Source organism: Neodiprion pinetum, chromosome 1 (assembly GCF_021155775.2).
Source record: "Neodiprion pinetum isolate iyNeoPine1 chromosome 1, iyNeoPine1.2, whole genome shotgun sequence".
Classification (NCBI taxonomy): Eukaryota; Metazoa; Arthropoda; class Insecta; order Hymenoptera; family Diprionidae; genus Neodiprion; species Neodiprion pinetum.
Genome location: NC_060232.1, coordinates 21572107 through 21716285, shown reverse-complemented (window position 1 = coordinate 21716285; position 144179 = coordinate 21572107). Strand labels below are relative to the sequence as shown.

Genomic DNA, 144179 nt, shown 5'->3' with positions numbered 1-144179 from the left:
CCTGTGACTGAAAGGCCAGACGTAACACTCGAAGGGAATTTTTCAGAAAAATGTAAAAACAATTATTTCAAGTGTTTTAAGGACACACTTTTTACTACACCTACTAAAATTTAGGGAAAACTAAGAATATGCGAATTAGAACCTGATTAAGTTAACATTGAATGTTTCATATGCATGCATTTCTCACCTCGTAATATAATGTTTTAGCGAAAATTTGACAAGTTTTCTGTAAAACACAGAATTCAAGCTAAATCAACTCAGTGATATCCATAAAACTCGTAGTTTCGCATCAAATTATTGTGTGGCAATAAAATCATGAGAAATTTTAAGAAATATATGCTTGATATTGTTATAATTCCTTGAAATTGTTCAACCCCGTGTTCAAAGATCGATAAAGAAAAATACGAGTAACTATGTAACACTTTGTTCCATATTTTTTGGAGAATTCCAAAATTTCTTTCAAGTACTTCATTTAATATTACCGCGAAATAATTGAAAAACATATGAGCCGTCATTTTAAGATACAATCTGTTGCGTGAATCGTGAATTATCGCGACTTGTTTCGTGATTTAAATTAGAATAAAGATTGATACTTAGTTTAACCATTCACCAGGATCATTCTCGACGATTTCTTGAATCTTGTGGATCTCCTTCAAGAATTGATAATATTTAACATCATCAGGAGCAGAGTTTTCATTGCAATTTTCCATATCCGTGGCAGAATTTCCCGTCTTCCGCGGTGATTGGTGAATCGCATTCTTTAGTTGATCGTATGTTTGCTGTAGCAATTTTTCCTCTCCTGTGTTCATCGACTCTGAAGAACATGGCAATACTCCTTGATATAACATCTTCATATAATCTAATTGAGACTTCAGGGACCCACATCTTGTTTCCGCAACCTCGAGTTGTTCTTCTAGCTCTGAAAAATCACCAATTATAATTATTAAGGGTACGCAAAAGAGTCAAGCAAGGCAAAATGTACGGTATGGCAAAGTGAACGCCTCGAATATTTTCTAGTTGGGCGTTATTAAACAAACTGTATTCACGTGAACAATAAGCATTTGTTCTATACTACATGGCAAAGATAAGTATGTATGTATAAAATATTTATTGTATAGGAAAAATCAAACATCTGGATTTAATACGCCGTGAAAAGATAACTTGGATCAACTAGGATTTTGGATTACCATATCCTAAACAGTATTCTTGGATCGTTACTATTTTTATTTTTAAATTTGAAGTGATGTCTGATTTTGCAGCGTAATTTGCATTTTTATTTCTGCGCGGTTGGAAATAATCTCATTAATGTCAAAATAATTCCGGTTACTATTTTTTTTTTGTTCTTTAGAATCCTTCCAATTGCAATAGCGTCATGCCACATTCGCTATTAACAGTAGAACTTCCAAAATTAAGACGAAGCTATTTTTACCAAAACCAGTCAGACTGACTAGTCTTAAAAAATATGTTATGATAGAATATTTTCATTACATATTGTTATAAGAATTTTGTATTGTTACAATGATTTGAAGACCAGTTATCCTAAATAGTGTTAATGTGAAGTTTACCAGCTAAAACATGTTAATTTGTCGTAAAATTTAAGGAAAATAAGAATTCTCTAAATGTCTTGGAGTGAGAATTCACTCCAATAGAGTGAAAAATGACTAAGCGAGAGTGAAAACTGCGCAACTCCAAATCGAGTGAATATTTCACTGCAATAAAGTATATTATAATAAATAAATTCATTCCAATCGAGTAAAGCTTAGAATGATTTAATTATTCACTACAAGCGTTTGGAGTGGTAAAGTTCACTCTTAAAGAGTAAAGTATTCACCCTATAGTGCTAGTTGCGCAGTTTTCACTGTAAGGAAATTTAGAGAGAAAGTCTAGCAATTTGCTTTAATTAACGAGCATTTCAAGTTGAATGAAAAAATTAACAAAAATTCCATGTTATTATTCGCAAGAACATAATATCTAATTAACAGTTTGCACTCTCTTAAAGTGTCATATCTGCTTTTTCAGACTGTCACTGTCACTCCGTGAGAGTGAAGTTCCGCTTTATGCATAGCCGAATTCTCAATCCAAATTGGAGTGAATATACTCATTCTTACTCGGGGCTTCTTAAACAATTAATCTTGTACATACGGTAATCCATGAAAATTTTCAAAGCACGATATCAAGTAATACTACTATATTCTCAGATCAAATTTTGTACCGAATTTACTAAGTCTACGTAAATTTAAAGTTTAATAATCTGACTTTTGAAAAATAATTCCGTAGTTGAATTTTCCTTGCCACTAACATCACATATAATAGACTAGCTGACCCGGCCACGCGTTGCTGTGGCTAAAGTTTTTGTTATATTACATTATAGTAAACAATCTAAGAGGAACAATAAGAAAACATCAGTCACGGAGTCCACTATGCTTTTTCACACAGATGGTATTTGTAAAAAAATATGGTGATCTCCTTATTTGACTTTCTACTACTATAACCCTTTAGTACAATGAAATTATTTACGAACAAAGACGAAAATGTTGATGTTGGTATACAAATTCACTGGATTGAGATTTGAAGGGGAAGTACGTTGAACACAATTAATTAAAATGTTCTTACACTTGATATTAAGCATAAATCAGTAGGTACGTAATAAAAATTTATCAGATTTATTATTTCCATTTACTTTTATAACAAATATAAGTATATTACAGTATAATACAGTAAATAACATGTGACGCTTAAACTCATGAATGAGGTAGGCAAGGCAGACAGTCTTAAACTTTTAAACATTAATATCTATTTTTTTGAATTATAAATACTTTCAATTTCAATTTAATTTAACACCAATCGGTGCACAATGTTTTTGGTTAACCTGTCTTTAGCTAACACAAATAGATTCGACGGTTTCCCAACACGTGAACACTAGGCTGATTCAAAAAAAACGGCTAATTTTTTTTTTCAAAATCCTCACATAAAAACTTCCGAGAAGGTGTGAAAAGACGCCTGTAAAAAGCAGAGCCCTTAATATTATTATTAAGAGGTCGCGCATCGGGAATTTCTATTTCCCGTTCAAATAACACAGGAATAAATTTTTTTAAATTTTGCAATTTCGTATTTTTGCAACGGCTCATTGAATTAGCGGACCAAAGCATATTTTTGTAGGAAATTTGACGCTCTACAAAAAAAGTCCTTACAAAGTTTTCGATAGTCACACTCCTTCAAAAGTTATTCGAGGTCAAAGTTGAACTTACAAAAAAATTCAATGTTTTTTTTTTTTTTCGATGATACTATGAATCTTTCCTCATTATTTTGTTATAAAGATATATTTAATAAATATATCTTACTCTAATTGGGCTTTTTCAATCATTAATTTTCCCATCGAGTCAATATAAAGTTACCTTACAAAAATGCGATGTTAAGTAATAAACATGTTATCATGGAGAATCCATAACTGATGCACTTGACTATTTAAAAATGTAATTGTTCCGAAATCTATCCTCTTTATAACAAAATAATGAGAAAAGATTCATAGTATCATCGAAAAAAAAAAAACATTGAATTTTTTTGTAAGTTCAACTTTGACCTCGAATAACTTTTGAAGGAGTGAGACTATCGAAAACTTTGTAGGGACTTTTTTTGTAGAGCGTCAAATTTCCTACAAAAATATGCTTTGGTCCGCTAATTCAATTAGCCGTTGCAAAAATACGAAATTGCAAAATTTAAAAAAATATATTCCTGTGTTATTTGAACGGGAAATAGAAATTCCCGATGCGCGACCTCTTAATAATAATATTAAGGGCTCTGCTTTTTACAGGCGTCTTTTCACACCTTCTCGGAAGTTTTTGTGTGAGGATTTTGAAAAAAAAAAATTAGCCGTTTTTTTTGAATCAGCCTAGTGAACACGCAACATATAGTTGCCCATGAGAAAAACATGGATTTTCCAAATCTAAACCACAAATGGACATTGTTTGACCTTGAGATTTATTTATAGACATGGCGAAAGCTAAACGAATTGGAAACTGTAGCCTTTTGAAGGGTATGGTAGAATCTGATGGTATCATCGGAATACGTGGCAACAGGACCACTTTTCCTTTAAACTTCCCAGCCAAAATGGTTGCTTCAAGAATGTTTCCGGTGATCTTTTTGATGACCAAACGCGTACCGTTACATAATTGAGGTGGATTCAAATTACGGAGGAGAATAATAGGGGAACCAATCTTTAATCGAAGATTATGTGGTGGCATTCCAGGGATATCTAATGAATTTAAAAATTCAATCGGAAAATTTACACTTTCATTTTCATCAACAACAGTATCGATTGATTTAAAAGACATCAGATCGCCTGGTAACAACTGTTGTATCTGGAAGTTAATTTCGTCAACATCAACGTTTTTGGCTGTCAAAATCGCCCGTTGACTAAGCCATTCATGATTCAAATAATTATTCTGTATATCCGGGAAAATACTCTGAATCAATTCATTTTTATCCTGAACAACAGTGCAAAAATTGTCTGGTAGTTTAATGCATTGCGTATTTGGTTGCAGTTCTATTTTACCGTTCCCAATATCTGGTAGTTGTTCAGAAAATATTTGTGCTGATGGATCATTTTGCAATTGTACTCGCATATTTATGGTCAATCGAAGTGTTTCAACACTTCGCCATAAGAATGATTGTTTCAAACATGCATTAATCTCATCCGCGAAAGTAGAGCGAGGTATAACCGGTAAGGTCTGCCGGAAGTCACCAGACAAAAGTAAGATAGCACCACCGAAAAGTTTATTATTGCTGTTTAAATCTTGCATAGTTCTGTTGAATGCTTCAAGTGAATATTTGTGTGCCATTGTGCACTCATCCCAAATTATCATAGAACTCTTCCGCAACACTGCAGCTATTCCACTATTCTTTTTGATGTTACACATTGCATCTGGTTTATTATGAACGTCCAATGGCAGCTTGAATGTTGAATGTGCTGTTCGCCCACCATCCAGTAAAATAGCCGCAATGCCTGACGATGCTACTGCTAATGCGATTTTTTGTTGCGACCGTATTTTGGCAAGAATCAACGATATTAAAAATGTCTTACCGGTTCCACCGGGTGCATCCAAGAAAAAAAAACCGCCTTGTTCAGCAGCAACAGCCAGCATAATTCGATCATAAATAATTTTTTGTTCTGCTGTCAGTAATGGTTCACTGTTCATGATAATTGTTGCTAAACTTCCATGGTCATATTGATTTTCTCGTTGTAAATCGGTATTGACTAAGTCGGTGGCTGGACGATTAGGTGATGGCATACCATAATGATTAAGTGGTAAATTTGAAATAAGAACACATAAATCCTCGATCAAGACCAATGCTTCATTGTACATCTCTGGTGTATAATCTATGTTTTGGCATTGATTTGTTTGTCTAATTCGGTGCAAGATGTCTTCTGTCATACAATTTTTATATTTTTCCCACAAAGTTTGTGCTTGCGAGGGATAACATGTCGTCAAAATAATTGCAAACAACTGACGAATGTTATTCGGTGTTGATGTCAACGCAGCATCAGCAAGCGTTAAGTCCCAATGGTTATCGTCTTCTAGCAATTGCAGTTCACGACATGCATCCTGGTATGTATTAAATACTCGACCATTAACTGTTCGTAAAAATTCAAAAGACGTTGGTCCGGGAACATTCACCAATAACAAACGTAAATAGAAGCACTCACGTTGCTTTGGATGTACCGTGTAAAGTCTCCCCAATGTCTTAGCTTTGAATATGCCTGTAATGGAAGGATGTGGTTTTCCTTGTTTCCGTGGCTCCCATTTTTTACTGGATTTGTTCCATGTGAAATAACGTGGAACATCACCATACACCAATGTCTTCGCGAATTGGCCAAAAACATCAGGTTTTTGACACAATGTAAAAAATTCAGTTAGAGTCGTTTTCGGAGCTTCGAACGCTCTTTGGAGAACATTTTCTTCAGTGAAGTATACACGTTGACCGTTTTCAAGATGTATTGCCAGATGTTGGACAGCAGGATCTCTTTCGTGGATGGGAAAGCTGAGAATATGCCAAATAGCTTCATTGCTGCTAATGTATCTGCCCATTTGGTATCGTGCTATTTCGTCATTTTTATTTATGTTTTGTACTTCAAATATGGCCAAATCACTGCCTTTGTTTACATATTTACAAATATACTTGATTGATTTAACAGAACTGCAAAGCTCAACATTGATATGAGCTTTGTAAGTTTTTGAAAGTAGTGGTGAGTATGGTACCACCCACTGATTATCAAACTCAACTTGATTTGGAAAGTTCGGCAGTCGCATTGTAAATGTATGGCCACCATTCTCAGTACTTCTGCGGCGATACATTGGATAACCATCAATATCCGTGATCGTGTCATTCGTATGCGGCTTTGGGAATTTTTTTTTACATTTTCCATTTTCCATGCACGGCGACGTCATGTTGAAAGCACCGCATGGCCCATGGATCATGTGTTATGTGACAATATCAAATAATTCTTGATCAATTAATGGGTCTGGAATTTCGGCTGAAATTATTTGATCGATTTCTTCAGGACGGATTCTATCTTTAAGCCAAACCAAAATGTGGGCATGAGGCAAACCTCGCTTTTGCCACTCTATCGTATACAGCCAACAACGTGTGATACCAAAAATTGAATATTTAACAATAAAATCAATTAAGGATTTCAATTTTTGTTTAAACACACGTGCAGTTAAATCATGACGATGAATGGCTTGTTGTCCTGGCAATAGTAAAGTTTGTATCTCTTCCCAATTCGGATTACATGTGAATGTAATAAATAAATCCGGTCGGCCGTAATGACGTACGTAAGTCATCGCATCTTGTATGTATTCCTGCATGTTCCGTGGACTGCCGATGTAGCTTGAAGGTAAAATGAAAGCATTACCGATGTCATTGGGATTTAAATTTCCATCGATGTTTCCAGCAACAGCATCTCGTAAGTGAATATATTCTTCCGATCGTAGTTTTGTCTGGTTGAATCGAAGGAATCGCAAGCGTTCGCTTTCGACCTTAGCATACATATCAACAATGTATTGATGGAACAGCTGACGATATCGAAGGATATAATTGTCTTGATGTTGTCTAACCATTATTCGGTGTGCGTAGTAGTTCATTGAGCTAACTTTATTATTTCTGTAATCACCTAAAAAAATAAAAAATAAAATGCAATACGAAATTAAAATCTATACATACAGTAAGAAAGTAAATAGATAATTGTCAAATTTACCGGTATTTGGATCATACTGTTTGATATTAAGGTGATATTCATCTTGTCCTTGCCAAAATATCAATGGATATTGTAGTGCGTCATATGAACGGTGTAGATCCGAAATCGTACTGACAGTGTTGTCTCGCCGTGTAATTTTTATAGATCTTTTGTCGACTGGATCACCAACCATGATAACAGCAACCTCATCAACAGTTGGAGCGTTGAATCTACCAGCATGTTCACCTAATGGTACTTTATCGGCTTTTATGACGATTTGATAATTGTCATTTTGCAGTCGTGGCGAAACTCTTTTGATCAATTGAATTAGTTGATTGTGATCTTCGAAAAAATTTTCCAATAATATCACAATTGCTCTTTCCTCTGCTTGTTCAATAAAATTATACAGGCACCGAGTCGTCACGCGCTCTTCACAATCGCCCATAAAATAAATTTGAAGAAATTTCGGATTGTTATCAGGCATTGGCATCAGTGATCCGATTTTATGGTACACCTGGCCTTGAATTTTGAATGTAGTTTCAAAATTACGTCCATCGGATGCACGATCGCAAATTTTAGTTGCCCCAAATGACGTCATTTGGAAGCAAGAATTAAATTTGCGTATCTTACGCAAAAATAATTTGGAATCATCTGAATTGCCAGTAAGAAGGGATAATAAAGGCTCCGGCGGAACGGGTAGAGGTGACAGCACAACTTTTCCTGATGCGCAGCACATGCCGGCTGCTTCATTCCGAAATTTCAATGCCTGACAATATTGACATACTTTATCCATTCCACCGATAGCAATTTTTGAATGCGCTGAGTAGTTAATATCTGGTGCATATTCAAAGGCAAGCCGAACGAATGATGCACGTGTTAATGAGCGGCTGATCCGTTGCCTTTGTCGATCTAGTACACGTACTGTAGCTATGTTTCGTTCTCGTGCCGCTCTTTTTCTCGTAATATTCTGTTGCAGACGTTCGTCACGCTGTTCTTGAGATTCTTGTGCACGACTTTCTGCAGTCCTGATTCTTTGAGCTGCATTTCTTGTTTCGATTTGTTCTAGTAATTGCTGAGCTCTTTCAACACATTTGCGTCGTGACCCTTTGCTGCTCGCGTTGTTGAGGTTAGATTTTTTCGGTGGCATTTGACTGAAAATAATAATTTAATCGTTTAAATATTAGAAAGAGGAACTGAAAAACATGTTATCATAGCACATTGAAATAATAAGTGCAAAAGTAATTTTCAATGGAGGTTAAATAAAAATAATATAAAAATTTTTGTACAATTATTGAAAAAGTGTGGGAAGCTTTGTGCCATTTTGTCATTGATATATTAATTAACTTTTATAAAACTATGTGGTATTACTTACATGTATAAATTGAAATTATTGTTCCTGTGCTCCTACTGTGGCTATGTCTCGTTCTCCTGCTGCTCTTGTTCTTATGATATTCTCTTGAAGACGTTCGTTACACTGTTCTTGAGATTGTTGTGCATGACCTTCTGCTGTCCTGATTCTTTGAGTTGGATTTCTTGATTCGATTTGTTCTGCCAACTGATGGGCTCTTTTAATACGTTTGCGTCGTGCCTCTAACACGTGGTAATTATGCTGTTAAAATGTAGCTTAAATGACACGTTCGTAGATTTACCATAGCAGCGCCATCTATTGATTACTTACTCAACCCAGTCGAAAGGTATCGACATCTGTTAGAATCATTTGGAGTTAACAGATAATTGTGACTGTCGAATAATAACAGACAAATAATTAGCAAAAAATTAAAATTGCGACTATAATTTGAGATTTAAACTATCCTATCTCTCAAGTTGGATCGAACTGCACATGGTGTGCGTATTGTATTACAATCGGTTAAGTGGTTTAGGAGTCCATTGAGGACAAACATCGTGACACGAGATTTATATATATTAAGATAAGATAATAAATAAAGAATACTTCCTATGCATAACCAATATATGTTGTTTCTTGAATATAATCTGTTTAATGTGATTCAGTACACCAGTTTCTTCATAAAAGAAATTTTTCACTCCAAAAAATTTAGAGCGTGATCTGTCAAATTGACAAAATTATTTCTCTGAACTTCTGGGATTGATAAAAGGTTTTTAAATTAACATATTTCTTCCAAATGTGTGCCTGTGATTTGCATAAAGTTTTCTATGAATTTATTTTTGCATCCCGTTCTGGGAAAAGTGGTCGGGATAAAGTGTGCATTTGCATCGCATAATATAGATTTTTTAATTTTTAATTTTTAATATATATTTTTATACTATAATACATAGAACTAAAAAAATACAAGAAAAATAGTTTAAAACATTTCTCTTTTCTTAGGAACTCACATTGGAATAAATTTTCATGAAACTTATAAATTAAATTGAAATTTTTCGAATTATTCATCAAAAACTGTTAAAATTAGTATGCATTGAAGTTTGACGATGAATATCTTTTAAACGCTTAACTTAATCGATAAATCATAGGACACCATTTTTGTAGAGCAGTTAATTTCCTACAAAACTATGAGTTGTGCAATTCATCAAAATTTTTTGTAAGCGAGTTGAAAAATTCATAAGCAAAACAGAAATTTCTCTTAAAATAATCAAACTTTAAGCTTTGATATCTTTTAAACGGTAAGGTTTACGAAAAAATTGTAGGAGACCTTTTTTGTAGAGCGTTCGATTTCCTACAAGAATATAAGGAGAGATATTCTTTAACGAACAGTTGTCAAAGAGATATGAATTTTTGTTTCTAATACTCAGGAAAAAATGCAAAATTGTGAAGCGGAGGACCTTGGTATCAAAATTAAGAGCTCATATTTGGAGAGAATTCTTTGGAGGTATCTAGCAACCGATTTTCAGAGTATAAAGTAAAAAAAAAAAATGCTCATTTTTTTTGGCCCACCCTAATATACACGCCCATGAGGTAAGCGATAAAGAGTCATTTCACGTCAGACTTTCACGCGCACTAAACGCTCAGATTTTCAAATTTCATGAAAATTCGTAAATACATTAGTTTTATTGAAATCAAATTTCCATTTTATTTTTAGAATGTTAGCATCAACATTTTCTAAGTTACTCGGGCTCGAAAAATTGAGAAAAAAATAAAATGACAGAACTGTGTGGCACGTTGGTCTTCGAACGCTTGTATCTCTGAACCTATTTATTCCACAGGATTTGAACTAGATTTATTTTGAAGATCATGAATGTTCGTGTTCGAATTGGCCGCGTGGCAGCAGTTGCTGCGCGGAAGCGAGGTCTGCCGGAGGCGCGCGCCACGCTCTTGGCGTACGTTCACTTGGTTAGTGGGGGTATAGCGTGAGTTAGTTAGGATCGAGCGCTCGAATATGGGGGATGTGTTGTGAAGCTTTTCCTTCTACCAGTGTGTTTCGAGTACATCATCCTTTTCCGCGTTCGTTCGTGTGCGTCGATTTTCTTCTGTTCCGTGTAGTTTTAAGGTTCGCACGTGTCTAGGTTTGGTTTGTGAGTACGCGGTCTATCCTCCGGTGATCTGAGGTGTCCGTTCCCGGGGCGAACGTCGACGTGGCGACAAATCTGTTGCCCGAGCATTTCAGTGTTGGATGCTCGAGACGTCGGGACCGCTGTTTGCACGGCTGTGGGCCATCTCGGATGCTCCCCGTTACCCCGCTTCCACGTGACCGTCGGAAGTTGCGGCGTTTTGTTTATTTGTATACTTATTTGGTGAGCTAACTTAATATTATTTAATTATTATTCAATTTAGTTGATAAAGAACGTGCCAGCGAATTTCTTGCCCTGTATCCTGTTCATTTGATTTTTGTTTAATAAATATTTGATTTGCTTCGGCTTTTCCCTCTGTCTCGTGAGGGTTTTTATGCCGAAGCAAGCACCCTTTTTGTCTCTCGCGAAATTGTGGTTGTATTCATTCACCCTCTCACTCACTCATCCCATCCGATCAGCGTTAGAAGAGAACTCTTGATAAGCGATTAAACAACGACATTTACCTTCAAGACATGTAATGTAAATTTTAGTTCCCTGATGATAAAATGTGGTTATTTATCGCTAGGTATAAATAATTGAGTGGGATTTTCAGCATGATTCATACGAAGTGAAATTATTTTGAAAAATACCACCTGGTTTCGAGATTAATATCGAGCAAATCCTAAAAGTGTCATAATAGTTTAATTTTATTCGTAACAGCATAATTTTTACGTATCATTAAGAAGCAATAGAAACAAAAAAATAATATTTACCACGCCGTTATATTTAAGTAAAATTGATGAAAAGTTTTCAGTTCATAGAACAAGTATTACAGCGAATCAAGATCTAGAAGACATTGGTTTATTTTCAACTAATATAGCATCACTCAAAAATGAAGTGCAAAAGCGAATAGCGTAGAGTAGGGCCCCCTGTGTACGGGGCACCCTGTGTTCCACCGCCCATATCTTGTTTGCCTCTCGTGGCAGAATTTTGTACTATTAACTTATCATTCGTTGTCTAAAATCTGTCAAGTCGATCCTATTTTCATACAGTGAAAGGTTGACATCATGTAGAAAATCAACAAAATAGATTCAGGCCTTCCGAAAGTTGGCTTTTGTGCCTTGTATAATATGTCTTTTTATCCATTGCCGTGGAATTTTTGTGAAAATCTCCTCAAATATCATTAGCCATACATAAAGGTAATTGCGAGTACGAATAACATAACCTAAAAATGGTTCTTCTGTCAAATAATACCTAAAAACATTATCAACGAGCAGTGGGGTACATTGTGACAAAATCTTATGGAGCTCGTTGTGCCAATCCTGTGATGTAGTGTATAAATATGATTTTATTTCTCAGGTATTTGAGTTGATTGACACAAACCTAAATCTCAACAGACATGGTCTGAAATAGGAAGAAGAAATATGACCGAAAAGTCATCGACGCTGCTACGATGGAGGCTGGTGTTCGAAAAATTATCGAAAACGACTGGAGTGTCCGTTCCGCTGCAGCAGCATTGGGAATCAACAGAATGACTCTACAGTGATACGTCACTAAATACAAGAAACTCCCAACAGATGCACCCCAGGGCATGAAGTGCGCTCCAAATTTCCGGACCAGAATTGTTTTCTCAGAAGCTATCGAGCTAGAGTCGAGAAACTATTAGCTCACCACATCGAATATGCATCATGGTTTGACTCGTAGACAAGTCATGGCCTTGGCATATTAATTAGCTATTAATTTAAATTTTCCAGAGTAATGGTATCGCAAAAAATCAGCGGGTGTAGATTGGTTTATCAATTTCAGGAAAAGATATCCAGATCTGTCACTCAGAAAATCAGAAGGGACCAGTCTAGCTCGGTCAGATAGTTTCAGTAGAAGTACAGTTAACCTGTTCTATGATAATTTAGAAGCAGCGTACAAGCAGCTGAGAAATGATCTGTCACCTGCTTTCATTTACAACCTAGACGAAACTGCATTAATAACAGTTCACAATCCACCGAATGTAATTGCACAGAAGGGTAAGAAACAGGTTAGTCAAATGACATCCAGTGAACGGGGAACTCTTGTCACAGCATGTTGTTTTATTGCTACGAATGGAAATTCAATCCGTTCATTTTTAATATTTCCAAAGAAAAATTTCAAATCGCATATGCTTCATGGTACTCCGCCAGGTTCTGAAGGAGCTGCGAATCAAAGTGGTCGGATGAACGGTGAAGTATTTATCGATGCTTGAAACATTTTCAAAAACATGCTCGAGCATCCGTAGACCACAAAGTCCTGCTGATTCTTGATAACCGTGATTCTCACATCACGATAAGTAGTTTGAGTTTTTGTAAGAACAATGGAATTATCCTGTTGTACCTACCGCCACATACTTCGAACAAGCTTCGACTCCTAAATCGTACGGTTTACATTCCAGTTATAGCAGATGCTAAGTTATCAGTTATTACCTATGAATCTATTGAAGTTCCACAAGATTCACTGGAAGTTAAACTTGAAGCGAGAATTACGTCAAAGATTGAATGTAAGAGAACAACTATTTTGCCGCAAGATATTAAACCATTTCCGAAGGCCAAACCTCGGAAAGGAATCAAGAGAAAACGAAAGAGTAGCGTGATACTAACTGATACCCCTGTGAAAGATACCCTATGTAATGAAAAGAAAGCTGAAAAGATTAAAAAAGAATTGATATAAGAAAAGAAGCTGCAGAATAAGCCAAGCCAAGAGAGAATGTGCAAAAAACTCAAGTCAGATGATAATTTTCTCAAAGAAATTCCCGCTAAAAATTCAAAAGCCCAAGGAGTGAAGAAGAAATCTTTACTGAGCAAAGGCCAGGAGGCAAAAATTGTTAAAAAAAAGAGGCCGCATAAAAAAACAACGGGGTGCTGAAGATAAGGCACCACTTTTTTAATGTGATTAACAAACACTTGAGCCTGTCTGTTATTCTGTACCTGAGTACGTTTCAGACTGAAGTAATGAAAAATATTCATCATAGTAATAAGTTTGAAGTTGCAATAAGAATGAAAACAACCTTTACCTGAATAAGTTTAAGGTCAAATTGCAAATGAATGTGTACTTATCAGCATTAAGTTTGCGTACGAAATGACTATCTGTAACAAGCTAATAATTTTAAGTTCAAGAATAATAATATTAAGTGATAATAATATGTTGACGTTTGATTTACCACATGCAAGTCTCGGTTACCGTACTCCAAAATACTGTAATTGTTCACTATTTCGCGTATAATATGTAAGATGCTTAGAGTTGTGCAATGTGTGTTAAGTCTTAATGGAAAATATAATAGGTATAGTTGTACTAAGTGAACAAAAAAATGTCTGTAGAACTGCTACGCATTCAGTTCGTACACTGAACAAGATTCTACTTTTACATTATTTCAAGTGAAATATACCGTATGTCCATGAGGAAAGTGCGCACCTTATGTGCGTGCTTTAAGTCGTTCGAATTTTATTGCCTGACAGTTGCCGCCTGATTGAGCAACCAACGCGATATAAATCGCAACTGTCAGAAAATAGTCAGATCACACAGGTAGCGGTGACTTTTTGCGGACTGCCATTTCTATTCCCCACCATTTTGCGTACCTTACGTCTACTCCTCTTTACCTCAGATTCACTCCTATTCGAACGTTCGATACGATCAATTCTATTTCAACACTCAACAACCTTACGTATAACTTTTTTTACCGATATTGTTAACTTCACATACCGTTTAAACTATGCTTCAAATTCTTCAAATAATGTAGTTGTTGAGGGAGTGTTCTCATACTCGAATCTCCCGCGCCTGCGTGCGCAGGTCTCTGGGAGTGTACGCCATGTTTGGCAGACTGTGTGGAGAGTGAGAGGGCGTGAGAGTCACCGCGGCGAAAGCCGAGTTCAGTCGAGTACTTCCGGATGACGTGTAAGCAACGTGATATAATAAAGTATTCAAAGAGTTTTTAATTACATCTGTAGTCATCGGGTCTTTCATTACCCTCGAGAGATTTCCCAAACCTGACCTGCAAAAATAAAAATTAACAAAAGGTTATAGGCCCAGGCGTTTATCAGTAGGAGGAAACCTCGAGGTGTAATTTGGTGTCGAAGTGTCTCGTGCGTTCGACCGCGTGTTGGGAAAATCTCGTGTGTCGAGGTTCGGAAATCGGTTGGACACGCGAAAAAAAAGTTTTTTTAAACCGGGTACCGGGGTTTTTTCTTGTGAATACGAGTAATGTCGTTTTGGAAAAATGCCGGACGAGATATCGACGAGACACGTGGAGAAACTAAATGGGTCAAATTATCTCACGTGGAAGTTTGAGATGCATGCCCTGTTCAGAGCGTCGAGAGTGCATAAAGTAGTGGATGGTACGAGTGTTCGGGCAACTGATGCCACTGATGCCGTCAGGGAAGCGTGGGAAGAAAATGACGCGAAGGCGCGAGTAATCATTTCGACGACGCTTGAGAGGCCGCAGCTGGCATCTTTGCTCACGTGCAAGGCTGCCAAGGAAATATGGGATACCCTGTCGCAACAGTACGAGCAGAAGACCACGACGAGCCTAGTAACCCTGTTGGAGAAGTTTCATAATTATCGTATGGAAACTGGAGACACAGTGGTGCAACATGTGGCCAAGGCGAAAACCATGGCGATGCAGCTCAAGGACATCGGACAGGAAGTGACCAAGCCGATAATAATGACGAAGATTCTCGCAGGTTTGCTACCGAAGTACGGGTCGTTTAAAATGATGTGGCAAAACATGAATTTAGTACAGGAGAACCTGGAAAAATTCACTGATCGGCTCATTCAGGAGGAAGAGAGAGTCGCGAAAGAAAGTGATGCGGTCGAGGTGCTCGCGGCTGTGAAAAATGTGGCCGGGAAAGGCAAGGCGCAAAAATCTTCCGGGAAACCACGGGGGAAAAAGGATTTGAAGGACATACAGTGTTATAAGTGTCGTGAAAAAGGACACTACGCGCGTGACTGTCCTGAAAAAGACAAAAAAAACCAAAGTGGAAGAGGTGGGAACGCAAACGGAAGTGGTGCGCAAGGCTTTGTGCTGCTGGCTGCGTGCGACGAGTCGTCGCAGATTATACGGGAAGAGCGAGTCGGTATCTCAGCAGAGCAGGCGAAGCGCCTATTAGAGGTCGATAAAAGCGACGCCTGGCTTACCGACAGCGGGGATTCTCGGCACATCTCCATCCGGCGCGACTGGTTTGAGGATCTCCGCACGGACATTGGTGGCACTGTAGTGCTCGGGAACGACGGTGAGTGCGCGGTCAAGCGAGAGGGGAGCATCAGAGTCGAAGCCTTCGTCGACGGTCGGTGGAACAGCGGTCGCATCGAAGGCGTGCTGTACGTGCCACAAATAAAGAAGAATCTTCTTTCGGTCGGAGCCTGTACCGAAAAAGGGTTCAAGGTGAAGTTCGACAAGACTCTAGTGACAGTGTCGTGCGGCGAAACGGTAACCATGCTCGGGTGAAGCAAGACAACGCGATCTATCGAATGTTTATCCGTGCGGTGCGACCGAGAAAAACCTCGGAAGTGAACGTGACAGCTGTCGATCTTAGAGTTTGGCACGAACGTTTGGGACATGTTGGTGGTCGTGCACTGCTTGACCTGGTGCGAGGTGACCTCGTGGACGGGGTGAAGCTGAAGAACGGTGGACAATTTTTTTGTGAACCGTGTCAGCTGGGCAAGTCGCACCGGAAGCCGTTTCGGGATGGTCCGAGCACGCGAGTGACAGAACCGGGAGAGTTTGTACACACATACGTGTGTGGACCGGTGCAGGTGCAGTCCCAAGGAGGGGCGAGGTTCTATGTGACATTCATAGATGATGCTTCGAGTTTCTGTGTTGTGTACTTTATCAAGCACAAAGACGAGGTGCTCGAAAAGTTCAAGGAGTACGATCGGCTCGTCGAAACTAAGTTCGGACGGAGGCTGCAGACGGTGCGATCGGACAACGGCGGCGAGTATAAAAATCGGAAAATGGCTGAATATCTCTCCGCTCGAGCGATTTCCATGGAAAATACCGCACCGTACACTCCTGAACAGAACGGTAAGGCCGAGAGAGCGAATAGAACGATTTTCGAGAGCGCTCGCACGATGCTTCGAGCGAAGGATCGCCCCAAAACTCTGTGGGCGGAGGCTGTGAACACAGCGGTGTACGTCCTCAACCGGACCACGCACTCGAGCCGAAAAGGGGTCAGGACGGCATACGAGCTCTGGTCAGGCAAGAAGCCTGATTTGAGGCACGTAAGGATTTTCGGGTCTACAGCGTATGTTCACGTGCCGAAGCAGCTGAGAAGAAAACTCGACGACAAGTCATCGAAGCTGATTCTCGTCGGGTACCAGGATGAGTCAGCAAATCATCGGCTGTATGACCCAGTTAGGAAGACCATGTCAGTCTCAAGGGACGTCGTGTTTGACGAGAAGTCGAGCGATGGCTGCACGGGCGACGGCGCACCGGAAGAGGAACAGCTGGTCCTGCCTGGGGTCAATCGAGAGGCCGAAATTATCGAGATCGAGGACGGGTCGGACGGTGCGGTCGAATTGGAAGCTGGCGTTCTACCTAGCGGAGAAGAAGGTCGTCGAGAAGAGGCTGTGGAGCAAGAGGCAGCTGGAGCTCGTAGGCTCAGAAACCGAGATCAGTTGCGTCCGCCGAGGAGGTACCAACTCGAGGTTGATTTCGTGGAGTATGGGACACCTGAAACCTACCAGGAAGCGGTGAGTGGAGCGGATAGCTCAAAATGGGTCGAGGCAATCGAAAATGAGTTGCGGGCTCATCAGAGCAACGAGACGTGGTCAGTGGTCGAAAAGAAGCCAGGTGCGAAGCTCGTAGACTCGAAGTGGGTGTTCAAGTTACACCGAGGTGCGTCAGAAAACGAGCATCGTTTCAAAGCACGGCTAGTGGTAAGGGGATTTCTACAACACAGGGTGTCGACTACAACGAGACTTTCGCACCTGTTGTCCGGTACGATTCGCTTCGAGCGTTCTTGGCAAGAACGACGCAACAGGATTACGAACTGGTCCAATTCGATGTTTGTACTGCGTTCTTGTATGGAGAACTAGAAGAGGAGATACTCATGAAGATTCCAGAGGGCTTAGTCGTCGAGAGGACAGCAAGTGCGCGTGACGGTGTCGTGTGCAAGTTGAACAAGTCGCTTTACGGCTTAAAACAAATACCGAGGTGCTGGAATAAGAAATTCAGCAGTTTTCTAACGAAATTCAGTTTCTCGCAGAGTGACGCGGACCAGTGCATTTTCTCAGGGCGTGTCGATGGTGTAGATGTATATCTGGCGCTGTTTGTGGACGATGGCCTCGTGGCCTCGGAGTCGGTGAAAGTGCTGGAAACAATGTTAGAACATTTAAAGAGCGTGTTCGAAATAACCCTCGGAAACGCGTCGAGGTTCGTGGGACTGCAAATCGAGTGAAATCGGGAGAGAAAAGAGATGTTTGTTCATCAAACCGAGTATGTCAAAAAAATTCTCGGAAAATTCGGAATGACTGACGCGAAGTCAGTGTGTGTGCCGGCCGATCCATACACAGTGTTGTTTCCGGTAGAATGCGAGGAAGAGTGTGAGAGTGTGCCCTATCCTGAGGCTATTGGCTCGCTCATGTTCCTAGCGGTGGTGTCCTGTCCGGACATCGCATTCGCAGTAAACTCTGTGTCAAAGTTCCTAAATAAACATAGTCAGGCTCACTGGAGAGCCGTGAAGCGTATATTTGCTCATCTTGTAGGAGCCAAGAGTCTCGGTATTCGGTACAGCAGTAGTGGAAGCGAGCCGGGTCTAGTCGGGTTCTGTGACGCCGACTACGCGGGCGATGTCGTAACACGGCGATCTACAACAGGGTACGTGTTTAGTTTTGCAAACGGGCTGATAACGTGGTCCAGTCAGCGCCAGAAAATCGTAACGCTTAGCACCACGGAGTCGGAGTACGTGGCGGCTACAGCAGCGACGAGAGAGGCTGTCTGGCTACAAAAGTTGCTTAGTGATATTCGGACAAAATGTGATAAAACCACGGTAATTTGGGAGGACCATCAAAGTGCGATAAGACTGGCAAGGAATCCCGAGTTCCACAAGCGCACCAAACATATAGATATTGAGTATCACTATGTACGGGAAAAAGTAGCTAGTCGCGAAGTAGAAGTCAAGTATGTGCCAACAGAATACCAAAGAGCAGACATATTCACAAAAGCGTTACCTAAAGTTAGGTTCAGTAAACTCTGTGATATTCTAGGGCTAGTATGTTTCATCGAGTACTCAAACGGTGAGTGTGTTGAGTGAGTGTTCTCGTACTCGAATCTCCCGCGCCTGCGTGCGCAGGTCTCTGGGAGTGTACGCCATGTTTGGCAGACTGTGTGGAGAGTGAGAGGGCGTGAGAGTCACCGCGGCGGAAGCCGAGTTTAGTCGAGTACTTCCGGATGACGTGTAAACAACGTGATATAATAAAGTATTCAAAGAGTTTTCAATTACATCTGTAGTCATCGGGTCTTTTATTACCCTCGAAAGATTTCCCAAACCTGACCTGCAAAAATAAAATTTAACAAAAGTAGTTAATACCTCAAACAGCCAAACGGTTATTCAACCCTTATCCCAACTTCTGGTTGTCACCGGACGTTAAAGCGAAGTCGAACCAATTTATTTCTTACCGCTCGGCAATAAACGACGTCCGGACGTAACAACTGTGTAGTATTTTTTAGATAATCTTTAGGTACTGTAAAAAAATCCGATTTGTGATCTAAATATTGCTTTTTTGAGTCATATATGAAAATGTCCATAAAATAAACTGGAGCGAATTTCGAAAAACTATGCTTACTGCTACGTTCATTGACATCAAATCTTACTAATTGGCAGACCACTCAAATATCGATCAACAAAACCACTATTGATTAGTGTTATTAATTATAATCCATATTATATACTTCATTTGTTTTATTAATGCTTAAAATTTGTATCTTTTGTGCTACATAATAATAATTTTTTTGTAATTATGTAATGGGTATAAACCCGTTCTTGATCAAATAAAATGATAGAGAAACAATAGGGTGTATGTGGAAAACGCGCTGGAAACCTAGAATTAGCATAGCGTCCCTTAGCGGCAGCAGCACAGCATCGGATTGCTGACTGCGTGATTGTGTGTGAGTGTCGCATTGCAAGAGTATACCCTTCGTGTTTTGTTGCCATTTTGTGCAAACTCTATGGTGTCAGATCTTGTCGGAGGCCATATAACAGTCCTATCTTCACCGACGGAATAATCTCATAATTATTCTTCGTTTATTGTTTATTCAAGTAAGCAAATGAATGTCTTGGGCTTGAATTTTGGTAGTGCATTGCGTTGCATTGTAAAATTCGGAAAAGTGGTTGATATTCTAAAAATGAACAGATTAAATCAGATAATTATTCGATTTTTTACTACGTGTTTTTGTTCGCAAAAGCGGGAGCGGGAAACTAGGTGAATGATCGACACTAATCCTCGTTAAAATAGATTGCTTTGTTGGCCAAGGTTCTCGCGCGTTTATCGCTGATACATAAGCAGCTATACCGATTTTAGGTATATCTGCTGTCAGCTCTCGGGAAAGACTGGCGCTCCTCTCGCCTCGGATTGTTTTACCCCGCATCGCTTGGATCTCCAGAATCGTGACGCTTCCAACCTTTATTCTGCCTAGGTATTTACGCTCGCCGTTGGACATGTGACATGATTTCGGGCGCAACAGTTACAATAAAACTCTCCAATAGCGGACACCTTCAGGGACGAAAATATTGTCCGTTACTGAGAATTGTCGCTCGGGAAAATACTTCTTTTGCTTACTCAAATGTACCGTGTATTACATTTGATTAACTCATGCATACAAATTTATGAAATAAGTAATCATTTCAGCAGGGTATGTAACACATTTAAACAAATCTAAAACACTGGATGAACTTAATAGTTACTGAAAACATTTAATGTAACTAACCCGAAAAAAAATCAAAAATTTCCAATGAAACAAATATAATGAAAACATTTAATTTACGGCAACCTGCAAAGCAACATTTTTTTATTATGTATTTTGGATCCAGGTAATAGAACGAAAAACGAAAGGAACTTTTTCTCTCTTTGTAATAAACAAGGTACTTTGAATAAACGCCATAGTATGTTCCGTTGCCTATCATTAAGGTACACAAATACCGGTAAGGCAGATCTAAGGAGTTATCGACAGGTGACTCGGTAGGTAGCATGTTTAAGGGGGTGCCCTGGTCGACTTCGACACTGACTTATATATCCCCAAATGTCAAAGTCCATGTACCTCAAACACGGAAAAAAGCTTAACATCCCCATTCCATACACATGTCTTAAGTCGTAATAAAAATACTCCAACTTATTTTCATCTAACGCTAAAATAAAGAAATTGTATAAATTCTACGAATTTACTATTGTGATTTCGTTAAATTTCCGGTATTTAATTATTTCTGCATCAAATTAAAATGTGTTCGAATATTTTTGTTCAAAATTGCGTATAGAATGTGGTTGTCAAAACCTTTTCCGCATTCGAGATACGTGGACTTCGATATTTGGAGATATATATATGTCAACACAGAAACTCACCAGGGTACCCCCATAAAGTCCTCGTGAGTGAGATGTACACAACTTGGCAACGTGGGCAGATAGATCCAGCTTACTTGGGAGGACTTTAAATGCACTACCTACCTATGAAATGGGTACAAGCTCACACACACGATCGTGCATGGTTCCAAGCAGCAATGCAAAAGTAGCTATGAGTCTGCGCTCAAGAAAGCTCAAAACGCTGTTAAAACAGCGGGTGGTAAATGTAAAATTCGAATACCGCGCGTTCTAACACTATATTCAAAACTTGGTGGTTTTCTACCATTTCTGATTCCTATTTTCGCCGAGCTTAGTGTTACAGGCACGTTAGCTGGCGGCACGTGTTGTGAGCGCAAAGGTTGTGAGCGATGTGAGAGTTGCTCAAGGAGAACTGAGAGAAAAAAAACGGCACAGCAAAATTATAAAAGCTATCGCGTTGGACAAAGGACTTCATTTGAAACCATATATAACAGGTCTTGGACTACACTTCCAAATAACTAAATGCGAAGCTACCACATCCACCGTTGACCGATTCGCATGTGTTAAAACACGTAAAAATCTTGAAGATTCCGTATTTCCACGGTGTTTTCATATACGAAAAAATGCCGACAAACGATCCATAAAAAAACGAGTCAGCTATAGCCAACCTTGGTGACAAAGAGTATCCAAGAACACACTGCGTTGCTTACAAGAAACGTGACAACAATGTCATTTACTTTGACAGTTTCGGCAACCTTAAACCACGCTCGAACCTCATAAAATACCTCGGCGTCGGTAGCGTTAAATACAATCATGAAAGGTACCAGGATTATGGAGTATTTGAATTCGGGCACTTGCATCTGAAATTTCTGAGCGATGAGCTGTATAAACATTACACATGATTTAACAATGCCAGTCTATCACTCGCAGTCATGGTTGATTCATTAACACTAACGATTTCAGGAACCTCTTCAATTTTCGAGGCGCAATATTTCCCACCGATTGAACTGGTTCGTGATGAAAGTTATACTCTTCGCTTGGTAGAATTGTTAACCTTTAATTCGATTCCCAACGTTCATGTCGGCTACAATAATATTTACGTGGCTGATGAAGTCTTCACCATACTTATCGGTAGCTTTGAGATCGAGGATATAGAGAAGTATCTTCAAAAAGTGCTACAAAACACAAATATTAGACTCAGCATCATGCCCAACAATAATACATTACGCAGCGAAATCACATTATAAACTTTGAAAAGAACGATTCTGTTGCTCAACTTTCGGAATTCAAACCACGTTTATGAGTTCAATGTAGCATTACAACGGGCGCCTACGTTAATGGGCATAAAGTGCACACTATTCACGAGTTTCTCCCAACCGTCTCACCAGGATATAAAATTGTGGAAGTGCCATCGTAGTTCATTTATCTTCCGATTACCGTCAGGATCATAGATCACGTACGGCTTCGGTTAGTGGACCAAGACGGATACGTAGTTAATTTTCGTGGAGAAGCTATAACTGACAGACTACACATCAAATCCCAATAAAATATAGGTATTGTATATAACAGACAGTCAAACAGTAGGTATATCAGTAGGCGACGTGTCCCGATCCAGTCAGTCATCGATTGATTCTTGCACCGTTAACACCTTGGAACGTGGAGTTCCTGACAGCTCTGGGTCTGAAACTAACACCTTTTGGAAAAAAAATCCGATAAATACGACTCTGATTTTGCTGTTCTATTGTCTGCTGCGTACCATGAATGAAGAAATCTTAAACATTCAAATACCAGTCATCCTTAAGGAATCCATTGCGCATTGCAAGATTCACGCGTGCAAATCTTGCGCCTCGGCAACTTTCAACAGCGATTACATTCGTATCACCGAATATCAAGATCTATGTATATTACCCAGCAAAAGTTTGGTCGATATCGATGGATGACTCTTGAAAGCTGATGATACTGTGATTATGAACACACAACTCGTGAACAACGCTATCTGTCATTCATTCTAAGAAATTTTCTAAGAAATTAATGCTGTTGAGATTGAGAGGAAGGAAAATGTTGGCATGAAAATTCAATATCACGGAGGTGAAGCTATTTCCAAACTGACAATCTTACCCGTACGATAACCTGAACCTCAACATGAGTCGTCGTAATCTGTACGCACTCTTTTATGAGATGTATGCAAACTTCCAAGCTACCCACTATAACAAGACCCTGAGCCATTGCTGAGAAAAAGTGATTTTCTTTAGAATGCCTACTTCTTCGTTATTGAGTGTTTGAATCAGAACGAATCTCAAAAGTACGGTCCCGTCGACATCTGCGTCGAATTCGAAGCCAAAGCTAACTTGCCCGTGGAAACATCGGCGTACTGCTTGATTGTTTAAGATCGTATTGTCAAATACAACCCGTTCACAAATTTTTTATCAACAGTTCTCATCGCTTCTTTGATTCACGTTATTGGGAAGTACTCTTGATTTGAAAGAAGAACAGTTTCAAATCAACGCTGAAGTTTTCACTTCTGACTTTTATAATATCCTTACTAAATGCATTTGAAAATTTCGACCTTGGTGAGAGAAGAATATTACGCAGTTGATATTGCGTGAGATCTAACAAAAAGTTCTCAGAACTACTCATGGGCTCAAGAATGTCGCGTGGTTGATATCACGATGGTGAGAAAAAAAAATGTAAGATAATTGATATTACACCGGTATCTGGGTAGACGAAAACAATTCCTGGAACTATTAATTGTGGAATGTCACGTAGTTGATATCACACCAGACTTTGGTCTCGTAAAGCAGTTCTTGGTATTATGATTCGTGGGGAAAAAATATCAGGTGATTCACATCACGATGATGGGAAAAGAATGCGAGACGGTTGATATCAAGACCAGCATCCGGGTGGGTTAAAATAAATTCTCAGAACTATTAATTGTGAAATATAGCGTGGGTGATATTACATCAGAAGCTGTCCAAGATTAACCAAAACATTCCTGAGATTGGCAGATTTATCACACGGGGAACAAAAGTGTTTGTGTCTCCCCTATACCTTGACCGTGGGTGTAGGGGATTATAGCGGGATCGTTGACAAAGCAGCTTGATTTGGACCTTTGATCGATAAAAATTTCAGTAGATTATTGGTACAACTGTGCAATACAGACCTTCGGTTGATAACATTTCTGGTAATGTAGTATGGTTTTAACCATCGGTAGATCAAATTGTTAGTGAGGCAATGTGATTCTGCCCTTCAGGTCGGTACAGCAGGAGTTGATCGCGGTGAAGTTATCGCGAAAAACGGTTTGAGTTTTGGTAAAATGTCGATAAGTATCGGTAATAGGAATCTCTGTCCAGAACCGGCCTTGTATTACTACTATGAATAGCCCACCTGCGAGGAACGTAGAATTGTAGATTGCAGAGATTATGGAAACGCTTGAATAATTTCATACATATCAACTTTATTATTGAGTATTAGTTAATCTTTAATTTTTTTCACATATTTTGTAAACTTCCGCAGAAGAAATGTACTTCAAAAATGTAATTAATGAATTTTTCATTGACTTTTCCCATATTTTAAGTGTTGAAATTTTTTCACTTTCTTAGTCACAAATGAATATGGCTTTTCGAGAGAACATAGAAAGAGCATCATTTTTCCCTGATAGTCTAATATATTTTCCTCAAAATTGCGTTTCAAATTTGACAGTTGGTTAATTATAATAGAAAGGTTGAATTCTTGAGTGAAAAATTAGGATTTCGCTACTTTTTAGCATCTTTTGGCACTCAAATGAATTTTCACTACTTGAATTTGACTGAAACTGACTTTGCTATGCACCATTCATTTCCTCGTTAAAAAATGAAACGACCGATCTAGTTTCGAGTCTCATCATTAACTCATTATTAATTACTATTTCACAATAAAAAAATACAATATCTACGGCAAAAGATTTTCATCATATTTGATGATACTTCCGCTAAGGGGTTACATCCAGCTGGTGGTCGTAAACAGAGGAGTTTTCGTTAATTTTTTCTGAGAAAACGTAAGCATATTTTCAAGTATTACTTTTCACATCGAAGAGTATGGTTTCAAGTATCTTTCATAATATTTTTTATAGAAAAATATTCATAAATGTGGTAGACACAATGGTTTGTACAGTTCGCTGTTTGAAAAACGTCCGTCGCGGTCACCACTGTTACTCGCGAACCAATCATTTGAAATGAAAAAAGCTTGGGATTGATAATAATTGTTACAGTGGGTTGGCGAATGAAAGAATAACTTTAATTAAAGGCAGGGGTTAACGTCGCACTCAGTGCGGCGCGTGCTCATGAGAGAACCTTTGTTTGGTACTTGCTCTACGAAGCATACACAACGAGTAACGACTGTTAAGGTTATATTCTAAAGTGGTAAATGCAGTGGTTTGAGAATAGTGAATTTATTGAGTAGCTTTATTGGTAAACTTGGTACAAAAAGGCAATGTTGCGCATTCGGCACTGTTGAGCAGACTGACTTACGGTTAGCTCATCTCCACTTATTTACGCACTGCAGCGCCCCTGTTGCATCAGACTGCACGCTTGTAGCGGAGCGTGGTTAATACTCACTATACTTATGTCAAAGTTTTAATGTGATTTTACAAAATCCACAACAACGACTAAGCGAGTCCTTGGAGCGGCCGTTTACACACATCCTCACATTCATACATACATACATAGTTAATCGATATTGAATACTACACTTAATAAAAATCAATCAAATTTAGTTTTTGTATGAAATTATCTAATGCTTGATCGGAGGATTCAATGAAATATTGATTTTTGAAAAATAATCGCAGTCGAAAGTGGTCATGGAAATTTCGGTAAAAAAATGCTCCAGTTTCGTTGATACAAAAATAAACATTGCATGAAAAAAATATTTTCCTCGATCAAGCTCTGCCTTTTAATATGTAAAAAATGCTTGTAGAATTTTAAGTTGATCGGTGCAGTGACTTTTGAGATATCGTGGTCACTGGTCTTGAAAAAGTGATTTTGAGAAAAATCCGTTTGAAGTTTTCACGCGGTAGTATAAACGCGGTCGGGTTTATACGTAGATGAAATGCAATTTGACAAACATCCATGATAAATCATCGATGCCAGGCCCATATAATAAGACTTATGTAGAGCTAGAGCTTCCAGAATTCCAATTTACTGCTGTTTGCGAAGCATTCTTCCTTGTCACGTGTTTAATTCAGCACAATGCTTGGCCTCATTTTCTTCCCTTACGTACGCGTAAGAGTTTCGTATGCAGTATACCCCAATCGCGTGCAGTATCTCGAATAGGTAAACAGATCATGCAATGAAAAGATAGGCACTACACGGGCAGCTAGTTATAAGTTTCGTTGTTGTTTTACGTGAAATCACCTCTGCATCTTTCCAGTAAGCTATCACTACTAACTTCTTATTGTTAGTAAATTGTTTTGATTGCTTCTAGACGGAGAGCTGGTAACATTTTTTAGTAATAATTCATTCAAGGTCTATTTCTTGTGAGTATGTCAAATTTATATATTGGGGATGTTCTACCTCTTTCGCATACCGCTATCGGGGATAATTCTTACGAATGCCACTAATACATGTTTCCCTCAACATATTCACAAAAAATAGACCTCGAATAATCACTGAAAAATGTCAACAGCTCTCGGACTATTCCTGGAAATTGGAAGGTAGATCTTTATATTCACGGTTATACGAAGAGCCGAAGGAGAGCCCGGTAAAACGCAAGTCCTGCTCGACCTCTTTACGGCGCGAGCCGCGTATTCTATTTTTCGTTCCATTTGCCTGCAAATTCGGCATTACGCGTCTGTTTTCAGACCGGATAAGGTTTCTGAGCTGGCACTTAAAAACAAACCTTATCCGGTCTGAAAACAGACGCGTAATGCCGCACTTGCGGGCGAATGGAACGAAAAATATTTTACTACCTCAAATATGTAAGGCTTAGGGCGGTGAAAACAGTTATTTAAAAGCAATCAATCTCTATGATATTCTTCCCAATAATTTAAGGACGTTGCCTACTCCCGGTGGAACTGCTGCTTGCAGACGTTCACGCGATGCAAGTTTTCTCCGTCATTTATAAAGATATCGAACTTCTATTAGAAGCATTTTGAAGGAAAAGGAGCAATCTGTGTCGTGTATTTTTCCGAATTTCAATTTTTTTTTTCAGAGTCATTAAAAACAGCACTAAAAGTGAGCAAAGTTCCCGTTGCAATAAAACAAGAACGAATTTTTTTTTCACAATTCTACGAAATACACGACACAGATAGATCCTTCACCTTTGATTTAGGACTAAGAGCAATAAAATCGAACTCAAGAGTTGCGAGAAAACTTGCACGAGCTTGCTTGCTAGCGCCATCTCTGGCTTAAGCCGCCTGTCGTACGAACTAACGGCCGTAGCAGCAGTCTGCATTTAACACGTGCATACCCGTAATTCAAACCGCGAGCTGTGAGCGTTATTCGGTGTGTTCTTCGGGAATAAATATTAGTAAAGTATCTAAAACTCCGTGATAAGTGTTCATCAGTCATTTGCTATGACTAAGATAAGGAAAGTGTTACGAAAAAGCAAGAAAAAGGGCCAGGGTTGGACAAATTTGGCGGCTTATCAGTGGGAGAGGTTGAAGTAAATAGAATGGCATCAAGTTTGCTTAAATAGACTTGATTTTTTTCATTTTCAGACGGACTAACTACCATGCACGTTTTATTAATTCAGAACACCGTATTTTACTAACAATCTCTTCGAATTATTATTTACCGTCCCTTTCTCAATGTGTGTTTTGTCAACCTATTCTTCCGAAAATCATTTTTGTTCGCTATTTGATAGCTAGTAGTTCGACCGAACCGCGTGGAAGGTGTGGGTCGCTGAAGTCAAAGATGAGTTTGTTTTTATTTTTGTTTTTATTTTTACATCTTATTTATTTATTTACATATGTACAGTTAAAGTAAAGGTTGCTAAGTGATAATAGGGAAGGTTTTTGTCCTTTTGAATTGCGGTGGAGGCTGCAGCGAGGATGTCGGCCGTCGAGGGGGGTCGGTCTCAGTCCTTGGTGGTGGCGTGTACCGGCTCTCTGGAGAGCTTGGTGGTGTCGGGGGACGGCGGTTCTCAGTCGTCTTTACAGGAGACTCCCACTCACTGTCGGTCGTCTGGGTGGCAGTCGACACAAACGAGCGTTGCGGCTCGGGAAATGGGGAGACTGGAGCCGGGATGCGTCTGTGGTAGCTTGGTGAAGTCAGTCGAGCTCTCCGGACATCCCACAAGGAAAGTAACACGGCTGGAGGTCTGGTGAGAGGCCGTGACGGGATCTCCATAGGATGCAGTACCCAAGGAACTGGCGGGTTTGAAGCTGCTGTGTTTGTCAGTGGGCTGGCCGCAGCCAGTGTTGTATGTATGTTGAATGGTTAGTACAACACGTACAGTATGAGCCTTAGAGGGCGCACACACTGACTTAGGTGAATGGCTTCAGCCCTTGTAGCGTATTGACGCATCAACATTATCCTATCATTTATTATTAATAAACCTTACTTTTATTTACATAGTCTTGTTCATTTATTTATAAAGAACCTAAACATAACATGGCGCTGCGGCTAAAGTGAAAAAGTAGCATAAATTAGTGAATTAAAGAAGAAGAAAAGACTAAATAAAAGTACAGAGTGAATTGGTGAACGTCAACGTATAACAAAGAAACAAAGAAAAATGGCGCCTCCCGAACAGCCTCAACTGACAGTGACGGTGAATCAAGTAGAAGAAGGTATTACGGGCTTAAGACCCCCGGATAACCTACAAAACTTAACGGCAGAAGAATTTAAAAGATGGGAGAAAAGATTCGAGAGATACAGAAAAGCGTCAGGTGCACACAAGAAAAGTGAAGATGTGCAAGTGAATTTATTGCTACATTGCATGGGTGAAGCGTGTCAAGACATATTTGAAACACTTGTATTTACGAACGAAGCAGACAAAGATAAATATGATGAAGTGTTAAAAAAGTTCAGAGAATATTTTATACCAACGAAAAATGAAAGTGTCTGTGCACACATGTTTTTTACAAGAGATCCACAACCAGGTGAAACGTTTGACTCATACGTCACGGATCTGAAAAAATTAAGTTTAGATTGTGATTTTGGTAACATGAAAGATAGAATGATTAAAGATAGAATAGTAGCTGGAATACATGAAAAAAAATTAAAAGACAGACTATTGAGAGAAAGTGGATTAACGCTTCAAAAAACAATGCAAATATGTAAAGCGGCAGAATTAGCAAACGAACAAGTGAAGAAATTGAATCATAAAACGGAGATAGCTGCAATACAGACGGAGAGAACACAAGGCACGCGCGGGAGAGGAGCCGGGAGAGGAGCACACGGATCACGTGATCAACATCGAGAAGCTTCGAGAGGACAAGGACAGAGGCAGTCAACGAACAGATCGACGCAAGAAGAACAAAAGAAGACGTGTCAAAGGTGTGGATATCAACATCAGAGAAACAACTGCCCGGCGTATAACAAGATATGTAACGCGTGCAAGAAAAAAGGTCATTTCGGTAAGTTATGTAAAAATGTTAAAAAGGTACAAACGATAGCCAATGAGTATGATGATGTAACTAGTAATATAGGAGAATTACTTATACAAGTGATTAATGTTAACACTGTAGGAATCGTAAATAATGGTTGGTATGAGCAAGTGCATTTTGTTGAAAATGATAAAAGTATTAGGTGTAAACTTGACTCAGGCGCACAAAGTAATGTAATATCAATGCAAACATGTAAACAAATTGGAATTGATAATGTAGAAAAAAGTAACGTGCAGTTAATTAATTATGATGGCAAAGAAATTGATACAGTTGGCTTTATTCATAAAAAATGTAAGATTAATGGTAAAATAAGCTCTTTAAGATTTGAAGTAACTAAAGAAAATAATGCTTCTGTATTAGGTTTACCAAGTATTGATAAGCTAGGATTATTGAAAAGAGCAAAAAGTAAAGTTGAAAGCATTGAGGACAAAGAAAACTTACCTATAGTTAAAAAATTTAAAAATTTATTTGATGGTAAAGTTGGAAAAATTAAAGGTTATAAATACCAAATAAAATTAAAGAAAGATGCTGTAGGAAAAATTGAACCTTGTCGACATGTACCATTTAAATTAAAACCTAAGTTAAAAGAAAATTTAGATAAAATGGAAAATGAGAAAATAATAAGTAAAATTGATAAGCCAACAGAGTTTGTTAATTCTCTAGTAGTAACGACAAGATCAAATGCTGAAATAAGAACATGTTTAGATCCTCAACATTTAAATAAACAAATACAGAGAGAACACCTACAAATACCTACTGTAGAAGAGATAAACGCTAATAAACCTAAAGCTAAAATATTTACTACATTAGATGCGTATAAAGGTTTTTGGATGATAGAGCTCGAAGAAAAATCACGTGAATTAACCACGTTTAACACACCGTTTGGCAGATATATGTATAATAGATTACCGTTTGGATTATGTTCGGCTCCGGAAGTATTTTATAAAGTATTTTCTGAAATATTTAAAGGTATAGATGGTGTTGATATATATGGTGATGATATTATAATAAGAGCAGAAACAGAGGAAGAACATGATAAAATTTTAGAAAAAGTATGTGAGAGAGCTCAAGAACGCGGTGTTAAATTTAACTTAAGAAAATGTCAATTTAAGCAAAAGCAAGTTAAATATTTAGGACATACGAGTATATTATCTGAAGAAGGTGTTAGAGTAGACACTGAGAAAGTAAGAGCTATTGTTGAAATGAAAGACCCTTGTGATAAAAAAGAGTTAATGAGATTTTTAGGTATGATTAATTATGTTTCAAAATTTATACCTAATGTATCAGAAATAACAGCAAGCCTTAGAATGTTAACAAAAAAAGAAATACCGTTTGTATGGGGTAAAACACAACAAATTGCTTTTGAAACCTTAAAGAAAAAACTTTGTGAACCACCAGTTTTAGCATATTTTGATGTAAATGAGCCAATAACACTAAGTGTAGATGCTTCAAAACAAGGCTTAGGCGCAGTACTTTTACAAAAGAATAAACCAGTAGCGTACGGTTCACGAGCACTCACAGAAACCGAGCAGAACTATAGTCAAATAGAGAAAGAAGCTCTAGCAATATGGCATGGCTGTATAAAATTTCATCAATATTTGTGTGCTCAACAATTTACAGTAGAAACGGATCATAAACCGTTAGTATCTATTATTAATAAACCGCTAAACAAATGTCCAGCGCGTTTACAACGTATTATGTTAAGTCTACAGCCATATGATTTTAAATTAGTTTATAAGGCTGGTAAAGAGTTGTTAGTGGCTGATCACTTGAGTAGGTCATATTTAGATGAAAGTGAAGAATCAAGTCAAATTGATATAGAAGCTCACGTAGCTATGATAAATAGTAGTTATAATATAACAGATATGAAGTTAACAGAAATAAAAGAGAAAACAAAGAGTGATGTTGAGTTAATTGAAGTAATTAAATACATAAAAGAAGGTTGGCCAAATAACAAAAATGAAGTAAGCGAAAAAGCAAAATCGTTTTTCACATATAGAGATGAATTAAGTGTGTATAATGGAATTGTTTATAAGGCTAACAAAATTGTAATTCCATCAAAAATGCAGAGTGAAATGTTAGAAAAAATACATTATGCACACTTAGGTATAGAGAAATGTAAAATGCTAGCGAGAAAAACATTATTTTGGCCAATGATGTCTAAACAAATAGAAGACTTAATACAAAATTGCGACGTATGTAAGAGATATCAAAATAATAATGCAAAAGAGCCAATGATAAACAAAACTGTACCAAAGCTTCCATGGCAATCAGTGACTGTTGATATTTTTTATTTAGATGACAAACGATATTTACTAGTGGTTGATATGTACAGTAAGTTTGTAGAAATTGAGATGTTAAAAGATATGTATGCGGAAACGACAATTAATATGTTAAAAGTAATATTCGCACGTCATGGAATACCTGAAGAAATGTATTCGGACTCAGGTACTCAATTTACAGCACTGAAATGTAAAGAATTATGTAAGAGTTGGGGTATTAACCATAAAGTAACTAGTCCACAACACCATCAGACTAATGGGCTAGCAGAAAGACATATTCAAACTGTAAAAAGAATATTAAAAAAAGTCAAAGAAGACGGTAGAGATCCTTGTATAGCGTTAATGCAAATGAGAAATACTCCAATAAATAATGAAGGCCAAACACCTGCGGAACTATTGTATAACAGAAAAGTAAGTAATTTTATACCAGAAGGAGAAAAAAGAAAAATAATTGACAAAGTTAATGAAAAAAGACATAAAGAATTAATTGCGAAACAAGCTAAACAAAAATTGTATTATGACAAAGGTTCTAAAAGTTTAAATCAATTAAAAGAGGGTGAAATTGTTAAAATAAGAGATGAAAACAAAAAGACACCTAACGAAAGTGCGATAGTTTTAGGACCTTCAGATGGAGAAAGATCATACATGATTAAAAAAGAGAATGGAGAAATGATGAGAAGGAATCGAAGAATGCTTATTCATGGCGGTAAATTCAATGAAGATAATAATAACTATGATAGTATAGAAGTAAATAGTGAAAACGGGTGTAATGAGCATTCTTTGAATCTGTCTCAACAAAATAATAATAGTTTAAGCGTGCAAGAGAGTTCATTGATCAATAATCAAAACCAAAGTAATGATAAATTAAGCCAAACTAGATCAGGACGCACGGTAAAAAGACCAGCGTACTTAAACGATTACCAAACATAATAATTATCAATCTTGTCTATTTTAAAAGAGGAAGAATGTTGTATGTATGTTGAATGGTTAGTACAACACGTACAGTATGAGCCTTAGAGGGCGCACACACTGACTTAGGAGAATGGCTTCAGCCCTTGTAGCGTATTGACGCATCAACATTATCCTATCATTTATTATTAATAAACCTTACTTTTATTTACATAGTCTTGTTCATTTATTTATAAAGAACCTAAACATAACAGCCAGATAAACAGGATCCGTCATGCAATCTGTCTGCTGTCCGGTCTGTCTTATAACGTGTCGTCGTAGCGTCAGTCAAACGTCGTAGCGTCAGTCAAACGTCGGCGTAGCGTTGAGGCGTAAGTACGGCGCGGCGTGGCGTTGAAGCGTCAGCGTCGGTAGGGTTTGTCAGGAAGAGGTGAACCCGAAGTGTCCTGCCGATCGGTCTGATCGGTCGTGTCTTATTGCAGCCTCGGTTGGTCTTTGGCAGCGGGAGACCACGTTGGTTGATTACGCAACGCGCTCGGCTGCGTGGGTGGCGTGAGCGGCGCGCGTGACGTCACACTCTCTTCTGGGTCGCGTGATTGGAAAGTGTGAAAGGCTGGTTGCCTCGCGTGGGTTGGAAGGCGCGCGACCAACGAGTTGCGTTCACAATGTTGTTGTGAACAATTTTCCATCTTTCGTCCACTCACGATTACAAACTTACCGATGACTTTTACCGCGCACTGATCTACCTAACTGACTATTTGATTGTGATATTTGACATCTACTTTCCAAGGTCAATGCAGAATACACCAATGAATTGAAAACATGACGTGCTATCGAAGACATTGTTGCAGCGTAAAGTTCTGCCTTTTGCCAGCAATAGTAGACTCCAGACGTGCTCGACAACTTCCGATTCGCGACCCTCCTCAAATAATTGAAGCTAGAAATTCTGCGGTCAAATCAAAACACTCAACGACTAATTACCACCCGTAAGAAAAAGAAAACGACCACCGACAGTACTAACGAGTAACTATACAGACGTTTTTACATATGTCTTTATTTTTCCTTTCATTTATAACTATTTCACAATAATGTCACACACAGAAAACTATTCTTGATTCAAGAATATTCTATTTCTCGGATCAAGAGTATGCTAGTTTTTTAATAAAAATATCACATATTCCGGAATGAAGAATACTCAGCTCAGCATAACATGTATACGTGCCAACCTCTCTTTGGATAAACGTATCCTAATCTCATCAACCACGCGAAACTCATGCGGGCTTCCAGGTATATTCCTCGCACGGAGTGCAGAGTGGGGGACCGTAGCACGCGAGGGGCATAGACTTAAGTCCCGCCCACTCTTTCCCTTGGCCGCCTAGCTTGAGTCGCGCGGGAAGCCAAAGTTCCCGCGCGAGCTCGGTAGGCAACGTCCTTAAAAACACTATCTAGGGTTAAATCTGAGAAAACTAAATTGAAAAAATGTTTTTTATCGAACAGTTGTTCACAAATCTCTAGTCTCGTATTGTATAAGAAATCTATATGGTTATCATTTCAAAATTTTATATATTTCTGTTATTAAATCGTATATGAGGGATTCTCCGTCAACTCGGCCACTTTTTTTGGACCATCTCAGATCTGCCCCATAATTGGTTATATCAAAGTACTACTAAAAGGTACTCTATGTGAAATTTTTCAGATTTTTCAATTCATTATTTGAGAAATTGCCGTTTTTTTTTTCAAATGAATATATCTCGGAAACTTGAAGTAACTGAAAAAAAATGACTCCACATAAAAGTTGTAGTTTTTTGTTAGCTTTCAAGAAGAATTTTTGAAAAAAAAATTTACGTTCCGGTAACGCTGATTTTTTACCAAGAAAAGGAAGAAATTTTTTTTTTATTCAAAAAGGACCCTTTTTTTTGCTGCAAAAATTATAGAGTCTTCTAATATGTGTGACAATATCGCCAAAAAATCGCCAGAGTGCCACGGATCGAGGTTCTAGGGTTTTTCAAATTTATATCTTCAACAATGAAAAGGCCTCGTGATTAATGTTAATATTGATAATGCATATCCGCATTTCAATTATTAGACGGTCATTGACTGTCTTACGGGCTTCGCATCAGAAGCGTAAGATTCCAAAATGTAAACACACTTACAGACATTCTTACAGTTGTGCTCGAAGAGGAAGAACACTTTATATTCACAAGTCTACTCTTATCGTTCGCGAGTCAGCAGATTCTTCTGTAACTCGCGGCTAGCTTGCCTCCTACATCCCGCAAAACCGGGCAGATCCATCCCAGCGCTCAAGCAAGACACCTATCCCTCTAAACCAAGACCATACCTTTTTCCCTTGACCGACTCTGTTGCATTGACCACTAATAAACAATCATATACTTTAAATCGTTTACCTTCCCTTAATACCGATCCCTTTCTATTCCATTCATTTCCTGCATTGGGAGTAGTAGCACGCGAGTGCATAGTCGACGTGAACGGACCCTACAATAGCCAAATAACACCTTGGCTGGGCGTGAAGTAAGCTCCGATTACCGCTCTTCGGAGCCTACGCAATCTACCCCGTAACAATATATTCATTTGAAAAAAACGGCAATTACTCAAATAATGAATTAAAAAATCTGAAAAAATTCACATAGAGTACCTTTTAGTAGTACTTTGATAATACCAATTATGGGGCAGATTTGAGATGGTCGAAAAAAAAGTGGCCGAGTTGACGGAGAATCTCTCGTATTAGCTTTCTTAGGAATGTTTAAGATCAATAAAATTGAAGCAAGCTATGTTTTCTTAGCATATAATTTAGTTATAGCATCCCAATCCTACGTACAGGTATTTTTATATCTTTGCACGGTTTACTGGTATGTACTTTCTTTTGTAGTGTACTATATAAACAATGGGAATTAATAAATAACTAAATACCTCTGAAAAATATCGAATTTCACAGAAAAAATGCCGGCCCTCGAAAGAATAAGTCAAATGAGGAAGATTTCCGCCCGGCACTCCTGAAGTATGGGAGCTTGGAAAATAAGGGACACCCTGATATACAAAGATACTTGTATGCAAGGGAGTTTCCAAGGGGCGTGGGGAGGTAGGTTTTCTCCTCAAAGGTATGGTGTAATCTTGTAATGCTGATACTCATTGTGAATAATAACTTAGAAATTGATGTTTCCCAAATGATAAAATTAGAAAATTCTCATTCGATACGATATAATTTGAACCGAAATAATTTCACTTAAGTTACATATTCAACGGTCCATATCACCTATGGAGACAATATGATCCATGACATAATTAATATCTAAGGCAAAACATTATTTGTACAACAAATGTAATAGTTCTCAAATTGAGAATTGATTTGTTGTGTTATACCGTATTGTTCAAAGTATAAGCCGACCCCACATATAAGACGAATCCCAATTCTGAGACAGTATTTCAGGGTATTTTTCTTAATTACCCGCACATAAGACGGGTAGACACGTAGCAGACGTGGACAATTTTGGCGGGTGCTGTCAACGATAAAAAACCTTGGCTTATATTCAGAAGAATACGGTTTACCGAATAATTGCAGGCAAGTACTCAAATTTCCTTGCAGAATGAAACCATCGTTGCGTCCATAAACTGAGATTTGACAACAACAAGAAATGCATTTCTAGTATGTATTTGTAGTAGGTATGTATCTTAAAACTAAATAACCTGTTAATCTTGTATCTAGACCGCGCCCAGGTATCTTTACATCAGTCTGGTAGCCGATATTGCATCCGACTGATGGTGAGTAGTCAGCTGTGTGGAAATTCATCAATCATTTGATATAATATCAATAATATATAATATTATAAAATGATATAACGTAATGAATGTGAAATGAGAAGGACTTGAAAATAGTGGTGAAGTATGGCAAAACAAATGTTATAAAAATTCATTTTTCATAAAATTTTGTATTTATCTGTTTACCACACGTCCACTGTTGTATTTTGTGATCTTCCATAACGAGATTGATTCAAAATAACTGTAGACTTGAAATCCCCAAAACTTTAAGTGATAATTTAACTGTCAAAATGGAACGAATCCGTACATTTCAGTCTAGCGCTGACTAAAAAAATTTAAACATATTATTTCAAACTGATCTTAATATAATCGTAGCGAATTTATTCATAAAAATAAATAGGTAAATAAGTATAGAAAATGACGTGAAACCAAGAAGAATTCGTAGGTTACGATACTGACATTATCTTGTTTCCATGTCATTTTCGTTGAATTATTAACCTGAATCAAACAAAAAACATTCCCACCAATCATCTGCGCACTAGTTTTTCGGAGTGTGTTTCAAAGCATAAGGTAAGCAAATCTATGCAATGAATTATCCAGTTCTAAGGGGATATTCATCGTAGATAATCCCTTGGTCACCTAATGATATTTTGACGCACCATCAGAGTGTATTCAGTGCTCTTTAATCCATGAACATGACCATCACTTCTAGACGTTAGGATTCAGCCTCATCTCCACAGTCTTCTTACAATTTTTGAGCTGCAAGTCTCGATTAAGACTCGATGACCCAAATTTCAGATTTTCTTCCGTTTTTTTGAAGTTATTGTACAGGGTAGAGTTTTTCAATTTTTCTTTTATTAATTTTTTTGCATTTCTTTGCCAATATAAAAAATTTTTTCTAAGTAAGTTGTTTGTGTAAAAAAGACTCTGATTTTCGAGAAACTATATTTTTTTTTTGTTTATGCTTGTCAAACGCTCTCGAAATTGAGCTTGAAGTCGAAGAATCTGTTTTTTTGCCATTGCCCAATTCTGGAAATTTTTTAAAATATTTCGTTAAAAAAGTTGATAAAATTTTACGTAAGTTAAGTCATTTTCGAGATGGGTTGTCCATAAACACACGAGAAATCAATTAAAAATCAATACTTTGAAGAAAATTTTTGTTTCACTTTATGCATTCAATAATTATTTTTTTTCCTTCTTTTTCCTTTCTACTTTCTTTTCCGCTCGAGAACTGAAAAAAGGACACAAATTGAAGGAAATTTCAAACGTATGTCATATGTTTTATGTTATAAATGTAAAAAGTATGAGAATTAGAATAAAAAACTTTAGTTACTGAAGATAATAGGGGAGTAGACACTTTTCTGATTGGGATTAAACCTGCATTTAGTCCTTTTGAATGTTCTTGATTAAGAGACCCGATCATCTGTCCAAGGTCAGTTTCAGTTTTAAAGATTAGCTAGAAAATCCGCGCTACAAATGAGAACCAATGCTCAATTTCTCACACCAAATGATTTATTTCAATGAGCGAAGAAATCGTTGCGGAATATTCACTTCGAATTCGTTGAAAACACTGAATATTTAGAATTAAAAATAAAACTATCTTCAATAACTACAGTTTTTTGAACTAATTCTTATAATTTTTACATTATAACATAAAACATATGAAATAAGTTTGAAATTTCATTCAATTTCCGTTCTTTTTGTCATTTCTCGAGCGAAAAAGAGAGTGAATAGGGAAAAAGAAGGAAAAACAAAATTATTGAAAGCATAAAATGATTCGAAAATTTTCTTCCATTCTTTTTCATGAATTCATTTCCCGTGTGTTTATGGAGAAGCTATCTCGAAAATGATGCATATTATGTAAAATATTTTCACCTTTTCGAAAAAAAATTTTTTTAATTTTTCAAAATTTGAGCAAAGTAAGAAAACAGTTTTTTCGACTGTCACGTTCTGGAAAGAACGTCGCGAGAAATTTTTAATTTACTGCGTATTTGTCGGCTCAAGCTGGATTCACAAACCTTGTGATGTCCAGGTCCACGAACTTCGACGATCTGCTCGTATAGATTTCTCGTTCAGCTTACCATGATCTAAAATTGTGTTGTGAGTCGTACCATCTATTACTATGCGTGATTGAAATAATTATTCGTACACAACACTTTAATTTAAATACACATTTATTAACAATCAGATGTTCTTGTAATCAATTTGGAAATTTGGTTTCACAATGACGTTGTTCACTCATTTCGTTACACTAAAGTTCGGAGGTTCTGAATATAAGCGTTAAGTGATTAAGAATGATCTATACGGTTCAAAGCTTGCATTAGTTTTGTATTCTTTGATGTTCAATGTAGTTCTGATTATAATTCTCTGTTGCATCAGTTTGGTTTGAAAGGTGGGAGTCTTGGAAAGACTTGTGATTGCACTTTAGCTACGTCAGTGCAAGACGATTGGTATTGAAGAGGCCAATCGGTTCAGTACTGACAAGATAGTTAGTTGCAGAAATGCATTTTTGAGTTCCGAATGATATTTTGTGAACTGCTTCTCTTTTCTTTTCTCACGTTCCCTGCGTTCGGTCAGTGAGGTTTATGAACCTGAGTTCTGTGAACATGGATTGTAGACCGCATGGTCTATACCTATAATATGGAAAGTCATAGTGTTGAGTGGGCTTGACGACAGACGGCGCCACGTCTCACGGTGGAAGCGGGCGGGCGACGGTGAGAGACGCACTCGTGTTTGGCAGTGTCTGGCGCATAGCACAAGCACGTTGTACAAGCCAATTAATAACCCTTTCCTCACGTACCACTTCGATATCACAAGACATAGTATGTACCTTATTTGTTTGTTTTGTTTTCTTATCACGTGACACTTGCCAACTCAAAATTCACCGTCTGCCGGCTGCAATGGGTTTTTTTTATCGATAATTATCAGGAACCGTAGTTTTCTTTTCCTTTTCTTTTTTAGCTTTTCCTAGCGCAAATATTGCATGAAAATAGTGCTGTGATCAATCATTATACTCTTAATTTTTTCGAGCATCGTGGAAAGTACCTCGCCCACGCACATTATTGTCCCCAAAATCACGAATAGAGGAAAATAATAACAAGTACTCGAGTACATTAATTTTTTCCCAAATTTTGTAAATAACGGTGAAATTCCCAAATTCCACAATAAAAATGCAAAGCCCTACTGAAATTCGAATAAATTCGAGGATTTCAATTCTTCTTCAAATTGAAATCCGTGATCGATTTTTTAGCTGTAAAGTGTTTGACTTGACATGGAAGGACTCATACACCTATAAGTACGGAAAACGATTGTTTTGATCTCGAAAGTTCAAATTATTTGAAGAAGTTAAACATTTGTTTTTTATAATAATAAATATTTTCTCCAAATTTCATTTGCAATTATTTGAACCTTCAGCACCGAACAAATCCTTTCCCGTAAATTGGATCACATCACGAAAACCTATACATATCTTTCAATATTTGCAGAACAATAATTTAAAAAAGAACCTTATACCTCGGTACATACCGTCATAATGCAAGTTCATTTTTTATTTTTTTTATACTCCATCATCGACACATTTTAGAAATTTTTGGGTTATTGTACAATTATCAAACGAATACAACTACATTTTTCAGAATATCAAATTGGTAGTCGATGGCAAAATATTCAACCAATGAAATTCTTGGCCAAATGATTATATATAAAAACAAATGATGTCATATCAGGTTAAAAGATATTTCATACCCTTTCCGATGCCTCCTTGTTTGTTTAATTATATTCTCTATTTTTGAAGATGTAGCCACCAGAAGGACAGTGCGTGCGCCTTATACGAAATCTGAAATTACATTCTAGAATTGAAAATATGGATACTAATTTTTTTCTCAAACAAATATCTCTTATTTTCGTTCGTAGAACACATGAATATAAATTTCGGGCAAATCAAAAATAGTAATGTATCAAGACTGTTTGGTTAGACATGAAATGACTCATTCAGAGAATATAAACTGTACAAAAACTGGCAGAGAATGCTAAAAATGACGTTCCTTTCTGAATTCGGACTACCACCACAAGTCGAAAGATATTTTTTTTCATAATATTAGATTTTATTTCCAAATTTTATATGCATCGATCAAGCCATTTTTTGTTTCTCTTAATGCGGATATATTGAATTGGATGTAGCAAAAGCTGTGAAAGTTTTATGGATTATCTCTGCCCAGTACTTGAGTTTTCGCTTAAATCTTATCCAAATTGAAGACGAGGGTGGAAAAAGACTGCAAGTACCTTTATTTTTACGAAAAAACATTTCTTTAAGAAAACATTAGCCTTTGCTCATACTTGATTTCTCAACAAATTTTTTTTATTTTAAATGGAACTTACAGCCTTTTGTTATTCGTCTTTGTAGGGTTTTTATTTAATACAATGTACCTTACAATCACACTTTGATCGAGCCAAAAACTGAATTTTGCAGTGGTAGGGTGATTAGCGAGATGATTGATGCCGATAATTATGGTTAACGATAACAAGAAATCAATAGATGCTTTATTGAAACAGAGAACAAACGAGGTACCGAATTTACACGATTGATTGATGAGGGTACAGAAGGCAAAAGAATGAAGCTAGCTACTTGATGCGTATGTTACGAGAGCGCAACGAAGACTGGGGTAAAGAAATAGTGCAGGCTCGCCCCCGAGTCGAGGCCAAGGGTCGCGTCGCGCCAAAAATGCCACATGTAGGGAAATTTCCGGCGCGGTCAAACCCTTAGCCCTCGGCTAGCGAGGCGAGGCCTGGACACTCGAAGGCTAGTTGGAAATGGAAATATTTTAACGGTTTTTTCGCCAGTGGCGGGTGTCCGCCACAGTCTTTTCAATTAATAGAGCGGTTTTCCAGAATTCAGGATCACATTTTCCGTATGCGCGTGCAAGTTGAAAAATACTAGAAAACGGTTATGAAAATGATGAAACGTGTTACCAAGTTGAAAGATTACACCACCTTGAGATTTCGATAAAACGATTGTTTTGGTTAGATTTATTATTTATACTTTTAGGAATATTTGAAGCCCTTAAACACGTGAAAATTCCAATTATTCCAATTGTATAATATATGATAATATTATATATCAATTATTCCAATTCCAAATGAGCGCGGTACAGAGTAAGGCTCGCATCTCAGGTAGCCTTGCGTTTTGCTCGAAATTACTTTTTTCAAACTAGTGAACAAAATATCTCGAGATCTACTCGATTTTGATGAAATTTATACTACGTATTCTTGATGATATTATTTAGGATGTAGTACAAGATTTTTGATTGGATGCGGCATTTATTTTTCAATAATTTTTAAATCTCGAAATTTTGGTAATAATCAAACCTTTTTTCCAACACCTGTCATTTCTACAAAAAATTTATTTAAATTTTCTTCCCATACTCTTACAGTTACCTTACCCCGTTGCACCCTTCCTCTCGTATATTTACTCTCAGGTCATCTTTCGTTCGGCTAACATTTAAATTCACTTCTCTCCCCTTTTTCTTCCTTCACATCTTCTCATTCTACTCTCCATATCTTTTAAAATAAGTCAATTATGTACTCAAACACCCAACTCCTCAATATACTTCTTTTCATTTTCCTTTATCCTTCGCACGTCCGCGTTGTTGGTGGGTTGCGAACGCAAAATATGCCGTAATAACATCATGGCTAGGTGAGAATGCGGTCATCGAAAGCCGCTCGTCGTGATCACAATCATCCACCTCGTAACAGATACGCTACACTTCAGCAATTATCTTTTTTTACGGGAAATTTTTTTTACTATTTTTCGATGATGCTTGACAGATGAAAAAATTCCACCATAGACAAAGATTTTCAAAAGAGGCTTCTACTATACGACTTATATCTCCGCTATTTGTCCATTTTTAGAGTTTCGTACCGCAAAAGGAAAAAAACGGAACCCTTATAAGATCACTTCGTTGTCTATCTGTCTATATGTCTGTCTTTCCGTCTGTCAAGACCCATTTTCTCAGAAACGGATAGAGGTATCAAGTTGAAATTGATATCAAATATTAAGACCTTCAATTCCTTGAAGATATAAGAAATTGAGACTTCTAAGTCATCGCAATCAAAAGATATGGTCATTTATGTCAAATATTTTGTTACTTGCAACCACACTCATCAAAACCTATAGAGTACTTCCCGTTAACGTAGAATCGTAAAAGGGTATAGCCAGATAACCATATAAAACCTGCCACCAGCGATTTTTAAAAATCCATACGGCTGACCTAACTTCGACCTTTCTGCGGTAAATTGCGTAAGTAGACAATATCAAAATTCATGAAGTTTTGGCAAAAAGGTAACTATTGGAGTATTATTCCATTCTTCTCAAAAAAAAAATTATTTTAGATAAAAACTGCGCAGACCATAAAAGATAAGTCTTCTCATGGGACAAAGTTTTTCTGAATAACACTTTTCTCTAAGATTAACGCTTATCAAAATAAAATTTAAAAAACTCTTTAAAATTCAGTTTTCGTGAATTTTGAGCTTGAAAATCAAAATTGCGGGTATTTTTACTGTCATATTCATGATTAGCGAGTCAAAATACATGAGTATACGAAATTACAAATTAACAAGTAAGTAGAAAATAATATTCGAAGAAAATATGAAAAAAAAATCCATCTTTTCTTTTTACTATGTTACACCAAATGAATGAAATTTTACCATCTAAAAAAAAGTAAGAAAAGAGTTTTCTGTGAAAAACTTGTGAGTGATACTCAAAAGGAACATATTTAAATAAAACGACTAAAACTTTTTTCACTAAAAAAAAAGAGATTTTTAGACACTTACAAAGAATTACGTTTCATCGTCTTTTATCGGTTATTCTTGCCAAAAAATGTGTTAAAAAATATTCAGTAGAATAGTTACAATAAAATAAATACTGAAAAATGCATTTTTTTTTGTTTTTTATTATGTTGTAAAGCTTTGGCTCTAAAAGCTGAAGTTTTCAGGATATTTTTTTATTCCATTAGAAACCGATCAGCCATATGGATTTTTATGACTGTACACTTTGGACAGAAGTAAGGTCTCACAACACAAGTAACGGAGAAAGCCCGAAAATAGTTCATTTATAATTATATCACATAAAAACATAGATAAATTTGTACAGAACACTCAGGGCGTGAGTTCTACTCGCACTTGTCCGCTTTTTTTTTATTGATTTTTTTTAATGATTTATTCATGAAACTATAATGTATTAGTGAAAAATATAAATTATTTAATGTATCAAATAGGCGTCGGAAAAAACAACTTATTTTAATACTTATTTTTCCGAGTGCCAAACTGGTATTATCCGTTAAAGAAACTTTTTTAATATATAAAAACTGCAAAACATCTGTCAAGTAATCTAAGATAATCACCTCGACCTCTCCTTACTGTAGTCACTCAAAACATTGAAAATAACGTCATCTTTCATCTTCCTTTAAGCTGTTGATCTTTTGTCCCAAAAGTTTTTTCTATAAAACCTATTTTGTCCGAGGAATTTGGGCATTCGACTTCAGATCTTATTCAAACGATTACTCCAACACTTTATTTTACAATGATTAAATATCATTCATATATGATCGAATCAGTTGGCGCTGATTATTCTCCATCCGAATTCATTGTTAGATTCGCTAGACATTTTCATTCAGATTTTTAGGGAAGCCAACAACACCAGAAGGAAAAAGATTCTAACCTGTATACTGTGACAAAATTTATTTCTTACCTACTCTTGTTCTGTCATTCCTGCATCTGCTCGCGATGTCTCGGCTTTGCCCGGGAGGCTAAGTCAGGGGGTTAGGTGTTGGCTGAGTCCATGCGTTCAACTGGATCGACGTTAGTCGCACCCTGCGCGACTGAGAGTACGGACCAATCGACCGCCCAAAGTTAGTGAGCTACATACATACGACACAAATTGTGTATCATAACAAGTTGAGACAGAAATATTTTCTTATTAACTACTCGTTATTAGTAGTTGAATACGTGGTCGATTGTGACATCTATAATTTGTCATTCTACGGTGACCCTCGAGTTTTTAAAACTGTTTGAATTCTTTACATATAAATTCAATTTTCCTGACGTCATACAAATTACAAGATGAAGCATTTAACGATGAAAATGGTGACGGTGATTTTGCTTTCGGCAACGATTGCAGTTGATGCGGGGGTAAGCTCTTAAAGTCTTACACGATCCTTTTATTTGACATGTTAAAGACAATAGTATCCATTGTACGAAGGGGTAAACGGACCTTATATAATACAAAGATGAGGGATGATTTTATCCGGTGTGTACAGGCACTGAATACGTTGCGCAGTTTTGAATCCTCTGTCATCATTCACTATGAGTTTCTAACATTTTTATTGTAGTTAGAATAGTTGCTACTTAGAATTTACTTTTTGCGAACAATTTCACAAAAAAAAAATCACATCATATACAAACCAAGCGAATTTCAAGAATATGGAATTCTTAATATTTTTTTTGTATTACTTCTCTTTAAATTCATTTATGTTTGAATTCACGGTACAATTTATCCAACTGTATATTCAATTGGATAAATTATTTGTATTAAACAATCATGCGTATAAAATATTGATTATTTGTAGTAAAAACATTAAATAAAAACCCAGAGGGTTAAGTCTAATTTGTATCTAGATAGGTTGAATAGTAAAAATGTTTTATACCGTATTACATTGTGTTCTATCGCTAAATTTGCAATTCTCTTGATCCCGTAATTGTCATGCAAGCTAAATGCAAAAGTAAATCTGCGTCTGTGTCGAGGGAGGCACGCATACAGAGGCTAACGGAGGTTAATAAACATTATTAATCAATACTTTGCAGACGCGGCCGAGCTTTGTCTCTGATGACATGATAGCGAAGGCGTCTAGTGTCGTGAACGCTTGTCAAACACAGACAGGAGTGACTACCAGTACGTAATTTATCAATACTTGTATACTCAATTTGTTATAGATCGAGTAAGAACCTATATAGAATGTTACAGTGTGATCATTTAATATCACAATATACTTGCGTATTATGTTATTTCCTAAAAAGAATATGCAGATGAGTGATATAATATTTTAGTTGGATAGTTTTGATCAAATTTTACTAATGTTAAAAAGGTGCCGTAGTCGATTTGACGTTAACGTATATATCTCCAAATGTCTATTGTCCACGTATCGCAAACGTGAAAATGGTTTGACATTCTGAATAAAAACGTTCCAACACATTTTCATTTGACGCCAAAATAAAAAAATGGCATTTTTTCTAGGAATATAATATTGCGATTTATTAGATCTATAGTGATAAGTATATACGACAACGTCACAACTGACCAGAGCAATACATTAACTTAAATCACATCATATACTGGTAACATAAATACTGACATCAATTTTTTCGAAATATTTATTGAAATCACACTTTACGTAGTTATGCATAAAAAGCGTATTTGTTACTCTACAGCGAATGAATGTGGTAATTTTGCTAGTTTATAATAATTTTTTCATTTTTTCCCCTCTTCATTAAATATTTGTAATACTTTTCTCATCTTCAGGTGTTGTATTTGAATATTTGATGAAGCTAAGATTGGGAAAAAAAAATATTATCCTGTAACATGTAAGTGTGTAAATGCTGTATTATGGCTTACTGAACTTCAGGAAATAGTGAAATTTCGGAGTAATTAGTTTTGGTAAAATGGATCGCATACAATAACGTGACGAATTTCATATGCATATTGTCTGGTGATGCAGGTCATTCTAAGCCGCATGCTATAATTGCCTTCGTTTTTGCACCTAGGGTCCGATTTGACAATTATTCACGGCACAGGTATTAATAATAATTACAGCTAAAGCACATTATCTACTACTAAGCAAGCGAAGTACGCCCTACTCATGCCAATTCACTATGTCAAACGTAAACGGCCAACTCTTTAGTTTCTGTATAGGGTATTCAAGCGACATAGTAGCATCGCGCGCCAAGTATTACACTTATGGGGCATTCCGGCTAATTTCAACCAGTTGAAGGAACTTATGCCATCATTTTTTTTTTTCAATTTATTATGTCACAGCATTAGCAAAAAAAGGTTCTCCCGTGAATTTTAATTCTTTATTCGAAAAACTGCACAAATGTGATTTTATAAACAGTATCATTTACCTAAATCTTTAATTTTTCAAATATTCGTCACTAATGGATGTGAAATTCAAATGTCATGAACTTATTACAATGAAAATATCTATATTCGTTAGTAGTTTGCGGAGGAATGAGATGAAAAGCAATTTTCTCGCCTAATCAATCTTTCTAACTGTTCTCAATCAAAACTTTCTCAGGAATACCGTAACTGATTCGGATCCCATTTTGATAGAAGATTCTGAATTAGAAAACAAAATTTTCCAGACCAAGACAAATTTACCTAGAGCTTTGGTTTTAAAACTATCAATTTTTTAAATTATCAATCAATCGGCACTTTTTTTAAAATTACAATTGCATGTTAACAAAGCGCCACCAATCTTATACACATAGGGGTTTAATAATTCATTGTCAATCATGGATAGCTTATCACAATTTATTCTTAATTACTAAGTTTTGGGAGTGAAAAAAAAATTCAAAAACCATAGGTTAAGCGTTTTCATCCAAGTATTTAAGAGTGATGTAGTATATTTGTTAGTTGAGCGGCCTACATATGAGGTATTCCAGCTGAAACCGACCGACCTTCGGCCGTATCTGTTCATATTCAGTTCTTAATATGTTTCAAAATTCTATTAGCCCACAAGAAGTCTCCGATTTTTGTTTTTTTTTTTAGTGTTTTTATCATTTTTTCTTTAAATAACCTTTAGTTTAAAAAGTGATATTTTCTAGGACGTAGCGCAAAATTGTAAGGTCTGAAAATAAAAATTGGCAGAATAACATATACATATATACCTAACTAGTATACCTTAAAATTTATCTGAGATGTAAACATACCCTCTGAATATGCACTGTGACGTGTACTTTTCCCGCACCTCGGCCACTCAGAGACGATGACCAAGAACTTACCGCGTGCACAATAATTTGGCGTCCACGATGTAACCTGGATCCATAAAACAATACAGCAAAATTTTGTTGGGCGCCTGGCGTGATAAACACACCTCGAAATCGTCAACGCGCTATGCGAAAATATGCTCGGTAGCTCAGTACCGCGGAGAGGGGAGGGGTAATTTTTGGGTAGAGAGAGAGAACGCGAGATATGCAACACCAACACGTTATTTTACCAAGCTGTGATAGAATCAAAATAATATATTTCCAGCCAACGATAATACAAAAGAAAAATAAAAAAATAATATTTCACCCGTCACTCTTCGCGATTCAAAATGCAAAACAATAGAAATAATAATTCACAATTCGCTCTTCGCAGTTCAAAATCAAATACTTAGATTTAACAAAAAAAAAAATAATAAAACAGAAAGAGAATAAAAAATGACTAAGTCTATACGGCGTCTAATGCCTACGTGCGCTAGCCGCTGCCTTAACAATAAATAATAACTCAAAAACCGAAAACAGAATTTGACCCGACGCGCTAACCGCGACCGTCCTCTACTATTTACAGCGCTAATCGCCGCTTAACAATAAACCACTAGACCAAAAAAAGTCGGTCCAAAATCATACTCGATGCGCTATCCGCTATCGTCCTCTACAAAATAAAGCGTTAATTGCCAGGCTTCTATGCTCATCCACAAGAGCAATAATCACAGCCAATCCTGATTCGATACGCTAATCGCATCTCTAGCTGTTCTTTTTAATTAGGCCGGTACCCACGGTAATCGTATGGCTATTATCGAAACGCATCCGAACTCAATTCGTACTCGCAATTCCCGAAAAGTTCACAAGCCGCCCCGCTAATCCGAGCGTCCACGCACGATGATACGCGACCTACACGAGAGGTGACACTTTTACCTAAGCTGACTCAACTTGAACCCATGCAGCGGAGTTTGGCTGCACTCAATTTGTAACAAAAGCGACTCTCCGCGTTATCGCTAGAACGGCCATCAACAAGGAGATCGGCAAACAAATTTCGAGTGCTACTCTAACTCAACGAGAAACTGGCCAACCGTTGACCGGTGCGCCGATCTAAATTGCACTCGAAATGCGTTCGCTTAATAGCGCTTACCGCTTCGCAGCCACACCAAGAAGTCGCCTACCCCGGTCTCGGCCATGACACACACAATTAATTAACTTTTTCTTTCTTGGCAAATTTTGACTACCGCGAACTGTCGCCAGGACTCAAATATCGAGCTCCGCTATAATCGGAGCCGCAATTCGAACATGCCTCGAACATAGGCGCTATCCGTCGTGAAAAACTCTCCTGCTCTCATTGGTGTTTTCTTTCCGGAATTCTTATAGCCTAACTTATCGCTATAGTTGGATCCCGCTATGGAGAGGTGCTGATTGGCTGTCCAGTCTCTGATATCCCGTAGTTTGAAAGTGGCGTGGTGACGACTTCGTGAGGTTGCGTGACGTCAGCGTGGTGAGGGGAGGCTACGGCTCGCCGGCCACCAACGGGAATCTCGTCCGCCTTGGGTTCCCTCGCGGCAGAGCTCTACGTTGACGCTCTCTCCGTAGCCTCGTGAGAGGCCCTCCGTTCGTCGCGATCCGTCGCGACTGTGATCCGATAATGCTTTTCGAATTTGCCGCCGATCTCCTGCGTACGATGTCGCATTTACTCGAAACAAAAAAGAATAAACAAAAATCCTGAAAAGGTCGTATTCGCTAGACCGAAAATGGTCCCCTCTCAGAGCCTCGGATGCGTGACCTTTGTCCTGGCGCTCTTTTTCGAAATGATTAGCGGTCTGATCCGCGGGATCCCTAATTTCGAGTTCCATCTAGGGTTCAGGGAGCGGTTTGAAACACGCATCCGAAATGTCACGTTACAGCACATCTTGCTCACCTTGTACCTTGTACCTCGGGAGTGTTACTATTTCCATTTACAATAAGCTGACTTTTTTATCTTTTAATTATGCTGCGTCGTCTTGTCCGAATAGATCAATAGGTAGTAACGCCAGTTGCTCAATCCATCATAGATTTTCAAATATTTTGAAAACGAGTTTATTATAATTATAATTAGTTTCTAAATAAATTATACTTGGCAGTAGTATCTGATTTGATGACAGTTTTGTAGGTAATGTATGCATGTATGATTACCCCAGAATTACGTCAAGTTTATTTCTAAAAACAAAACGCGCGTATTTTAGTGGCCTAATACGTACGCGCCGTATTTACTTTGTATGGTAAATTTTTCCAGATACCTTGTACCTTTACCTTGGATACTTAGGTAGTCACAATAAGTGATAAGAATATTCCTTATGATCGACAAAGTGTAAACACTAATGCAAATTGCCGAATAATGATTTCGATCATTTAACCTGAACACGTAACAAATTGGTGACATATTTTAGCGACTAATGCAAACCGGGCTAGTACCACACGTCACAATGCATTCTAGTTTATATTTTCGTATGTATAAAAGACTTGAGAATGAATTTATACTGCTATTATAAACAGCAATATCGGCTCTTGAAAGTACCTTCTTACAATTAGATTGAAGCCCTGCGATTGTTCGTACTCAAGTGTTTGAATCTCGAAGTCGGAGAGAATGCGATATCAATCATACAAATAATTCGATTTACCTCATTTTTTCCTGAAATTTAGCCAAAATCTTTATGCCGGGTCGTTTCTTCTTCTTCAAAGACAGGTTCCTTCTCTTCTTAGCCATCGCGGGAATAAATACTGACTCGAAATAATAAAAAACACGGTAGAAAAACACAAGCAAAAATAAAAGCGCGGAACACTATCCACGTGCCGAGCGACGAGGATTCGAACGAGGGGAATCGTAGCGGGGGGTTTTAGTCTACTCTCCTTGCCTGTAATTCGCATGGTCGCCGGCTAACGCGGTCGTGGCGCTAGCAGGCGCCCGCCTTTTGCGCGAAAAATTTGCTCTTTTATGCTTCGTGATTTTCCTTCTCATTTCCTCATTTTTGAAGATAGTTAGGTTCTTAGGGAGTCATTTTGAAGATAAAGAATAGATCTGTGCCGCCTATTTCGCCGAATTTCGAAAAAAGATTCACTGTCCGCTGTGTCTCACTTCAAAAATAACGTACTTTCAAATACGTTTTTCGCAAATCTGAAAGCGAAATCAAAAATTTGGCAGAACAGGCGACACAGATCGATTCTTTATCTTCAAAATGACCCCCTAAGAACCTAATTATCTTCAAAAATGAAGAAATGAGAAGGAAAATCGTGAGTCTCTGTTCGCGCGCAACTTCAAGGCATAGGCAACGCCCTTAAGAAAGATGAACAACGATGAAATCATGTTTCAAGCACTCAGAAATTGACCCATGTTTTTGACTAAAAAATCATATAATTAGAAGTACCGAAGTTTTCAAGAATGTTTTAGAACGACCAAGTGGATAGGATATATGTATAAGAGTTCTGGATTTGGTTCTAACTTCCGCCATCAGATGGCGCAACTCCCTGCATTACCGACAGTCGATAAGTTACCCCGCGATGGTAAACCTTACTTACGGTAGTATTACCGACAGAAGCGTCATCGTAAATGGCGCCACCTGCATTTTTGCTCGATTTTACCGTCTGGAAGTTTGATAATGAGATTTTTGTGCTGTCAAATAAGCAAACATTTTTCAATTTTGCCGTCAGATGAGCAGACATTTCGAATTTTGGCCGTTAGATGGCGGACATTTTACTGACGGAAGTCTTATCAATAAGAGCATTACCATAAATGGTGCCGAAAGTCGCTGTTTTATCGATAAAGTCAGTTGTGCATTCAATATCAACCGCAAGATGGTGTTACCTCCAGTTTTAACGACAGCTGGTGTTACTGGTAGAAGTGTTGCCGCAGGTTTCGTCACATGTGGCGCCTCCCATTATCGATCAATCGATGTTCTGTCGGTCGACTCTGCTTTGTTTCCAATGTCTACCGCAAGATGGCTACTTTTTATTAGGTGGAGGTGGTAGTGGGTAGAACAGACCGTTTCAAAATAACAGTAGGATGCTTTGAATAGATGTTTTTATTTATCAACAATTTCATTCCGTTTTCATCTTATACGCAATAATAATAATAGATAATCTTATTTTTCATTGAACAAATAACCGCATATATATTTTCTATATTCGCGCAATAATAATTGAACATCTCATTCCAAAATTGACTTAAACTAATTTCTTTGCCGTGCCCCTAATAGGACCGTACTCGACAATACGAGCGTGCAAGATCATGCTACAGGCTGCAGTGTTTGCAAGAAATTTCACGCTCGCTTCAAATTCTAATCGAATATCCACCGATCCGGTTTTCAACGAGTCATTCTGTTTCAAGCAGTCGATAACGATAAGAGGACCTTTGTTTATTAATTCACGCTTCGATAGCAAAATTTCAGCTTCTTTGTTGCAGTAGACCATTCGAAACCAGACATACATATTATAGAGAATGGCGTACTGATTATTGGATATATCAAGATTCAAATTTCCATAGGGGTAAGACTGTGAGCAAAAGTTTTACATCTCTGATTCGGCAATGATCAAATTCGCTAGCATTTTCCTGTGGCTCGTTTCTCCTTGCAGTTTGGAATCCCAGAACGATATATCTCGTCTTCTCCAGCTGTGTCGATGTGTTGACTGCCCATACATGCCGCATCATTGACGGGAGCATCGGATACAGTAAGTTTCTCAAGAACGAACACTCATGGATATGGCCGAATCCTTGGCAATGGAGTTCAGTAGCTGGATTTTCGGTTTGTTGGTCAGTTTGATGTGGGGTAACAATCATTCGATTTTATTTAAGGTAATTTTGAAGTTTTCCGTATTTGCGGTCTGAATCACAGCATTAATATCGGTGTTGGAACGTGGAGAATCAACTAATGTTTAGCATTGACGACGACTCAACAACGTCAAAATTTCCAGCAGCATCGGTTCATTCGTTATCTGCACTCAAACAACCAGTATTCTCCAGACTATATTGCTGGCCCGGACTTAAGGATAAGTGACCCTTCATAACGCTGGTGATGCCAACATTTTTATTTCTACCAACCTTCACTCTATTTAACTCGTAACGAAATTCCTCAAACAACGAAAAACAGCCACATTGATCAATTTCGTAGCCACCTCCTCAGTCACACCATTATCTTTTGTAATTTTTCCATGAATGTGCAGAGAGCTTTTACCAAGCAGTAGACATAAGTCTTGATGTTGAACAACAATATGGATTTCATCGGTGTTCTGGAAGGTGGACGATGGAAACGGTTGATGGGTGTGAATATCAAAATGCGCAATCGATTCGCCGAATACCACGGGTTTCTGTATTCCTATTACTTCTTCCTTGATAACACGCACTGGATGCAGCGAATTTTTCTTTTCCCAAAATTTCCACGTGATCTAAGATCTAGACTCAGGAGATACCAAACGTTCAGAGGTGTCAACCTCGTTGGAGATGTAAGCTTCGTCAGAGGTGCTGGGCAACTGATGGTTTTGGCCATGATATCTCAGTTTTACAACTTTTCCTCGACTTTTTCATCTGAAACACGATACCCATTATTTGAGAGTTTTCACATATAAACGCAGTTATCATTTGTTCACGAAAATTAACCAACTCGTCGTCTTGATCGATTATTCTCAGCTGTATCAACTGTATGCCGATTGGTAGGTAAATGACGTTGGCAGGCACTCCAACAATCTTATATCCTGATGGAACGGTGGGGAAAAATTCATTAACCGTGTGAGCTCGACGCTCGTTTATGTACGCCCCTGTGGTTATGTTGCTCTCAACCCATGAAGTATTAACCTTCAGAATGGCCACCGGTAATTCAGATTCAGATTTATGAGTAACATCTCATCCTAGCTCAACCGATTCAAATCCGGATAATCGACCGATGGAATCTTGGGGTTTAAAGTCTACTACATGACTGCACGTGAATTCTACTATCGAAATACACAACATGATGACCATTTTTTTTTGCTCGCAACCCAATATGTCCCTGGACCATTGCCATCATCAAGATTAATAATTCCAGATTCCCACATTTTTGGCCCAGATTTTGATAAACCATTCCGCATAAAAACGTTGCGAAAGGGTCAAATTTTCATATTTTTAGCATATTTGCGTAAATCAATGTCGGTCAGAGTTCGGCGTGGTAGCTTTGTTAATTTTTAGCATGTCGTAAATACATATCCATATCGCTGTGATAAGGGATCAGGTATAATCCCTTGCCTAGCGCAATTGCCTCCATTGTAGCATTATGCCGTTTGGTTTCGTTCAAGTGGTGTTTGTCGGCGCTAGCCTCGTTGACCGCTTTAGCTATACCCGTGGCACCACCCGCTGGAGCCCGAGTAGCGCTTAGACCGGCCAGAATAGGAACGAGGAGCGGCAGGAAGCGCGAGGCACATAAACATTCTTCCCTGCCCCTCACGCAGCCGCAGGGGGACCTGCCAAAGCCGAATCGACGGCTTCATGATCCGATCGCATAGAGGCCTTTGCAGCTCTGATGATAGATTTAAGATTTATTGTCCTCTTCCGCTGTTTACTCTTCCCAACCGTTGTGGATTTCTTCTTCGCACCCGCTCCAAGCTTCAACAGCTTCACCGCTAAGCCCATTCCGAGTTTTGATTGAGCTTTCATGGTGTTCGTGACTCCCCGGGCTACCGCTTTTCCACCCACACTAGCGTCCTTAGCCAAGACGCGATTCCACGCCTTCTCAACGAGCACTTTGTTGGCCAGATTTCTCTCTGCGATATCTTGATTCTTTGCGTATGCAATGTCGTGGTCTCTACATGCAGCATCCAGCGGATTCATACACGAATCACCACGAATAAACCTCTTGGTTAATTTCGATCCCGGTCCGCAATATTGATACCCAAGCACATGCAATTCAACCGGGAGATGATTGCTGATTTTAGTCAGCAAACCTCCACCGCGTCTCTTGCGTGTGCACGTCTTCACAGTCAAGCAACAACTAACGAGAGCTCTATAAAAGGATGAATTTGTATGCGGTCATTTTAGTTGTCGTTGTCACGTTAACCAAGCATAATGAGATTTCAAGATCAGACGGATAAACTATCTGTCGCGAATTTCGACAAAATGATTCAGCGTGGAAAGAGAAAGATGGAAAATCGTCACGGAAAATTGCTATCAAATACCGTAAGAGCAATTTGTTGCCGCCCATCCAATTGCGGTAATACTAACGCTCTCCTCTCACTCATCCCATGGCAATGGATTGTTATTCCGAAATGTCTACGTCTATTTAAAATCTCTCATCCAGTCAAGGTATCAATTTTTGCAAAAGTTACTAGAACCCACGCAGGGTGTGGGTTATTTCCTGTTTGGCGAGAACGAGGAGGTTATAAGACCGGAAGATGCACACCCCAACTATGTTATGATTTTCGACGATGTGGCGTGTGAGTAGCAAGATAATATCAGAGCATACTTCAGCATGGACAGGCATCGCGACGTCGGTAGCTTTTATTTCAGTCAAACGTACTATTTCGGTAGAATGAAATAAATCTGAAACATATATAAAACGATCACTTGAAAACCGACATGACGTATTAACAATTTAAGGACTACCATTGTGACCAACAAGTCGCCAACATGGAGAGTGTCAAGATTCATAAGCATGGCGATACGTTGAGTGAAATATCGAAAGCAAGTGATGCCATACGTAGGAAGCACAAGATAATCAAGGTAGACAGATCCGACCGAGCAGGTTATGGAAGAGGTATTTAAGCCCTTAGTAACGCCATTGAAAGAATTAGTGGATACTTCGAAGCAGAAGCAGCAACAGCAGTATATTAAACAAGAAATTAAAACAAAATCACTGAATGTTACAATGAAAAAAGAAGAATAAAAGATGATGAGAGTACCGAGGATGACGATAAGGAGGACGAGGATATGGACGATGGAGATTTCATGAATGCGAATGATAAGACACTGAAATTCTGTGAAATTTCTACTACAAGCACGCCGGTGAAGAAAATAGTGGATTCCGTTGCGCCATGTTTGAAAATGTTCAGCACAAGCAAAAAAAAAAAAGGATTTAGATACTAAATACGGCGTTTGAAAGTTGACAAACGGTATGATATCACTATATAATTTACCCGATTTTCATCTCACAATCACCCACCCATCCTAGCCTAAGGCCTAGCCATAAGGAGAGCGAAGGTTTAAGAAAACAATGAATAATCAAAAAAGAAACTATTCAAGTATGCATAAGTACACCAACATTTTATTAAGGATGGACCTCATCCATAACACATACACAAACAAAACATATGATGGCCAATAAGAACAATGAATAAACAAGACTTCGAAAAAAAAAACGGTATGATGATTGGTGATTCGCGAATCAATTTCATCGATAATCTGATCAACGTGTAAAACCCGATGTATCGATTGTCAATGACGCATACAAGAATAATTACATACAAATTGTAACGATGACAAATGCGTACCGAAAACGTTACGAAACTAATGGAACTCTTCGCGACTATAGAAATTTGGTATAGTATTTCATTGAAATTTAGTACAGAAATTTCATTGCACAACACGTCGGCTCGACGAAAAAATCATGTAACGGCTTACCCGAATATAAGATTGTGCGAAAGGAGAGGCAAAAAGTGCATTATGTCTACTGGGATAATCCAAATGAAATTGTAGATTATCTCCGACTACTTATGGTGTCACAGACTGCAGGCAATACCAGCCATTCCAACGAAATAGTCGCCATCATTGAAGAGTGGTGAGAAGCTGGAATCGTTGATTAGCAGCAGATCAATATAGAATCATATTGAGGCGAGTCATCGCATTTGATGCGAGCGCGTAGCGAGGGTACCCAGTGTGTACGAAGAAGGCCGAGTGTAGCCGAGCGCCTTCGAGTCTCGAGCGCGGCAAGCGATGTTCTAAAGAGAGTCAGTTGCAAGGAAATTGTCGATCATAGAGCACGCAGTGTATAATAAATAAAGATTTATATTATTACATTTCCAAAGACTAACATCAAAGGGTTATTATTCTCCCACGTCGTTCACCTCTCCTGTCCTAAAGCTACCTACGATCCCTAGCCTTAATAAATCATCATTCGTTCAGTGACCGTCCAGTGATGAGCATAGACATATTTGGGCGACAGTTGGAGCGTGGTGGATTCAAAAACCTCAGACGTATAATCTGTATGGTAAATGATTGTGTAACATAGCTGATCCACAACAGCCCAACGATGCTGTTCCCCTCAAAGTTCTCAATAGTTTAGACGAAAAGTATCACGGGAGAGTAACGCAAATCAGTGCGACCCTCAAACAGGTGCGTGTGCGTAACAGAAATAATTGGTCATCATCTCCCATTGCGATCATGCACTCAAGTCATCTAAGCTCATTCGGAAGCTTCATGCTAGAGTGACAGTACTGGAACAAACCAACGGGAAATCAGTTCTATTTGAAGAGCAGAAGCACCTGGAAGTAGGTTTGAATAATTGAGCAGTACAGAGCCAGACAAACAATGAAGAGCACAATAGCGGATGAAGTTCACAGACCCGCTCGACACAATTATCCGCGTCGGTTCGTAGACGTACGTGGACTGGATGAGACCTGGCAAGCTGATCTCGTTGACATGACCGCATAAAGTTCGCACAACAAGGGATACAAATACCTACTCACAATCATCGACATATTTTTCAAATATAGGTAAATTGTTTGCTCACCAATCATGAAAGATCTTTAATCCAAGCAAAGTGGAATGCTGGTGTGAACTCGCGAGAATGTCATTTTCTAGGTAATTATTACTTTCAAGCATTCGAAGATGAATTGTGTTAACGTTTACGCTATGCAAATTTTTACTCAAATAAATTGGCACAATGACGCGTTTTTTCGATTTTTCATGGTGTGAAAAAGTTTCAGATTCTACCCCGTATACATTAATTTGCAAATTATTTAATTTCTCTATTCTTTCTATATCTATATATGAGTTTGATACCTGTGCGGTCCAACTTGGAAATAAACTGATAATAACTATGCGACTGTTTAGCGTTGTTCTCCACAGGGTGGAGAGCTGCAGCTATGGCCCAGACAAGGCATCTTTTGTCTTCGTTTTTCACATTGACCACAGCCTTCTTCCGCTGAATATCCTAAGCAGCTCAACGAATGTGAAAGCCCTGCAGCGAGAGGCTGATACTGGTTGATGTTTACGGTAGTATTGAGGATCTTGATCATGCTCCACCCTGTATCGCGCTGTTCAAGCGCGTGTAAGCCAACCGTCTATATCGCTCGAGGGGAGAATCTTTGCGTTGGAGGTGATGAAACTTTTTACTTCTTCAGCAATCATATCGTGCTTTGCGTTTTCAAATTTGCATGATAATGTGAGGTTAACCTTCACATTCCCCTCTTCGCGCAGTACCAGCCTAAAATGCTCAACGATGACCCGGTGCGCATCGTCCGGAAACGCCTCCAAATTCTTATGCCCAAAATTTGTAACAACGTCCGCTCGGATCCGGCCGCAGCCGCTGCCGCAACTGTTGCTGGATCTTCGTCACCCAGGATTGCATGAGTGTGATTGTATGTTGAATCTGTAGTTTCACAACCACGTTCGTTCTGAGACGCATGCAAACATTTCGCAGCGATTGAAGATTTTTCTTTCCAACGTCAATCCAATGTTCGATAATATCGTCATTCTCTCGCTCAGGATGCAGCTCGCTCAGCAATTGTATACATTCTCCATCATCTTGACGAGATTCAAGTATGTTTTGACGGCCATGATTTTAACGTTGGTCTTTATATGTTTAGAACTTTTAACTTGCAAAACTATTGACTTGCACGTACCGTGTAAGACTGACGAGTCTGCATCAGATGCGTTGACCTAATATATGTGGATAGATCGTGCGAATTTAGGAGTGGGGGGTAAGGGTCCAAACTCTGTTCCACCTCTAAGTGTTTTTCATTCATTGTTGGAAGGTGGAACAGAGCTTGGACCCTTACCCCCCACTCCTAAATTTTTCTCATCAGAGAAATGGACTTAAAAAGCAGGTGGTGAGCGACGACTCTTGGGTCGAGTGATTCGTGTTTATGACGTTTAAGGAAAGGTCACACCCGCATTAATCTAGAGTCAACAACTAACCATTCGGAGAATCTCGAACCCGCGAACATTTGCTACTAGGCCAATATTTACGATAGTTTATGGCACTTTACAGGAAACAAAGCAATGGCGGTTGTAAGGATGTAGCATCTGATGGGAAAAACAGCTTGTCGTGAAAAATTTTCTCGGCTCATACTGTTCCCACGCTGCATTTTGGTTGCATGCCATGTGATGTACCACCTCATCGATGATTGGCTGGTTGGTTTGCATATGGGGGAGGGTGGACGTAACGCCGTGTCTCCTTCCGTATAAATTCGAATAGCAGTTTGGAACTTCTCTCGCATTTGAAAAATTCCTCGTGCAGGAACAGTGGTTGACGAAGTGACTAGTGAAAAGTGTTCATTTGAAAGCCCGAAGACTTCAAAGAGTTTACTTTTGTGAGTACTTTATTGAATGTATATTATACTATATACTGTTACGATACTGCAAATGCTAATTTAAATCCTCGATGATTATTGTTCTAACTTTTCTGTATTCCCCATCGCTGTATCAATAAAAATTCGGGAAAAATTTTACAATCGTATTCAAAATATTAATGAATTGAAAAAAAAGACCGTCAGACTCCCCGCCCCTTCACCTCCATCGTCATGTTTTGATTAATGAGGAAGAGGAGGAGGGGATCGATAGCGACGCTGATACGTTAACTATCGATCACGAACAACGTTTTCACCATAGGGAGAACGACAGAGATGAGGTATTTATTACATTAGGATACAGTTATTATCGATCCTGAAATTGAAAATAATATGGCTCACGAGTATCACCTCGAATCATCATCGGCGGATGAGGAGGATGCTGAGAATAATGATGATGATGATGTTCATAACAGTGATCGAGATAATGAGGATTTTATGGATTACTTTGAAGAATAAAACTATAAAATTTACATTTATTCATCACGTATTTCACTGCAATTAAAATTTACAATATTTTTACATTTTCCCCCCAAATAAGTTTATATTATAAGAACTGATGAAACTTAGAAGGATATATGTATCATTCTATCAAATTATATTTTTTCTAGATATGTAAATAATTTCATTGAATACTTCATTTTTAATTCTATGTATAAGCTGGTATATAATTGTAATAAATTCTATTTTCTAGATAAGTGAATAATTTTATTCAATATTTCATTTTAATTCTACGTATAAGTCGCGATATAATTGTGATGAATTTTATTTTTTAGATAGATAAATAATTTTATTGAATATTCCATTTCAATTCTATGTACTGTGACGTGGATTTTTCCGCTCCTCGGTCACTCGGAGAAGATGACCGAGACCTTACCACGTGCACAGTAATTCGGCGTCCACAATGTCCCCTGAACCTGCAATAATACCGCGAAATTTGTTGGGCGCCTGGCGTGATCAACACGCCTCGAAATCGGTAATACGATATACCGCGACCATATGCTTGGTAGCTCAGTACCGTGGAGAGGGGAGGGGTCATTTTTGGGTAGAGAGAGATACGCCACACGTACGCCGACAAGTTATTTCACAAAGCAGCAATAAAATTAAACAATATATTTCAAAATAGCGATAATACAAAAAAAAAAAATAAAAATAATAACAATACTGCGAAAGCTTGTCCTCGCGATCCCAAACGCAAACGCTTAGCTTACAAAAAAAAAGGAACGAGCAACAAAATAATCAATCAAAAAAAAAAATGAAGGGATCCCGAAGACCTCTACGGCCTACGTGCGTTAGTCGCTATACTACTCGTGACTGCTAATTTACACACAAAAAGAAACTAAAAGCAAAATCGGACACGACGCGCTGCTCGGGATCGTCCTCTACAGAACGGCGCTAATCGCCAACTTGATACTAACGGATTATGCAAAAAAAAAACTAAACGGAAACGAGGCTCGTCGCGTCACCCGCGACTGACCGACGTGGTCCGCGATCGGCAATAAATTAATCAAACGAAAAGGAGATGAAATTTCTTATGCCTACGGGCGCTAGTCGCCAACTTATTACTACCGAATTTTACCACAAACCAAACGGAAAGGAGGCTCGTCGCGGCACCCGCGACCCTTCTCTACGAAAGAATATTTTTCCTAGCGCGCACCCGAGCTCCACTTTCTCTGCGACGGCGGGACGCGGTCGCGAATTCGAATGCTCCCCGTTAGACTGCTCGCGACCTATACGAGAACTGAGGCTGTATCGGACTAAGTTGAAGTGACCCCGTGTAACGGAATTCGGTTACACTCAAACTCGAGGTAATAATGTCTCGGCTCAACCCGTGACTCGACTCGATCTCCTCGATCACCCGAAATTAACGCTACTTCCTTACGCGCAACTCAGGCTACGGTCACCAAGCAAATGTATCGGCTGAAGAATCTCGAGTACAGTCGCTAACGCCAATCCTCACTGGCTATCCGTCCTCGGCAAGCCTTTACTAATGATCTCTCGAGATTCTCTCGCAAGAAGGTTAACAGCGCTTATCGCTCCACATCCACGCGATGAACTCGCCCACTCCCGCGTGATCTTTTCCCGACGTCTCGCCTCGCAATCACTCTACTTCTTCGAAACCCTCAAAACAAAAGAACGCACGATCACTGTTTGCTATAGCCCTCGCTCACCGCCAGAACTAGAGTGATCTCGAATGGTCGCAATGCCGATCTCGTCACGCTAATCCTTCGTGACGTCATCACCCTAAGAATGCGCAACAATCGATCGGTCATCGATTTTGGGGATTGCGCAACTTGCCGCGCACCTGTCGTCGCTACGCGGCGCAGAACTTAAGGCTAGATTGCGATGTCGTCTCCCGCGCAGCTCTACGGAGTCCTGCGGTTGGGCGGGGTGGTGCTCCCTCGTCGCTAGCTGGTCTCTCGCGGTTGCCTTGGTTGGGCGTAGGCGGGGTGAGCGGGGAGGCTGCGGCGCGCCGGCCGCCAGCGGAAATCGCGTCCGCCTTGGATTCCCGCGCTGCAGGGATCTGCGTTGCCTCCCCCTCCGCAGCCTCGGTGTCCTTCCCGCGAGATCTCCGCGGTTTCGCCGTGCCTCGAAAGATGTTAGGTGTCGGAGTTGGTCGTTGGAGGGCAGCCGGTGCACTCAAAAAAAAATAAAAAAAACAAAAGCCTGTAATATCTTGGTCGCAATGCGCTATTTCGTCCCTGTCGAAGCTCGGGTGCGTGACTCCAGTTCTGGCGCTCTCTAGGATCATTTCGCGACTCGGTTTTCGAAACCCTGATTCCGGGATCTCGCCCAGGGTTCAGGGAGTCTCTTGTAACGGGCAGGCCTAACCGAACTGCCACGTTACAGTACAAAGTAGAATATAATTGTAATAATTGTAATGAATTCTATTGGTATTTCTGTACATATTGCCGGCATTTTTTAGGCAGAGGATTGCAACTTACTAGAGGATTCGGTCCATTCGCTATATCACCATCAGGCCCTGGTGTATAATGCAGAAAGCATCTACGGCGACTAGCAATGTTGTCGTCCATTTTCATATTCTCTGGCAGTTTATCCTATACCTCATTGACTGTGTTTGATGCGAACTCGTAGGTGAATTTTTTTGGCACAAAAGCGATATCCTTGGATCTTATTGCTCTTAAACCGTCAAATTCTTTATACGGACGGAACGATTTCTCGGGAGAGCAGGTACACTCCTTCAAATACAAACTCCTCGGCCACTGCACGTTTTCAAAGGCATAGTAGTGTGCCAGGATGTACTCCGGATTGTCATCATACCAAATTGATCCGTCCCCAGCATGCTTCTAGATATTATCCGATGGGAAGTATCCATGATTTAAGTCATGCCAGGGTGTCGCTTCCATATGTTTCAATTCTTCCAGTGCAGGGCGTTTTATGTGCAAATCTTCCATATTAATAACCCTCCGTGTACAATCGAGAATCTCTGTCAGCCATGCTTTCTTCTCCTCTTCTTTGACGTATACGTAACATGCATTTCTTACCATTTTTTTCACAATCTTCGGTACATCCTCGTGAGATTTTTTGCCAGCATTCCATGGTATTCCTTGATGATTGTATGTTAACTAAGCATTAGGCGCTCTACATTCAAGTGGTAAATTAGCCAAATCACACGGTGGCTTGATAAAGACGTAGTCCAGGCCCGGTCCGTTCACGTCTACGACTGCGACTTCCTTGGGTACAAGCTTCTTGCTATGGCCGATGAAACATTGCACGTCTAGGATCATTGCCATATTAAAGAAGGATGTTGCGCTCGATTTTTCTCAAATACTGCTGGTAAAAGACTGACTATTCAGCCTCCCGCACACCTGCTTTTATCCCCTCGTGGATGAATTTCATAGATGTGGAGGGGGTGACATAAATTACTTATGCTACATAACTACATGAAAATTCAAACTTGTTGAATTCTCCACCATGGTATTTCAATTACGGACGATTTTCCCCAGCCATGTTACACATTTCGGCTAACTAATCAGAATCTTCTTGTAGAACCCTCGCAATTTTCGGTGGTAAGAAAACGTCGTATTCTACATCGATCGTCGCCAGAATGCGTACCCCAAATTTCGTTTTGATCAGTCTTAGCCCAGTAACGTCATACGCCTCCCGAATTTCGAGTTCCGACATCTTCTTGATCGGCAGATTCTCCAGGCGGCTGATGTGGTTGACTTTCGTCAGATCCATCATGTTTTGATGAGCGTTTCTTCTTTGACAAGTAAGAACAGTTCATAACACGAAGAGACGGTGAGAGCAAAGTGACTATAGGAATAAGCTTACGTTTTAAGTACCACCCATCCCCACTACAATTTTCCACCGGACAAGTCTCAACATGCATTTTGTGGGAAGAATTCTTTACGAACCCACCCCGTATCTCAGACTGATTTATTGACAGTGCCATCCACCATATCACGGGAAATTTTTTATACAAACCCACTATTCCACAGGTCTCGACCTGCATTTCGTGGGAAAAATTTTTACGATCTCCTCAAAACATCCAACCGTTATTTTGAAACGTTCTATTTCACCCACTACCACCTCCACCAAGCAAAAGTACCCATCTTGCACCGAACATTGTGAACAAAGCAGAATCGATCGATAGACCATCGATTGGTCGATAATGGGGGGCGCCACATGTAACAAAACTTGCGGAAACACTTCGACCAGTAACACAAACTGTCGGTAAGGCTGGAGGTTACACCATCTTGCGGAGGATGTTGGACGCACAACAGACCTGATTGATAAAACAGCGGATGGCGGCACTATCTATGTTAATGCTTTCATCGGTAACATTTCCATCGGTAAAATGTCTGCTCATCTGATGGCAAAAATTAAAAAATGCTCGCTCATCTGGTAACACAAAAATCTCATTATCGAACTGCCAGTCGATAAAATCGCGCGAAAATGCAGGTGGCGCCATCTATGATAACGCTCCTGTCGGTAACACTATCGTAGGTGGCGTAAATTGGAACCAAATCCAGATCTCTTGTGTCCTATCTACTCGACTAAGAATGGAAAATGATGAAGCCTTCAAATTTCTTGCTCCGGTCATCGACAAGCGCTGTTTTTTTTTTTTTGTCAATCACTGTTTAAAAATACTTCCCATCCAAGTTCGATCTTAAAACTCACTTGTCCTTCAGAAAATCTGCAAAGAAATACGTTCACATTTTTAAAAAAATTTTAAAAACGTGCTTTCACCGTGAAAACCGCATTTAAAAGATACAATAGTTTAAAACAAATAGGCATTGGTGCTACAGCAAAATTTAAAAAAAAGTCATATAAAAGTATGTTTCAATTCCTTTCAAACGAGCACAGGACCAAGTTTGTAGGACGGATAGAATTAAAGATATATACATTTGAAAGTCAGCGCGTTTCCGTTTTATGCCCCTTTCCGACAAAATTCAACCTCGTCCAACTTTGAAACTAATAAAATGAAAAAAAATTTAAGTTGTTCAATGCATTCATTTGATGCATAGAATCTTTGAAAAAATCAGAAATGAACTGAAGACATGGAGTGAAATTTTTCATTTAATTTGGCCGATTTGACGTGGATTGACGCATATATCTCTTGGAGTCAGACATTATTTTTTTGAATCCACTTTCATAACAAGATAGTAATCTCTAGTATCTTAGATTGCTGATTACGAGTCTAAAATCAGTTTTAAAAAATTCCAAATATCGGATGCAATTGGCAGATGAAAACCTCAATTTATTTGAAACCTGTCTAAAACCTATGCAGGAGTTTTCGGGGTCGCTAATCGGATTCGCTATATTTTCAAAATCTAATTTCGTTGGCGTCACAGAAATTATAAAATCATATGCAAAAAGCGAAATTCACAATAACAAAAAATTGGCGTTGCAGCTCAGGACTAGTGTGACTTCTATCACGGGTATACCTATATATTGAATCCGGATCCATATGTGCCGATGTTCGAGCAGCGCCGACTCGACCTGCTTTATCAATAAAGAACTGAACTTGTTACCGACTTATTTTCAGTTGGTGAGAATGAATACTGGCCGTTATTTCTTCCTGGTAATAAAGGGAGTCAGTCGGTTTATTCGCGCTCAAATATAACATGAGAAAACAAAACATTGATGTATTGCTTGTCGTTGTTAGTGAAGTGTCTTCTTAAACATCGGCGGCAATTGAACAAATGTCGGATTTAAAGCAGAGTTTGTATCGACAGCAGAATGACGCGGTTGAAAAAAGAGGCCCTGAAAAGACAAATAATTTATGGCGGAAGCTGAAGGCAACGCCACTCGTGTTGTAGTATCTAAGCCTTCATCAGATTTGGGTACTACAACACGAGTGGAAATTAGAAAGCTTGTAGGACTTATCAAAACTAAAAAATTGAAAATAACCCATTTCTTTGTAAAGGTCAGTAACATTATGAAAATATATCCAAAAAACAATACTTATACTGGTTTCTAACGTCGAATTTCTAATGAAATTCAGAACAGCTGCCGCATATCCAGTACGAAATCAACTGCAAAAATATCTTCTTCAAAAACATTTTTCAATATATTCTCATGATAGTTAAAACTCAATATATTAAGATAATGAACACAACGATAGAAATTAAACACAGGGGTACAATGAACTCAAGTAATATTAATAAATGTATACAGAATAAAAAAGCATGCCTGTTTGGTTCTAATATTCTCAGGTTCCAATACGATACAAATTATATACGAAACAAGGATCGAGTTTTCTGATTAATCGATTAGCGTTTTAATTAATTTTAATTTCCATTCTTGAATATTGAAAGATGAAAATGCTACGTTCTCACCTCATATTTCTTTCCCACAATCTGATAGTCACTTTAGACCCTGCGTCCTCTCCTTATCTTCACCGTGTCAGTAGGTACACCTCTGAACTGCGACTAGCGAGTCTTCTATCTTCTCTAAACACTTCACTTTCATCCTAGCTTTCGCAGGAATCACGTAATTATATCTCTCCATGCCAATCCAAACCCTTCCCATAAGCCGCATCCTTCATACTGACCACTGTTATAATTCAATTACTCGGTCATCGATAAGAAACCGACTATACCATTTAAACCGTCTACCTCCCTTAAAACCGATCGGCTCCTTTGTCTATCATTTCCTGCATTGGGAGTAGTTGGACGTTAGTGCATAATCGGCATGTAGGAACCTTAAAATAGCCAAATAACAGACTGGGCGTAGAGTAGATTTCAATTACCGCTCATCGAAGTCTACGCGGGTTACCCGTAACAAGAAGACGAAACAATTTTTTTTTCTTTTTTTTAAAGTTTTTAAAATTGAACGATCATGTCCATAAAAGTCATTTTTAACCTAAATTCATTAAATTGAAGTGAACGAGATACTTGAGAACTTGATTATATTCATTCCGAGATTAACCACAGCTAAATAATTGGTACTTAAAAAGAAAGAATAAATATATATATATATATATTACTCCAAAAAAGTTTAAAGTTAAATGCAAAAATATCTCATACAAAATTCTATATTATTGTATTTCAATAGTCAATTTTTAAGATTTTTTTTTTTTTAATCTCGATATTTATTTTCTCTATAGTCTGACGATAGGTTTTTTTTATTTTTTGGTTGGTAAATTTCTTATAAATTATAAAACACCAATTTTTTTTCAAATTGGATACTAAAGTTTCAAATATTGTGATTTCTTTATTTTCAAAAAAAAATTCCCTCGGTCAGACTTTCCTCCGGCAGATTACTCCTGCATTATTTTACAATATTATTTTTTATTTTTGAATATTAGATCGCAATTTTTGGTGAAGTTATGATGTTGACAAGGAGGCGCCATGGTTTTCATCAGTAGTTCATGTAAACCCGTAAAAAAATGTTAATGTTAAAAAAAAAATTCTTTCTTTCCCATAGTTGAAAAGTTAATAAAAAATGTGAAATCAGCAATTTCACTTGTTTTCACTATATAACCTTTATAATAATTTTTCAAAATTACTCTGTTTTCAGCGCATACAGCGATATGTGAGCCCTTAAGAACCTACATAATCAATTGGAAAACCTCAACTTTGATATAAGTAAAAGCGTTACTCATTTGAGGCTCATCCCAAAACGATTAATTACATCAGAAGGAAACACGTAAAAACTTTCCCCATCAAGTTGGTCAAAGCACAAACAAATGAGCATGCTTCTCACATGGATAAAGAATTCTGCGCTGCCTCCATCAAAGCGTTAGATTCATAAGTTTCTTTAGTAAGTCTTATTTAAGTATTTTATTGTACTTGTGATGACAAAGCAAGAATCCTCTTGAGGATTATTCTAGCTGACCATGATGAGGTGACGGCAGAATATCATGAATTAATATCATCTATACATGCTGGTATCGTGGTAAGGGAAAACGGGTTTGGAAATCCTGATTTCGTCACATGTTCAGGACCCACGATTATTAGGATCCGAAGTGGGAAGCATGACTCATCAAGTGCTCAAAGTTATGCAAAAGATCTCGACTATATTATCAGCTGACCAACTTTTGCTTCAATATTTAAAACACACTCTGATGCCGTGAAACCTGTCATTGTTTTTTCCACTGGTGAAGATCCTGATGAAAACCCAAAATAAAAGAAAGTTATTTCATGCGTAATAAAACACTTCAAAAAATACAACCTCCAATGTATTTAATAGAGTTGAAAGGAGAATGGCTCCCTTGAGTAATGAATTAGCAGGAGTAATCTTAGAGTATAACCATTATGAGTCTCATTTGAATGGGAATGGAAAAACTATAGATGACGAATTGTAGAAAAGAAATTTTAAATTTGCCCGGGAAACACTTTCTCACATTTGGACCGATTGATCTATTGATCAATCCCCAGTTAATTTTTCCTACGTTGCACCCCAAAAAAACAGAAATAATAATGATTACACTGTTAATCAGTTATGGTATTCAATACATGTTCGTTCCTCGTAATATCTGTTGCATTTAGTAAAATGTAATTCTAAGAATTGCTGTAGGGAATATCGAATCGGTAATCTACCTGAAATTTTCGTCAGTGGTTTCTTACCTCCACCAATGCTAGTTAACCAGTGTCCGAAAAAATATATTCCCTGCGTAAAAACTACTCACAAAGGTAGTAAATCTCTTCCCCTCTTTGTCGAAACTACAATCAAAATCAGAACCGATGCTCCTGGAATCGTAAGGTGAGATTGGTATTCATGCGTTCATTTTTATAAAGTTTAATCAATTATCAATCATATTCTTCCAACAGATACCTTACGACTTCTATTCTCCTTGTGAACATTCACAATCACATGTACGCATGTGTTCAAACCGTGATTTATATTTTGCTTCCGAAAGAGCTTTACGGGAACATTCTGTAGGACTGCATGGTAGAAAATATAACGCTGCATCAGTAAAAGATTCACAGACTTCTGGTGCTAGCAGAAAACGACCAATGCGTGTGATAAATTACCGTAATAAGGAAGCTCTTTGTGTGCTGAGAGATCATGGTAGACTCGAAGAGTCTGAATGGGTACATATAGAAGAATTGGACGAAATAATAGATTTAGATTATCTAGAACAGACTGAAAGTATTTGCAACAACTGCAAAAGAATAGAACCGGAACGATTAGCAGAATTATGGATCCTATTTCTTCAGGTTACCGAATTAAGCACATTTTATTCCAATGAGAAACTGTTCATTTTAATCTGTTTATTCGTTTATATTCGATTTTATCTGTTCTTTCCTATTTCATCCTATTCACGACAATGCCACCTCTAATAGCTTATTCGTTTCAATTATTCATTTAGATTAGGGGATTCCGATGAATCGTATTCTTTGCATCGAATTGGAAATTGCAATCCCCTATTCTAAATGAATAATTGAAACGAATAAGCTATTAGAGGTGGCATTGTCGTGGATAGGATGGAATAGGAAAGAACAGATAAAATCGAATATAAACGAATAAACAGTTTAAAACGAACAGTTTTTCATTGGAATAGAACATGCTTCATTCGGTAACCTAAAGAAACGGGATCCACAATTCTGCTAATCGTTCCGTTTTTATTCTTTTTCAGTTGTTGGGTTACTCTACCAGTTATAGAAGATGTGTGCTGAGAGATTATGATGGAATTAAACAGGCTGAATACGTAGATGTCGAAGAATTGGACGAAATAATTGATTTAGATGATCTTTTTTATTACGGTACTTTGTCACACGCATTGGTCCCATTTTGCTAGAACCAGAAGTCTGTGAATCTTCTACTGATGCAGCGTTATATTTTGTATATTCTATATGCATATAAATAGCTTGAATCTCCATTAGAAGATTTTCCAAAGAAATAGTTAAAGAATATAATAGAAAAAATATAATATTTATAGGAAGAAAATATACTGTTTTAATTAACTATGCTATGCTTAGATCTATGTAATTTCCGATAAAAAAAAATTAATTTTCTGTACGAACATTTCGAGCATTAGATAAAGTTTCTATAATGCATATTATGCTTCCTTTGATTATGTTCGTTTTAAAAAGTTTGGCGCCGACAAATTATATTACACACCTAAATAGGAATAGTAGGCGAGGCGGGGGGGGTCGTTAACTTTTACTTATATCATTTGAAGGGAGGCGGGATCTTTAAATCTAACAGTGGATGACGAAGGCGCTGGAGAGGGGGGGGGGTCACAAACCCTAAGAATTCGATGACATAATCTCTGGACACCACCTTAGTCCTACATCAAATCTTGGGGTGTACCAAAACATTCTATTAACGCAGTGTCTAACGACATTTGAAATGTTTCGTACGTTAATTTTATTGAAAATCATTTCATGCTGTGGACTTGATTTGTAACACAAAACAGGAGTAAATTGTGTTTCACTTATAAACGTTCATTAGCGATTTTTTTTTTTTTTATATGATTATTTTACAACTGCAATTGAAAAAATCTCATAACAAAAATGCCATAGCCCACATTCATCAAGATTAATTATATCATTTCAGCTGACATCGAAGCTGTAAGAAATGGACAGTGGCTGGAAGGCAGGCCTTTAATGGTAATCAACTTTTAATGATCGAATGTTGTACGAAATTGTACATCATTCTCCTCCTTGATATAATCAGTGTCTTCTTTTGACTCTGCAATGACTCTTCATAGAGATAATGTATGCGTATTTTATTTCTACATTTTACCTTTTGGTGACAAAAATGAATTTCGTTCACAACGCTTCGTACAGTCCGCTCTCATAATAATACCGGTGATGGGGGAGTAGGGAGTATTTATCTTGGAACTCAGGTACCCCCACCACTGACGCGCGTTCACGCCGTCGAATTTATCGTCTCTCTCTCGTAATAGTGCCGCCGCACCGGGTAAACTGTGACTACTCGTGTATATTTATATTCGTTTTCCGTATCATATAAACATGGATTATTTCGATTTTCGAAATTCAATTTCTTTTCTAAACTTCGTTATTTAACGAAAACTTTTCACACGTATTCCCATTTATTCCACAAAATGTGTTAAAAATACACTTTGATATAGTAAAATCATCAAATGTATATGATCTCTATTTCTTTGAATAAAATCGATTATTATTTTAATGATAATAATCGAAATTTATAATGATATTATTACTATATTATGAATTTTGTGACGAAATAACATTATTAAAAAAATAATGACTATAATTTGAATTTAAAGCAGAGAATTATACGCTATTTCATTGAGCCAGCGTTTGGCACTATTGAGAGAGACGAATATAAGACCCGAAGTGAGCTCGTGGTGGGGGTTACGTTCGAGCGAGAATTAGGGGAACCGGCACTATTAGGAGTGACACTATTACGAGAACGGACTGTATCTAACTCTGAGTATTTCAACCTTTTTCCTCAATCTCCATTTTTACGTCTAATGACAATTTTCGAACCTATGGTTGTAAGTAGTATTTCCTTTGGCCCTCTTTCTCCTTACAAGACCCAAGCTTCGCTTATCTCTTTTCACTTTCGTTCTCCCGAAGTCTTTCCCGAACCTTCTGGTATTGTCTTATCAGATAATATATGAAGCATAAAGTCTGATGAAAAAAATAGTCATAGAAACAAAGTTAAAAATCACAAAAATGATTAACTCCCAATTTCGAAAGTGAAACCTGAATTTAACTGGCAGGAAATAAGCTCTCTATAGGTAATCTGTTACCTGAGTTATTTGCAGAAACGCAAAATTTTTCGACCAGTAAATTCTAGAATACTTGAACCGTTTTGTGTAAAATCTAGTCCACTGATTTGGCTATGTTATACTTGCAATTAGTACTCATTAGATTTTGAACAAAATCGACCGAGCAGCTACGAGTGTCTTTCTTGGTAGAAACAAAATCTTCTCGTCGAAAATTGGTATTTCCCGCGAATAATGGGAGAACAGAAGGTCCCCAGACTGGTCTTTTAGGTCCATCAATTTTTCAACTTCTTTTATTTCTTCGCCCTATTTTTTCTTCTTGCACAATGCTTCTCGCACTTTCTTTTTTTTTTATATAGTTTAAGCTTTATAGCTCTTTCAATACTTTTAATAATCATCTTTGACCATTTCCGTATATTGCTTTTCGTTTACTGGTTCTAGTCTATTTTACCTCAGATTAGTTTTTCTCTGTTACATTTTCTATAATACTCACAATGATAAGTGTGTTACGTTTTGGCCCTACCATTTCGATGTGAAGTCAATTCGGCGCGAGGACCTTTGGGCGTCCGACGTTTTGGCGCGGGAACGTTTCGGCGTGAGGATGTTTCAACGTCTAGACAATGTGACACTACGGTGTTGAATTGTCGTTCCGAAATGTGCCACAAAGTGCACACGTTTAGGGTTAAATTTCAGGCATCAACACCCACTAAATGTGACGTCCGCCGCAGCAGCATCCGCAGATGGATCTGAAAAAATTTTACCGGTGGCCAAACTTTTTCCACCCGACTTTGGAGGCCTAACTCTTTCTAACGCTGTAGTGATATCACGGCTCGCGTTAATTGGCTGTTCACTAGCTCCGTAACATATAATGTAACGTGAAATTTCGAAAGCACGCTACAAGAACCTTCCTGAACCTTAGACGGAACGCAAAATTATCATTTTCGCGAAATTAATTACGATAAATTTCGAAAAGAGCGCCAGAACAGTGGTGACGCATCCGAAGTTCCGTGAAGGGACAGTTCACGTGATATCGGATAAGATTTATTTCAGGCTTTTTATGTCTTTGTGTTTGTCGAGTTTCGGCGGCATCAAGCAAGGAGTTGCTGACGATTTCGAAGAAATTACGGAGTAGCGGTGTGGCGCGAATTTCGAACAAAGGTTGTCGAGGCCGCAGCAAGAGAGCCAACATAGATCCCCGCAGCTATAGGGAGCCCAAGGCAGAAGAGAATCCCGCTAGTGGTCGACAAGCTGCAGCCTCTCCGCCTTTCCTCTCGCACGCTGCCCATCGCAAAATTCCGCGGTGTTCAGGTTCTGTCGGGTGCGCGTCAGATTGCGCAATAAGCAAAATTGATTTGAAATCGATTGTTATCAATTCCTGTAAGACACGACATCACGTAACAAGGGGTGAAAAGAGATCCGACGTTGAGGGAGATCGATAGATTTTGAATCACTGTCGTCTTGGCGTTTCGTGCTGTAAGAAGTTTCGCTAGTTTCCAGTTTTGTTTTAACTTTTTTGCGCAATAGATGATTATTTCTGTTGGACCGAAAAAGCTACAGTCGCGTTGGAGCTTTTCTGTGTTGGCTATATTCGGAGGGTAGGTATTGCTTATTGCGATTGAATTTCGTATTTCAATAATTTAGCGGCTTGCTGAGTAACAGTTAGCCGTTTTGAATTACGATTACGGCAAGTGCTCGAAATTCGTTTGCCAATCTCTGTGCTTGATAACCGAAGCTTGAGCTGCCTGTTAGAGAATTGATTTGATTTCGTTTGCAAAAGATTACGACTAGAGTTATGATTTTGGTGAACCTCTGATTTGTTGTCAATTGCGTACACCCAAAATTCGGTTGTTCTGGGTCGAATCACGTCTGTACGTTGGGTAGGTCGTTTTTCGAATAGTGTCACCGATAGTCATGTGTGAGAGGTCGGAGTAGCGTCTGTGTTGTTTTGATATGACGGTTGATGTTACGAATTACGGATGAGTTTATGATTAAATTCACAGAATTACAAGTTTCGGATGAATTGCGTTTACAACTTGCTAGATTTACGTTATAATTTCTATTACGTTGTTGAATTTTGTTACGGTTGCGATTACGATTACTACAATTCGCTATAACGATTACGTTTAGCGTTATGGACTTTGTGATTACGGTTACGATTATGTTTTGAGAATACAAGTTATGGCTACGATTACGCTGTGTTTAAAGGAGTTACGAGTATGATTACGATTTGGTTGGGTTTCGGTTACGGGTTTAGTTGACTAATTTGTTACGATACGGAATTGCGATTACGATTACGTGCGGTTTTAGTAGAGTGTAAGAGTTACGGTTTAGTAGGATTACGAATTAAGAGGGCCACTCTCTATAGACACTTCAAAAAATGCATTTTTTTTTTGTATTGCCCAAGTTTATATTTTAAAACCTGTAGAATACGATGCAGTTAGTGATTTTGGTGAATTCTCAAAAATGACGTCTTGAGATCCTTTAAACTCCGATCGGCAACGAATCGAACGGCAAGAGAAGCGCAGCTTCATAGTGACAAGAGGCCCGTAAGTCACACAGGAAGAAGATGGATCGGCAAAATTAGTATTACGAGAAATATGAAGGACTGTTATATGGTGCTGAAATAGCTAACTAGTTGGTAAGTTATAGAATCAAACGTGCCGAAAGGTGCCCTTGCCGAAACTTCGAACGTGGTTATCTCTAAACTTTTTTTTTACATACGTTGAAAATTGGTGTACACGATTACTCAGAAACTATTTCACCAATGAAGCTCATATTTGGTAAACGCTTTTATGGTACTTATGCCCAATTGATAAGCCTAAGAACGATTAAAATTATCAAAATAAATATCTTTTTGGCTGGGTTAGAATTTGTAATTTTTTCCAACAAAATCAACTTTTTTGTTCTAGGGCCATCCCTTTAGTCAATTATCACTATCATTATCAAAAAGCCTTAAAACAAAAAAGTTTATTTCTGTATTATTTTATTTCTATAATATTTTATGTTATCTTTAGTTTACTTTGATTTGTATGATTTTTTTTTCATATGATTTCTGTAATTTGATGATCATTTTATGTGTAACTGAATCGTTATAGTTAAACTTCAACAAATCTGTTTCTTTTAGTTCGTTATCATTGCAGGTAGATCGATATCGGATAGAATTAACAGACGGCGTGCATTCATCTTGGGTAGTTGGACGGTAGTGCATAGCCGTGCCCAAAGTCTACACTTGGTGAAACGCAGCCTGACGGCTACAGCCCTGCTCTGCAGTTTAACTGTTGATTTAATTAATCAAGATTTATCAGCTTCGGCTTCTGTGTTCAAGTCTGACGAGAGAGGGACTCTGAATTTCTTGAGTCTGTAGTTGGAACGAAGCACTAGCCTTTGCCCGTGTCTTCGATCAGGTAGCAACGATCAAAAACCCTTGTCTCTGGGAGGAAAGTATCGGCTGTATTGCCCTTGTCTATCTATAGGAGCAACGGTGGAAAATCCTTGTCTAGGATCAAGACAGCGCCAGTTATTCCCGAGCCAATGAAAGCCTTTAGACTAATCAGGGTGTTTTCGGGTCGACGAGACTGGTCCAACATTTAGCACACCAGAGGAAATCCTATTGATGTTTCTTATTGTTTTCCAATTACAGCACAAATTAGGCAAAGACATTCACAATAACGTAGTGTTCTCACAAGCCCAGGCATCGAGAACAATCGCACATGTTACGATGTATTATAAATTTAATTATGACACCGTTGAATGAAAGAATCCATTGTCAGGTTTTATCCTGAGCCAACAGGGGTTTCTCTAAAACGTACCAGCGCAGAAATAGCTTGCTTCAAAATGATAACTCCGAAACGTCCTGGTGTCAAAACGTTCTCTCGCCGAAAAGTCTTGCCACTAAAATGGTGTCACCGAGACAGCAGTGCCAAAACGGCCTGCCTCCAACAAGGATGTTCAGCTGTGCAGCCAGTCAGATAAGCGATATTTAGGGCCTCATATCGGAATAATTCAATAATTATTGAACAAATATGCATCATGTTTGTAACGAGATACACGATAATGATCTTGATGGTTAGGACTGCAGTTTGGCATGTCATCGAAAAATGAATAAATTAAAACACCAAAAAATGGCCATTTTTTCGCACCGCGAATACTTTGAGCGCTAGTACTATGAGATCGGGTACAGATAGAGCAAAAATGCCCAGAATTAATCTCGTAAAGAGCAAAATTAAAAAAAAAATAGTCACTAACGACACCTTTATGTCTTCAATAGTGTGGCTGCGAGAGCGGTCCGAAAAGAAAACCTCGAAAACGCTGGGATTTACGAAATCCCCGAAAATCAGCCTTAATTGTAAGATTCATTTTGAGTGTGTCAATGTTAATGAAAAAAATCATGAACATTTTTGTGTGATAGAACATATGAAAGAAAAGAGTTTTTTAATTTAGTGGAACAACTTTCTTAGTTTTTATGAAAAATTTGCGCGAGAGTTTTTTGATTTGTTTACTATCAAATAGTGGCGATCCATTTACATGTGTGCTAAACATCAGAAGATCGAATTTCTGAGGCATTTCTAAAATAAAAGTGATTGCAAACCATCGAGCGTGTTTTGATTATTAGATCAAAAGTTACAGCAGCTCTGCGGAAAAATGTTATACAAAAAAGGACAACAAATGGTCGGCTTATTTCGAAATCTTGAAATAAAAACTTTATGAGGTATCAAACCTCTTTTTCCGTATGTTTTATTGCACCGTAAATATTTGCGATTTTTTTCATCAACATTGACGGATTCAAATCAGTTTATCACCGAGTACTGTTTTTCTCGAATAGTTCTCACGGCTAAACTGTTGAAAATAGGTAAGTGTCGTTACGGACTGTCTTGTTTGAAAATTTTGTGTTCTACTAAACTGATTCTTCACATTTTTGTTCTACCTGTAGGTGTTCTGGTAGCGTTCGCGCTCATGATATCCGCAGTGTGAACAAATTGCCGTATTCGGTATTATTTTTTTTTTTTTGAAGGAGTGTAAATTCGAAAATTTGGTGATTTCGAAAAATTAACGACGGAGCCAGGAATCGAACCTGGCGTCTAGAGATGCTTGAACAGAGCCTTACTCCACTAGACCACCTAGCCGCCCTGACTCTGTTAATTTTTCGAAATCACCAAATTTTCAAAATACACTCCTTCAACAATAATCTTCTCGTAAAAAAATGATTTGCACATCCGCATATCATTAATTAGACGGCTTCGCTTGTCTCACGTGGCTTCCCATCAAGAAGCAAGGATTCAAAAGGGTAAAGACACCATCTGCACATTAAAGTCCTATATATACACAGTGCTTGAAGAGACGAAATTTTTTATACATAAGTTTTTTTTCTTTAAACGTGCCAACCTATAGTACCAACAACTGCAATCTTTATCATGTACGTCGTTCTGAACATGATCCATATTCCTTCATGAACTACAGAATTATTTTAATTCAAACTGTTCATTTCCCTGGCCCGTAATTCGAATCTTTCGGCTCTCGCTTTTTTTATGAGACTTGTTTAGTAGTTTTTTTCAGATTTTCCGCCCATGTTTATTTCATATCCCCTCCTCCACACTTTTCTTTTCATTGGGGCTTGTATTATAACTTTATATACTTCCTTACACAGGGTACTTGTGTAGTCTATAATTATTGTACATTTTTGTCCAAGATACGTGGAATTTGTTCATTATCTTTCCAATTACCATTGAGAATATTCAAACCCCGTTCTTTAACTAGCCTTACCAAGAGATCCCCGTTTCTGTAACTTACTTTATCTCTGGACACTTTTTGCTTTTCCTTGCATCAACTCTCCGTTGCAAGATCTTTCCTTTTATTTTTCCGGTCGGGTTAAAATCATCTTTTATAACTAGTATCTCTTTTTCAGTGTCATTTACTTTGACCTTACCCTCTTCCCGTACCATATTAGTTATATTACACGTAATTATACAGTAAATATTCTCCAGTCCCTTTCGCCAAGTCTGATTTTCTGTTTGACTTATTAAGAGTTCTCACTTTTTTCTTTTTTATCAACCTATATCTGACTGTTTAACGTCTTTTCTATTGCATTTCCCTTTTTTCTCACGCCGATTAGCACTGATATTCATATAATCCGGGCAAATTTGTTTTATTGGTTATTCTGTTTACTTGTTCTAATGTGCTGTTTGTGTTATCCATCTTCCATCAAACCTGAATTTTACGTACTCACCGTAATAAGAATACGGTGTGTCTGATATCCATATTGAATGAAATATAATTTTGACGTAGTTTTCCGTTCCAACTTTTCGTCTTTTCTGCTACCCAAATAATTTTTGCCCCTACTCCTCTTTTCCCTGTATTTTATATCTTCTACATCGCTACCATCATTTCCACAAGAATATCTTTCCTTTTTTTAGTTGCCTTGATTCCAACGAGTCGTGATCGTCTTACAAAGAAATTATTTCGCTTCCTCTTTTCTCGTTAATTTTGAATTTTGAATTCATTTGCTCTAGCCCTTTTTCAAGATACTGCATTCGTTGTATTTATATTTAACTGATGTATTTCTTCTTCAAATGCCCAATTTTCTATCCTAGCCTAGCTTTCACACCCCTAGCCCCGTAATTTTCGATTTTTTTTTTCATGCTTCTGAATCTCACGACACTTTTTCCTTTTTACTTTCCTATTATTCTCCATCTTTTTACCACTTGTTTGGTCGCTATCTCATCATTTGTATTTTTCTTGCCTTAAGCAAAGTCATTCTATAATTATTTTTTTTATCCATTACGATTAATTTTAGTGGCTCCATTATTTTCTACTTCGTTATCCTTTAATGATTTGTCTTTTGTATTCCTACCAGCCTCAAATTTGCAATAATGGACTTTTCTTTGTCTTTGCGAACTCTTAGAAATTTACAATTAGTCCTCAACAGCGCTGCAGTTTTTTCTGTCATTTGAGAGTTTTGAATTTTTCAAAGCTTTTCTTCCAAACATCTGGACAATTATTTCCTGCTTCTTATATTCTTTAGCGGCCCCGTCGCGTATGAAAGTAATCCTATTTAATTTGATTAGTCACCACTGTCGCAAAAGAAGACACCACATAGTTGAGTCGAATTCATTAGATATATATGAAATGATTCTTGTTTAAACGCTCATGTCTCTCTTGAAAAAGAGTATTGAATCATGTAGATTCCAAATTTTTTTCCAGTGTTACATGTACTGCCTTTGGGAGCAGTTTGGCTTGGTGGATGACAAACGAGAACTCAGCTTGAACGGAATGCTAACTTTTTTCCAACGAATGCCAGCGTATCGGGCAGAAGTTCAAAGAGCTATCCGCGAGTGCAAGAGGATCGGTAAATACTTTGGTATCTTGGGTGTCGTTATTTCTCTGTTTTTCTTTTACAATTATCACAGCTCAGCAACTTGTTGAATTTTGTGTAAATAAATTGTTTCAGCCGGTGGTGACAATTGTCAGTATGCCTACACGTTCAACAAATGCTATGCGGAAAGATCTCCAAGGGTAAGTTTGAATCAATTTGAAGCAATTCAATGCAATTCATATCCCGGGAAAAAGCAATTACAGCGCAAATTATACAACTTTCGCGTTGTTCGTACGAGATAATGTGTAATGGTTACGGTTATGCCTGTGAAAATAGGTAACCGAACTTTTTTCAGTATTCGGGGTGCCATGGTAACCTACCACGTTGTTCATAGGGGATGAGTATGTTGTAGCTCCGTCACACATTCAACAAAGAGACGCTAAACTTATTCTAACTATTCGGGAGTGACGTCAATATTTAAAATACGGGTGCACTACGTTTCGGCGCAGGACTTTTTGGTGCGGCCATATTGGTGCGAGGACATTTTGGTGCACGGCTTTTGGGTATGGCGGCGTTTCGGCGTAGAGATGTCTCGGCGCGAAGACATTTCAACGCGACGAACTTTTTTAGCGCGGAATCGTTTTGGCATGATATAATCAGAATTATATCGACGCTGAAGTAGGCCGCAGGATTCAGCCGTAAAATGCTTAAATCCAGACACGAATAGAGGCCTGGGGCCCCCGACCTAAAATTTTCAACTCTCACGTTCTAGCATACGTAAAGTAGTGTCAATACTCGAATAGATATAGAAATTGGTGAAAATATACGGAAGACATTTACGAGCTCCCGGGAAACAACGTCTATTTAGCGGTCTTCGACTATCAGAAGTACTAAACACAGCTGTTCACAGGCATATTCTTGCGTTCTCTGATGAAACTTATACAAGTATTTTCGGGGTAAAAAAAGTAACATTTCCGAATTTTTAACATTTTTTACAATTTTTCAAGTTATTTGCCACAACTCTTAACTTAGACAATTTCACTTTTTTGTCGATTCGAGAGAATTTACCATTTTTTTCGGGCTTGAAACTTCGCGTTCCCTGATGAAATTCGTACCGCTGTTACGCTCCAACGTACCTTCTTAGAATTTCCATTTCATTTAATACAAGCAAGCATATTTATCTAGCCGCTTGAACGATATTTATCGCACAATATACTATTTTATTCTCGTATTCTTATAAGAACCAGTTCCACCCCTCTTAGTAAAAGTCATGTACAGTTCCGAATATTAGGGTTTATAAACGATCGGATTAGCCAGCACCAAGAACCAAACTGAGAAACCCTGAGCTAGGTATAAGCGGCTCCACCTGAAAGTCTCTCTCTTAATAAGCCAAATTTTTCATCAATAATTAAGACAAACCGCCGATACTATATACACTAAATTAAAATAGGATACCTAGGATGTGTGGAAATAACAATGAGACATCTTTCGTTAATACTCTAATTATACAATTGTCAATAACGAGAAGCCTTAGAGCACACAAGTCGTGCTCCGGCGTAAGACTCGAACTGTGGATCACCACCAGGGAACAGTGTCAGTACTAGTGCAAGGAGAGTTCTGGGTCCAGATTTCTACTACCGACACTTAGCGATATCTTACCCAGACTCAAACCTATCTCCACGAGAAACGTCACCGCTATCGACTCTTGCTGTACCGACCCGAAGGCCAAAATTGCGCTGCTATACCAGCAATTTTATCTACCGAAGGTTAAAACCAAGCTGTCTTACGAACAATTTTATCAACCGAAGGTGAAAATCATGCTTGCTTACCAACAATATAATTCTCATCCCCTACCGATAATCGAAGTATAGAAGAGACGCAAATCCTTCTCTCTGGAACGTTCATCGTGCAATCAACCTGCCAATCTGAGAAATGTTCTACAATGAACTACACGACATTCTTGTCCTTGTCTTGATATTCTGTACCTTATGATTAGTTGTGAAAACTGTTGGCTTCGAAGTGATATCAAACACCCTACATTCCACGATTAATCGTTCCGTGAATTTTTTTCGTTAACCTGGATGCCGGTGTGATATCAAATACTTTAAATTATAGTTAGAACTGAAAATTTTAGCGTCAGTCTGAAGCTGTTCTTCCTACATATGAAAAGTACTTCCCAACAACGTAATGTTAAAAAACGACTGCAACTTTTGATAAAGAATAGTGAAGAGGTGAAACATCTATTCAACTTCTGATTGAGTTTTAAATCTAAGAAATGTTGATGAGAGTGCTATTCTGAACATCAACGAGAAAATATGATGATTGTCAAGCTGCGTTTGAACGTCGCAATTGTAATGTAAACTATTCAATGAAGCCGGAGTGGGCTCAGTCGAGGACAGAGCGCGAGGTTGACTAGCAGCTGAGGTAGTATACAGTCAATAGGATGCAAGGTCGGAACACACACATTGACGCACACACAGACACACGCTTTGCCCTCTAAAAATGATTCTCACCATGGCAAACAATCATTCAAGTTTCAACTTGTTAAGCGCATATGAGAAGAAGAAAGCTAAAGGTGAAATCCGAGAAATGTTTAAAATTGATAAACATTGTAGAACCTGCGTACTAAATCTTGGGTAAGTCACCGTCAAACCGGAAATTTGAAAATAGATTAAATTTGGAACTCAAAGTATCCGGTTTCTGGAAAAAAAATTTGCGAAAGGCATCGGAGAAAAAACAAGAATTATCACAACGATCAGACTCTGCTGGCGACAAAATTGAAATGGCTTCAAAAAAGAAGTGAAAGTACGCGCAAGCAAAAAAGAAGCAATCGAGTAAACTGGAGAGAATTGAAGTCTGCTTTTAATGAGAGAATTCGAACTGGATCCATTGTCCATTTAAAACACAAAGACGTGGAGAGTCTTCTAAACGAAGCAAACAAGACTATTGCTGTGACAAGACGGAAAAACGCTTCGCAAAAAGAAGCCTGAAAGTAATCGTTATCCACACTTGTAAATTTATGCAACGTAAGAAAAGATAATCACATGGTTAAAAAAATCAAATCAAGTTGACTAAAGTCATTACACTTACGCGAACTATACCTATCTCGGAGCAACATAACCGCAATAAATGGCACTAAACAAGGTTGCATCGTAGTTGGGTCATGTCATATGAAGTGTTAATGAACGAAACTTTTTGTCAATAAAATAAACAATGAGTAAAATGCGTGTGATTGGCCGATACTATTTTAATGCTATTCACAACATAAAGAAAGCAAAAGCCAGAATGTTACGAAAACAGTCCAGACTCACCTAGCATATAAATATAAAGTAAAGCATATTGCATACTCTAATAACGTATACTTTTGTCACAAGTATATTTCTATTTGTCGATAGTAAAGTGAATTAATTTTTCTGATCAACACTTTATTTTCATTTGCCACATTATTTATTTTGTTCCACAGCCCACAGAGTATCACCAAAACAAGTAAATCCACATTACAACTAGCTCCTAATTTACGTGACACCGGTTGCATGTTACTCGTATTATAATAAATTTTACGATGGTCATGCATAAATTTGTGTGTTTCGTAATAAGAAACTTTTTTTTACAACAATCGTAAAAATGGATGAGTAGCAGTCGATATATTTATATTTTCCCGCTAGCCGGAAAACAGCGGATCCACACTGTTAATAGCGCCAACTTATTCCCCGAAAAGTGGGACAAATTTCTGTTAGTAAAGTATGGCGGAGATTTGTCTCCTTCTACTCCATATGTTGACAGTCGCTGCATCTTACTGCCCAAATTTGTTACCTATCGTTGAGAACCCTTCGGCAAAGGCACACGCAGGGTGCCTCCCGACCAAAATTTTTCGGCTGGAGAGTGACGGCATTACCGCAAGTCAGAGTCGTTTCCACCGGTCGCGTCGTATTGGCAGTGTACACCTGCCTACGATATGACCATGATCCTAACTGACAGGAATCTGGCATCGAGTCTCAAAGATACTCTCTACGGCGATAACAACCACTGGGATGGTAGTACTTGAAAATTGGTCTGGCGCCTAGCCGGGAGGTAGTGAAGTGCGCTCCTCGCGTATCCATGTATGCCGTCTCCACGGCATCCGGAAAAGCGGGCGGCTGGCTCCATCTGGAAAAGTGATCACTCATCTGTCGCAAGGATTTCACATCCCTAGCCCAGACGCATTCTGAGGCACAACAGGGGCAGCCACATCAGGCAGTCGGCAGATGAGGTCATCGGGAGAATAGTTCACAGTGATCAGAAGATGATGGTCTCTTAGTAGTAAGAATCATTATCGTCCTGGTACTGTGTTTGCTTGCACCGAAATGCGAAATACACAGTTTAAAAAAAAAGAATTAGTTTCTAGTAGTTTGTCGGCTAACTTGTATAGAGTTTGCTTGCAGTACTCGGCCAGGGACGCGTTTTCCGGCATTTCCCTGCAATTGTGTGCCGTTGTGCCGAGTCGTTCTAAAACACCACGTTACACATCGTATATACTTTCAAATTTTAAACTAATATTGCTGGTAAGATAATGTTTAAGTATGAAATCATCTTTCAGCAGGGAAAAAAGCGTCGTCTGAATTTAAATATGATGGTACGTCGGAAAAGCTCGACGCTGACATTTTGGAGCATTATGAAGTAAGAGATCAAAGATTGTAAAAAATTGTGTGTTGTGATGATTGAATGACATCTAAATACGCACGTTGAAAATCAGAATAACAACATGCGTTTGTTGTAGACAAGGCCCCTATCAGGACAAAAACATGACGCGAAGTACGATGCGAAATTTTTTCGATATTCTCCAAAAAGCAAAATTATCTCCTGCTTCTCCAAAACAAGTATTAATTTCCCCAGGAAAAGTAATAAAGCTTCAAAATGCAGAAGACTATTCTACATAAAAGTCAACGTGTTTTGAAAAATTTTCTACAGTAAATAAGAAATGTGTACTGTAACGTGGTATTTTATACTACGTCATATGGGCTATAATAAAGCACTCCTTTATCCAAAGAATAACGCGAAACACGACGAAAGCACATTTGAAGCCGATACTCCAAGAAACGACTAGATAATATTAAATGAGATTTATGTATTAAGCTAATACCTGTCTATTTTCTACCTTTTGTACCACACTACGAGAGCCACTATGAAGACCATCGCTTCGAGAGAACCGAATATTGCAACGTAGAGGTTACAGACTGGGTCAATAGCGTCATACGAGGAGTCAGTGAGCGCAGCATACCGCCGATCCGGCTCCAGATGAACACCTACCTAAATTGCGTACAAGGCCGTGCGTAGTGTACAACGAAGGCCTCCAATTATTTAGACTTCTCGACCAGAAGCCGCATCATCGAATAAAGCTAATGCCGCTCAGATGCATCGCCGATGGCGTACAAGACTATGCGTCAAAACCACAACGAAGCCTCCTGTGGACGACTCTTATGAGCCTGAAGCTGAACCGACCATACCGCCTACGACGCCGTCAACTGTTAAGGAAGAACATGTTTGCCTGATGCATTCCTTTTTATCCAGGGCTGCGGCGCGAGGACAAACACAGAGTGGCGGACCACGTTGACCTAGAGAATGCAATATGGGGATACGGTACGAGGCCCTCGCCACCAGGACGTCTCGGTATCAGGGCCCTCATGCAAGAGTACGGAAGTGCAGCACCGAGAAATCGTCATCACGGAGAGTACAAGCATAGCAAGGAGTCGGCACAGGATCTATACTTTTTCGATATTGATACCGCAATATTGAGTACGATCGTTATGTCTTCAATTATCGTCGTCTATCAGCAAAATCTACTCACACATCGATACCACAATACCGTGAACCTTTCCCTCTCAGGCATAGCACGAAACAGCTAACTGTAACCCCTCCACATATCGCTCGACGGATCGATATTTTAATATAGGTATGTCAACGAAAGAGGCGAATACGAGTGAAGATGGACTATGTTAAGGCTAAGGATCGTAGGTGGTTTGAGGAAAGGAGAGGTAAACGACGCGGTAGAATAATAACCTTTGTTTAATCTTTGGAAACGTAATAATATTTCTTTATTAATTATACACTACGTGCTTTTCTGACGACAGTTTGCTTACAACTAACTCCCTCTAGTACGTCGCTTGCCTCGCTCGAGACTCGAAGGCGCTCGGCTACACTCGGCCGTCCTCGCACCGCGTTCGCATCAAATGCGATGACTTGCCTCAACAGACTACCGCCCGTTTTACCTGTTAACCCGTCTCACGTGACCCGCTGGCCCAATTAGCGATCATACAAGATAAGGAGAGAATCACGTGACAGCACAGTAGCACCAGTAGACCCGACATACTCTTCGTTAATTCGCTAATATCACCTGCAGACGTGTTCCCGTTCAGTAGTTCTCTTACGCATTTATTAACTTGACTTTCTATGACCTATCGATATCTGTTTCTTCTATTTGTCCTCTACCTTCTTTTGTATTCACGTAAGTGAGATTTTTTTTGTTATTTTGTTAAGCCACGAAGTTACTTGTATCATATCTTGTCTATATGTTCTTTCTTTTCTCTCTTACCTTTTCTCGTAGTTTGCTCTGCGTGAGCCACGTGGGCTCGTATCTTTCCTTTTTCGTATCTAATACCGCAAGTAACTTCGCGACTAGTTAGCACTCACTTATTTAATTTTTGGTGACTATTGCCTATTTTCTTGATCTCGTTTCATTTTAATTTATGAATTATCTGATATCGCTAAACAGCAGCGTTTTACTATTTCTTCGCTTACGTTTGATTAGAATATCTTTAATTACCTTGCTTTACTTGAATTTGATAATTCATTGTTTCTCTGTAGCGATTGGCAAATTAATTAGCTCATAAATTCTCACCATTTACCTTTGTCTCTTAATATGTTTTACTTATCTCTTCTGTATCTTCCATAATTTGATTATAACTTGCTTTCTTACCTAATATTTTTTGAGTAATTCATATCTTGAGCTTCCGGCGTGCGGAATTTTATATTGCTACGCGGTATAACTCGTCGTTCTTTGACTTTGGAGTATTGCGCCGCTGTAAGATGTTACGTAGTTTGTTCGTAGTCCCTCTAGTTTATAATATATCGCGTTGGATTTTCTCTATTCTCTTTTCTCTCTTCTTAATACATTAAGAATATCTGTGTTTTCTTTTCTATTTCTTCTCGCTACTTCTTTTTGACCGTATGTATCGTAAACTAGACACTATGTATTTTCTTTATAATTTTTATCTTAATATCCATTTTCTGAATATTTCTTTATGTATCTTATTTCTGTAAATTGCTGCCTGAATTCCATTATTACTTTTTCCTTGTATTTCTTGCTTACTGTATTAATTCCAATATCTTTCTGTTTTACTTGCATATTACATTGACCATTTATCTGCATTGTAATGATACTATTCTTTCCCTATATTATTCTGCTTTCACTTGAAGTGTTAACGTTTACTTTGAGGATATTAGATTGTGCATTGCATGCTAGACTACATTATAACTGTCTATTGTCAACCTTGCTGATGGTTGCTCCGAGTAATAGTATCGCGAATACATACACCTATCCCTCGCTTATCGCACGATATCTGTCTCGCTAATTTGTTAATTCTCACTTTTACCTTTTTCTCTGACTGTATTTACTTTCCTGACAGACTGAATTTTCTGGCTGTAGTTGAATTTCTTGAATTATTTAACTGTACCTAAATTTCTCTGAATTACTTGAGTGTAACTATTTTCACGCTTTTTATTAATACACTGTATATTATTACCATCTTACATTTCTTGTGTTTCATCTACTGGATACGACCCCTCCCCTCTACTATTGATGTTATTTTTTCTTTTCTTTTCTCTATCCTAAGTATCTAAAAACTGAAGCTACTGCGTCTGACGCTCAACGGCGCTATCTTTGTCTTTAAATATCTCTTCTACTCAGATCAGTATCTGCGCCGTACGGTACCAAAATTTCCGCCATCGAACTATCGTTAAATATCGTATCTGAGGAATCAATTCTGCGTCAGAGCATTTAAACCTCAAAAAAACGATTATTCAACAAAGATGCCAAATAAAAACGAGGTTGGATTCATTTAATTTTTTCTTAGTCCGTTTCTGATTGCACGTTGATGGAAAACTATGCTGATTTGCCACTGATGCACCCTCTTTTATTAGTCCTCAAGTCTCATGCTTCGTGCGATCGTGTGATTGCAGCTAAGAAGCTCAAGCCTCAGCTCCGAGCAGTAGATATCGATACTGCTTTTTCGGACCGAAAGGATTACATTAACAAAAGGCACCCCTTGCAGATACACTGATATTGAAGTCAGATCTTGAAGAAGAATCCTTCACTGAGCCCGAGATCAGCGTGGATAACTGATGCTGCGCTGTATGTTCGACCTAGGCCGGGGATCAAACCGTGGTGCCTGCTGCCTTCTTCTGACTTGTAAAACTTAACCCAAGCCTTGCAATGACTCCTGCCTGCGACTGCCGCGAGATCCGTGCGCTCACTGATCCGCCCGGCATTCCCTAATGTTTACTATCTTAATACTCAGTCACTGCCTTTCCATATTAATTAATTTCGCGAGTTCTTTCGCCTAAATACATACTACGTGATTGATGTTTCCGAAATCTGGCTCAACAAACGAGTATTGAACGTACAGGTGATGTTGCCATCTTACAGGCTGCACAGGGTTGATCGTCGAGGGTGACATAGAGATGGCCTTACCTTCTTCGTACGCCAGGAGCTTTGTTTTGTAACGGTTGCTATATCCGGTGTTCTTCCAGTGGATGGATATCCTGAATACCAATCTGTTAGAAGCCAGCGCTGATGCTGGAATGAACATTTTCTTCGCGATCGTGTATTCCTAAAGTTGATATTCTCGCTGTATTCGAGAATGAACTTGTTCGGCAGCAATTTCGCTGCAAGTTCTCGGGTGTTCTCGATGACTTCAATGCAGGTTTGTCATCTACAGCTTACGACTCATTGTAAGTTCATCTCAGTGAATTTTTTGCGTCACAGGGTTATGATATCGTGTCAATGCAGCCTATTCCTCACACGGCTACTTCTGATACCTGGCTCGATATACGTGCTGTCAACAACACTAATCTCCTAGAGTCCTGGGGCAATCATCGCTGCCGTTTCTCATAGGGCATGATCTCATGTATACTGTTATAAGGTATGGTGTACTTAGGCAGGAGCTGCGCGTTATTCGATACCGACCGTAGGATCGTGCCAATTTCGATGCTACTTGTGCTGCCCTATCTACGTTTGACTTTTCGCAGCTTTCGTCGCTGCCTTCGGTCGATGAACGGATATCAGTCTTCTATAACCTCATGAAAGATGCACTGGATTGCGCCATGCCTGAACAAGAATTTACTGTGTGGCGTTCACCTGCGGCTTGGATATCGCTGGATATCAGACATCTAATGAAAAATCGCAACGCCTGCTATCGGTCCTTCAAGAGATCTCGCAGAGCAAAAGTTTTTGCTTAATATGTCATGTATCGTAGCGACATAACGCCAAGACTACTTACATGAAACAGCGGAGCGGTTTAATACTTGTGGTGATACGCGATATTTTTAACGCGAGATGGAAAACCTTGCTTTTGCCAAGTGTGAAAGGCTACCGGCTGCTTTGCTCTCTGGAGTTTCGGTTGATAACCTTAATGAACACTTTGTATCTAGCTCTGTGACTTTCCGGTATAATGGTCCAGCGATTCAGAATCCTGCCAAAAGGCACATGCAATCCTTTACCTTCCAACCAATCACGAACAGACGTGTCAACAGTGCGTTGACATGGATTACTACTCAAGGATGTGGTCCCGATAACTTTCCGATACAGGCTTTTGAAAGATTTACTGATACCGCTGATTTTGTGTTTTCTCCCCCAGTGCCTCGCGCGGTATCGCATTTGGCTTTACGCAGATGACCTCGCGAGCTATCTCAGTTGCCGTCTAATGTGAATAAAGCGTTAGCCTTGGGTAACGCTGATATTGAGAGTATTTGGTTGTGGAATGCAAGGAACTGTCTTAGTCTTAATGTGGATGAAAATACAGCTATTGTTATTGACAGTTCTAAATATGTCACCGCGGTCTGTGATGTGCAGCTTCCTCCGCTTTGTCTGAGGGATCATTCTATTATCTTTGTAACCAGTCTCAGATATCTTGGGGTTATAATAGATCGAACACTGTCATGGACCGAACACATTGCTGAAGTGTGTAAGCGCAAGGCGTCTACTCTATATCGATTGAGGATGACAACCTATTATGTGGATGTTCCGCTTAAAAAGCGCCTAGTTGTGTCCCTTGTTTTATCAATAACTGACTACTGTGCGGGAGTGTTCACTAACATTTCTGAGGTCCTGGATCGTAAAATTTTTGTAGCGTTAATCTATGAAGAGATGACAATAGATACTGGATCGTTGATGTGGGATCCGCGAATTATTGATGGATGGCTATAGCGAAGAAGCGGGATGATGATAATAATTGATTGTTAAGTAAAGATTCTTTATTTGAGAAAGATACACAGGTGATGCGATATGTATTACGAGAAAAGAGAACGATAACTGACGCTTACAAGCGGAAATGCACATTGATGATATACAGATATGATTTCGCAACAGTGTAAAGAATAGGACATAGATACAGAGCAGATTTCTTTTGAGTCCCGACACGGGCAAGCGGTTAGATTTGAAGTAGAGACGGACAGGTAAACATTGCAAGCGAGTGTGATAACATAGGTGAAGATGATTTCAAATACTTTTGTTTCAACTTATGCATCGCTACTTTACCGAAATGGTTTAACAATTGTGTGCGCTATGTTTCTCAACACATGCGGTTTGTGCACATTTCCGACTTTCAACGAAGGCTCGGGTGGCTCACCATGCGCGATTTCCTGCTATACATTCTTGGTTGTGTTTCCTATAAGGCCTTCCACGAAGAGCTTCCTGATCTAAGTGGATAGGATACGAGAGTTCTGGATCACAATGGTAGCGTATTGACAGAATCAGCCCTGATACCTACATTACCGGCAGTCAGTATTATCCTCGAAGGGTAAGAATGCCTGCTTCACCGGCAGAGGTGTTACCGCCAAGAACCTTACCATAGATGGTAAGACCTGTATTTCCACTCGATTTTACCACCAGGGAGTTCGATAATGAGATTCTGTGCTGTCAATTGAGCAAACATTTTCAATTTTTATCGCCAGGTGGCAAAACATTTGACCGATGGAAGTGTTATCACCGATGGCATCCCAAGATTACATCGCAAGATAATGTTACCGCCTATCCTTAGCGGCAGTTGGTACCACAGATAGCGCCCTCTTTATCAATAATTCGTTGTTCTATCGATATTGATTGACTCTGCCTTGTTTCCAATATTCATCGCAAGACGCCTATTATTTTATTGGGTGGTGATGGTGGTGGTGGTGGGAGAAATATAATGAGTAAGAATTTCTTCTCTGCATGCACGATGTAAGGAGACTGTAGTGTGTAGATGTTATGTTTACCCTTTTTGAATCCTTTGCTTCCGATGAGAAGCCCATAAGACGGCAATGCCGTCTAGTAAATGAGATGCGGGTGTGCAAATCATTAATCTACGAGAGAATTTTTTGTTGAAAGATGTAAATTTGACAAACTGGTGAATTTGAAAAATTAACGACGGAGCCAGGAATCGAATATACATAACATCTACACACTACAGTCTCCTTACATCGTGCATGCAGAGAAGAAATTCTTACTCATACATAAATCGGGCACAGGAAAACAAATTTGAACTCACTGGTGTGACGTTGCACCTAGAGTGCAAGTCACAACAAACCCCAAACCCGCGGGGAAGAGCCGAACGGGTGAGCCCTGTCCCGTCGGGAAAGACCCGAACATCACCGAAGCCCCGACGCTCGGCAGAGCCGAGCGCGAGAGTCAGTACGATCACGGCCGTGACAGAATCGAGACCAAAAACAGCCTAGGCTACGAGCGAAAGAGAGAGAGAAAGAAAGAACGAGAGAAACCACCACACTCACACCGACCCACCCCGCTACACACACGCCGACGACTCCAGGAACCAACGAGACCCAACCACACTCCACCACACCTCGAGACACCCACACACACACGCCGACGACACCAGGTTAGCCTGCATTCTACAGCCGATCTGCTCCTCCCCTCGCAATACCGACCCTTTCTACCTCACACTCCACGTCACGCTACACCACCCCATCCCCTCGCAATACCAACCCTCCCGACTTCACATTCCCCGGCACCTCACCCACTCTCCCCCCCCCCCCCCCGCGCGTACCTGTAAGTTAGTATTAAGAAACGCTAAGGGCTGAGGCGTGATCAGCCCCCGTTCGAGTCTACAACCCTTTGTATTTTTCTTAGTTTAAGTCGGCCCCTTTTGCTCAAATATACACATCAAGTTTTACCAATTGTATCCGCCCCGTCTCTAATTGTCTCCCCCCCCATATTATTCGTGCGGACTCAAAACCCGTCACACTGGTGATGAGAGAAATTAACGACAACAGAGTCAGGGCGGCTAGGTGGTCTAGTGAAGTAAGTCTCCGGTAAAGCATCTCTAGATACCAGGTTCGATTCCTGGCTCCGTCGTTAATTTTTCAAATTCACCAGTTTGTCAAATTTACATCTTTCAACGGAGAAATATAATGTTTGAAAATAAGGGTTGGATGCTTTAAATAGATACTTTTATTCATCAGCACTTACATTCAGTTTTCGGTTTATACGTAGTAATTATAATAGACCACTTATTCTAAATTGGACAAATAGCGCTGTACATATTTTTTATATCCGCACATTCCTAATTGAACATCTTGTTCCAAAATTGACTTACACTAATTTCTTTACCGTGCCACTAATCGGACTGTACTCGAGAATACGATTGTTCAACATCATGCAATAGGCTGATGTGTTTGAAGGAAATTTTATACTCGCTTCAAATTCCAATCAAATATCCACTGGTCCGGTTTTCAACTATTCATTCTCTTTGAGCAATTGATAATGAAGAGGGGCGTGTGGTTAATAAATTCGCTTTTCGACAGCAAAGATTCGGGTTCTTTATCGTAGTAGGATGTTTGAAACTTTACATATATATCGTAGAGAATGCCATATTGATTATTGTAAATATCTATATTTAAATTTCCATAGGGGGAACACCGGAGTTGAGAAAGAGTTTGACATGCCTTATTCTACGTTGATCAAATTCACTAGCATTTTCAATGCATCGTTTTTCTTCGCAGTATGGAATTCCATTATGACATATCTAGGTTTCTCTAGCTGCGTCAATATTTTGACCACCCAGCATGTCGAGGCGTTGACGGAAGCATCGGATAAACATACGTTTTCCAAGAACGAAAACTAATGGATATGGTGGGGACCTTGGCGATGTTGTTGAGTAGCTAAGTTCTTGACTTAACGGTTAGTTTGATGAAGGGCAACAGCCAATCGACTTTTTTTCAGGCTCATTTTAAACTTCTCGGTAGAGTTAGTCTGAATAACAGCAATTAAATCAATGTTAGTGCATGTGAGAATCAATTCATGTTTGGCGTTAACGAATACTCGACAATAATTCTCTGCAAATTCTAGTACATAATACAGCGGTAAAACAACATCAAAATTTCGAGCATCATCGGTCAAGTTGATATCGGCATCGCTTAACCAACCAGTGTTCTCCGAACCATGCTGCTATCTGGGGGTGAAGGATGAGTAGCCCATCATAACGCTGGTGATGCCCACATTTTTATTCCGATCAATTTCCACACCGTTCAACTTGTAACGTATTTCCTTAAACATATGGCAAACAGCCATGTTGACCACTTTCGTAGCAGCTACCATCGAATAAGCGTCTTTTGTCACTTTCCCGTGAATGTATAGGGAGCTTTTCATCAGTAGCACGCACTTGTTCTGATTTTGAACAGAAATACGAATTTCATCGTTGTCCCCGAAGGTTGATGACGCAAACGGTTGACGAGCGTGAATCTCAGAGTGCGCAATCGATTCGTCGAATGTCACGGGTTTCTGTATTCTTATTATTTCTCCCATGGTAACATGCACAGGATATAGCGAATTTTTCTCTTCCCAAAATTTCCACGTAATCGAAGACGTAGCCTCTAAAAAAACCAAACGTTCAGAGGTGTCAGCGCCATCGGAGATGTAAGGTTTGTCAGAAATGCTAAGCGACTGATGATTTCTGGCTTTTATAAATTTTGCCCGACTTTTTCGCCTTAAGCACAATCCCTATTATTTGAGAGATTTCATATGTAAACGGACAATTATCATTTCTCAACGAAAATTAATCAACTCGTCATCTTGGTCAAATATTCTCAGCTGCATATGATGTATCCACTGTACGGCAATTGGGAGGTAAATGACGTTGACAGGCACTTCAACAATTTCATATACTGATGGTACGGTAGGGAAAAATTGATGAATCGTGTGAGCTCGACACTCGTTTATGTACGCCCGTGTGGTTATGTTGCACTCAATGCGTCATGTATTAACTTTTAGTATGGCTACCGTTGATTCAGATTTCTGAGTAACGTCTCGTACTGGCTTAACCGATTTAAGTCTCAACAATCGGCCAATGGAATCCTCGGGTTTGGAGTCTACTACTTGATTGCACGTGATTTCACTGTTCAGCTCGTTTTTGTTGGCTCACAGACTGAGGTTGATGTCGGAGCGTAGCTCTTTATACAGAAAACTTTCAATATCCTCAATTTCATAGCTTCCCATAGGTATCGTGATGATTTCTCTACTGTTATCCGGTCGCTCCAGGTAAAATGTATTACACCCCTCTTAAATATTTGGTATTGAATTGAATGTCAGAAGCTCGAAGAATCCGAGAACAGTTTTTCTTCGACGATAACTCGATTGGGGAGAAATATTGTACCTCCAGCACAAAGGATATACCCGATAGTGTCAACGTCAATGATTCCGTCGTGACTAATGCATGCGCATGTGGCATTATTCTTTTTATAGCTACCCGCTGAGAGATTTGAGACACAAGTGGCCACAAATTAGAGTATCATATTCCCGATACCCCTTCTGATTGTATTTTACGCTACCAACACCAAGATACTTCTTCCAATCCTTAGGTGGTTGCAAATCACCGATAATGTCGAAATACACAACATGTTTCATGGGGCGCGTCCTTTGTAACAAAAAAGAGACCGCGTATTTTTTAATTTGGACACGATTTCCAACTCTAGAAAACAAGGATCTAGGAGATAGGAATAAATGAAATAAACACGTATTTTTAGCCATCAGTTCTATGTTTTATTATGGCTCAGAGAGGAGAATCTTTGAGGTATGAACCTCAGAGAAAAAACCCCTCGCAAATGTTGAATTTACAACGTGTATAGGATATTTATTATATCAAATATATTTCGCACAATGAATTATTTAGGAGGTGAAATCTACGATTAGGAGACATTATATATATTGTGACGTGGATTTTTCCCGCTCCTCGGTCACTCGGAGAAAATGATCGAGAACTTACCGCGTGCACAATAAATCGGCGTCCACGATGTACCCTGGACCTGGAACAATATCGCGAAATTTGTTGGGCGCCTGGCGTGATCAACACGCCTCGAAATCGGTAATACGATATACCGCGACCATATACTCGGTAGCTCAGTACCGCGGAGAGGGGAGGGGTAATTTTTGAGTAGAGAGAGATACGTCACACGTACGCCAACAAGTTATTTCACAAAGCAATAATAAAATAACACAATATATTTCCAAATAGCGATAATACAGGAAAAAATAAAATAAAAATAATACCAATACAGCGAAATTTTTTCCTCGCGATTCCAAACGCAAACGCTTAGCTTTAAAAAAAGGAGAGAGCAAACAAAATAATCAATAAAAAAAATGAATGGATCCAGAAGACCTCTACGGCCTACGTGCGCTAGTCGCTGTACTAATCATAACCGCTAATTTACACACAAAAAAAAACCAAAAACAAAATAGGACCCGACGCGCTGCCCGCGATCGTCCTCTACAGAATGACGCTACTCGCTAACTTCATACTAAACCCCTTGACGGAAACGGAACCGAATTCTCGGCCGACGCTGTCCGCGATCGGCAATAAATCAATCAAACGAAAAAGAAATAAAATTTGCTTATGCCTACGGGCGCTGGTCGCCAACTTAATACTAACGGATTATACTAAAAACCAAACAAAAACGAGGCTCGTCGCGTCACCCGCGACTATCCTCTACAAAAGAATATTTTTACTAGCACGCACCCGAGCTCAACTTTCTCCGCGACGGCGGGACGCGGTCGCGAATTCGAATGCTCCCCGTTAGACTGCTCGCGACCTATACGAGAACTGAGGCTGTATCGGACTAAGTTGAAGTGACCCCGTGTAACGGAATTCGGTTACACTCAAACTCGAGGTAATAATGTCTCGGCTCAACCCGTGACTCGACTCGATCTCCTCGATCACCCGAAATTAACGCTACTTCCTTACGCGCAACTCAGGCTACGGTCACCAAGCAGATGTATCGGCTAAAGAATCTCGAGTACTGTCGCTAACGCCAATCCTCACTGACTATCCGTCCTCGGCAAGCCTTTATTAATTATCTCTCGAGATTTTCCCGTAAGAAGGTTAACAGCGCTTACCGCTCCACATCCATGCCACGAATTGCCCCACTCCCTCATGAACATGTCCGTCCATCCTTCCTCGAAAACTCCATCTTCAACCGCGCAACAAAAAAACAAAACTTCACGGGCTTGCTCGCGACACACGTTATATCTAGTCGTTCGCCAGAACTCGAGTGCTCTCGGATGGTCGCAACGCCGATCTCGTCACGCTAATCCTTTGTGACGTCATCACCCTAAGAATGCGCAACACTCGATCTGTCATCGATTTTGGGGATTGCGCAACTTGCCGCGCACCTGTCGTCGCTACGCAGCGCAGAACTTAAGGCTAGATCACGATGTCGTCTCCCGCGCAGCTCTACGGAGTCCTGGGGTTGGGCGGGGTGGTGCTCCCTCGTCGCTAGCTGATCTCTCGCGGTTGCCTCGGTTGGGCGTAGGCGGGGTGAGCGGGGAGGCTGCGGCGCGCCGGCCGCCAGCGGGAATCGCGTCCGCCTTGGATTCCCGCGCTGCAGGGATCTGCGTTGTCTCCCCCTCCGCAGCCTCGGTATCCTTCCCGCGAGATCTCCGCGGTTTCGCCTTGCCTTGCACCTAGCCGGTGCACTCAAAAAAAAATAAAAAAAACAAAAGCCTGTAAAATCTTGGTCGTAATGCGCTATTTCGTCCCTGTTGAAGCTCGGGTGCGTGACTCCAGTTCTGGCGCTCTCTAGGATTATTTCGCGACTCGATTTTCGAAACCCTGATTCCTGGATCCCGCCCAGGGTTCAGGGAGTCTCTTGTAACGGGCAGGCCTAACCGAACTGCCAAGTTACAACTCTCCCCCCCTAGACGGAACGTGGGGTGCCAGAGCGCCAGCGCTGCATCCCGCGAGCCGAACTTCGCGAGGTGACCGCAAGCTCGAAGTAACCACACGCTATTGCACGGTACTCACCGAGAACCCCCTCCCAAGAGAACGATAAAACAACAAAAGAAACAAAAAAAAAAAAACTTTGCTCTTCCGAATGGCTAGACGCCCACTCGCATGCCCTCCGGGATTCTTCGCGAGCTCAACTGGTCCCCTTCCTCACGCCAAGGTAGTCTAGGGGAGCCCTCTACTTCGCCACCGGACCTGAAATTTTTCTCAAAGCCCGCCACCTGGGGTCTAGGAAAGAAAGCGGACGCCATTTATATTCGATAAATCAATCTTTATTATAATCTTAAAAAGTAAAAAAAAAGTTTTGTGTGGCCTAGCCGCGTCGTCCCGGCCGGCCTCGATCCCGGCCCCGGCCGGTCGCGGACGCTATAATCCGCCGCCGCAATTGTTCCGCCTCGTCGACGGACTCCTCCTCGCTCCTCGCAACCGGTGGCGGTGGTGCTGGGGCGTCCTCCCTCGCGATGGTAAATGGGGGTGGGATTTCCCTCGCCATTAAGGGGGGGATCTGGTGGGCGACTGCCCTCGCGACGGTAGGGGTTGCTGGCGGGCCTGCCGGTGGTCAGCGGGAGGGTCCCCTGCTCGGTCCGCTTGGCTGGTCGCGGCACTGCGGGCAGGTTGACTTGGTGTAGCCCGGCCAGCCGCATCGCCAGCAGAAAACCCCCAACTCCCGCTCGCAATCATGGTAGTTATGGAACCGCCACCAGCAGTTCCAGCAACCTCCGTCCGGCAGCCACCGACGCCAGCCTGCAGGTGCCGGGTGTTGTTGGCCCCAACCAGCGGACCCGAGGGGGCGCGGAATCCTCGCCCAGCTTAAAAGGTCCCGGACCGCCCGCACGTCATCGTCGGTCCTCGCGACTCCGCCTCCATCTATGGGGAAGAGTCAGTCAGGATCGTGGCTATTGCCTGTCACTTCTTTCCTCTTCCCGAGAAGCCTGTTTCCCCCTCACTGTTCCTCCCCGTTCCTAGGCGCAAGTGCCTCAGACTCCACGTACCGCTTTGAATCCTTGATGTGGTGCCTACCGAGACCCCGTCCTTCGCTATTCTCTAATTCGTACACGACGGGCGAGATTACCCTCGCCACGCGAAACGGACCGGCGAATTTGGGGGCTAACTCTGCCGCTACCTGTTGGGCGGCTGACGACAGAACTCGGTTTCGCTTCCACACCCTATCCCCAACTGCGAAACGGATATCCCGATGCCCTTGGTTATAATACCGCGCCTGTCGCTCGTGGGCGTCTTCGAGGTGTTTGGTCACTAGGTCACGCAATTCACCTAACTTCGCCATTCGGTCCCCCCATACTTCGGGATGGGGAACGGGGATTTCCGCGGGACCTTCCACGAGCCGTCGCAACTGCGTTCGGGGTTTGGGATCGTGACCCAAATTTAGGAACGCGGGACTGACTCTCAGTGAGCTATGCACGGCGGTATTGTACGCAAATCGGAACTCGTGAAGGTGTGCATCCCAGTCCCGATGATCGGCTTCGATGTACGCTACGATCATCGTCTTTATTACGCGATTCACCCTTTCCACGGGATTGGCTTGCGCGTGATACGGTGGTACCTTGGGGCGGGTAATATTGTACGCGATGCATAGCTCGTCGACGGCCTTATTCGCGAATTCCGTGCCGTTTTATCCGTCAGGAGCACCTCCGGGGTACCCCATCGGGACAGCACGAGATCTTCCAGTGCGGCAAGAATATTCTTCGCGTTTGATTTTCGCAAGGGCGCTAACTCCACCCATCGGGTAAACAGATCTTTAAAAACTAAAGGGTACTCGAAACCGGCCCGACTTCTGGGAAATGGACCCATGACGTCCGCCGCAACTACGGTCCAGGGCGTGTCGACGACCCGTCGACCCATAAGGCCCGCCGGTGACGCCTGTTGCACCTTGCACTCTTGGCAGCGCTCGCAAGCCCGGACCATCAAAACGATATCGCGATACATTCCGGGCCAGTAGTAGTCAGCTTTCGCTCGCGCGTAGGTTTTTTCGACGCCAAAATGCCCTGCCTGGGGGTCTTCGTGGACTTCTGTGAAAATCCGCGACCGCTGCTCCCTCGGGAGCACTAATTTCCACGGCGCCAAGTCCGCTAGTATTGGTTCGACTAAGGGGTCCGCCCGCAGATGATATAGCCGCCCCTCGACTATTGACCAAGTCCGGAACTTGTGCGGGTAGTCCAGGACGTCCTGGACGCGGTGTTGGTACCAGGGATCGATGACGACTTCCCAGGCGGCCTTACGCTCCGTCCCTGGTCTGTCGTTTCCAGCGACGTCAAGGGCGGCCAGCGTTTCCGTCCCCTCGTCTTCGCCTTCGTACATCCGCGATAAGGCATCCGGCACATGGTGCATTGCTCCTTTTCGATGTTTAATTGCGCAATCGTACTCCAGCAAATCGAGCGCCCACCTAGCTAACCGACCCGTCGGATTCCGCAATTCCCGCAACCATTTTAGACTCGCGTGGTCTGTTATCACTGTGAAGTGATATCCTTTCAAGTACGCTCTAAACTTTTTGACAGCCCAAATCACCGCGAGGCATTCCTGTTCGGTGGTGGTATACTTACGTTCCGCGTCCGACATGGTCCGACTCGCGTACGCGATCACAGGCTCAATTCCGCCAATAGTCTGTGTCAAGACGGCACTAATACCAAAGCTACTCGCGTCGGTCTGCACGACGAACTCATGCTCAAAGTCGGGACACGTTAGAACCGGAGCCGACGTCAACGCGGCTTTTATGCGTTTGAACACCGTTTCCTGTTCGCTACCCCAGCCCCATCTCTTATCTTTCCGCAACAACCGGGTGAGGGGTTCCGCTACACTCGCGAACTCGGGGATGAATTTCCGATACCACGAAACCATACCCAAAAATTGCCTCAATTGCCGCAGATTTTCCGGCGCGGCATATTCTAGAATCGGTTCCACCTTGTCGGCATCGACCTGTAGGCCGTCCTGGTTCACCTTGAACCCTAGATACCCAACTTCGCTACGACAGAACTCGCACTTTTCCGGGTTGATGGTAAGCCTAGCCAACACTATCCGTTCGATAACGCGAGATAGCCATTTTAAGTGCGAACGAAAATCGGTGGTCACTACAATAATATCGTCGAGATACGCGAAGGCATGCGGCTCCATCTCTGGAGTAATTAATTTGTCAATTAACCGCTGGAAGGTAGCTGGGGCTCCGGTAAGCCCGTATGGTATTCGCACGAACTGGAATAATCCGCGACCTGGGACCGTGAACGCCGTTATTTCGCGACTCTCGCGTGTCAAGGGAATCTGGTGGTAAGCCTGACTCAAGTCTATAGTCGAGATGTATTTGGCCGACCGCAATTTATCCAATATGCCGTTCATAAACGGTATCGGGTACGCATCCTTCTTTGAAACGCTATTTACTTTCCTGAAGTCCAAGCAGAACCGATATTTCCCGTTTGGCTTCTTGACCATCACGATTGGCGTCGACCACGAACTTTGGGAGGGTTCGATTACTTCATCCGCGAGCATGCGATCTACCTCCTCGTTAATAGCCTCCTGCACTTTCGGAGATACGAGGTAGTACCGCTGCTTGATACGTGCGCTTCCCTGCACGTCTATTTCGTGCTCCGCGAGATGGGTGAGGCCCAAGTCTCCCGAGACTTTCGGTAGTTCCTACGCTAAGAACTCTTGTAATTCGCGATTCTCGCTATCCGCTAGCTCTACGATGCCGCTACAACCTGACACATCGGTAATTTGGATCTGCCGACCCTCCTCAAATTTTCCCTCGTGTTCCGGAACATCCGCAATACTCCATGATTCGCGCGCGCCGTCAATCGAAAAGCCAAATTTTCGTACAAAATTCATGCCGAGGACGCAATCTCCAACTAAGGTGGGGATAATCCGCAACGAAAACTCATGCGCGACACCCAGCAACGTTATCAGAAGCTCTACCTCTCCGGTTATTGCTTCTACCGATCCATTCGCCAATACGACACTCGAACAGCTGGGTTATTTTACCTGTCGTCCGTACTCTAACGCGATCTGGTGTCCGACAGTACCGAGGAATGTTCGCGACGAGCCGGTGTCTAACAGCGCTTTGACCCATGTGCTCCCGATACACACCCGCAAAAACCAGCGTTGGCCGAACTCCATGGTCTGCATCGGAAAGCTCGTCGCGATTTCTCTCTCGACGCCACGCAATGTCGTGGTGCCTTCCACTCGGGGCACCGCGCCGACACTTAGCGGGGCTGCCCGTCCTGGTTTCCCGAACACCGCGGACAATCCGTCGAATAGACGTCGTCATATCCGCAATGGTAGCAAAAGATTCGCAATGGGTCCGGACAACTATTCAATCGGTGACCGGGACGATGGCAATTCATACACAAGTTCTCGTCCCACACCTTGTCGCCACGAAATTGTACGGCCCATGGCACGCGCGTCGCCGACCAGTTAGCCGAGGGGACCGCTCCCCTTCCCGTTCCTCGCGCAGGTCGCTTCGGCGAGGTCGGCCTCGTTGAAGCCGGGCTTCCGCCACTGGGCGGTACGCCACTCGACTTGTTCCTCTGGGTCGCTACCGCCATTGCTTTCAACAACTTCTCCTCGAGTCCTTTCACCTGGGCCGCGAGCAGCTTCTCTATCGTCTGCGCTACGGTTGACTCGACCCCTGTCTCGGTAATGGCGGCTAACCCAGGCTCGCTCCGAGTCGCCGTGGTTTTGGTCCGGCACGCTAATTCGCTAATAAATGAGTCTTTTGGCGTGGGCGGGGGGTGGTAGTCGCGAGACAGCGCGAGGTTTCTTTCCCGCTCCGTGGCGAGATAAATCAATTCGCTCCACGTTCGAATTTCCCTTCTACGAAGGAGTTCGCGAATTTCGGGACGCAAGTTCTTAAAAGGCAGGTCCAGTTGCTGCTCCATCGTATAAGGACGCGACATCCGCCTCAACAACCCCCGAACGCAGGATAGATATTCCGTCACTGACTCGACCGGTCCCTGGGTTCGCGACCTAGCCTGATCCTCCACGCGGCTTCCTACTGTCCCATCCCCGAACCACAAACGCAAGGCCGCGCGAAACTCGTCGTACGTGAACCAGCTATCTCTCTCGCAACGCAACCATTCCAAGGCTACGCCCGAGAAGATCATCGTGAGCGAACTTAACACTTCGTTTTCACTCAATTCGGACAGACTTCGCCATTCCTCCAATCGCGTCAGGAAATCCTCGACACTCGGCTCGCCAATTCCCGAGAACTTGAGGTTCCAACCTCGCAAGGCCCTCGGGATGTCACGAATCGTCTCCCGGGTACGCGATTCCATAATTGGATCCCGGGCCCAAGCTGGCAGGGCAGCGGTCGCCATGTCACGAGGAATTGTTGCAGGGTCGGCCGGTAGCGACCGGGACGCGACCCGCGGAGCTGACGTCCCTGCGATCAGTCAGGTGGAATCCACTAGGGGCTGTTCATGCCCCTGTCGCTGCCCTTGGATTGGGGAGGCCTCTCCCCAGTGCTCCTGGGCTCCGCTCGCCATCGAAAACGGCATCGAGTGGAAGGGTATCCGCGTCGGAACTTGATACGCGGTCGGTCGCGAGGCGCTACCATACACCGCCGAGGTGGTGACAGCCGCCGAGGCGACGGCTACGCTCACCACCACGTCGTCGCTACCGTGGTTAGCCGGGTCGCGATGGTGATATTCACGGGTTCTAACAACCGCGAATCGCTAGCCCTTCGGGGCTGTTCACGCACTGGTTCTGCAGCGGTCGCTAATTCGGCCAACCCCGCGAAGACATCCTCGTCCTCGGGTTCCCAAGTGACTGTCAGATCCCCGCGCGCACGCAAGAGGTGTCGCACGTAACGGTCGCGACGTACCAGCAAATTAGCGGTGGAATTCACCCTCGCGGTGGCTAATGCTAACTCGAGCTCATCGCTCGTCATGTCGTACAACCACGCGCCAACGGTTACCTCCGCCATGTTGATTTTGCCCGCAAAAACGAAGAGCAGTGATGACCGTAAAAGCACGCAAAACCAATCTATTCGAACCGAAAGACAAAAGCCGTAAGTAGAGTCTGAGCGCAAGCAATAGTACCCAGCATGGACACTTCCGCGAAACTTGTTCAATTAATTCGCTATTATCCACAAGCCCCAACAGAACCTGAGAGAGATGTTTCCTCGTATTGGTGTAATCACCTCTACTACCATAGCGATATCAGAATTGCGAATAAAAGCGCCAACAAAAGAAATACCGTAAACAAAATAAAACAGAACAAAAAAAACAAAAGACGGGCTGAAAGAAAAAACAATATGATGTCGCACCAGCAACACAACAAACGAAAAAAAAAATATCAACCGCGATGCTGAAATCCATCTTTGAAACACAAAAAAAAATATTTCGAAACCGCAGAAAACAAAAGAAAAACAAAAAGAAAGCAGAAATCCAAAAGCAATAACAAAAGAAAATGAAAATGACACAAGCAAGAGATTGGCGATAAAAGCAGGCGATCTTATCCCTATTATTAGAAAAGTAGGGTGCGAATATACGTGGTGAACTTTTTTGTCACCCGGTATATTCGTCAACTCGTAGCCTGAGTCGTAAATCGCAAGTTTCGGTGTTATTCGCCACCCTTTGTATCCAATTTTATTCTCATACCCTGTATTCAAACTTGTCTCGCTGTACTCCAAACGTCACACGCTTAACCGAAGTGTCTCGCGACCTCTCTCTCCCGTAATCTCCGACCGCTGTTGTTTTCGTTCCGCGAGCGCTATCCGTTTGCTAAGTCGAAATTTCCGAAACGCGCAATGCTATTATCTTTCTCGGAAATTTACAGCGGAAATTTCGCGAAGACCCCACGTTGGGCGCCAATTTGTGACGTGGATTTTTCCCGCTCCTCGGTCACCCGGAGAAAATGACCGAGAACTTACCGCGTGCACAATAAATCGGCGTCCACGATGTACCCTGGACCTGAAACAATATCGCGAAATTTGTTGGGCGCCTGGCGTGATCAACACGCCTCGAAATCGGTAATACGATATACCGCGACCATATACTCGGTAGCTCAGTACCGCGGAGAGGGGAGGGGTAATTTTTGGAGAGAGAGAGAGAGACACTCGAAATACACACGCTATTTAATAAAAGAAGTAAAATAAAATCTTAGATTTCCCAATAGCGGTGATACAAAACAAAAAAAAAATATAATCCAAAAGTCGCTCATCGCGAGTCTAAAAATAAACAGAAAATTACACGTAACCTACTTTATTTCTTCCTCTAATGAACTCGCGGCTCCCTAACTAAAATGTCACTCAACGATCACAAAATCTTCATACGCAATTCTGAATTTTCAAATTCGCCATTTGTTCTCCATGGCGATTAGTGCTCGAAACCAAAACTAAAACTGATTATTCGACGGTGCGCCGTCGGGCTACCGAACAGACGGCGTCCTGAATCTCGCCCGAGATCTCACCCGACTCGGAGCTCCGACGCTACCGCGAGCTGCCCTAACTCTAAACGTGACAACATAACTTAACCTAAAGCTTATTTCCTACTTATCTCGACTACACGAATCCGCAAACGTTACTATATGTCAAACGCAACCAAAACTCAATACTCAAACTTCTCGTCTCAACTGCTGCTCAACGCAACGCCAATTTCGACTATACATCACCTCAACTCGACTAAACACTATCTTAAATAAACGGCAACTTAACTAAGCGCAAGCACCACTAAATTTAACTTAAACTAAACACAAACTCAAGGTAACACAACTCAATTTACATTATCTTAACTAACGGGTACGGAACTCAATGCAGGCGCAACTAAACGTAACCTAAACTATACGCTACCGCAACGCATCCGAAATCAAACCTTCTCAGAATCCTCCAAAACGTTATCCGCTAATCCGAGCACTCCAAGTCGGCACTTCCCGACCTACTCGAGAGGTAACATTGAAAAACCCGATAACGCGGCTCGACCCGGTACAGCGGGATTCGGCTATACTTAATTTCAAAAACGAAAGAGACTCAACTAAAACCCGTGCCTCTACTCCACTTTCTCAAGAACTCGAAATTTACTTTACTCTAACACGCGTACTCAGGCTACGGTCATCAAGCAAAAGAATCGGCAAAAGAATTTCGAGTACTTTTCTACAACGCAAATCCAAAACGGCGATCCGTTACTCGGCAAGCCTTTTCCTAATTATGCTCGAAATTCAATCGCGGGGATAGAAGCAGCGCTTACCTTCTACATCCTTGCAACCCCCTTTCCATTCCCCTCGCGATTTTTGGGCGACTCCATTACTTCGCGAAACTCCCCCAAAACGTGACTACTTATCACGACCGCCAGAACTAGAGTGGTTTCAAAAACCTACGACCTGCCGCAACACGGATCTCGATACGCCATCCCATACGTGACGTCATACCCACAAGAATACGCAATAATCGATCCGTCATCGATTTCGTCGATCGCGCAACTCGACGCGCACCTTCAATAGCATCGCTGCGCAGAACTTAAAGCTAGATCGCAATCTCGTCCTCCGCGCAGCTTCATGACGTCTTGGCGGTGAGCGTGGTGCTCCCTCGTCGCTAGTCGGTCCGTCGCAAGTTCGCCAGTCAATTGTTGGAGGAGAGAAGGGGGAGAGGCTGCGGCGCGCTGGCCCCCAGCGGGAATTGCGTCCACCTTAGATTCCCGCGATGCGGGGATCTGCGTCGGCTCCCCCTCCACAGCCTCGACATCCTTCCTTCGCAATTGTCGCTAGTCCACCACTTCGCAATTTCCTCGAATTCGATGTCGACTGCTTGCCTGATGCCGTTGTAGCTCGAAAAATAAAAAAAAACAAAAAACCTGAAATATCTTACGCTATTCGCTAAGGTGTCCCCTCTCGTAGTTTCGGATGCGTGACTCTATCCCTGCGCTCCTTTGCAAACACTTCGCGACTCAATTTCGGAAATTCCTAAATTTCGGTTCCGCCCAGGGTTCAAAGAGCCCCTTGTAACGGGCATTAAAAATGCCACGTTACAGTCTATACAAAATCCCTCATCCGGCCAAAGTATCAATTTTTGCAGAAGTTATTAGAACCCGCATGGGGTGTGGGCTATTTCCCGTTTGGCGAGAACGAGGAGGTTGTAAAACCGGAAGATATACACCCGGCCTCTGTCATAATTTTCGACGATGTGGTGTGTGAGAAGCAAGATAATATCAGAGCATGGTTCAGCATGGGCAAGCATCACGACGTCGATAGCTTTTATCTCAGTCAAACCTGCGTGCGTATTCCAAAACACCTGGTACGCGACAATGCAAACTTATTAGTACTATTTCGGCAGGGTGAAACGAATCTGAAACATACCTACAACGATCATGTGAACACCGTCGTGACGTATCAACAATTTAAAGACTTATACTCAACATGCTAGAATGATGGCAAGTATAGTTTTGTCGTAATTGACAAGGATAGCGAAATCAACGGAAAAAGATACAGGAAGGGGTTCTGCCTTATGAGCATAAACTAATGCAAACTGGCACAGTTTTATTGTGACAATCAAGCCGCCAACATGGAGAATGCCAAGATTCGTAAGCATAGCGATACGTTGAGCGAAATATCGGAAGCAAGCGATGTCATACGTCGGAAACATAAGATGATCAAGTTGGACAAAGATACGACGAGACGCACAGTGGCTTTTACCTTGACTAAGAGACTTACATCCTTAACTAAGTTTCGTATATTTCACCCGTCATTAACACCCGAATGAATTCTGCTTGTGCGAAATCGTGTGTTCATCATTTGTTGGTGTTTACCAACGTTTGTCCAGCATTTGATAATCCACCGATTATCTGTAAAGATTAGAAAAAAAATTCCTCAAAACAAAATGCGTATAAGTAAAAGGACTGTAGTTGGGCACTAGTCCCGGGAGTTAGCCCAATCCTAGCGCATTTAAGTTACGGCAGCTGCGCATTTAACTGTAAATTGCATTGAAATTCAATTTCGTGTATGGGCAATCAATCATTTGTTGGTCGTTTGTGAGTGTTTCATAACACAATTCCGATGTTTGATAGTCAAGCAGTTATTCGTGAAAAATAAAACAGTTGTATGCACATAGGCATTGAACCCGAGGGTTCGTCCAGTCTTTGCGAATTTTACTTATGACGGTTCCTCATTAACAGTGGATTTCAATGAAGTTCAATTTCCTGTACGGGCAATCGTTTGTTGATCATTTATAGGTGTTCGATAGTAAGGTTTTGACGTTTGATAGTCAACGGTTTATTCGTAAGAATTGAAATAATCGTAGTTAGCCAGTATTCTTAGGCGTTAGTCCAGACCTAGCGTATCTAACCGTAAGCAGCTCCTCATTTAACTGTAAATTGCAATGCAAGTCAATTTCCCGTACTGGCTATCGTTTATTGGTCGTTTTTAGATGTTTAATAGTAAGTTCCTGACGTTTAATAGTCAATGGTTCACAATAGGTCTGAAGTATTTTTACATGACGAAAAAGTACACCAAAATTTTTGTTGCAAAAATTATATTTTTTGCAGCAAAACCAGTCGACATTTCGCATTTCAGCTTATTCCCTCGAGCCGTCTTTGTTCCCTATAACCGTCATTCTGAGAGTGATGTGTACGTAACAAAACGCCATAAAATACATCACATTAACTGAGAAAATATGAAACATTGAAAAAATGAAGAACTCAAACAAATGGAAGAAAGTTTATTGTGATTACATGTACATAAAATTATATTGCTGCAATGCACGAAGCGATCTGTTCGCATAATCTGGATACTCTTTGGGGACCTTATAATTTTCGTGAAATCAGCGCGATGACGCCACGAAACATATTATATATAATGACATGAGCAAATTCGAAAAACGGGATCTTGATTTAGGAATCCCTATCACACCTAACGTGCAGCAATTACAAGGTTCCTTAAGAGCATCTAGATTACACTGGTCTGCAAAAGAAAACTTTTTATTATGTGTAATTATCATAAATTTGATGCTGTTGAATCTAAATATAATAATAAAAAGTATGGACCACGTTTAAATTTCATGTAATATTTTTTTTAATAAAACGCTAATTTTGCTAACAAATTATAACCAAACACTAATGATAGCAACATTACTTGTAAAAAAATTGTAAAGGTAAAACGTTTAAACATTAAAATCGGCAGAAAATCTATCTACTAGTATAATTCTAAGTATTTTGCATTTTTCTTGCTTTCCGTACTGCGCGACATGAACTCACAACAAGAACTGCGCAGGGGCATGCATTGGTGTGAAAACAACGTTGAGTGATATGTTTTTTTCTTTTTCTATCAGTTCGAACTGGTTTTGAATATACAGATACTATTGAAATAGATTGAAGTAACGAAGAAATAAGTAATTAAATGCAAACACAAAACACGACAAATCCTGAATTTTTAACGATAAGAGAAAATATCACATCATGTAATATATACGTGACGGCAGAAAATGGAAAGCAGATGTAGATTCAGCACATTAACCTTCATTTGTTTCAGTTTTTCAATTTTTCAATGTTTCATATTGTCTTACTAAATATGAAGTATTTTACGGCGTTTCTTTACGTATGCATCACTCTCGGAGTAACAATTCACTTTTTTTGTTACAAAATACATACTTTTTGGAATATCATGGTTATACTAATAAATGAATACTTACATATGCGTAACTACTACTATGTATACTGTGGCGAAAATACTTTTTCTACACCCTGTCCACAAACGGACGGCAAATGTCCGAATGTGTCCAGGGGCACAAACGGGACGATTTCTCGTGCACCGGCGATCAACGGCTCGCCGGCACGAAGCTTTTTCTCACCTGCCTCTTCCTGTTGAGCTCCAGGTCGGATTAGAATTTTCTTTCCTAGCTCCGAACCAAACTAGGATAGCTTACCTTGCTAGCTGCAATCGGTGGCCCGAGGGCCGTGCGGTTAGGAATGGAGCAGGGCTACCGAGCGAGGTTCTGGTGGATAATCTCGAGGGCAGCGGGCGCGAGGAGGAGCAGAAGGAATTAGATAAACTGAACGCCGGAAACGTTACGGTTATCAACTGGTTTATTACTTTTTTTTTACATGTTTGCTGCAGGCTCTGTAGGGGGGTCCGACCTTCGTTTCTTCCCTTGCTGGCGCACACTCATACTATTATCCACACACTCGACTGTTCACCACTTCGAATTGGCCCGACTGGCTGACTGACGTCACGGCCCGTCGGCAAAAGGCTCAGCGGTCGTCTCCCCCACCTCGGCCCCCTTGTCTTCGGGGGTTCGCGGACTCGGTCTTACTTTGTTTTCGCACCTTTGCGTTACAATACATACATATACATATACGAACATGTATATGCATTGTATACATACATTTGATTCATATCCTTGGAAAAACAAACATAATCATCCCAAACCTAAAAATTTCCACACAAAATCCCATAATAGTACTTTGTGTTACAAGTGCGAGAAGGCGAGCAACTTCACACAGCATGCGTATGAGCGGCCTCTTGCATGAGTGTCACATACTGTTTTTTGTAACAAATGCATGAGAAATGCACTTAAGTGCGTGTACCAATTGAAGCAATCATGCAATCCCGCTGGGGAGTTTGTAGAGCGAAGCCAAAAAAAGCCCAAAAACGACAAGAAAACGACAACATTCTATTTTCCCACAAACTTGGAAATGTATAAAAATGATTCAACCTTTTGAAGGTTACGTATAATACTGACGTGACAGCGTGCGAGCGATGGATACGAGAGGGATGGGTGAGAGAGCGCGGGAGAAGTAGAAAGCTGAACAATACTGTTGCGAGGCACGCAAGCGTGACACGCGAAGGGGGCATACGAGAGGGGTGTGCGAGAAGTGAAAAGCACTAGTGCGAGAAGTCAACGAGAAAAAAGCACTAGTGCGAGAAGTAAAATCGAGCTAATCTGTGTATGCGCGGCATTTTTATTCTATTTCTGTGTGTAAAACGTCACTGACGCCAGTCTCTGCAAGCCCGTGAAGTAGTATTTCTCATGCATGCGTTGCATAAAAATCGATACTAGATATACGATCCCGATATCGATTTTTGGATATTTTCAAACTTAAAATTGGATTTTCTGAAAAACGTTTCAAGGGAATAGGCTGAAATGCGTAATTTCGACTTGTTTTGGTTAAAAAAATATGAATCTGCAAAAAAAATGTTTGCGCTTTTTTTTCGTCGTTCAAGCATGATTCAGTCCCGCCGTGGATTAAAAGCTGATCATGCAGTAGTAAACACCAACGAATGACCAACAACCGATTTCGCACAAGTAGAAGTCAATTCAACCCCAAAATACAATCGTGAAGGGCTAACATCACTTGAATTCCCTATCTGAATTTGTTTTATTAATACCGACCAAACTATAGACTATCGAACGTCGAGAACTCATTATCACATACTAAAAAACGACCAACTGCGATTTACAAAAAAAAAAACAACTCATTTGGGTGATAATGAATGGCTAAGTATTTGGAACTCCCTATTACTAGTATAAATACCTGGTTCAGATCAAAATCGAAGATGATCACTCAAAAAAATACCACACTTCACGTGAAATGCAGCTTATTGAAATGAATTTTGCATAGCTTGAGAAATTTTTTGACCTTAAAATATGCAGAAATATCTGATAGGTGGTAATTCACCTATTGCGTGGAATGTCGTATTACGTGAAATGGCTAATGTTCTGTTTCTGTATAAAACTTATATTTAGTTTTAATATCTAACTTGTGCACCAAGCACGTATTTGCAATATGAAATTTTCATTCCAAAATTTCAAAGACAGTGTATGTCTGGTCCATACTAGGAATTTTCAGGTACAACTCGCCACTCAAGGTTAGCAGATTGAGATCCCTAGCTACATTCTCAAAACGGAGCAATTCAAAATGTAGTTTTACTTACGGACCTGCTAACGTTGAGTGGCGAATTTCGCCAAAACCTCTGGATGTATCGAAGATTTTCAGAAAGGATGCGCAAAGTTTTGGCATACAGTGTAGTCGTACACCTTGATAAATAATTAATGACAATTTGGTACACATACGTGTAATACGGTACAAAAAAATATTTCAGTTGACATAAGAGTAACTTGGTACACAAAAGGTGATTGATAAACTAATTTTAGCGCATACACAGTATACATTGAGTGAATTATGAATTTTAGGGTATCATTTCATTTGTACTTGGGATCAAGTTACTCGTGTACCAAAACTACGCAGGGTGTTAAATATATTTTTACAGCACGTTTCCTGTGTATAAAATGTGTGTAATAGGTATATCATAAGTGCAATATATGTATTCATTGGAATAAACTGTAATTTTTTTTGTTCTAGACATATTACCTTTTCTGAGATGGCATCGGTAAATTGAAGAGACTGCGCATGAAATGAAGTTCGCCGAATCCTATTGAGATTGATGTTTTAATATACATATAAAATTATTAAAAACTTATGATAAGAATGTTGTAACAAATTTGAAACTATTAATATGATCGATGTACTAAGTAGAACATTTTACAGAAGAGCACCTGATTTTATTTCTGTGTAAGGCCACTCAGCACTATGCATTGCAAACTTCGGATCTCCGAGTATTATGGAAGTCAGAGTAGTTTAAACAGTATAGAGTTTGCTCAGTAATAATTTTTGAAGCAAGTAACCTCTACGTAGAAAATAGAAAGAACTATTTTAGTGTTCTGTCACCCTTGTTCTCTACTGGTTACTGCCCCGTGTTACTGTGTAACTCGATGAGCAGATTTTTTGGACTTTATCGAGTAACCATACCCTAAGAGTCACATTTCTTGCCGCTTCAGCAGCCCAAGTGGGCTGAGTGTTCATCGTCACTTTTTCCTTCGCAGTGTTCGTCGGTAAGCAAAGACGTTGCTGTGGTGTCCGGTTGATAATAGGAGATTCTCCATCTTTTCGGTACACATGAAAAAAAGGGCAGAACATACCCATGTAAAGATGGCGCGCAACTTTCGAAATTTTACAATCATGTGGTACAAAATAATAACTCCTTAATTGACTCAATTGTTCCGTTATTACTATTGATGTCTCGTTTATTGTTTTCGAGAAAGATTAGTTAAAACTGAATATCCTTTTTTAGAAGTCGAATAGCGTCATATTTGTAAATATAGGTTTAAAACTTCAAAATAAATTATAAAAAGATATTATGTTATAGAATGTGAAAATTGTAAATATTCCTTTTATTTTTATTTCTATAAATTTAGAGCAATAGCCGAAAAACATGTTATATATTCATTTATTCATCCATTCAATTACTCACTCACAAAGTACATAAATTATCGATCAACAGATGAAACAGATTAAAATTGTAAATATAAATCATCTTTCTTTCATTAAAATTGTTTCTCCAACTTTTCTTTATTTCTTTTTAAATATTCTCTTTTTCTTCATTCATTTCAAATAGTCTTTCACTTTAATTCATATTTGTTTCATTGAAGCTTTGTCGTTTTAATGTCTTGAATTATCTTGTTAACAATTATTCACTTATCTTTTAGTACCAGCAGAGCAGACGAATCGGTGTTATCAATGACGCTGACAGGTTGGTTGAAGCGTTTATACATATAATTATACTGTTGAAGATACCTCATACAGTTGATGTTTTATAAATCTCTGATTTGATTATGTGAAACGTAATATTGAGATGAGTAAATTATTTTATTTGTTATCGAAGTTGAATTCTTCAGGAATAAAAAGACAATAAAAGACACATATTAGGAAAAGTAATTTTACACGTAGTGCTACGAGGATGATTTTGCAAGGAGTTCATTTCCGAGAAGAAAGGTTAACATTTACGAAAGCGAATACCACGTAATGTACAAGTAGGATCGATATCAACGGAGTACTTCTTTCGGTTTGAGACGGGGATATTTAAATTTTTGCACATTGAAACTTGTATAGTCGAAGCTTCTTCATAGGCGAAGTTGCCTCGTAGTTTTGAATTGAACCTTTTTTATTAGTGTAAAGGATAGAGGTTGAGGTTTTCTTGAATAAAAAACTCTCGCGTTTGAGCCATCGAATTATGAATGTTTATTGGCTCTTGTGGGAAAAGCCTTGCGGCATAAAAACCCACGAAGTATGAACGTGTATTTGTGAACGTATAAAAGCATGTGTCGCACACGTGAATGTGTCGATTGTGTATATGAATGTGTATATGCCGGTTACAGCCCGTTTGGCTCATGCCACCGCGATCTCGAGTGCGTTTCGTATTGCGATTTTTGTTTTATTCGATTCGATCGAATTTCGTATGATTTGCGTTTGCCTTACTCCGAGGAGCGAACGTGTATGAGAGTATGATTGGTGTTGGTAGTACACCAAGAGCGCTCGGGCTCGTTGTATGATGAAAGGGTGCAAGACCCTTGGTATGCGTGTATGGGCACTCGGTCCCGTGTAGAATGAGAGACACTCGGGCCGTACTCATCTACCTTACTCCGTAGAGCGAACGTATACGAGAGTATATTTGGGCCTCTCGTCTTTTGGCCGTGGTACAAGAGAACGCACGGCGTCACTCACGATCGTCACTAGACGGACGACTTAACTGGACTGTTTTAAAAAATGCGTGATGCGCGCTCGCCTCCTCATCTACGCGAGATTTGGCATCCCTGCGGAGACGAATCGTTCGAGCGCGGCTCGCACGGAGATCGCAATGACACGGGCACAAAACGACGCTCAGGCACTGAACAAAACTTATATTTCGACGGAACGAATGATGTACCGATTTCTTATAATTGCTCAGCAATTTATACTAAAGAGGTAGATATATTTAGCAGCTTCAAAAAATCTAAAATTTATTTATTCCATAAAATGTTAGTGTAACATCTCAGGAATGTAAATTCCAAAGCCCATAAATAAATGTGAAGTCTTTCTAATATTGAAAGCTAATAGCCCGACGCATTAACAATAGCGCACCACCGCTATCTTTCATCGTATTGACAAGTAGGTATGTATCACGGGTGTGTATATTAGTGGGATGATTTCGTGGTATCGAAATTGCCACGGGAACGGAAAAACAACATCGAAGTTGGGCAATATATGTTTTTAAGCTAGTATGTTTGGCCTTGCTTACGAGCATACTTCACATCGTTCAGTTGTTGGTAGCAACTGTCAGTGTAGCCGTGTGATTTCGTTTGCTCGAAACTCCATTTTAAAAACTGGTGTGACACATAGCTAAAAAAAATAATATACTGATATTGATGAAACTTGGTGTACATTTTTCTAACTTTATTATCTGAAATATGAACCTTAACATTTGTGAGATTAGTTGAAAAAAAGTATTATTTTATTGGAAAATAAGGCCATTTTTGTCAGAATAATTCAACACTCTTATTTCAAAGCGTAACATTTTATCAATTTTCAAGATTTCTCACTTTTTATAGATTAATATTCTGCATTTCAATGTTATTGAAAGAAAAATCTTTGTTTATTTAGTTTTAGATTAATCTAGCCAACACCATACGTCACGCCATCCTGATGACGTTCTCCGTAACCCGAATAGAAAACCGTACCATTGCTCCACCATTTTCAAAGATAAAATAAAAAAAATAAAATGTAATAGCCAAAAATAGCAATAAAAATTACCCAAAGGTTAAAAAACTTTGAAGAAATGTTCCCAGTCAAAAAAAGCATGAATATCAACGATTTTTTCCACATCTAAATATTTGGAAACAGTACGGAAAAATCAAACCAGCACTTTTCTTGGTCAAGTCATACCGAATTCGATATGATATTACGAGTTACGGGCCTATATTCGGCCAAATGGATGATTACTCCTGATTTCTCCATGATCCCTTGTAGTTGATATACGTATTTTGTTAGTCACCCGATCATGAATTTTAAGGATAATCGAAACAACTGAGAAGTATAGCTCGTTTCCCGACAGAACAGCGGCAAATTTGAACCCATGCCTTGACACAACAGATTATGATCCGATCAAACTGATAATTGTTCCTAATTGTTTCTTGATTGCTAAATCTTTCCTGGATTGCTCCTAAAGGCACTACTAGTTTTATTAATTACTCGTATTCTAGTTTTGAAAAGATTTAAAAAAAAAAACTGAACATCTAATTCCTAGGTAGTGTCATGAAAATTTAAACAGCGCATTACGTAAAAGCGGATGGGAATTCATCAACTCCTAAAACTTCAATAAACTACTGCTTCGATGTTCCTAATTATTCACTTGTAATTTTAATAATTCCGTCACGACTGTTCAGAAGAGAGTCAAAAATGTATTGAAGAAGCAGTCAATGGTGGTAGCTTGTTGTCTGTTAACCAGTACCGAACAGAGGAAAATGTTTTAGAGGTGAATCGATGCCAAATAATTGCTCCTCTACTCCTCTATCCATACTTTTGATTGCACCTCGGTGATTTTTCAGAGTACAGAAATATATGGTTGATATTTGCGTACGAGTATTGATCGCCGTAAACCAGTGGCCGGCGAAGACGGCCAGAGTTGCACGCGATCACACGAGACTGTGAAATTCTACGCCCGAACTGCGAACATTATTTTTTGACACTGTGGGTATAAAATTTGATTATATTGTCTACAGTAATGTAGTCCCCGTGTCCAAAGATCTTCGAAAAACCGACTTTTAACAACCCACTATGCGTCGCGGTGGGGTCCAGGGATGAAGCCCCTGGTAGGGGTGCAGGGGGCGAAGCCCTCGCCAGAGGGTCGAGTGGAGCTGAGCCTCCCTCAATGTAAAATGTATTAGTTCAAGTTTTTTTCATATCTTTTTTTATTTACTATACATATGTATTATGTATGTATAAAATGCGAACATTAATTATGAAACTGAAGAAATATGTATAACAAAGTTAATAAATAGTACTCAATAATCAAAATACTATTCATATTGTACACAGAAACTCAAACACTTTTTACGCTCCGATGACGTTGTCTGGACCAATCGTCACGTATAACCTACGCAGTACTCACCGGTAAGATGTTCCGTTTTTCTGAAAAAGCATTCAGGTGGGGAGGGTGGTAAGAAATCAAGATGCTATATTTGTGAAGTTTGTCACTTATCTTTTATACTATTGCGTTCAAAAAAACTATTTTTGATGTTTTTCATTTTACGCATACGTTGCACACGAAATTGTATTTACGTCTGTAAACCGAGGCGACGAGTCGACTTTAACGCAGACATGTGTCAAAAAGTCTATTTGATTGAGCGACTATTAGTTGGCCGATAAATAATTTTTCCCACCAAACTCCTTAGTGTTCAGGTTTGATTTTCTTTATAACAAAAGAGTGCTTAATGGAAATGATTAGTTATAAATACATACGTAGAAAACGTAAGATTTGCCCTCGAATGTCAATGCGTCATTCATTATGTCGAAGTTACTTTGGTACACGATATTCTCTTTTGTGTAGCATAGTTGATCCATGTCAATCCTTTTTGTACCACAAGCTCGAAGAATACCATTCTATTTTTTAAAGCCAGTGCAAAAAAATTCACTATGACATTCGCGTAGGAGGAACCTCGGTCAGCTAGCTCAAACAAACGGCTCGAGGGTTGTGTGATCGTGACTGGTGCACGGCTACTGAACCAAGTCACGTTGATAATCTCAAGAATGAGCTTTAAGAGCGGATCAGGGGACGAAATAAAAGTGTGACCCGTAGGTATAATTGATGTTCAATAAAAAGAATTGTTTATTGTCTTGATCATTGGTTGATCAATCAAAATCCTATTTATTACTGCGTTCGCCCGCTCGCGTTCACTCACACACTTACACTGATTTGGCCCGCGGACTTGGTGACACATCTTTTGTATTGTAATGGGTCGAAATAAAATCGCTCGTTACACCTCTTACATCCACCACGTTTATTTCTCGTTTTCTCTAAACAGGTAACAACTGCACACACCAAATTCGCTTGCGTTTCATAACGCCATCGTACATACACATATACACACAGAATAACCTGATCTGAGAGAGCGTTACAAGTTCTGCGTGCGATTTTGCGCAGCACTCGATCATCTCGCTGTTTGTTCAGGTGTACCAATCTTGAAAATTAGACTCCCCAGGTACGGCCTTATACTCTCCACAGGGTGGCCACCCGTCTGGAAAACCGGGAAAACCGGGAAATGTCAGGGAATTTTGTATGTCAGGGAAAAATCAGGGAAATGTCAGGGAAATTTTCGGTTGGTCAGGGATTTTTTTTTATAGAACTCACGGATTTCAAAAGCCTTGTCCATAAAATTGAGATGATATCACCGCATCGTCACAATTTTTATTCTCTTCTTATTGACGATTATAAGCTTAGTTGCTGATTGTCATATGAATTCAGTAGTACGAGCAGACATCGGTCTGATTTATCTATGACCGTCACTGCGTGTGGAGACGCACGTTCACCGACGCCTAATAGTCTAGAAAAAACGAAGCCTCAGTTTTTTAGCAATAACTCAAAGAGTAAAAGCGCTATCGAAAATTTCAAAAAGATTCTTAAAGACGAGGAAATTTCAAATAAAAAAGTTCAAGCACCCGGAATTCTATCTTCAGTATTAGTAATTTTAATTTAACGCTGAACATAGGGTTCTGCGCAACTGTTACGGCATGGACGCGCCGCGTCTAGACAGTACACCGCTCAAAATAATTGTTTTACTGTATTGAATGTCAATTTAAAAATTTTAATAAATTGTGGTGTATTCTTAACACTTGAAAGAAAAATGTCCCGTTGAAAAAATATTTTTAAGTATATTTTTCAAAAAGTTACACATTCGTTAATTAGCCATAATTCTTCGAACCTCGATTTTTATTGCAAACAGCATAAATGTTCAAATAATAGCTCCAAAAATATTTCGCTTCTTGGAGCCCCTTCTTAAATATATACTTAACAAGACCACGGAAATGGAAATTTTCATTTCTTGTCAACTTTCAAAAATCATAATGAAAGAAATAAACAACTTTTAAAAACTTTTATAACGTGGTCTTGTTGAGTTTATATTTAAGAAGGGACTCCAAGAAGCGAAATATTTTAAGAGCTATTATTTAAACATTTATGCCGTTTGCAATGAAAATCAAGGTTTGAAAAATTATGACTAATTAACGAATATGTAACTTTTTGAAAAATAAACCTAAAAATTTTTTTCCAACGGGACATTTTTTTTTTCAAGTGTTAAGAATACACCATAATTTATCCGAATTTTTGAATTGATATTTACTACACTAAAGAAATTATTTTGAGCAGTGTACTGTCTTTAGACGCGGCGCGCCTATGCCGTAACGGTCGCGCGGTGGCCTATTTTGAACGTTAAATTAAAATTATCACTACTGAAGATAGAGTACCGGCAATCCGCACTTTTTTATTGGAAATTTCCTCTTTGAGAATCGTTTTTCAAATTTTCGATAGCGCTTATACTATTTAAATTATTGCAAAAAAACTGAGGCGTCGTTTTTATTTTTGTTTGTTTTTTATTAATAACAATTGCAATTTTCATTGGTGGGAAAAATGCAAAAAACGTCCTCCTCAGAATCGCATTTCGAATCGAATGAGCTGTCGCTCACATTTTTAGGAGACTTGGAACGATTTTTCGGAGGAATCACACTTTTTGACTAGACTATAAATGTCTCGATAAATGTTATATAGAATATGTTCTACAGAACTGCATTACTCGGTATACGGCTGGCTCGGAGGTGAAGTATACTGTCTCTCGGATCGGTACAGTCTTTCCCTTTGTACGCGTTTTATTTGACTTAAAATGTCCTACGCATACGCAGTGGCTGGTAGAAAGAGACAGCATTCTCCTTCGAGCTATCTCTCTCTCGGGTGATTGAAACGCCACCACCGTGGTGATACTTTCAGTTGTTTTTATAGTTCAGTGATCAAAACACCGGCATTCTCGACGCTCGATTCAACGGAGAATTACTCAAAACATGGTTTGTAAATATGTAATTACTACTTTTATGTACAGTTTATTGCATTTGTTATCGAAGTTACTGTACAGCTCTAATTTAAATGGCGGGATTACGGAAACCGAAAACCCATTCACAAATGCATGCGTTCGTTTAATAATATAAACGAACGTTAAATAACGTTTACTGCTTAAAAATCAATACCCATTACCAATAATAATGACTACGAGAATTACCCTCATTATTAATTCTCGCTATGCATTTGATTAGTTTCCGTAAACTCGTGAATTCAAAAAGTGAGCGCTACGGTGTCACTATCGAAGTAAGTTGGGTAATCCCACGCTATTTTACCGATTATTCAAGTATATCTAATATTTATAAATGTTATTAAATAATATACATACATATTATTTAATAACATTCATTTAACATGTGGTTTGAAATTTTTTTCATATATCAAATGTCTAAATAACAAATAATGAAACATGTGAATGTATATGTCATGTAATATCTGAACGTTTGACGAAACCCTTGCTTGCGACATTGTAATTGCGCGTGGTCATCCGTCGCACCGTACTTCAAACATACTATGCCCGAATGAAATACGAAAAACGCGTACATAACAATATAAAAAAGTTGAGGTTCGGATAACAGAGTTAATAAAATTTTCAATATTTCCGAAATTATTCACATTCTTGGTTGTGGCGCATTCGTTTTTTCAAAAATTCATAACTCCGGCTACTATTTTCGTACGGGAACTGGCTCGGGTTCATTTTCTTCGCAAAGAAGGAAATCGCAAGAAAAAATAGTCTACTCAATGTTTTTGGCCTAAATATAAAATATTCTCAACTTTCTAAAACAATTCGAGGTTTTAGCAAATGTTTTTCTTTAATCTGAAATAATTCACAGGCATATAGGTATTTGTATTCTCTCAGTGCTGTGTAAATTTGGTCCTGGGACACGAAGCGAGTTTTTCTGATTTTTCATTTTTTCATTATTTATTCTGAAATGCTTTTCACCATAATTTCTTCGAACTAATCAAAGTGTAAAGAGAGCAGCTCACAACCATTCTACGTATACCGTATTGTTACATATTAGCACATTTTTTGTTCCAGAATATCCACTTACAATTTTTTTTGATTTTAACATGTTTTTATCTCAGAATAATTAATTTGTATATTGTATTATGAAAGAAATGTAGAATAAGTGCATATCCAACGCGAGAATACGAATTGATTTTCTGGAACAAAATTCTCTACTGAGTACAATGCTGTAGTACGTTTCACAGCGTGTATACCATGCAATGCATAGACTTCTTTTCAGATACAATGTCTTCCAAAGCGAGAAAAACTTCTTTCAATGAAATGTGGCTTTTGGATCCTGCACTTTCTTCCTGGTTGCGACGAGTCGAAAAAGACCCTTATTCCGCCTATTGTTCAACATGCCGTACATCATTTTCTCTCAGCAATATGGGAAAACAGTCAGTAACGAGTCACATGCGTGGGCGGAAACATACGTCTGCTGTTTCGATCACAACAAAATCTGCGAGTTTAAAGTTGTTTTTTCGAAGTAATGACGCAACAGGACATAATAGTGGATCGAACAGTTCGAAATATCCACTTGATGCGGCTGGACCGTCATCACGAAATTCTTTAGAACCAGCTCCAGTCATTACACCAATCGAAGACAGTGGACATCGATCGGCGTCACAAACAAATTGTAGACAACAAAAACCGCAAGGACTTCAGCCATTTGTTATGAATGAAAAAGTCACGACAGCTGAAATTATTTGGTGTTTACACGTGATCATGCACCATCACTCTGTTCGCAGCAGCGCATCTACGGTATCTGTGTTCAAATCTATGTTTCCTGACTCAGAAATTGCGAATAAAGTACAACTTGGACGAACCAAAATCGGGTATACGCTCTTGTATGGAATCGCGCCATTCTTCCAAAAACAACTATTCGACATGATCACTACTTGCTCTCATATAGTCGTCGGGTTTGATGAATCTTACAACAAAATTGCACAACAAGGACAAATGGACATCTCTGTACGATTTTGGAACTCCAAGTCTAGTGAAGTATGCGTGCGATATTTTGGCTCATCGTTTCTCGGATATGCAACGGCTGCAGATTTGCTGCAAGGATTCACTGAGACTTTGAGTGGAATCAACCTAAAGAAACTGTTGCAGGTGTCCATGGATGGCCCCAACGTGAACCTGAAGTTCCACAAGGATCTGCAGACTTATCTGCAAGGTGACCCTGATGACCCTACGTTATTGCAGATTGGAAGTTGTGGGCTCCATGCATTACACAACGCATTCAAGCAAGGGATGAATGCGACTGATTGGAAGGTGGTTGATTTTCTTAGAGCGCTATATAATTTATTTAATCGTGTGCCAGCGCGACGCGCGGATTACACTCATCACTCGGGGTCCAAAACCTTCCCTTTAAAATTCTGCGCGATTAGATGGCTCGAAAACGCCAAGGTAGCTGAGAGAGCCATATCAATTCTTCCAAATATTATAAAATACGTTGATGCCGTTACAAAGAACAAACGGACGCCCACCTGCAACAGTTTCAAAATCGTCGCGACAGCTATAGAAAATAAGATGCTGGGTCCAAAACTAAGCTTTTTTCAGTCATTGGCATCAGACGTAGAACCATTTCTGCGAAAATTTCAATGTGATGCACCGCTGGTACCGTTACTCTATGGGTCTTTAATCGCAACGATGCGGACTGTAATGACGAGATTTGTGAAAGCAGAAATTATTGACACTGTGAAAGACTTATCGAAAGTGGACCTTTCTGACAAAGAAAACCTTATTGGATATAAAGAAATTGATTTGGGTTTCGCAACACGAGACACTCTCCGCCGTACTCATAGCTTAAAGGATCGTGACATTAGCGATTTTCGCCGGGATTGCCGCAACGCAATGGTCACACTATGTCAGAAATTAATGCAACGTTCACCCCTCAAATTTAAACTTACGAAAGTTATTTCTTTTCTCGATCCTCAAATTGCTGGGCAGTCTACTATTCGTGATAAATATCTGGCAACCACATTAGAGATATTTGTAGAATATAAATGGCTGTCTGGTATTGTCGCAGACAGAATACAGGGACAGTTCAAAGACTTATGCGCTACAAGTCACTTTGTCGAAGCTTTGAAGACATTTTCTGGTAATGAAAGATTGGACCATTTTTGGTTCCGTACAGTGTTCAGCGAATCTGAGGTTCCGGAAGAACTATCATCCTTTTTGAAAATGATTTTCATTCTTTCGCATGGGAATGCATCACTAGAGAGAGGATTTTCAGTAAACAAGGAATGTCTCGTGGAAAATCTTGCCGAAGAATCACTGGTCGCACAAAGGCAAATATACGATGCTATTATCGCCAATGGAGGATTGGAATCGGTTCCGATTACAAAGCCACTCATTCTTAGTGCTAGAAACGCTCACCGCAGATACATTGATGAATTGGAGAAACGCCGCACTGAGGCAGATGCCGAAAAGATTGCATTACAGGAGAGAAAAAGAGCTGCGATTAGGGTAAAAGAGTTATCTGCGAAGAAACAAAAGGTGTTGGAAAACGCTGCGAAAGAAGCAACATTGATAGAAGAGGAGATACAAACGCTTCGTAAATAAGCGCTTGGTGATACTACGAAGTCTTACTTACTATATGAGACAAATTTAGTAATAAAAATCCGTACTGTGATGTACTGTTTGTGATATACTGCTAACTTTGTGCAATTCCTATTTCTGCTAACAATGTTTATTCTATGTTGATAGTAATATGTATAGGTGTAGAGGGAGATACAAACCCTTCGCGAATAAGCATCAAGACTTACTAAATATAAAAAAACGATGTACTAACCAAAATCCTTACTGTGGTATACTAACTTTATGCAATTCTCGTGTTTGTTGATAATTTTTATTTGATGTGTTTGGTTCTATAAGTTTATTAGTAAGCGATTCAGTGATGTCTGATCATTCAATAAATGTGTGTCATGTTTTTAAGGCGTCAATTTTATTCCTTATCAACGAATAAAACTGTACCACAACCCGTAAAGATGAATGTATCGTCGTTTTTGGCCATACTTTACCTAGGTTACTATAGTTTTTAGTGATTTCTGCAGAAATTGTGCATCAAAATGTCAGGGAAAAATAATGATTTTAGTCAGGGAAAACCGGGAAATGTCAGGGAATTCCGTGAGCGGAATTGAGTGGCCACCCTGTCTCCAACATCTTTATTCTTGAGATGTTATGAACTGACTAACTACCTGTGATTCGGCAGAAGGCAATTAAGGTTGCATGCATGCCCTCCTTACCCGCTATTCTCCTCACGTGTGGGGGTACACGGTCCCGATATTCTTTAAATCGCTCTTTACGTTACAACTTATTTGAATGTACATTGTCATTTTTGTGTTTTCTAAGTTGCAAAGTGATTGTTTGTTCGTAGTTTCCGCTTTGATGTACTTGGCGTAAGGTTTGTGCACCAGAAGTGCTTTTCGGAGATTTCACTACTTTTTGTATTGAGGATGAGGACTTACCGTTGACACTTTAGCGCGATTCTCCAATTACCGTGAACAACTAAACTATAACAAAATCATGTACGTTGGGCGCCAGACGCTTTAGCGTTCAATTTCAAACAACAATACGAATCAATGCGAAACAATACGAAAAATAACTACAGAACCTGTTGTACGGATGGCTAGGCTCAGGTACTCAGACTATGGTGGCGTGACGGTATTCAAGGCAGCTAACGATAATTAAATAATTAAAGAAATAAGGGATAAACTCAAGTCAGGGAAAATTAACAGGTCAATCAGTCGTATATTATCGATTAGGTTTACAGATTCAAGTCAGTCAAGTTAGATGGCAACGATAGCGGTAGTTAATAAATCAGACAATAATAGTTCACGGAAATTTCTACAGAATAGAATTAAGCGGTAGCTTTGAAACAAGAGACGATAGTTAACAGAGAAAACTGAGCATAGGTCGGAAGAAGCGATATAATGTAAGAATTTACCTCAAACTACACGTCAGTGGGCGACGTGATTTTACCCAATTGCCAAAGAATGACGCTACGCGAATTAATATTCTATGTTAGTTTAAAGCGAGAGTGAGAACTTTATTGCAAATCGATAGATGGCAAAAATTACAGTAGTTCGGTAGATAATAACGAAAGAATAATACAGACGTTACCATAGATGTTAACTAATAAGAAAGATTGCAATTCATTAACAATTTACGAAATCGGTTGCTTAGACAAGAGAATAGCAAGGACTGTAAAGTACCAGAGACAATTTACGAGAGGGTTATTCGTAGACGATAGAATTAATGATTTACAATATTCAGGAATTCGTAAAATTACACAAAGAAATCATAAAATATAGCTTCCGAGAGAATACAAAATGATGACAGAGTGAGAAATTCAGAGAATGGTTTGTAATATAAATACACTAAATACACCTTATTATATTAAAGTCAGAGATATCACGCAGAACTTAAATTAACAAAGCAATACGGTACTGCAAAAAAATACAAAGAATAGAATAGCAAGTAAAAACGATACAGAATTGCCAATAGCAATAGGAACAGTACGGTAGTATTTAGCGGCTAAATCTACGCTCGGGTATACTCCAAGGAACTCGATTTACGATACAATAGACACAATATAAATAAAAGATCACAGGCACTATAAAGCATAAAAAGAAATAATAATATAATAAGCACTACTAGCACAGAAAATTAATGAGAAAGCGAAGCATGGATAGCTTAAGATACGATAGAAATTTACAGATAATCAGAGAAATTCACAAATACGAAAGAGTGTTGCGATTCGGATCAGTATTCTTATTAGGAATACTTGTGATGTAATTACAACCTGAGAAGTAAAAGACGGGACACGCGGAGACACAGCTTTTATAACAACGCGTATTTTATTCAAGAGAGAGAGCAGAGTGGCCTACTGCCTAATACAAAATATAACTATACTCAATCTGGTTACAAGCCTTATAGTAAGTCGTTCTCAATATTCCAACATCCCCAATAGAACATATAATACTGTATTATTGTAACCCCATATGTTGATTACAAAAGTTTTGTTTGCTGCTAAACAATGGTTTCGTTAAGATATCTGCTGTCATTTTTTCAGTACCAATATGTTCTATCTTAATATATTTTTGAGAAACTTTTTGGCGAATAAAATGGTGTCTAACATCTGTATGCTTTGTTCTAGCATGATAACCATCCGTCTGTACTAGACCAATTGCACTTTTGTTATCATAATAAATTATAATTTTTTTTGGTTTGGCTATTTAGCCATAGTTCTTCTTTGAATTACTTCAGCCATATCGCTTCTTGAGTCGCTGAACTGAGCGCCATATACTCTGCTTCCGTGGTAGAGAACGCAACTGTAGCTTGTCTTTTACAATTCCATGATATTGCTCCACCTTGTAATATAAACACGTACCCGATGCAAGATCGTCTTTCGTCAATGTCGCTGGCCCAATCAGCGTCACAATACCCAATAACCTCTCCAATTTCTTCAGCTGAGAATTCCAATCTCATCTTGGATGTTCCTTTTAAATACCGGAAAGTCCTTTTAACTGTAGACCAATGAGTCTTTCCTGGATTGTCGTTAAACTTGCTCACCATGTTGATTACATAGACGAGATCTGGCCTTGTTCCTTGAGTTACGTATAGAATGCTTCCAATAGCTTCCTGATACGGTACTTGACTCGTTTCTTAGGCTTCGTCCTCATTCTTCGGTGTCATGTACTTTGTCAGTTTTTGGTTCTGATCGATTGGTGTAACTGCAGATTTGTAGTCAGCCATGTTAAACTTCTTCAAAATTTCCACGATGTATTTCTCTTGATCCAAGTAAATTTTTCCGTATCGACGATCACGTGTGATTCGCAGTCTCACACAATGATGCGCCTCTCCCATTTCTTTCATCTTGAAGCTTTTCTTCAACTTCTTCTTCAGCTTTTCTTTGCCAACTTGATCATTCGTAAAGATCAACATATCATCGACATATACTGCCAAAAGCAACATCTTTTTCTTCGATGTTTTATGATAGATACAAAGGTCTAGTTTGGATCTCTGCATAGCAGGATTCTTTAAGTCTGCATCTAGTTTAATGTTTCACTGCCGGCTCGCTTGCTTCAAACCATATATGGCCTTGTTCAAGCGCCATATTTTATTTTCATTGTAGAATTCCTTGGGTGGTACCATGTATACTTCCTCGTGAAGATCTCCTTGCAAGAATGCGGTGACAGCATCCATTTGGTCAATTTCCAGGTCGAATCTCGCTGCCAGGCCATCAGATATCTAATTGAACTGTACCTGATGACACGTGAGAACGTTTCTTTATAGTCTATACCCCTTTGCTGAGCACATCCCTCAATCACTAGACGTGCCTTTTATTGAAGAATATTACCTTTGTCATCTGTCTTCGTCTTGAATATCCAATTGCTGTTAATAGGTTTTCTATTCGGCGGTAAGTCTATGAGTTCCCAAGTATCATTTTCGATCAACGACTGATACTCTTCTTGCATGGCCTTTTCCAGGATTTTCCAGGACCGTTGTGACCACTCAAAGCTTCTTCTGCTGTCGAAGGATCAGCTGCTTCACTTGTTTGTGCCAGGTATAGTACATAGTCATCCATTCGGGGAGGCTTTCGCTGTCGTCGTGATCTTCTCAAATCCCCACCGATATTGGGTGACGTTGTTTCGCTTGAAATTAAATCTCTTTCCATAACCTCTTTTGCCGTAGAGTCTTCTAGTGTTAACGTGTCTTCTTGAGGATCTTCTGTCGTCGATGCTGTGTCACAATTGGACTCAGACCGCACTTCATCTTCTTCGCTATTTTCACCGTCGTCTTCTGAGTCAGAATCTACAGAGTCCGAAGAATCGAAGTCAAGTGATACTGGAGTAAATTGATTTTCTTCAACGGATGTCGTCCCAGCTTTCTCTAAGTCCTCTATGAAGATGACACCTTGACTCTTATAGAGTTTGTTTGAGTTTGGTCAAATTAATCGATAACCTTTAGTCTCTTCATAGCACCCGATACAAATCATTTCCTCTGATTTAGCATCCCATTTACGACGTTTTTGTTTTGGTATGTAAACCATAGCATTGCAACCAAAGACCCTCAAATGGCTCAAATCCGGCTTGTTCCCTGACCATACCTCTCCTGGAGTTTTTTATAAACACTTGAGTCCTCTACTTGGCGACCGATTGATGATATACACTGCTGACGAGACTGCTTCTGCCCAGAAATCAGTTGTTAGTCGAGGCTGCTCGAAACATAATTTACGCAAAAGACATGGACGTGAAACTGTGGGCAGAAGCCGTCCACACAACCGTGTACGTAATTAATCGTACGGGCACAAGTAGTATTCAAGGAAAGATGCCCCTCGAGCTGTTGTTCGGTGAACCAGCAAAGAGACAAGAATACAAGGTTTTTGGCACCGAAGTCTGGACGCATATACCGAAGCAAAAGCGTACCCAGTGGAACGCAAAAGCCAAAAAAGGATTATTTGTCGGATACAATGACTGTTCTAAAGGATATCGCATCTGGTTTCCTTCTGAAGCAAAACTCGAGATCCTCCGCGATGTCAAGGTTTTGTCTGAAGGTCATCACGAAGAAAAGGAAGACAAAAACGTGGAAATTCATGTAGCGTTCCTTCAAGACAACGAGGAGACAAACGATGAAGAAGAGAAAGAACGACACGATCAGTCCGACGAGGAAGAAAATCAGGATGAAGAACCTCCGGATCAACCTGACGAAGAGGTAGATCTACATCAGAACAGAGTCGAACAACCTGAACCACCAGCTCGCAGGTTGCGAGATCAAGGCTTTTAAACTAAATATCGAAGATTTTCTCATCGCGGAAAGTCAAGAGCCTACAACCTACGAGGAAGCAATCAAAAGTCCAGAACACGACGCTTGGAGAGACGCCATGGGTGCTGAAATGGAATCTCTGTACGAGAACAAAACTTGGCAGCTCGTGCAACCTCCTCCAAATGCAAAAATACTACCTAATCGTTGGGTATATCGTTATAAGCCAGATATAAGCAATCACACGGGACGATACAAGGCGAGACTAGTTGCAAAAGGTTTCTCGCGACGACAAGGAATAGATTACGAGGAAATTTTCAGCCCTGTGGTAAGATTTGCATCAATCCGAGCAATTTTGGCTATAGCCGCTACGAGAAAACGGAACATCAGCAATTCGACTTCAAGACCGCGTTCCTGAATGGGGATCTCACAGAGGAAATATTCATGGCACAGCCTGAGGGTTTTGAGGATGGCACAAAGAAAGTCTGTCGACTCAGAAAAGCTCTATACGGACTCAAACAGGCAGCAAGATGCTGGAATGAGAAATTCGTAAACTGTTTAAAAAAGTTTAATTTGATAGCAACGTCGGAAGACCCGTGTGTATTTTCTTCACATGACAATAACGAACCTTCGATTTTGGCCATTTATGTAGATGACGGTCTAATTGCTTCAACCAGTGAAAGTAAAATTACAAGTCTTTTACAGCATCTGGTGGCGAAGTTCCAAATAACAGTCTCACCATTGGGGGTGTTTCTGGGCATGGAAATAAAGCATCTCGATGACGCGAGGCTCGGTCTTCATGAACCAAGCATCGTACGCCCACAAAATTCTCGAGCGGTTCCGTATGACCGAAGCAAATTCAGTATCCATCCCGGCTGATCAGCATACTGATTTTAGTCTCCAAGACTCAAGTTTGGACGAAGAAGACGCAAAGGCTCCCTACAAGGAAGCCGTGGGAAGTCTACTCTTCTTGGCAACGGTAACAAGAGCAGATATAGCTTATTCCGTCAACGCCGTAAGTCAATACGCCGTGTCTCCAAAAAGAGTTCATTGGAACGCGATAAAAAGAATTTTGAAATATGTTGAGGGTAAATCGACCCGTGGAATTTTGTTTTCTAGTCAATGTAAGAATTTAAGATTGAATGTTTATAGCGACGTGGATTTTGCTAGTGACAAGAAAACGAGAAAATCGACTACCGGGTTTGTAATTAGAGTCGCGAACGCGCCAATAGTGTGCGGGTCATTAAAAAAAAATCGGTAGCAGTAGTATAACAAGGCCGGTTCTACTCACAGATTCCTGTTACCGACACTTACCGACATTCTCCCCGGACTCAAACCTTTTTCCGCGATGACGTCACAGTCCGCCGTACCGACTTGAGGTCAAAAATGTTCAACCTTACCGACAGTTGTATCGGTCGAAGGTCAAAATCGTGCTCTTTTACCGACAATCTTACCATCCGAAGGTCAAAGTCTCTATGTAGTGCTCGCCTGCCAACGGCAGAGGGCGCAGCGGGGGGCGTGAACTTTTTTACCGACCTGGATGTCGGTTACCGTCCCGCATTCTTTTCTCACGATAGGACTGCTGATGTGTAACATCAATCACTCCAAATTATTTTCCCACGGTAGGACTGCTGATGTGTAACATCAACCATCCTACATTCTTTTTCCACGTTATCAACCACACGACATTCCAAAATTAATGATTCTGAGAATTGTGTTTTACCAACTCGGATGTCGATACGTTATCATCGACGTGATATTCTTCCACCTCAAATTCTTTTCCCACGGTAGGACTGCTGATGTGTAATATCAACCACCCCACATGCTTTTCCCACGTTATCAACCACGGGGCATTCCAAAATGAATGGTTCTGAGAATTGTTTCGTTCACTTTCATGATATTAATCATGTGATATTCTTTACCCCCACCAAATTTCGAATGCAAGTGGGGAGTGGCATTATAAAACGTAGAACCGAAAACTTCAACATCAGTCCGAAGCCGTTCTTCCTGCAAATAAAAAGTGTTCTCCAACAACGCGAAATCACATCGAAGAAGCTCAACATCTACTGCAAATTAGAACACAACTAAATCAACTCGCAAGAGATTTTGAACGAACACGAATTAACAGTAACAATCATGGACTTCTCAAAACTGAACTAAATCGCGCGGCTGGAGACGTTTCTGCCGTTGAAAAACTTTCGGACCTTGAAGCCTACTTCGAATACAGAGTTAGCGGTGTTCGTCGAGTAAAGACGAAATTTGGTGATAAAATCGTTCTGGATTTGGAGGACTCTGTCACGATTTTTCTACCGAACCGGTTGACCAAAGCCCTCCGAGAAGATGATGATTTCTTCCAGAAGGTGACGACAGCCAGTAAGGAGATACGGTTGCATCTACGCTATCTTGGTGAACCGTACGGTCAAGTTGAATTCATATACGTATATGTGTTTGAAAAAATGATCTCGACCTTGTAGTATACGTGTTGTTGTAGGATCTTGGAAATGTAGGTCATTAATTTAACAACAAGTTTTAGTTGTCAACATTTCGAATCTGATTGGAGTCATCCTCAGGGCAATTTAATACATCTATTGAAAACATCTGATTGTAATACATTGTTGGTACCGTCGGAACAACATTGTGATATATGATAAGAAATTAGAATAATAATAAAATTAACCAAACTGTGTATATAGAAACAAAGGAACACTAACCTTATATAAAGTAGTCAAATGTTACAAACGGTGAGAAGTAATTCGATAAAATAATAACACAGTTAAGATGTTTATTGTCACTTTTCTCTCACTTTCTTTATCTTCTATCTCCATATTTTATTGATGGTCAAAAGATGGTCTGGTCATAAGGCAAATACTCTGTCAAAGATCGTTACTGAAAGGAGTTGGAGACAGTGGGTGGGTGGAATATAAACCCTTTACTTGTGGAGAATGAGGGAGGATGAGAAGAAGAGAGTAAACAAATATGTATATAAACATGTGAGATATGTGGGAGGTCGTTCAAATCCCGTGAATAAGAAGGTCGTTCGAATACCTTGTTGATGATTAAAAACAAACGATCAAATTTTTCGAATATAATAACACTCTGTTATAAAAACATTGACGAAAGAGACGCATCAGATTCACATCATCCCAGATCGTTCAAAATCGGAACAATAATTAATTTAGTTGATAGGAGTACAAGATTAGCTAGCAGCTGTTATCACGATAAAAATCTCAAATTAATCAGAGATGTCTCAATTAAGAATCATTATCCGTCGGGCCTTTTACATAGAATCATCAACCAAAGGTACAAAAAATCTGTGAACAAGACAACAATAACTCCTTAGACCCAACAAATAAAAAAAACTTGATCTTTATTTCTATTCCATATGTTGAAGGTTTGTTTGAATCACTAAACAGAACGTTTAAAAAATACAACGTACAATTTGTAGGAAAAAATGTCAATGACTTAAGCTTGTTTTTTGATACAGGAAAAGATAAATTACCACTGGAAAAACAATCAAACTCAGTATATAAAATCTGTTGCAAGGACTGCAATAAGCTGTACATTGGACAAACTAGTCGTTACTTAAATGTAAGAATCAATGAACACGAAAACAACTTCAAAGATTCAGACGACCATTATACGACTTTAACAAAACATGCAATGTCCTTAAACCACCATTTTGACTTTGATAATGCTAAGATATTACATAAAGAACCTCGATATTATAATAGACTAATGTTAGAAATGTGTAACATCGCCAATCACTCCGATGCAGTCAATCATAGACAAGACATCGAAAATTTAAGCGAAATTTATTTCAAAGTAATCAAGGATATGAAGGCGTAGGCAGTTCAACGACCTCTTCATCGTATAGTTAAGAACGACCTTCTCACTTATCTCACATTTTTCATACCTCTGTTCTTATCTATGTTCAATCAGCACAAGAAACAGATTATTTTATTGACCCATTGTCCTTCAACTCTCTTGCGTCAATGTTTTTATAACAGAGTGTTATTATATTCGAAAAATTTGATTGTTTGTTTTTAATCATCAACAAGGTATTCGAACGACCTTCTTATTCAGGGGATTTGAACGACCTCCCACATATCTCACATGTTTATATACATATTTGTTCATTCTCTTCTTCTCATCCTCTCTCATTCCCCACAAGTAAAAGGTTTATATTCCACCCACCCACTGTCTCCAACTCCTTTCAGTAACGATCTTTGACAGAGTATTTGCCTTATGACCAGACCATCTTTTAACCATCAATAAAATATGGAGACAGAAGATAAAGAAAGTAAGAAAAAAGTGACAATAAACATCCTAACTGTGTTATTATTTTATCGAATTACTTCTCACCGTTTGTAACATTTGACTAGTTTATATAAGGTTAGTGTTCCTTTGTTTCTATATACAGTGCTCCCCCCCTAAGATTTCAGACTCGGGGCTCTGGTTCCAGGAAAAATATCTTAGAGAGGTATCCCCTCTACTCTTAAAAGGTGGGGTGTATATGTAGACAGCTGACTTATAGTAGCGGCTTACGCGCATGCGCAAGTAAACAACACTGAGTATAGTGGGGAAGCCGAATTGCGGGGAAATGATAGTAAAATGAGGGGAAGTAATATCTTACAGAGGGATATCTTAGGGGGGGAGCACTGTACACAGTTTGGTTAATATTATTATTATTCTAATTTCTTATCATATATCATAATGTTGTTCCGACGATACCAGCAATGTATTACAATCAGATGTTTTCAATAGATGCATTAAATTGTCCTGAGGATGACTCCTATCAGAGTCGAAACGTTGACAACTAAAACTTGGCGTTAAATTATTGACCTACATTTCCAATATCCTACAACAACTAATATACGTTGTGACGTGGTATTTCGTGCTCCGTCACTTTGTTTAATTATCGCATTCCCCTAGGTGCAGATATCGCTAAAAATAACGAAAGCACGTCTGAGGCCAATACTCCAAAAATGAACGACTAATTATCTTTAAGTTGAATTCTCTTTACTAAGCTTATTGTATGCTATTTTGTAATTCTGTAACGCTCTACGAGAACCATCTGCGAGACCTTCGCGTCAAGATACCAGGACACTGCCTGACAGGGGTCACGTACCAGCTCAACATCGACCACCACCGACTACAGACGAACGAATACCGCTGAAACCACTCCCGATGGATGCCTATCTAGTTGTCGAACAGGGTCGTGCGTGATGTACAAACAGTACCTCCGACTATTTAAGACTTATCGGCCAGGAGCCGAACCACGAACGAATGCTTCTACCGCTTGGATGCATCGTCAGGCGGCGTACCGGGCTGTGCGTCAAAAACACAACAAAGCCTCCCGTCGACGATACTTATCAGCCTAGAGCTGAACCGACCCTAACATCTACTAAGTCGTTGTCTATCAAATAGAGGACGGTTTTCTCTTCACGAACCGTCCTATCGAAGGACTGCGGCGTGGAATAGGCTAATGATATGCTGACCATGTGGATCTGGTGGATCTAGTGTGGGGATCCGGGTTGAGGGCCATCACCACCAGATCGTTCCGGCATGAGGGCTTCAATGAGCGAGGGCCGAGATGCAGCGCCGACGAAATAGCTACAACGGGGAGTACCAGTAAAGCAAGGAGTGAGTTACAGTCGGTCGCAAGTCCAGGAGACCGGTGACGTAACATTGCCGCACACCTCAATATCGCAACACATGAGCAGTACGACCTCCCCTCTCACCAACGATACCGCACAGCTGAAGGAAAACATCTCTGACCACCATCCGACGTCCCGATACCTCGATACCTGTCGTCGAGGGAGAAGAAAAACAAGCGGCGAGGGATTATCGCCGCCTACCCGTAGACCAGACCTACGCGACCTGCTGGTCCAATTAGAATACCGCAAATTTGAGGAAGAATCACGTGACAGCAGCTCGACGAAAATCAGGATCATCGCTCATCTCGTCACTCTACGTTCAGTTCTTGTATCATACCGACGTGCTATCGTAGTCTTCAGTGCCTTATCGCTACTTATCGCTTTAATTCTCGCTATCATACCGCATTCGCTAGTACCTGCTATATCTTCTTTTACGTAAGTGAGGTTCCTTTTCTATTTTATGAAGCCACGAGATTACTTGCAATATATCGTACCTTTACCTTTATCTCTTTCTCTCTTTATCTTGCAGTTGGTCTGCTTGAGCCAATTGGGCTCGTATCTTTTCTCTTTATCTTGCAGTTGGTCTGCTTGAGCCACCTGGGCTCGTACCTTATTCTCTCTTATCTCTTATCTTGTCCCTTTCTCTGTCTTATTGCAAGTAACTTCGCGACTGGTTGACTATCACTTACGCATTGTAGTGACTATCGCTTTATTTTATTATCTTTCTCTTCTGGAATATTCGAATGTCTAATATCGCTGTCTAGCAGCGCGTTCCGTTGAAGGATCAATTTTTATCTTAGCTATTGAGCATTGCTATTTTGTTATATTTTCTCTGATTAGTTATATCTGTCTCTTTACCTATTACCGTTGATTATCGTATCTTAGTGAGTGTACCGCGGGAGCGATCTTACATCGCTGCGCGGTCCCGCTCGTCGTTCATTTGACATTGGAGTATTGTGCCGTATCGCATAACATCTTTTTCATTATTTTCTTCGCTAATATCGCTGATCGTAGTTGTCCGTAGTCTATTTGGTTTGCCGTACGTTGCATATTAATTATCTTGAATGTTGTTTGCCTTATCTTGAATTACCTTTTATCGTACCGAATATTATCTCTTTTTCTCTCGCACTTACCGCAAACTAGAGACTACGTATTATCTGTTAGTACCTATATTTCATGCTAAATTTCTACTTGACCTGTTGCTTGAATTTACCTTGTAATTCATAATTCCCTGTCTGCCTATTTCTGATCATTCTGGTAATGTGATAACTATTACAATTGTTGTATTTCGCATGTGTTTATAATCGCTTCTCATATTTTATGGTTTATTTGCTTAATGCTTAATTTAAGTACAGTATATCTTTTTCTGTTCTGCCTATTTATCATAAAACCGGGTTAATCATTACCTTGAATCATAGTATCGCGCGCTTGCGCATATTTCCCGCTTATTCGGAAAACGTTCCGTTATTTGTTAAATCTCTCGCTTACCTTTCCTCTGGCTATAAATATTGTTAATTACCGCATTTATCGTAATTGTATCTCAATCTCTTCAGCTACTTGCTTGTCATTAGACTTATCGCTTCTTACTTAATATATTTGATACTATTCCTGCTTCACCTGTTTCTTATTTTATCTATTGGATTCGACCCCGCCCCTCTACCATTATCTTGTCTATCTGAGCAAACTGTGCAAAACCGTCGTAGAACCTGACCTTACCTTTATCTATTACCTTTACCTTTACCTTTATCTTTTTCTCTAATTACCTATTTTTTACGCATGTGCGTCTGGCGCCCAACAATCGTATCTTTCTCTCTTATTACCTCTCTCTCTATCTAATTATTCAGGTTAGTGACTGCGCCGTAGGGTAACCAATTATCGCGTTTCTATCGTTTTACCCTCAATAACAAAAATTGGTTACAACGTATAATCTGAGTATCACATGCACATGTCCAGTATCTTGTAGTAGTCTCACGTACAATAAAAAAAAGATTGAAATTATAAGTATTTTTCGTTTAACGCTAAGCCATCCTGTATACCTTTAACCCTACATACGTTTTGTACCTTGTAATTTTAACTACAATTAAGTCTTAAAATCTAAAAAAATGTTACTCAGAACACCAATAACCAACAATGAAGGGTTGCAAGCTGCGTTTGCGCCTTGTAACTGTAATGTGAACTTTACGATGAATTTTGAACGGGTTCAGTCAGGACCAGAGTGCAAGGTCGACCGATAGCTGCGGTAGTATACTTTCAGAGCCAAGGATCTGCGGGTTCGGGATACTATAGCTCTAGGAATGCAAAACACAAATCGGTTTGAGTACAGCTCGGTCAAGAATTGAGAGCAAGGTTGAATCTTACATAAGCTTTGTATTGAGAAAAAATTCTCTCTCAAGAGCTAAGGTAAAGGTGTAAAATTGATTCATAAATATTCTTTAAAACACAGTTTTGTTGAATACAATTTTTAGGCTACAGTTGACAATTACTTCACAACGATAGTACAATAATTTTATTCAACGGTATCGTAACCAGGATGATATATTCGCTAGGAATGCGGGGCCGTTCTTGTAGGTGCTTCTGCGCAGTAACACAAATCGTACACCCTCGCCATCCGAACAGTATGATGATTTTGTAGCCAATTTTGAAGTAACAAAACGTTTTGTGCTGCACAGATTTCGTTGGTTATTGTATACACGTCACATTTTAGAGACACAGCTGAAGGTTTTTGCAAGGTTTGAAGCGACGAACAGCCAAAGTCCAGCAAATCGATGATTTGAACTTTGGGGACAATTTTAAGCAACCAATCTCGTTTTTCTTCTCCTTTCACGTACACGGTTTCAGCTTTGCACAGCCTGTCTTCAATGGTCCACTCAACTTCCTCAAACGGTATGTTTCCACAGCTCCAAGATAAACCGTGAAAATCGCGTTTCAACCAAGAATTTTGGCTTTTGTATTTGACGTCCAGACAATCCCATTCGTAAGGTGGCTTGAAGAAAATCATTGATGGAGATGCTTCCGAGTAGATTGAAATTAGGGCCAATTTTTTCAATGTGAAGATATTGTTAAAAGGTCTACGAAAGCCTTGTGTGTCAACAATAAGCTCCATCTTTGCATTGTGCAAGATGGTGGGAACGGGTCAGCTTTGATACCAACTTTTTCACCCCACCACTGAGTGGGTTGTATTCTAAAATACGATCGTGAACAATCAAGCAATACGCCGATGTTTCAGCGGGAAAGTTAGCTTTAGCTTCAAATGCAAGACGGATGTCGACAGGTCCGTACTTCATAGATCCGTTTTGTTTTGAACAGTCGTGAACGAATGAGGGGACGTCTCGAAGGAATTCACTCTTTGTCAACAACGGCTCGGGGTTCTTGCCGTAGTAGGTAGCTTGGAAGTTTGCGTACATCTCGTACAGGGGCGCGTGCAGATTATGACTCATGTTGAAGTTCAGGATACCGTACCTATAAAATTGAGAGTTTAAAAATAGCTTGACGTCCGTGATATTGCAATGATCGAAATGACTTACGTTCTTGCCGGTCTTGTTTTTCGACTTGTTTGTAAACCCAAAATGACGTATCGAGGTTTTTCAAGCTGAGTGGAAGTTTTCACAGTCCAAACGTGTTTCGATGTTGTGGGAAGTAAGGGATATTCGTACAATTCTCAACTGCGGAAGTTTATCGAAATGGGTGGATTTTTCTGAATGAAATTTAGTAGGTTAACTTTTTTCTGATCCGCGAGTTTCAAATACGGTATTAACCATTCCACTGCATTGATCATGATTTTGAATTTCACCTCTTGAGTCTGCATAATTGCATTGACGTCAGTTTTTGATCTCGTCAAAATCAACTCATGTTTAGCGTTGACAACGATCTTGCGGTAGTCTTTAGCGAAACCCAATATCATGCTGAGCGGTATCAATACGTCAAAATTACCCTCGGCATCGGTTAATTTTTTCTTTTCTTCTACATCAAGCCATCCAGCGTTCTCCATCAGCCAAATCTGACCAGGGTGCAGGGAAGCGTAACCCTTCATGAGACTTGTCAAGCCAACGTTCTTGCTTCTATCAATCTCAACTGCATTAATTTCATAGCGAATTTCTCCAAAGAAATGACATATCGCGTTGATTACGAGCTGTGTGTTCACAGTGGCTGTACCATCAGGTTTGAGGAGTCGTCCATGGATATGACCGCACTTTTGCTGGGTAATATGCATAAATCCTGATGCTGAACGGTAATTCGAATTTCATCGCTGTTGGTGAAAGTTGACGAGGCGTAAGGATTGTGAGCGTGAATCTCGTAATGCGCAACAGATTCGTCAAAGACGACTGGTGTTTGAATGTTTAAGATTTCTTCCTCCATGGTACGTAGCAGATGGTAAAACAGCAAAATCGCATTTTGAGTTGTCGGAAATTCCTCTTCCAAAAGGTGTCAGTTTCAGATCAATGACTGACTTGATCGGGGCATGCCAACTTACTGATATACCTACTCTTTGACAGTCTGTTATATACAATTTTCATCGTTTATTGCGATTTGATATGTAGTCTCACAGTAATAACTACTCCACGAAAATTAACCAGGTCTCCGTCTTGATCCACTAACCGGAGCTGAACGTGATCGGAAGATAAATGACGTGCGACGGTACTTCCACGATCTTATATCCTGGTGGGACAGTCGGGAAAAACTTGTGAATAATGTCCATTGACGTAGGCGCCCGTTGTAATGCTGCACTCGACTCGCAACGCGTTGACCTTGAGTATAGTTACAGGCACGTCTGATTTGTGAGTTTTATGAATCTCCAATACACGTGATGTGAATCCGAAAAGTTGAGCAATCGAATCGTTCGGCTCAAAGTTAATCGTGTGGTTGCATGTGATTTCGCTGCGCAATGAATTATTGTTGGGTTTGATGCTGAGCCTAATATATGTATTTCTTAGCACGTTTTGAAGATACTTCTCCATGTCCTCGATCTCGTAGCTGCCAGTAGGTATGGTGATCACTTTATCAGCTAAGTAAATTTTATTGTGACCAACATCAACGTTGGGAATCGAATTAAAGGTTAACAATTCTACCAAGCCAAGAGCATAACTTTTATCACGAGCAAGTTCGATCGGTGGGAAATATTGTGCCTCGAGAATCGATGAGGTTCCCGAAATCGTTAACGTTAACGAATCATCCATGACTTCGAGTGATAGACTGACTTTAATGAATCATGCACCATGTTTATATAGCTCATCACTCAGAAATTTCAAATACAAGTGTCCTCATTCAAATGTATCATAATCCAGGTACCTTTCATGATTGTATTTAACACTACCAACGCCGAGGTATTTCATAAGGTCTGAGGGTGATTGAAGGTTGTCGAAACTGTCAAAATAATCGATTTTATTGTCACGTTTCTTGTATGCAACCCAGTGTGTTCCCGGACCGTCTTTGCAATCACGGTTGATTATAGCTGACTCGTTTTTTCGTGGACTGTTTTTGGGCATTTCGTTTTGCATGAAAACACCGCGGAAAGGCGAAATCGTAAAGATTTTTGCATATTTCAACAAGTCCCAATCAGTCAACGCTCGACGTGGTAGCATCGCATCTAGTGTTTTCAAAGATGGACACCAAGACCTGTTTTGTACGGTTTCATATGAAATCCTTCGTCCAACTCGATAGCTTCCATAGTTTTGTTATGTCGTTTGCTCTCTTCCAGTTCTCGTTTAGCAGCACTTGCATCGTTCACAGCTTTTGATATACCTGCCGCACCAACGGCTGACGCGCCTGTAGCACTTAGTGCAGCGAAAATAGGAATCAGAAACGGTAGAAAACCACCGACTTTTGAAGGTACTGGTAGGACGCGAGGGTTCGCACTTTACATTTACTACTCGCTTTTTTTCAAACCAGTAGTGACTCCGTTGCAAGAACTGGTGAGTGTTACAAAAGATACTAAACCTGTAAAACAAAAGGTGGAAGAAATTAAGGAAGAAATAAAGCACATGAAAAATGAAACGAAAAATGAAACTGTTGTCACGAGCGCCGCATATTTACACTGTATATATCACAGATTATGTCAGCTATTATTATCTTTAGAGACAAGGAAGCAAAGCGTGAATATATTAGTTAATCTATATAAAATATTTCATTATAAACAGTTCGTAGAGCAACCGAGCGCAACGGCGTAGTTGGACGGCCAGCAACGTCAGCGTCTTCGCGCTCGCCAGATCCCGGGTGTAATCAACACCGGGATGAGGCGAGCGCGCGATCACGCGCTTCGAGGATGACCGTCGCGAGGCGAGCCTTTGTTCCAAAATTGCAAATTCAGCAAAAAACCTCGCTCGCCGCCCAACGTTCCAAGGGTTGTCGGACGAGCGAGCGAAGTTAGTCCCGTTTGAGACCACTTGACAAACGACATCAACGGAACCCGGGTCCTTATAAGCTACCGCGTGTAGAGCTACAAGTCCTTTTCCGACACCGAAGACTAGAGTATAGTACTCTAATCCTACACACGGCCGGAAAGGCTTCTCGCGTCGCGATATAAGTCTTGCGAAGCTTGTAATAAGTGCAGAACGTTAAGCCACGAACTCCTTAGAGCAGTGTAGTTTGTAAGCAAGAGTGAGTGTGAAGGTGTGAGCTGTTCAGCGAGTTCGAAGCCGAACCAGCGAAGAGTAAGTGAGAGAGAGAGAGAGGGAGTGGCATTAGGATAAAGATAATTGTAAGCTTCCTTGTCTCAAAATTCTCTGCTTTTGCTTCATTTGATTTTATTAAACATTTTCATTTGGCTTTCCATCATAACATTTTGGTACGATAAATTGAAATCCTCTAATCCTATTCCCGGGGAACGCCCTGTTGAGGACGTTCACCTCCTAACCCACATAAAAATTGAATAGAAACCTCTGCGAGTACCTAGAGGGTTTAAGTCGTCGCGTGCGAGACCGCTACGCACGTGACAGACCAAAACTGGTGTCAGAAGTGGGATAAGAGGTGATTTTCCTTGGGAATTGGAATCGAGGATTCCATTTTTTTTTTTTTGGACTTTGAAATCACAAAATTTTTCTGAATTTTTCTTATTTTCAACAAACGAGGGAGTCGCACTATACGTGATAGAATCGCTTATCCTTTCGATATCGTTCCCTACCCCCGGACTTACCAACATGCCAAATCACGCTCAGGCCAGAGACGCCGCTGATATGGCGGCCGACCTGGTCGCCAGTGTCTCCACTATGGTGGAAAATTTGACTATTCAAAATAATTTCGCGAACATTCCCGAATTTGACGGGAAGAACATGCCGTTAAGGGATTTCTTACAAGATATCCAAAACGCGTCCATGTTCGTGCCAGCCGCGGCAGAAGCGCAGTACCTCGGCGCAGTAATATCGCGATTACGCGGGGACGCGCGAAACTGCATCTACGGCGAGAAGATCGAGACCATGGCCGGGTTGGTGAAACTGTTGAAGAATCGACTCGCTCGCGGAAAGACCTACGACTACTATACAGAAGCGCTGTCGACGGTCCGGATGAAACGCGATAAAACCGTCGGGCAATTTTACGACAAGGTCCGAATTTTGCTAAGCGGGGGAAGAAGCGCTTTCAGGTCATATTATGGCGTCGATCCGCCAGAATTGAACCGGGACCCGCTACATCGAATCGCGCTAGGATCGTTCATAAACGGGTCGCCTACCCATATCGGAGCCGCGGTAGATTTGCGAGAGCCGGAAACTCTCGAAGCAGCCTTCAAAATCGCTGAAAAGCTAGCGCTTCGAAGTAACCGACGGAAAGGGATTGACTCGAGTCAGGACGAATCGGCGCGTGTTCTTTACGCTCGCTATTACTCCCGAACTCCGTCGCCGATGGCTTGGGAAAGTAAACCGACGTCTACTTATCGAAGCCAGTCACCACAACCGGCTATCGGATTTTTTAAACCCGCGCAAACGCCTGATAACCGCGAGGCTGCCGCGGGAATGTCATATTCTTGCCCGTCAACACCTTGCGGATATAAATATTGCTGTAAACAAAACAGGGGTTGCCCGTGCTGCCCGTTAAAGCGTCGGTCACCTCCGGGACGTTCCCCGCAAAGGGAGCCTTTAAACTGCCCTGGGGCTCGCCGGGCAAATTCCCCTGCGGGCCCGACCGGAGCAAGCGAGTCGAGTCGACCCCGAGAACACCAACAGTCAGTGAGGTTCCTCGAGAACGATGTCTCGTTCTCTGGACCCCCACCGACCAGGAGAGCCCAGTAGTCGAACTGAGTGCCCCCGAACTTCGTAACAAGAAGGGAAAATTCTTTCTTGACACGGGTTCATCAGCCAGCTTAATCAAACTAAATGCCCTCGATCAAGACTTAATTGTAAATACTGAGGATAAAATATGGGTAACAGAGTTAGAGGAATCGGATATTCCGACACTCGGCTCAGTTGTCCTCCACATTTCTGAAAAACCAGCCAAGTTTTATGTGTTATGAAACCTGCCGCTGAGAAGTGACGCGTTAATCGGTAAACCGTATTTTTTCGCGGAAAAAGCCGAAATTTCGTTTCACCACCATACTCTAGTTACCTCAAGCGATCCCATCCGACCTAAGCCTTTTGTAGGCCTACCTCCTTCCGACGCAGAACCTACAAGACGCGTGTTAGCGGCGAAAATTGCTTCGGAGAAACGAAGTTATAAACTGCGCGCGCGTACGAGTGAGCAAATAAGCATCCCTTTAAAGAACGCGAATCTAAAGGAGGGATACTTACCGCGAATCGAGACTCAACCGGGTGTGTTTATCGGAGAGAGTATCGTTACTCCTGCGGGAGGATCGTGCTACGTCTTAGCAATAAACACGCTGTTCGACGACATCGAATTAGAAATCGAGCCTCAGGAACTCGAAGATTTCGAGCACTATCGGGAGGACGGCTATTGGAGCGGCGAAAGCTCCGACGGTAGCGGTGTAGAGACTACTCCGCCGACGGATCGAGTAGAAGCCACAATTAAATTATTGCGATTAGATAGGCTCAATGAGGTAGAGCGCGCACATGTTATAAATCTCATCGAGGAATACCCTCACATGTATAAGCTACCAGGCGATAGATTGCGATGCACGGATCAAGTTCGCCATCGGATCCCGACGGTGGACGAGCTCCCGGTAAACGCGAAACAGTACTGATTTCCTGTGGTGTATCGGTCGGAACTGGAACGGCAAGTTGAGAAAAAGCTAAGCGAGGGAATAATTGTTCATTCACGCTCCCCGTATAACTCGCCGGTCTGGATAGTTCCTGAAAAACCCGATTCTCAAGGGAATCCGCGGATGCGCATGGTCATTGATTTCCGTAAATTGAACGAGAAGACGATTTCCGACGCGACCCCCTCCCGAATATGGTAGAAATACTCGAACAGCTGGGAAAAGCTACGTACTTTTCGACAATCGATTTAGCGAGCGGTTTCCAGCAGATCCCGATGGATCGGAGAGACGGTCCAAAGACAGCGTTTTCCACAATAAACGGGCACTACGAGTACGCTCGCATGCCCGAAGGCCTCAAAAACGCGCCCGCGACCTTTCAACGCCTGATGGATCGGGTGCTGATTGGGTTGCAGGGGACAGAACTGTTCGTGTATCTCAACGATATTGTAGTATTTGCGGAAACTCTCGAGGAGCATAAGATTAAAATCCGTCGTCTTATGCAACGTCTGGAGGAAGCTAACCTCGTCCTCGAACCAGACAAATGCGAGTTCTTGCGTAGCGAAGTCGCGTATCTCGGGCATATCGTCAGCCGCGACGGGTTGCGAATGGACCCGAAGAAGCTAGAGGCAGTGCGTAAATTCCCGCACCCGAAGACGCAGAAAAACGTGCGGCAATTTCTGGGACTCGCCGGTTATTACCGCCGATTTATTCCGGATTTCGCCGCCAGATCCAAGCCCTTATCAGACTTGCTCAAAAAGGGAAAACCATTCGTATGGGAGCGAGAGCAGAAAAACAGCTTTCGCAAGCTTCGCAAGGCCCTCTGTCGCGAACCAATTTTACAATATCCCGATCTATCCAAACATTTTATCTTGACGACCGATGCCTCGGAATTTGCACTCGGAGCAGTGTTGTCGCAAATTCACGATGGCCACGATCTACCGGTCGCTTACCACTCTAGAATCATCACTAACGCTAAAAAGAATTACGGAACTACGGAACAAGAGTGTCTGGCCATAATCGATTCAATTGAAGATTTCTCCACATATCTGTATGGAAGAAAATTTAAGCTCGTAAGCGATCACGAGCCTCTCAAATGGATGCGTTCTACGCTAGACCCAGGCAAGAGGCTCAACCGATGGAAAATTAGATTATGTAAATACGATTACGAATTCCAACATAAGCCAGGGCGTGAAAATGTAAATGCCGATGCACTCTCCCGTAATCCCGTAAACCCAAAGTCGTCTTCAAGTGATTCGGACGTAGAGACGAACGTCCCTCAGCAAGCTCAAGTTTTGCCTTTATCTTCAGAACCTTTCGGTACTCGTAAAGACCCGACGTCCAGCACAGAAGTGTCGACACCTGAGACATCAGCTGGCCCGTTCAGGGCCGACGCATCAATCGTAGCGGCGCGCACACGTTCGCGTCTACGCAGCGTGCCTACGGTGCCAACAGTACCTGAAAGAGGAGAGGGGAGCTCGGACAGCTCAGGCCCGGTGGCGAGACGCACACGCGGGAAGGTCGTTACAAGACCCGCGAGGCGCCCGCCTCCCGCCGACGCGAAACCCTGCGGATCCGAATCCGAGAGCTCAGGGCCACCCATACAGCGCTTACACCGCAGTATGTTGCCCTCACCGTTACTCCCTCCGAAAAGGCCAAAGTCTCCACCCCCCGTAGAGGTCAAGCCCCTCGGAGGTCCCCAAGAACCGGCATTTTCATCGGAATCCGCAAGCGCGACGTCTGACCAGAGGTCTGCTGCAATCACGGTTGCGTTCACCACCCCCAGCAACGATTCTGATGGAAGCACGGAGGAATCGGAAGCAGATAGCACGAAGACGGTAACGGCAACTCTTGAAGACTCAATTAACAAATTCAACGAATCATTAAGGCGTTTGGAAGAGCGACATCACACCAAATCCTCCCGCAACCCCAAAAAAGGGCCTGATAAAACAGAATTTGACTGGCCTAATCATCTGTCGGAGGGGGATGAGGTGGAAGAGGAGGCTCGGAAGATTCTCCAAGAACAAGACCCTTTCGATGACATCGCCGGAGATGCCGAGCTTGCCAGCCGCTTAAAAGCGTTAGAAAATAGGTTCATGTCACCATCGGACCAGGAATTAGTACGGCGGCTGAGTGCAAGGGAGAAGACATCATCACGCACGGTAGAAGAAGGAACGGAGGCGGACAACGAGAGCGATGAGCCACCAGCTGATAGAGAGAGTATGCCGCGAGTGAGTGCGAGAGTGAGACCCAAGACAAGTATGGCCGCGGGACTCGAGCGCGAACCCCACACCTCACAGCCCACTCGGACCTCCCTACTGCCCGCTCCCCGCCACACGGTGAGATGGTCATTGCCCAGCAACGAT

General features: G+C 40.2%; 3 protein-coding genes across 8 annotated transcripts; 1 reads left to right on the top strand and 2 right to left on the bottom strand.

Moving 5' to 3' along the window:
* Positions 1 to 593: 593 nt before the first annotated feature.
* LOC124224789 (uncharacterized) lies at positions 594 to 6446 on the bottom strand. The gene is made up of 2 exons (XM_046636993.1): positions 3971 to 6446; positions 594 to 919 (listed from the first exon to the last, which is right to left on the bottom strand). Exons 1-2 carry the CDS (start codon positions 6444 to 6446, stop codon positions 594 to 596), a joined length of 2802 nt encoding a protein of 933 aa, XP_046492949.1.
* Positions 6447 to 44582: 38136 nt separating this feature from the next.
* On the top strand, positions 44583 to 111478 carry Obp10 (odorant binding protein 10). 6 transcript variants are annotated; one of them, XM_046637349.2, is made up of 7 exons: positions 44583 to 44700; positions 45653 to 45740; positions 52421 to 52516; positions 70352 to 70404; positions 78711 to 78867; positions 78958 to 79022; positions 110633 to 111478. In XM_046637349.2, the coding sequence occupies exons 2-7, from the start codon at positions 45680 to 45682 to the stop codon at positions 110648 to 110650; spliced, it is 450 nt and encodes a 149-aa protein (XP_046493305.1). In that variant the 5' UTR covers positions 44583 to 44700; positions 45653 to 45679; the 3' UTR covers positions 110651 to 111478. The 6 variants fall into 6 exon arrangements, with proteins under 6 accessions (XP_046493305.1, XP_068992556.1, XP_046493303.1 ...); XM_046637347.2 differs by having other exon boundaries at positions 44653 to 44980; positions 78711 to 78855; XM_046637346.2 differs by having other exon boundaries at positions 44653 to 44980.
* A 13040-nt stretch (positions 111479 to 124518) lies between these two features.
* LOC124224787 (uncharacterized) lies at positions 124519 to 124836 on the bottom strand. The gene has a single exon (XM_046636990.1). It carries the CDS (start codon positions 124834 to 124836, stop codon positions 124519 to 124521), a length of 318 nt encoding a protein of 105 aa, XP_046492946.1.
* Between the last annotated feature and the right edge of the window lie 19343 nt (positions 124837 to 144179).

Excerpts from the sequence above, each read along its gene's own strand:
- LOC124224789 (XM_046636993.1), bottom strand. The coding sequence starts at position 6,446 with ATGACGTCGCCGTGCATGGAAAATGGAAAATGTAAAAAAAAATTCCCA. Across the intron at positions 920-3,970 it reads GTCTATAAATAAATCTCAAG|AGCTAGAAGAACAACTCGAG; the intron begins GTCAAACAATGT and ends GTGATTTTTCAG.
- Obp10 (XM_046637346.2), top strand. The coding sequence starts at position 44,912 with ATGAAGCATTTAACGATGAAAATGGTGACGGTGATTTTGCTTTCGGCA. Across the intron at positions 44,981-45,652 it reads CGATTGCAGTTGATGCGGGG|ACGCGGCCGAGCTTTGTCTC; the intron begins GTAAGCTCTTAA and ends AATACTTTGCAG. Across the intron at positions 70,405-78,710 it reads TGGAAGGCAGGCCTTTAATG|TGTTACATGTACTGCCTTTG; the intron begins GTAATCAACTTT and ends ATTTTTTTCCAG.
- LOC124224787 (XM_046636990.1), bottom strand. The coding sequence starts at position 124,836 with ATGGTGAGCAAGTTTAACGACAATCCAGGAAAGACTCATTGGTCTACA.